This window comes from Sipha flava, unplaced genomic scaffold (assembly GCF_003268045.1).
Source record: "Sipha flava isolate LNK unplaced genomic scaffold, YSA_version1 132_pilon_pilon, whole genome shotgun sequence".
Classification (NCBI taxonomy): domain Eukaryota; kingdom Metazoa; phylum Arthropoda; class Insecta; order Hemiptera; family Aphididae; genus Sipha; species Sipha flava.
In genome coordinates, this window is record NW_020271758.1 from 252,824 (window position 1) to 397,002 (window position 144,179).

Sequence of the window (144,179 nt, forward strand, 5' to 3'; positions counted from 1 at the left end):
TTATCAGTTGAGAAACTTAGAAATTGTACACATACAGATTTAGATAATGTTTTATTACAATGGTTTAAAAATCAAAGAAATCTATGTATTCCAATTAATGGACAAATTCTTCAACAGAAAGTCAATGAATTAGCTGAAGGCCTTGGTAAGCATAATTTTAATGGTTCGACTGGTTGGATTCAAAGATTTAGCCAGTAATTACCCAGTAATTGTACATACATTTTTCAACTAATGGACTAAGGCGTAATAAAATTTATGAAAACTTATTTTCGAAAAAGTTTGGTGCTAAATATGATCAATAATATTGAAAACAAAATTGAAACGAATATCAGCGTATTAGATGCTATATTAATGATTTTTAAAGCTTGGGAAAAAGTATCAGATATTACAATTCGAAATTATTTTCGTCACACTGGTTTCAATAATACAATACTACAAAAAACTGTCCAAGGAGAACAAGAAGATATAAGTTTCCCAAACATAAATGAATATGTTAACTTTGATAATTATGTGCTAACTTCAGAACCATTAAATGATCAAGAACTTGATTGATTCAAGTCTTTTGAACAACTTCATTGATTAACCAACCCGAAGAACCTGAAGAAGACGACAATGCAGATGAAGAAGCTGATTTATCTATTAATGCAGTGTTCAATGCAGCTAAGATGTTAGCAAATTATATGACTCTGAATAAGTCCAAAGATAAATTTTGAAGAATTAGAAAAAAAAATAGAGCGTGATTTTTATACTAACAAAATTCAATCTAAAATAACAGATTTCTTTAAATAATAATTGAACTAATTAATTTAAATATGTATGTACACAAATAAATATTTCTATCTTTACTTTTTTTCTATATTATAAATTGCATAAATAAATAATAATAATAATATGTATTGAAGTTACAATTTTTTTTTCGTCATTTTGGTTTTAATGATAACCGGTTATTATGAATTATTTTCTTTGGTCCCTTGAACGTTATTATAAACGGTTTATACTATATTTATTTTTACTAAAAAAAAAAAATTAAATTTTTCTTTCATTTGGACACAAGTAACCGGAAAAGCAATCCGTTGGTCGAATAGAATAATCTTTACGAACATATCTTTTTTTTTACTATTTTAGTATTTTTATATATCAATACAGTCAAGTAACCTCTTAAAGTTGTTTCCTGATCATTATTATTAATATCATATTTAAAAATCCTAAAATTGATATACAGTTTAAGAGGAATATTTGCCGAAGTTTAAAGTTATATACACTGTTTATTTGGAAATGGGATTATGTTTATAAACATTAAAAGCTTAGATGAGATAAAAATGATTTAATTAATTAGCCAGACGCTAAACAAAAGTAATTTCTATCGCTTTTTATTATATAAAGTTGTGTTTAGCTTTTAAAAAGAAGTGTCCATACAAATATTATAATGACTGTTCATAGATATTTCGTGTGTTGCGATGAAACATAATAGTATTTTAAAAATTTAAAAAAATCACAAAAGCTATAACTTCAAATATAGACATCCATATAATCAAGAGAAGCATATAATTTTACCATATTATATCCGTATTTTTAACACATTTAGTAAATTATATTAAAATAATTATAATAAGGATAAAACCACATAAATCATAAAAAACCAAATTTTAAAAAAATTCAAAAACAAAAGAAACCATAAAAACCAAAATTAGAACTAAATCTATATTTTTACATGCAATAAAAAATTAACTTCTATTTTATTTAAATTCTTTAATTTTACACTAGAAAAATAAGCTAGTGATGTTACTAACGTAACGATGACGTATAAATCAGAAATTAATTTAATGATTGAATAAAATCACAATCCTAAAATGTGGAATTAAATCTAAACTTTGAAAATCCGATTAATTGTATTCGAAACGATTAGTCAGATGTGTACGATTAATAGAAAAAAAAAAATCATAAAAAGTAATGTTGGGCAAGTGCTGTTTACATAAATATCGAGATACCAAAATTTCGGTTTCATGAAAGTCTTCAATATTCTGGTATATAATAAGTATTTATGTATATAAATGGCATAGAAAATAAATTAAAGCTGACATTTGTTACTTTTTATTTACTATAATTTATTACTTTAAATCTTTTACACGATAAATATGTTATATTTTACTATTTTTTTACATAGTCACTTTTCATGTTGATGCATTTTTTCTAACAACGGAGTAACTTACATGTCTATAGGTACATGACAATGCAAAATCATATTCAATGGGAAAATCCAAAGCTTGGCTGGAAAAAATACAAGTGGGAATTATTGCAACATCCACCATATAGTCCTGATCTGGTACCTTCAGATATTTTTTTGCTTTGTCTGTTAAATAAGCCCTTAGGAGGAACTCATTTTCAAAATGAGGAGGAGGCTATGAATGCAGTTATTGGATACTTAGATGGAAAATGTGTTTTCTGAGGTGGCATTTTCAAGTCATTCCATTGTTGGGAAAATGCATACATTTGAATGGTGATTATGTAGACAAACAGTAAAATATTTCTTAACTATCGTGTAAAAGTTCTTAAGTAATAAATTAATTTTTCATTATTCAGTATACTTTTGTACCTTATTTATCGGACAGCTTTTTTATGAGATTTTTTTAAGTTGTATTTTCATCAGAATTTATGATTATTTTGTTAACTAAAAACAGTAAAAATTAATATTATTTTGTAGCTATTATGCTATAGGCGATGCAAAAACAGAAATATAACATAAAAATAAATAAATATAACATATAATAAATATAATATAATGTTATATAATAAATATAACATAAATATTATTTAATTAATTCAATTTATAATCATATTTAAGCTATTAATGTAGAAATATGTACGTGAAGTTCCGTAAAGACTTCCTTATTGTGGTATGTCAAAATATAACCTTGTAACCTGATAAATTATCAAATTGTTTTTATAATAACTCAAGTTATTCCTTAATTTTCATGTACTTTAGGTATGCTAAATTTAATTTAGAACAGTTTTCTCATTTTAAAAATCTTAAAGAAAAAACTTCAACAGAAATATTTAACTTTTTTAATCTGCATCTATATATGTTGAAGTTTACTATAATTATTAAACTTAATTATTTTGCGCCTAACCGTGATGCTGGAATACATCATATTTTTATAAAAAATGAAGTAAAAATAAATTTTTTAAGCTCTATAGAATATATAATTAAGATTATGAATATATATTAAATAAAAAAAGAAACTCTGCACACCGCTATATGTTGAAAATATTTATTGAATATAAACGGCTTGTTAAATAAAAATTTCTCATTAAGAATTAAAAAAATAAATATTATTGAATTGATTTTATGTCTGTTGTTTTTTAAAATAATAGTTAATTTAGTCAAAATAATTTAAAAACCGTGTTTAATACTTTTGTATGAATAGCAAGACAATAATCAATATGGTGTCCAATTTGTGCATAAATAAACTTCCAAGTTGAAAATATTTTTTTTTTAATAGGTAAAAAGGCTTTTAAACTTGTAAAGTTGTACAAACGCAGCCATTGGTCCAAACATTGCAGTATTGATTATTGTCTAACACCCGAGAACTACTAGCTAGCTACTAGCGTTTTATAAATAATTTTTACTTTACCATAGTATAAAAACGATATAAAATAAAAATAATTTATTTTATTTTATTCCAATTAGTTTATAATATAGAAACATCGAGTTTTTTTAAAGTGTGAAGTTATATGGAATTTTTAGTTTTTATTTATTATAATATGACTCTGTTTCTTATCAAATATTGGGTGTCACAAGACGAAATGACATTTAACACATTTATTTTTATAATTATTGTGAAAATAAAGATTTACAGCAGTGCTTTGATTTGAGTCGTTGAAATTTGTTAAAATATTTTTCAAAATAAATATACATTTTTCATGTAGAAAATTTAAAAACTATTATTATAAAATTTTAAAAGAAAAAATTAGTTTGACTTAAATTTGATGAATCCTTTAATTATTAAGGGATTATTATTATTATTATTATTATATTTAATAATTAGAAGGATAAACTATTATAATTTTCTATTTAATATTTTGGACTAAATTGGTATTCTGAGATTATTGAAAAGAAAAATATTCAAAACTCAATTTTATAAGCTTGATAGTTAAAATATTAATTTAAATTAACTGTTATAAGAAGTGAGAAACTGCAGGGATATCGTTCAAAAAGTCGGTTCTAATGTGATTAGTTTGATAACTGAAATAATTTTTTTTATAAAAATTAAATAGCTAGGCTTCGATAATATTGTAATTAAATATAATTAGATTAAAGCCTGTCAGATAATAAATGAATAAGCGCCTCGTATATTGAATTATTTATCATTTATTAACATCAACCAAGCTTATCATTTATCTTTTTAGTGAGTGGAAATTGTCTATACTAAAATACGTAGAAAACGATCGAATACATTACAATACACTACTTTACTATAATAAATACTGATTATTCCATCAATTTCGGTAAACTATTAAGAAGCTAGACTTTACATTTAATTATTCTTTATTTTTATGAATACCAATAATTTAATTTTGTGTTGATTATAATCGGCCAGTAAAAAATTTGGTTAATTTGGTCTTAACCACTTTTATCGTACTTAATTCAATAGAATCGAAGTTTCTAATAAAACTCAAACTACTAAAAGGTAGGCATATTTTCGTCACCCGAATAATATATTTTTTGAGAATTTGATATTAGTAAAAAAATAATATTGATATTTATAGCTCTTTTATGAAAATTATCAAACCAATTTTGAAATGAACAAAGTAAAAGTTTTCCATTTTCGATCACAAAATTTTGAATTACCTATATCAAGTGTTTATTAAAAATTATTCGGTAAGTTTTCGGTAGTAATAATGATTTTTTTTTTAACCCAATTCAAATTCTGTTTGCAATACTTTATGCTGTATTATAGTTTTGATAATTTCTCGACACAATACACTGAAGAGCGCCGTGACGTTGAAAATGCAATGCACAATTGCTTCATTTTCGTAATGGATAATTTTTTATTTCCAAAATCCTGTATATGATTTACGATCACAGTCACGTTAAATTTAAAAAAATACGATCGTTGTTTGGAGAAAAAAAATTAAATTATTTATTCATCATTCATTTGATTTTACATCCTTCTCGAGTTTAAATTTGCAAACGATACTAGATGCAGCACAAGATATTATAAAATTATGTCATATTTGAAAATGGTTTCAAAACCGCACACATTTATCGGTTGTATAAGTAAAAAGTATACATTTATACATACACACACGTAAATGCTACGCGTTAGTGTGAGTAATATATAAATATATAGGTACATGTGCATGTGTGTGTGTGTGTGTCTGGGTGCGGGTGTGTTTGTGCGCTTGCGTAAGTGTGTTTGTGCGTGCGTGCGTGCGTGCGTGCGTGCGTGCGTGCGTGTGTGTGTGTGTGTGTGTGTGTGTGTGTGTGTATGTGCGGGTGTGTGTGCGGGTGTTTGTGCGCTTGCGTGCGTGCATACGCGCGCGCGCGCTTGTGTGTGTGCGTGCTTGTATGTGTGTGCGTGCTTGTGTATGTGTGTGTGTGTGTGCGTGCTTGTGTGTGTGTGTGTGTGTGTGTGTGTGTGTGTGTGTGTGTGTGTGTTTGGGGGCGTGATTGCAATGCTTTTAACGTGTATATGTGATTGGTAAATTATAGTTTGTAGATTGCGCATGAACACTGCGCGTATTTACGGATTTATCAACTTGTTGGTGGTTCGGCCCTTAAAGCCTATCCTGGAACGCCTCACTCCACTTTCTACTCTCGGGACCGACAGTTCATTCTGCATCGACAGTTCATTCTGCATCGAACTTCCTTGCGGTCAACTTGTTGTCTCTTGAGGTAAGCGGAAAAAATAATCTCAAACACCGTTATTACAATATTATACTGTTTACATCACTTATTAATAGTATATATTTATTAAAATAAATAATTTAATGTTTTATTTTTGATTTTTTTCTCTATTAGATTCATAGCAGAACCACTTCGTACCATACCCATCCTTTTGCATTTCGCTGACGAACTGCGGACTAGCTGTTGTCAATATTTCATATCGTTTACTACTGTCTATCAATCGACTACTTTAAGAAGCTGTTTATTGTAAGGTTGGTTAACGTTTGTATTTTTATTCGTTGTTCAAAAATCCGTGTTTAAATAAAATTTAAAATAATACATTTACGATACCTCACCAATAGTGAGGTATCTAATTTTTCACAAGCGGTTTTTGAAAGTCGAATAAAATTTTTAAATTTAAGTTTAATTTAATTTAATTAATTAAATTTTTAAATAAAAAATTATTTTAAGTAAAATAAATGTAATTTTTGCATTTATTTTTATTATTTTTAAATTTTAAATTATAACTAATAAATGACAGTACCTACATGTAATCAAGTAAAAAAATTAAAGATATTTTATTTTTAAATGAATAGCAGCTTAAACTGTATTATAATTTGTGGATATTTTTTTAACTACATAAATAGTAGGATTTATTTCTTATAATTCTTTAATTTTTTTAATATAATATAATAATATCGTTAAATTACAAAAAAAAAAAATAATAAATAATCATCACCGAAAAAAGGATTAAAAAAAGATATATATCAATAATCATATTATTTTTTAAAATATTATTTGTATTGTTATTTATTTAATTTTCATTGGTAAAATAATTTACCAAAATAATTTAAAAAAATTTATATTAGGGATTAAATTTAAATAAATATTCATAATATTTTATAAGGAAAAAAATGTATTATAAAAATTTTCTTTCGATCTTAATAATAAATTCACTAATTAAAAATTGCTTAGAAAATTAAAATATCAGAATAATATTATATTTATTTCAAATAATTAATTTAGTATAGGTAAAAATCTTAAAAAAAAAAAGTACATTTAAATTACAAAATCTAGTGAATATAATAATTTTCGAAGTATACAGCTGAACAATAAAAATTTATCTCAATAATAATTTACCAATAGATGTTAATAATATTTGAACGATCGATTTCAATTTTTTTTTTTTTTTAATTATAAACCATAACACATTGTTGTGGATTATCATAAGTAAGAATAACAATACAAAATCAATGTAATACTGGGTCGATAAAAAAATTATTAAAACGCCGAGACGAAAAAAATTAAACGATGATGTAGCGATACGGAATCGGATCGCGTTCGTATCGAGCAGATATCAATAACGTAAAAAAGCACACCACCTATGTAACGTCCGTATTAATATCGTAATAAAATATAAATCAATAACGACTGTGTATGTTGTATGTAATACTTGACTGACTCGAACGTTTCTCCGGCGAAACGACGTGGCGGACTTGTAAAGGTTGGTCGGTACCCAAACAATATCGTTTTTACGGTTTACTTGTTGCTCGGGGATAACGAACGGTTATACCGTTTTTTTTTTTTTTTACTATTATTATTATTTTTTTTATCATTTCGGTCGGGACCGTATTATAATATAGTGCATAATATGCACTTCGCGCGCAACAAATGTTATGTACCGTGTATCTCTCGTGTAGGTACACCGAAAAACGTTTAATCAAATAAAATATTCAAATCGTATTCTTGTCGTCGTCTCGTCGGACGTCGTCATCATCCCCGATTAGGTTTTCAGTTCTCGGTACGCACACAACATAAATATAAATGTGTATACATATACGTATATATAAATACTTAAAAACACGAGCAGTGCGATTTGAGTGCGTTTCGTTCGCATGTGCGCTGCCGTGTTCTTCTCGATGGGTTCAGAATACCGTTCGGGTCAGTCCCTTACTCGCATTTACTGTTTCAACGCACCAGGCAACGGTTTCGTAACTGCAAAACAGCACTCCGCAGAGGTAAGATCAGGCATTGGCTGCTTTGATTTGGTTTTTTTTGTTGTTCAATAATTATCAGCATTGCTCGCGGACACGATTTCAAATTCAAATTTTCCATTATGATCGTTGGTTTTTTTTTCAACTTTAAATTTTGTTAACTTAAAGTTTTTTTTTCAAAACTAAAAAATTCACAAGCAATTTAAAATATTATATTCAGTAATTATTTTTTAATTTCTTGTCCACGAGCGCATCGATATTTAATACCATTGTCCGTACTACTCCCTTTAACATAATTTTAAAAAACTATAAAATAATATTTTATTTTTAACTTATTTTTCAATCTATAAAAAATAAAAAATATAAAAAAATAGTTTATTTAATAATTCACTTTAACTGTAAATATTAGAACACAGTTAAATATTATTAAAATATAAAGCAAAAATAGGCTATGTGTAGAAAAAAATTAATAAATGCTTAGTCTAGAGTAATATTATATTTGTAATACTTATTATAATAAAAACTGATTTTAAATAATCTTTCCTATTAAAATTAATTATCTCCATGTAAAACAACTAAATTTTCTCAATGTGTTAATTCCTTTAATTTTTATATTCAGTCATGATTTTATTGACTTTGAAAATTTTTAATTCGAAATCTGTTGAACATTACAAATATAATTATATTTTAGGTTTAGTATTTATTTTTTTATATTTATAAGCTATTTATTAGTATATATTGATTTACGGATATTAACCATTTACTAATTTTATTTTTTAATATATTACTATAAATAATTTATTATTCCACATGGATGAAATTTCTTTTTTTTAAAAAAATTGTTATTATTTTTTTAATTCTAAATCGCGATTTAATAACAATTCATTAAAAAAAAAAAAAAAAAAAAAAAAAAGGCTAATTAGTCCATCATCATCATATTTAATATGAAAATACTGAAATATTTGTAATTTATTTCATCCGTGGTATTTTAATATTATTTATAATATAATATTACATCATGAATTACTGGTTAATTTAATTATATATATTATATATTAATATATATATTGATTTTATATTAAGTTATTTTTTATATAAATATAATATTTAAATAACATTATTATTATTATTTATATTTGTATGTGTACGTGTTCGAATGAAATGTTTTATAATTCAAAACAATTAGAAACATTAAAATTCGAATTTCCTCTTTATTGATAGAATAAATATATTACCCCAAGGAATGTTAGAAAAAAAAATATAATATTACTAGATATCGACCATGAATGTTTTAATTTTGTGAAAATATTATTTATTGTACGATTTGTATATTTTAATAATGATTGTTCCTTTAATCCTAACCTAACCTTTAATCCTATACTGTATACGTGTTGAAAATGTTCTACAAAATATATAATTAATTATAACGTTACGAAATTCTATTTCGATAGAAATTCTGTAAAATTATTAAAATATATTAATAGTGAAATAAACATACTCTAGAATTTGTTTATGGGTATTATAGATATATAATAATCATAAAATAGTTTGAAATTCAGGGGACTTTACTAAAAATTCGATATAATATACCACTGTATTATAGTGGTTTTTGATTTACCAAGTGTTAGAATAATCGAGGGAAAAAAATAAATAATTCGAATTATAGAGAGGTGAACAATTTTATTTCATACATTTGTGTTTAATATTCATTATACATTTATTTTGACATTTTTTAATATATAATATGATATGTAATTAAAGAAATCTGTTATTTAATTTTTTTGTGATAAATTATTGGTCAAATCTGGTCCATGAGTTTGTTTTACCAAAGTATAGTTAAAATCGTAGAAGCTAGGATTCAAAAAGGAAATGCAACATTTTATTTTTTGCTAGTTTCACCTGCCGCAATTACATTTTTTCTTTACATCTTTTCGCCGATATAAATCGGCGAGCGACTAATACTTGTACTTTGCGGGATCCGTATTCACATTATGTTTTACTCGATTTCAATATTTGTTTGCCTATTTCCGAGATTTATTTTAGTAAAATAATACGATTTATGTTGAAAAGTTAATTTGAATTTATGCGATTTAAGATAAACTACGATAATATTTTATCGCCTTCGTTATTAGTTTGATTACGAGTGCGCCATTAACATACATTATTTTTTATATAATCGTTACATGATCGTTACAGTAAATTTATTTGAACTGATATTATACTTATTACTTACATATGCTAAATTTTCGTATTTAGGTGTTTTTTTCGTTTCTCGTTGTCATTTTTCGGACGAGAATAATGTTTTAAAATCGTCTTGTGTACTTACTCTTTGTCGATAACGTTTAGGTATTTCGATCGTTCTTGAAATCAAAAAACATTTTAAATTCGTTTTGTTCGCAATCGCTTTCGGTCATTATATGGTTGTTCGAAAAACTTTGAATCTCGAAACATGCATATTTTTATAGAAATAATTTTTGTTGCGTGCTTAGTTTATTTTAATGTATTTCACTGAAACTGAAAATCGCGATTTTAGTTCGATATCATCACGATAGGTAGTAATAATATAACTTGTTTGAAAACCATGTGTACGCATCGCATAAGAGCTTTGATTGCGAGAAACAAATCGTCTGTAGTTTTCGCGGTTGATCGTTTCAAACGGTAGAGGAAAACCGCAATTTTTTCGGGACGAACACCGCCGAGCTGAAAAACTTTTCGTACTTTTTTGCTCGCCCACATATGCCCCGACCCTCCTACGTGTTACGGTCGGGACCGTTTTTGGGGCCACGTCGCTTCGGACCGACAAATGTCGATAAATTCGTGAACGGGCGGGTCGAGAAATCGTTGTCCTGCGGTCGTAGAAAAGTTTCTACGGCACCGTCGCCCCGTCCTCGGCGTTCCTCCCCGTATCGGTGAACCCCGGCCCAGCCGAAACGACGTGTTCCGTTTTTAAATAAAAATTTCACACCGTTACTATTAATGCCGCGGTGTATTATGTTCGCGGGGTGTTTCTCTCGTCGGCCGGGGGCTTTGACGCACGATCGCCCGCCACCGGAAGGCCGGTAGGCGGCGCCGCGCTTGCGCATTGCGGCACCGGGCGAGTCGCGACCGCCCCTGCGGGAGGCGGTGGCGCTCGGGCTCAGTCGGTCGACACGACTACGTCCAAGTCCTCCAGTTCCGCGCTCGTTGAACCATTGCTATTGCGTTCACCGTCTCGCACTCGTTTCCCCATCACCGTATTCACATCGAACATTGCAATACCATACGTACCAATACCATATGTACCGATACGTTTTTTCGTAACATTTTCTCGTCCGCGCCCGAAATCACTTTCGTCCCCGATACCTCCACCCACGTATTCGGTCCGGCAAGTACCACCTGTCGCGACGAACACCGCGTAATCAACCAACGTACATTTATGCGCGTTCGTTTTACAGGCTACGCGTCCCTGTTACTGGCCCTGTCGCGCATTCCGTTCCACCACATCACCGGGTTCACCGTCGTCGTCCGGTACCGGCACCGGTTCCTGTACCGTCCCTGCGCCGCAGCTAAGTCCAGGGCGCACCAAGGCCAGCGCCGCGTTCAGTGCGAATCAGCTCCCAAGAGTCGTGGATCATGCCTACTGGCCTTACGTATCCCATATTGATCCTGATAATCGTGTTTTTCCTCTGGTTATTGAGACCCAAGCCCAGGCAGGTGAGACGTAACCGCTGCGGCAGAAGATCCCCGTCGTAAGCAGGTTCCGACCACGACCACGACGACCATGTAAGTATACACGCGTCGTCCGTTACCGCGGTCAGTACGGTAGTTTTTATTATTATTATTATTATTATTATTATTATTATTATTATTATTATCATTATCATTGGTATTGTTGTCGCGGTCGCTGCAGCCGTACAGCGGCGGTATATTAACCGGCGGTGTCGGCGGCTGCGGAGGCAGCGGCGACGACGGCGGTGGCGAGCGCACAGTCGTCTCGCGGCGGTACCGGGGCAACGCGGTGTTCGACGAGCGTCGACGGTCGGGCGGCGGCTGCCGGCAGTCGGCCGTGGAAATACGGCGAGCGTGCACGTCTCCGCCCGTGGTGTCGACACCGCGAAACTCCGCGCCAATCTCGTTACGAGCTTGTTTTTTTCTTTCCCGTTTACGCGCTGGTTTTCCCGCGTCGATCACTTTTTTTTTCACTCTCTCGCGAATTCCTCTCCCGCTCGCTCTCGTCTGTGCCACACAATCGGTATTATAATATTGCTCATCGCCCCCTCATCCTCGATCGCCACCGATTCGTTCCGTTCACTCTCCCGGAACGAGACGAGGGCGCGCGGGTAACTAAAAAAATCGTCCGAAAAAACGAGCGTCGTCGCGGGTCCTCGGCCAATCGCCGCGAACGCTTGTGGACTAGCTGAACACCGTCTGCGGACTGGAAAATGTGTCGTCCGCCGTCGTCGCCGTCACCAGCACCACGACCGTAAGTGTTCCTTGTATCAGGATTTCACGATTTAGCGACCGTAACGGATCGCGCCTTAAAAAATCCCTACCCTCCTCTTAAAAGTTCGAAATCACACGTTATTGTAACATTACCACCAGTGTCGGTCTGGCCCACTCGGATACCCGGCAAACGCCGGGGGCCCTGAGATTCATTCTTGAAATAGGACCCAAACAGGGGTGGTTAGAGAACTGTGGGTCAGGCTATTTCAAGAGGCCACTTTTTTGAGCCGAAAGTGTATTATAAATGTATTTTTTGTAAAAAAAAAAAACAATATTATCATATACAATTTTTTTTTTAAGTTATTCATACTTATCATTGTAAACATTTATCTTATTTTATGGAATCTTACGTTGGGTCTGATAAATATATGTTTTATTTTACTATACATTTAAACCAGTGGCATTATTTGTGGGTGGGGGGGTGGAACTGAAGGATTTGCTGGTTTAGTTTTAACTTTAACTTACAGTCGGCACGTTTAAAAAATATAGGTAGTCTTCAAAAAGGACAATTTTTCAACAAATATTAACTGTGGGTCATTTGACCTTTTGAACCTCTCCTAAATTCACCTCTGGGATCAAAGCCACCACGCTAACATGAAAACTCATTATAATTATTTTCCGGAATTAAATTAAAATTATGTTATTCTTATCTTAATTTTGAAGTATTGTTGACGTGATTTAATAGAACTGGATTAATTTATACATTTTTGTTCTCTTGATCAAAATCGAACAAATATAAATACTATAAAAAATTGAGATAATTGTTTAACGATTATATACACGAAAACAATGATAATTCGATAATATTTGCTTTTAAAAAATATAAAAACTAAATTAAAATTTGTAGAAGATTTTGTGCTTAGCGAGAAAAAACCTTTTTCGTAGGTATTTATTGAATCTTATTCCAATGTTATGTTGTTAAAGGGCCCATCATACATTTTTTGTACGGGGCCCGTTCATGAGTCACACCGACACTGATTACTATTGTTTATATTAAATTATATTTATAGTGTTTGAGATGTTAAATATTTCAATTGAAATACATCACAATAAAATTATTACTTTAGTGAAATACATAATTCAAAAACCGTGGAATATCGAATGTTTTGTTGACACAACTACAATATTTAAGATTCGGGCCCATCATAACATTCTCTGATTATACATAATTCATCCGATACTTGATCTTAACTGTATACAGAAGAAAACGCGATTCCTTAATACAGTCAACTCGCAGTATAACGAAGTTCGATGTATCGCAAATCTTTATATAACGAATAAAACTGTCGTTCTATAGATAATCTCGTGATATAACGTAGAATTAAATGTATTTTTGTCCCCTCCATATAACGAAGTTTTTTAGTCAAAACTCTTGCAATGTAATGAATTTTAATTTTTATGATTTTGGAACTTGATATTATTAATTTTTTCGAATAATTTTCGACTATTATTATGGCTATAAGATAATTTTCATCTCATAATTTATAAGATACACTTCTGTTAAATATAAATTAAACTTATTTTTACGGAGTTCATTGTTTAATACCTTTTTTATAAAAAATTTAATTTTTTATCATTATTACCTGGAAAATGTTATCGTATCATCAACCGTAATTTCGATATACTTAAAAAACCTTAAAAAAGTTATATTTTTTTAAATAAATAAAATATTCGATATTTTATAATTTTTCATATAAAATAATAGATATATGAAAATTGTATAGACATGTTTTTTATTAAAAATATAAATATCTATAGTTTAAGTTATGTATATTTTTACGATAAGTTCAATAGTTTATTGATTATATTAAAAAAACGATAAACTAACAATATTTTGCAACTTTTCAACTCCACTGTGGTACGTGAAGGGGGTTAGTAATCATGAACAAATTTATCAAGTGAAATGAGGGAGTGAAAAATTAAAAATATTTTTTTTTCTTCACCTATAACTAAGGGTCACCCTAATGTACATAATAAACAAAATATAAATTTTAATTAAATAATAAATAATAACTTATGTATGTATATAATATATATTATATATGTATCTAATAAAATCTAAATTTCCTTTTAAATCTCGTTTAAACAAATTTTGTTGATTTATGATTTTGATGTAACCAACTTTTGATATAGTGAACTCTTTGTTCGGTCCCTTGAAATTTCTTATATCACGAGTTGACTGTAACTATTATTAATCTCCTAAATTTAAATTTATCAATACTTTTATTTCGTTGTGTAAATTGAGTGTAAATTGAATCTAAAAATTAATAGGGAGTAAACGACAAACACTTTCAGATTTCAATGGTATATTATTATTGTTATTATTAACATTATTATTATTATTATTATTATTATTACAATAATTTTGTTCTGTAGTCAACAATTTATTAAACATTTGGTCGTTTTATGAATCATTATAACTCTTTACAAGCGAACACGTTTATATAACCTACTGTAACTTCCTATTTAAAATCTGATCATCTTCTATAACATCGGTTCTTAACCTTTGTGTAGTGGCGACCCAAGATATTTACCAAATTTTTCCTGTGACCTTTTAATAAATAATATTCAATGGCAGAATAAAAAATAACTATTTGGTACTCTTAATTGAATAACATTTTTTACTCATATTACTTGTATTCATAACAAGTCATAATATTAATTACATTATATTTAAAAATAAACATTTCTTTTAATAATATTGTATTGTTTTTTAAATAATTTTTAATTTAATGACTTTCTTGGTCTTGATGTTGCTTTACCAATGAATCAATTTAGAGTTCTTCTATGGAGTTAGTAAGTGAAATACTCATCGTGGGTTCGACATCAAGCTTGTTTCTTGATTTGGTTTTGATTGTAGTTAATATCTTTATTACAACGTGTAAAAATATTAGTTAATGGCCTTTGCATACTTAAATTTAACTCATTTAATAACGAAAAAAATATCTGATAGACTCGCAACTTTTGTCAACCAAATTATATCTTGAAAATGGATGGATAACAGTGAATTTTTTTCTCTTAAAAATACTTCTATTTCAGTTCTTAATTCAAAAAATCTCGTTAAAATTTTTTCTCCATGATAACCAACGTACATGAGGTTTCATTTATTATTTATAAGACTTAAAAATAAAAATATTATACTAACGTTTTAAATTTTCATCCGACCCATTTAAAATTATTGGCGACCCGAAATTGGGTCGCGACCTTATGGTTAAGAACCGCTGTTCTATAATGTATCGCATAATATAATATACGAGTAACGTATTGTGTTCTTTTTATATTAAACCGGTATAAAAATAATTGCATTGTGTCGATCGTTAACCGGACAAATATTCGTTAAATTAAAAACTTATAAAAAAAAAAAAAAATATCAATTATTTTCCGAAAATCTGAAATATTCCTCGTTACTGCAAAATTTCACGAAATATTTCACTGAGATGTTTCACGGTTTTATGATATTTTCAAACACTGTATGTGTACAAGTACACCAGCGTGGGTATCGTAACTTTTACAAGTTTCACGTTGAGACTGCGATTTCACCCCCGCCCTTTCCACCCACCTGATACTTGGACCTGGTAACCGTATTCCTCTCCCTAACACCACCTCCTGCGCGGACATACTACGAACGGTACGCAGACTCCTACCTCCGTCTCCTAGCACTTTGTACGATTCCGCCTGGTACCTATGTGGGCAAAACATCTATCACTCTCGGCCCATCGCGTTTAGAGCCATAGTGCTCAGTTGGTGGACGTAGGTAGGCGTCATCGTCATCGTTGTCGTTATCGCCGAAACCACAAATTAACCCTTTAACCACCCCTTAACTTATAAACGCACAATATTATATGTGTACCTTACATTTGCGCACGCAATAGTTGAAGTGAAGCATTTTTTTTGTTGCGTTGTACTTGATTTCTGAGAAAAAAAACTAAAAATTTTACACGTTCATTGTACCTCGAGAAATATAAATTTGTTTGTTCTAGCTTCTCGAGGTGTCTGTGTCTAATATTGATGATTTATGACGGACAGACTATTATAATAAGCTCATTATTAATTTTTGTTGGTTTTCCATTTTCTATTCGATAATATTACGATACTGAATAGTATGTTATAGTATGTATAGTTATAGTATGTATAGTTATGGTCTGCAACAGAAAATAGTAATCGTTGGTCGTTGCGAAAATAAATAACACGGTCGAATTCCATAAAAACAATTGTTTTTCATTAATTTCGTTAAATTTAGTATTTTACATTAGTGTTATGGTTCTGTAAAATGCACAACATTGAAAATCGCAGTTGAACACTTTTTTTGTTTTGTGAACAATAATTCGACAATTTTTATTTTATTTTTCATTTTTGCACTCTAAGCAAAAATCTAAGTGGTCGTATATAAATGCGATTTCTGAATTTAATATGATTTATCAGTTAATTTTTTTTCGAATCCCATATGAGAAGTAAATATTTCCTCTTCTTACATCCAAAACTGATACCGTATGGATCATAATTTTTAGAATTTATCTGTGATATATTTCATTTAAATAATTCATAAAACGATGATTACAATATTTATAAACTTGGTCCATTGTTTTAATATTCATTTTTTTTATAATCTCAATTAGAGTGTTTTTATATATTCCGATTTCATAATTTTTTCGTTACAGAGAAAAACCAATATTTTAGGTAGAAAGTCTCTCAGATTTTTTCGTTTTTCTCTGTAATTCCAAAAATGCAAAATTTTTATAGGACAGTAAATTTATCAAATTTGGGTAGAAAGTTCCTCTCAGATTTCTACGCAAATTCGCATAAAACTTTTTTGTAAATTTTGGACTTGGTATTACACGTTCTTCATTTATAAAATATAAGATAAATTATTGAAGAAAAATTAGAACACAATTTATGAATTCATTATTAAGTAGTTCATTTTGTAATCATCATAGTTTCAATTTATCAAGCTTTTCTAACTATAAAATTATAAATAGTATAATGAAAGTATAAAATAATAAATAAATATTCAACTAGATTAATAGGGTTTAAACAAGTCCTCTTACTTCTCTCGTTGATGGTACATACCCAACAATACTGTCATGTAAAACAGCACGTGGTGATTCCCACAAAACTGTCCGATGATTTGAGTTTTAAAGTAACGTTGTTCATCAGGAACTGTATCGTTCTGTTTTGAAGTATCTGTGACTATAATCGGTGCATAGCTTATAAAACTCAGTCGAATCTAGTATTGGATTTCGTTTTTAATTTTTGAAATTATGCATACATATCGTAATGTACTCGTAATGTAAAATTATTCTTATCAAAATCTAGGTTTAAATTATCGTACGAATATATGTTTGAGTTTAAAATCACTTTAACGTTATTTTTTCGCCCTTTTTGTAATCTAATTATAACGTAGAGTGGTTTTTTCAATTTTGATCCAGTTTTCAAATTCAACACAACATTTTTAGAATTATCAAGTTCCGGATATTCAAAAGTTTCAAGTGATCTAAATGGAATATATTAACTTTTTTCAGGCATGTCTCGTTTCTGTCAAAAATCCGGTTCCCTGATTTACGCTTAGTCCTTATCCACCAAAAATGAAAAAGGTATGATTCCCGTTTCCGCCAATTACTATTTAGGAACCATGTACAATTGTTACATATTCTTATCATTATACATTTTAATACAAGTACATAATAAAAATATATAAGTCGAATATAGGCACAATTATATTAGAGTTTTTTAAATATTACATAATTGCATACTATAATATGTCCATTATATTTAACTACAGTAGAACCTCGATTATCCGAACTAATTGGGACCGCACCTAGTTCGGATATGCAAAAGTTCGGATATTGGAAATATAAAATAAAATTTTTTTATAATATGATGTATTAATTATTTATTATTTTTATAATAAAATATTTATTATTATTATTAATATTTCATTAGAATTACATACATTACATTATCAGAAATAAATTACATTATTAGAAATACATTACATTTATACATTTTATTTATTATATTTTTTTGACAAAATTATCAATTTTAATTTGACGATAAGCTGCAACACGCTTTTCTGCAGCCAAGTCTCGCAAACGTTTAAGTAGAAGTAATTGTGTTGGACAACATTCGGCCTGTTTTTCAAACCACTCAAGACCAGTTTTAAAAGTAGCAAATGCTTCAGCAGATGTTGGTCCTTTTGGTGTACCTATACTTTCATCACTAGTGTCGTCACTTTCTTCATTTTGCATCGAAGAAATGATTTCATCATTATCTAATATTTGATATCCTAGATCATTTACATCAGTTATTAATCAATCAACAGCGTCATCATAATTACAGTTATTAAATCCTGGAATTTCATTAAATAAATCAAAAAAATCATCAAGATTATTTAGATCAGTTTCTTCTTCGGCTTCTAACTCCATTGAAGCAACCCACAACTTCTTCCAAGCATTTCGTAAATTTTCCTCAGTCAAATTATCCCAGGCATCTGCTGCCATGTAACAGCAGTGTTTCAAATTTAATAATTTTGAAAATTCAACAACACTCTCTTCAGTACCTTCATTTAATAAAAGTCTCTTCAACATTTGTTTTCGGTACATTCTTTTGAATTTTTCGATTACTCCCTGATCCATGGGCTGAATCAAAGACGTTACGTTTGGTGGAAAAAACATGACTTGATAATCTGGATCAATTAAATTTAATACTTCGGCGGATGGGTGAGTGGGTGAATTGTCTAGTAAGAGTAATACTTTACCTGTCTTGTGATGATCCTGACGCCACTTTTTTTACATTTTTTTATGAAGTCATTTTCAAACCAATTAAGAAATAATTTAGAGTCCATCCAGGCATTTTTTTGAGCTGTATACGTTACCGGTAAACTTTTGATGTTCTTGAAACACCGTGGTTTCTTTGATTTTCCTATGAGTAGTAATGGCAATTTATGGGTCCCAGCAGCATTAGCACATGTCATAATTGTTACTCTTTCTTTGGATACCTTAAAGCCACGCGCTGCATGTTCTTGACAAGAAACAAGTGATTTTCTTGGTAGTGCTTTCCAGAATAAGCCACTTTCATCGGCATTGTAAACGGAATCTTGAGAATATCCTTCTTTTTCCACAAATAATTGAAATGTTTAGACTACTAGAATCGGCTGATAATAATTCACCTAGAATTTGTTACTCACGTATTCCATGTCGAGATTTGAATTTATGAAGCCAGCCACTGCTGGCCTTAAAATCTTCAGGGCCCTTAAGTTTTGTATTCATCTCGAGAGCTTTTTCACATATGAGTGGTCCAGAAATTGGTTCATTTAAGCTTCGTTTTTGTATAAACCACATTTCCATTGCTTTGTTAAGATCATGATATTTTGCGACTTTCATAACTTTCCTTCTTTTTATTCCATCATCACTATCCATTTTTGACGCAAAATTCATGATTGCATGACGATTGTTTTTAATATCTGTAACTGTTGCTTTACCTATATTATAAAGACGGGCTAAAGATACGCTAGTCTCACCTTTGTCCAGTTTAGCAAGAATTTCTATTTTTTTGATCCATCGTAAGAACATGACGTTTACGTTTATAAGACATTTTACATAAGTACTTGACAATCGTAATATATTTGTACGTATGTATTACAATATGTGTGCGGTAGAGAGCCAAACTAAACTGACAAGTTAAACACGAGGACGTCGTTTAGATAAGCCCATTGCGTTTTGGTCATATACTAATGATTGATGATAATTTGATAAATTCGATAAACCGGCTGGCCGACCGGCCGGATACGAGTTTTCATGTTCGGATAATATAATGTTCGGATACGCTAATTATAGCTCAGATAATAGAGGGTTCGTATAAAGGAGATTCGGATAATCGAGGCTCTACTGTATAATACAAGTAAATGTAAAGTTTTAAAAAATTACAATCATAAGTATAGGTCAGATTTTAAAAAATCTTATAATGAAAAGAAACATTTATTTGAAAAAAGTGTATCTACTAATTTCATTGGAATTTTTTTTTTGTAATTGTGTCTTCTGTTGTTTTTAAACAGTTAAATATTTATTTGTTTTGGAATTTTTTTTATATTTTATATTATTGGCTCGAAAATTGTTCATGAAACATCTTCACTGAATTACATTAGTTTGTGACGTATAATCAAAAACATATTTAAAACCATATAAAATCAACATCGTTTTACCTCTTTTGCTTACAATTCCATTTTAAGAACGGTATTAAAATTTTGTTAGTCTGGTGACAAACAGAACAGATACTGAATCGAGATATAAGAATTTAACATTTGTCAGATAATTATTGTGTGATAATTATTAACAAACTATGATACAGTGTATGTTTCCTTCCGTTATCGACGATTATCAAAAATTATTGAAGATTATCGGTGTATACATTACAAATGTCATTGTCTTTTATACATACCACATATATTCAATATTGCTTAAAAATTAAAACCAATGGTTTCCAAACTTTTTTTGGTGGAAATGGCGTTTGGCGGAAATGGGAATCTTACCTTTTTTCGATTTTGGCGGAAAAAAGGGTATGGCGGAAACAGGTAACTCCCCTTTTTTCATTCTTAATAATTATCATTATTTTTAATTGCTTCGTGTCATCTACACTTACATGTGGAATCTTCCAAATTATTTTATTAATAGTGATTTATGAATTTGTGATTAATACGAGTGAACTGTTGTAGTAGATTGTGATGTCTTATTAACTAATAGTTGAAGATTGTTATTACCTTTAATTAAAATGAATTGCAATCAATTATTAATTAAAAAATGTTTAAAGTCTTCGAAAAAACCTACTCAGTATTCCAACGGAATACATACAGTAAACTCTCTTTTAGTATTAACTACTTGAGATTCATTTTTGAAATTCCACCCAGCATTTTTATAGCAATGATGATTAGCAGGAGTACTTGATTAATAACCTTTTAACGAATTTGTAATACCTAGGTTTCGAGTTCTATCCACTTCTACGTCGTTTATTTCCAATCGCACTTAATCAAATAAAAAAGACATGCCGTTATTAGACACTTTAGATTTTTCAGGGTCGACAAATATCCCATCAATAAAAATAAAACTTTCATACAAGTATGGATATATGTCTGTCTGCTGAACTAAAATATATATTTCATCATTTTCATTGAATGACTTTGTATATGGAATGTATAAATGGTATACGATTTTTGTTATTTCCGAATCTGTAGTATAAGGAATATCAATATCTAAAATATCATTTTCGGACATTATGCTTCAATTGATGACCAAGGTTTCATAAAATATTTCGAGGGAAATTTTCGGCAAAAATTTGGTGAAACAGCGTTTTATGAAAATTTTGCATTTTTGGAACTACAGGGAAAAACGAAAAAAATTGAGAGGGATTTTTCTTATCAAATTGTTGTTTTTGTCTGTAGCAACAAAATTATTAATTCTTAGTATTGTGCTCCATTATAATACATACGATCGTTGTGTATGAACTTTTGGTACTGTGCTCGATTATGTAAAACGGACTCAGAACTTTCAAATAGATTTTTGAATAAATCATGAGCATGGTAAACAATGACAGTTTTACGATATTGTCAGCCAGTAGAAAATTGAATTCATACATTGTGTTCTAATTTTTTCTCAGTTAATTTTCTTATATTTTATAAATGAAAACGTTTCCTACTAAGTCAAAAATTTACAAAAGGATTTTATGTGAATTTGTGTAGAAATCTGAGAGGAACTTTCTACCAATATTTGGTGAAATTACTGTGCTTTGAAAATTTTGCATTTTTAGAATTACAGGGAAAAACGAACAAATCTGAGTGGGAATTTCTACCTAAAATTTTGTTTTTTCTTTGTAACGTAAAGCTTATGGAGTCAGAACATACAAACACACACTACTATCTCATTTTGGTCAATCAAATTTTGTTACCATTGAACTAATCATGTTTTAAATTGGGTGTATTTTGAACTTCTCAAATTAATTTACTCATAAATATAATATCAATTATTAAAACATATTTATAACGGCCAATTTTAAACAATATAACAAATCGATTTTCGCTCAGAATCGTCTTATGGGCGTCATTATTATACTTGTTATGTACGATATTTTTTTTTATTCATTGAACCAATCCTTTTAGGATGTGGACACAATTTTAACAATTTTGATGGCCGATCATCTATATTCTAACATTTAAACAAATAAAGTGACATCACATTCTTATAATTATCATCAAAAGTATTTAAATTTATGATGCTTAAAGTTTAATTTTTTCTTTGTTTGATATCTTTTGAAATCGTGTTGTTAAATTAAATTTGTTAATTTCGGTTTAAGCGTGGTCTTATGATATTTTTCATAGTTTTTTTGGAGGAAGGTATATGATTTCCCACTTTCTTCGTTTTGCCCACTCATATTATTACTTCCAGGTTTTTCTATTACTTGAAAATATTGAGAAATAAAAACACGAGTTAATATTTTAATTATTCAAAAATTAAACTATACTTAAACGACCCGCAAGCGTCTTGAACACATATATTCAAAAATCGTTTAATATAGTAACAAAAAAGGATTTTTATTCCTGAGCTGAATAATATTCAGTTGTAGTACCTAGTCGAAAACAATAATAAATACATATTTCATCATTTTCATTGAATGAGTTTGTATACGGAATGTACAAGTATGAATGGTATTCGATTTTTTTTATTTTCAAATCTGTTGTATAAGGAGTATCAAAATCTAAAATATTATTTTCGGACATTTTGCTTCAATTGATAACCAAGGTGTTTTTAGGTTTTTTTTTAGGTTTTTTTTTTAACCTTTCGATTTTACAATTTTTTGAGTTAACATTATTGCACATATATTTACCCATATAATCAACACGATTTCAAAATTTTTATAATTAAAAGTTTACATTTTCCAATATTTTATGAATATGGACTTTGCCAAACCCTTTCACTTATTTGTTGAAATGCAATCATCGTGTAGTAATTAATGTCACTCACAACTGGCGAAACAAATAAAAATGAAAGAAAGACCAAAATAAAGTCGTTGTATAAAATGTTTATGAATAATATTCAATGATAGTATGATGACTTTCATATTCCAAACTAAATGTATTGATGTTTGTGTGTTTTGATGTTTAATCTTCAAATTCAATCTTTGACAAATTACCAATTAGTTTGGTCATTAGATTCTGAAACACTCTTAACTGTGAGTAGGGTACATATTAAATATTATTAGATACTAAGTCTTATCGCTAAAATAGAATCCAATTGAAAAACGAGAGTTGGCGAAACAGAAAAAGTGTTACGTAAAAAGTGTTACGTTAAGTCTATTATATCTTACTTATGTATTTATAACAAAACATTACTAAAATTTTCCTAAACATACGGAACGTTACTGAAATTATATTTGATATTTAACATAAAGGAATTTTTATTATTCACAATATTGCATTAAAATGTATTTCCTAGCTGCAATTTTGTGTTACGATTATAAAATGTGTGTAATATTTTCTCTATTTGTATTTTATTTAAATGTTTAAAATGCGCGGTGTGGGAGTGTGTTGTATGTATATGTATGGAATTTTATTTATTTTTTTAAAAAAAAATTCCGTAGTATTGACTTATATTTGCTTAGCCAAACCATATTTATTTATTTAAAATTTAATTTTATAACGTTTAAATAATTTTATTTAATTCATAATTTAGTTCATAATTTTTGCATCGAAAATTCTATAATTGCTTAACGTAATATTGAAATAACTACTATTTTCAGATGTTTAAAATTAAATTGATTTTATTCTAATATATAGTAAAATGCGATTAAGTTAATTAATGTTTTAATGTTTACAATTATTACGAAAATTTTTCTAACTATGAATTGCATGTAAAATTTATCAATATATTATACGTTTAAATATTTAATAATTACTGTTTTTGGTCGGCTAAGCGTTAAATACAATTGTAGTTCATAATTATTATTTTTTCTTTGCATGATATATTTTCAGTTAGATTTCTCCAACAGGTAACATTTAAAATATACATTTTTTATCAATATTATGGTATTAAGTATTTGTTTAACGTTTAATGATTTTGTGTTTTCAAATATTTGAGTTCTATTATTTTGTATTAATAAAAATTTATTAGTATCATAAAGATCCTAGGTACTATTAAAAGTTATAATTTTGAATAATATTGGAATTTACTTTAACGATAATGTGTCCCAACTGAATACCTTCTAAAAATCATTAGGAAATTATAATATCGAACTTAAGTAATATAAATTTCAAATATTTTAAACCAAATAATTTGTTCTAAAAAAAAAAAAAAATTACTTTTATATAAAATTAATATAAAATATTTTTTTACCTTTCAATCACCATAGATCATATTAAGCTTTCTTAAATATTTATATAGATAATAAGTAAAATAAACAGTAGATTTTATCAATATTTCTATAACAATTTCATAACTAAATGGTTTTTATTTGAAATATATTGTTATATCATTCTATTTTCAATTGAACTGATTGTTATAATATAACATGATAGTTGCATAGAATACGTTTCATTTATTATGCATTATAATTATTTTAACATTTAGATTACAATATCGTATATAACATATGCACTAATATACTTATAATATGTACACATGATAATTATTTAGTTCTTAATTTAACAATTCATGATGTATAAAGTAATAAACAGATAAATTAACACTATTGCACTAGATGTATTTTAAATAAAAATGAAACTAATGATCCAAAATTACGGTGATAAGTTTTTAAAAAAATTATGAATAAAGTTTTACGATTATTCGTGAATAAATTATGTCATTTTCTCTCCTTATAAAACCACCGTTTACGCTGTAAATATTATCTGAAAATAATTTTTAGTTGCAAACATTTTAGAAAAAATTCTCGTCCTATCATCCGAACTTTTTGTACTGAAATAATAATGAAGTCAAGTAATTAAATATTTTTAAAGACCGATGTTATCAATCAAAATAAATATGGCGTGGTAATATCAACCAATTTTATTGAAAATATTTTACAAAAGCTGTCAAACTATTTCTAAACGTCTGAACTTGAAATACATCAAACTATATCGTTTTCATTAAATGTCATGTAAATATTATTATAACATCAATGGTACCTGTTTTTTTTTATTAAAAAAAAGTAAAGATTATATTTCTCACTAACCTTCAACCACGTGACAATATAATATTTCATAGCAGTAGTCAATATGGTTTTGATTAGATATGAAAGGGACAGTCACACAAATGAACATTTTTATTTAATAAAACCTGATCAATGTAAGCTTGATAATTTAATTTTTGTTTTCGGAAAAAATCTATGAAGAAAAAAAAATTTTTCTAGTGCGCCATAGTCATGAATGAGTTAAGAATGGAGGGAAAGTGGAATGAACTTTAGCTGTTAATTATACATCATTATATACGCGTTGATGGCTTTTATATAATTCAAAAACGATTCTTGGCCTGGTGTATTTCTAATTTGTTTAAAAATCTGAGGGAAATTTGTAAGTAGATTTTATTCATAAAACTCAATTCTTAAGAACTGATGGACTTATAAATTATTAGTTGTTTATCATTTGTATTGTGTAGTTTATTATTTAAATTATGAAAAATTGAATGCGCATGCATGATATGATCTGGGTTCGGTTTTGGCTTTATTTGCGTTATTCACTCATAAAGTATAATCTATGACCTCACCAAAACTGGTACCTAATTATAGCATGGATATTTTTACAAGTTTTGACTAAGCACAACATTTTTTTAGGAAAAATCTCTTGTCTGCGTATGGCTCTGAATACCCATAGAAACTGTGAAAACCGAAAACGATAATAACTGTCATACGCAAATTTAATGTTACTGTTGTATTATGGTTTTTTATCATCTGCAGCTAAATATTTAAGGTTAAATTAATTAATTACATTACCTAATATTGAATTAAATTAATAATAATACGTTTTATGTGAAATATCATGATATAGAACAATGTGTTGAATATAAATTATAGCTGTGTTAATAACATTCATCCGATTCATACGTTTCGGTTCTTACTAAAACATTTCACAAATAATAATGTAATACAATTACAATGTTCGATGATGCGATACTAGCGCGTGATTATTACGTGTCGAACGAATTAAATGGAAATCGAGTTTTGCTCTCTGATTCGGTTAAAAATGGGATATTATTTTTTTAATTTTTTTTTTTTATTGATTTCATTTCTTTGGTGGTATATATTGATTTATATTGTATATTAACATTTTGTAGGTATAATAGCCGTGAATTTGTTAAGTTTAAATGCATTCGGGAAACGCCGTTTATTAATTTTTGTCCATTTTATCCGATACCATTTTACTTTTCATACTCAATATAGCTACTCTAGTTATTACTAGTCTTTCGGACCACAAGCGTTCACCGAAATATAGTGCATGCGTAGACGATGAATCATGATAAATTAGAACTGTCCAGAAATTTATATCAAACAATTGCTTTGTGAAACCGTTAGTATTGAGAAAAAAATAAAAAAAAAACTATATTATACAAAACGAAACGATATTATTTTCGTCGGTGAAAAAATAAAACGCGGAACTGCTTAGGTAAAATGTTCAGCTTTTCTTAGATTTCCTTCCCAGTGCCATTCACTCCGGGCCTGAAATTTTCGCGTACTACTCGTATGATAATAACATAACACTATGCCACTAACTCGTGCATAACAACGTGCCGTGCAGGTAAACGCGGTTCGAAAAAAAAGGCGAATGCTTCGCCAGAAACAACTTGTACACACCCAAACGTATAGTAATACGATAATCATATTCGCTTTAAAAATACATACGGACGTGTGAGAATAGTTATTGGTATATACATAAAACATAGGACGTAAAAAGACTACGTCCAACCACGTTGTTTGTTTCGTATATAAAATCTCGTAACAGGAAAACGATAATTTCGGATTGAGTATCATATTTCGTATAGTAATATTAACACAAATGTGCTTTATTATTATTCTTGTTATTAACTTATATTGTTCGCACATTCTCAGGACGCGTGGCGACAGGTCTCCACACTAGGTTGTTATGTTGACCGGACAGTGGCGGTATTACAGTCTCCTCGCGCTGACCAATAAATAGTAATAATATTGTAACACTATCATACGTGTAATCTAATTATTAAACAATCATTGTTTCGAGAAAAAAAAAATCTTAATTTTTTTTAGTTCAACTGACTTAATGCCGTAGATGAACTTATTGTAACAATATTATTTATTATATTATGGACTCTATAGTGACAATTGATTTTTTTTTTTTTTTTAATACGTTTAGCTATTTAACCGACTATAACGAGTCTTAAATAACGTCAAATGTAATGCATGAATGTAAGAAATGCTTGCACGTGATAACGTGATTGATACACAATAGCTTGTCATATACGAGCGGATTTTTCATATAAACAGATCCGATGCATTAAATCCGCTTCGATGAATCTGCCCCGTGGACTAGATCCTCTGTATTGTCCATGAACGTTAAAATAAAAATGGATCGGATACTTCAAAGAACCAAGGCTGTTCATGTATGGAGCCAAATTTCCATCGTTTTCATAGCATTTGATCCGTAGAACCAGATTCATTGATCATTTAGCAAGTCTTAAAATACCACGGAATTCTCTTATTAAGTTAAAATTAAATTTTATTTTTCAACTATTTCAATGTATGCAATATTTTAGAGGTTCTTATTGTTTTCTCTTTCTGAGCAAAATTTCCACTCGTGTATAGCAGGCTATATGAGGAATGTTTAAAGTCACGGTTTTCATTTTTTTTTTTTTTTTTGTTTTGTTTTTGTTTGTTTCCTGTTTTTACGAATTTTTTTTTTTAATTTAATGAAAAAAAATATTTTAAGTTTAAAGGCTGAAAATTTTGACACATCATGATTAATACTGTTATAATTAAATAGTAATAATTTATAATGATATTTTCCTTGTGAAATGTTTGTTTTTAAACTATATGAGATACATTTTATATAATTATATTCTTAGGGTTTTGTAGCTCATCAATGTGAGTTCTTTGAATTTCGATTCAAAACCTAAGTAACTTGGTAAGACACTGAAACTAATGTTTATCTTCCACAGCTACTTGTATTAGACATGAAACTGGTAATGATTGTAAAGGGGCTGGGAAATGATTTAATCTTTATTTAGATCACTTAGTGCATTATTACATAGTTTTAATGATCTTATAAAATAAGTCAAATTATAATTTAATTTATTATAAGTCAATAATATAATTATAAGTCAAATTTATTTATATGGAATACAAGTAAATAATTAAAATATTTTAAAAGTATAAATCGGACAGTACGGAACTTTGTGTTAGCATTTTATTTTCAAAATTCGGTAGTAAAAACAATAATTGTTCAAATTTTAAAGTAAAAAAAAAAAAAAAATGAATTCATCATTTTCTGCGAAATAACTTTGACTAAAACGCGGGATATTTTTTCAATATTTATAGAGATAGTGATAATTGATAAGACAAAATAGAAGGAATGTATTACTTTTTTTTTTCAGGGAATCACGGTAATTTCGTTTATTTTTACTTTGAATATATTAATTATTCTTTATTTATGAATTTCATAAAGAGCTTACTTTATACATAATAAGAATATTCATTCCATATTATATAATTTCCATATTAAGAAATACATACCAAAAATTTAATAAATTGCGGTAAGTTTTTAAAACTAATGAGTAAAAATAAATGGAAAAAAATAACGTTCTTATCATTAAATTTAAATTGTTTTTACTTCAAATTGTATAAAACTTTTAAAATAGTTTAACTCTCTCAAAATTTAATCTCCGAATAAAAACTGAAATGCAATTTAAGAAAACTATTTTTCCCCACATACTTAGTTCCTTTTTATTATTATTAATGTTTTTAAACATTTATAGAAAACAAATAAAAGATTTTGAAGACAGATAAATATCTTAACGCTTACAAGGTTATGTTGTAAATAAATATTGATTAACAGATTATCATATTATTTACAATCGTCATTTAATATTTTTTTTTGTACTAAAACTAAATATTAGTTTTTATTCTTATGTAGTCTGACTTGCTTTATTATGCAATGTTTACTGCTATTATACTGTTATTGCGTTCTTCTTTATTAGTTATAACTTAAAGTATTATTAAATGAATATAATGTCGATTTAATTTTAAAATAACTCATGAAAATCTTTTTAGCCACCGGATGGGTTAGATTTGGAGTTTGATAAGTCACTATATAAAAACAAGTCGGTAAGAAATAGCTATCGAATGTTTTTTTCTTGTAGTTCCAAAAGTCATTAGGTTACGTTAATGATCGAACAATTTGGCTTTGACGTCGTATTTTGAAAAAATGTTTGAAAGTTAAAAATGCTACATAAAAATGGCTTTTTCTCTATAAAACGATAATATAGATACAAACTATAATATGTACATTTCTTTTGATAAAATAAAGTAATTTTATATATAGTGTCTTGAGATGCCGATAAAAATTACTTCCATAATTTTTCAACCATATACTGTAAATGCATACCTCCTCTAAAAGTATCATCGAGCGAACTCTTGATAGAGAATATGCCTCTAGGCTTAAATTCCTAATAAAATTTGCGTTTGAAATGTGTCACTAGATAATAATTAAAGTTCCATCAATAAACATATAAATTGCTCATTTTATCGTATAAAAAATATATATTGTTTGTATGTTCAGATCGCATAATTTTAATATGGAAGCTGGTTAGTTCTAGCATATGAGCGTTTGAAATGGGCCTCACAATGAAACCTTTTTTTTCGGTTTTCGATCTTTGATACCATACCGCCAAACAAATTTCTCTATTCCGAGGCTTTTTGTTTGGTTCTTGAATATTGTTTTTTTTTTATAAAGCTGGGTTGTTAACCCAACCCAGCGCTCAATCCCCAACTTGGAGGACTAGACCACAACGACTCTTTCAAGCATTTATTTATTTTTTATTTATTTCTATAGAAAAATTATTTATTTATTTATATATTAACAATTATATACTATTTGTACATATAATGTCGATAGTGATTTTAGATACTATGATTGCACTACTCAATATTATACTTTCAGTTGTGACTTATTTCCATACGCAGACACTATATTATAATACTTACTCTTCGTTTATTCTACGTAACTCTGAGGTATATAAAAATGTATACGTGATAGCGATACATAAGACCCATTTTCCGATTTATGTCTAATTGGTGTTAAAGTATTAATTTTACTTGTTAATAATCAACTCTTATCTCCGTTTTAGAGGTTATTGTCATATTATATCGATATATATTTTATGCATTAGAAACTATTAACAATTTTAAAAATATGATCAGACGTTATAAATAATTGTAAATATATTTTTAGTGAGTGTTTTTTAGTGACTTTTTCCAAAAGTCCAGAGTACCATCAAATAACTAACATAGTTTTAAAGCCTTAAAATAAATATTGGGCTTTTTACTAAATTACTTTTATTCTAGATCCACGTGGTCAAAATAAATATCAAATTACTGTAGAATATTTAACCACATAGCGTATAACAGTTGATGATATCGTTATTATTATAAAAATTCTGTGTTAAACATAAACAAAATAATTATACGATATAATATTCTAAAAGATTACTCAATTATTTTGCTCAGTCCTATTTTTCCTTCGTATTTGATTTTAATTAAATAATTAATACAACGGGTACATTTGAAATAATTGTATTGATGGTTTCCCTTCATTATGTGTACAGGGACTTTCAAAAGCACCTTAATTTTCCGTGTTGTTTAGTATTTCGTTAATTGAAAAATGTTTTAAAATATTTGATTATTTTAACCGTACACAAACATTGCTAAAAAATAATAGGGTTTTGCATTACGGACACCTTCCAATAACGAAATTGTCTGTGCTATTTTAATGACATCCACAATTATTTACTTTAAAATCATACTTAAATCTTTTTGAAAAAATATTGAAAACAAAAATGATTACAAGTTACAAAGGGATTACAAGTTACAGATATCATGTTTTTGTTTTTTTGTTTTTAAACGCAGTTAAATGGATGAATTTACTAAACCGTATGGATTACATAACCATGTCATAAATGGGAATGCGAATGTTAAAACACTTAATTTTAATACAGATTAGATTGGTGATTTTTTTTTTCGAGCGTTTAGATTCGACTAAAACGAATAACAAATATAAAGTAAAAATATGGAATTAATTTTACGGAAGCTGCGAAATTTGTTTTCAAATTTCAAGATATCCGTATCGACATCGATTCTTTTTATCTCCCACAAAATTTAAACGGTCGGTTTCCTTACAATTTCTCCGTCCAAACTCTTTGAAGTGGTAAACCGAAAACCGTGTGCTGCGTATTTATTGCTGAATGAATGAATGTTTTTGACACGGATGGTCGGCCTTTCTTTACACACTTCAAGCGTACATGTTATAAAGAATAATGTTAATGATAAAAATTTGCACCATGTTCGGGATCGATACGAGTATCAAAAGCAAAACATTTATATGTAATACTGTAAAAATGGGCGTGTAAAGAGAGTACGATAAAAAAAATAAAAAAAATAAATGGAAAACTCAAAAATAAATCTATAATTACAGAAAATATGTTTGGTTTTGATTTTTTTGCCGACAGATATTGGTTGCGACTTGAATTCGACTCGCAGCCGTCGCGCACCATCTGCACCCGCAGCTACGGAGCTCGTCTCTGTGAGACGACGCCGCTTTTCGCCACCGTCACCAGCATTATAACACCGTCACCAGAATTTTAGCACTATCACCAGCGTTTTAGTACCGTCACCAGCGTTATAGCACGTCATCAGTGTTATAACACCGATACCGCTTCTCCGCCACCGTCATCAGCGTTATAATATCGTCACCAGCGTTTTAGTACCGTCACCAGCGTAATAACACCCGTCACCAGCGTTTTAGCACCGTCACCAGCGTTATAGCACGTCATCAGTGTTATAACATCGACACCGCTTCTCCGTCACCGTCACGAGCGTTTTAGCACCGTCACCAGCATTATAGTCTGTTATCAGTGTTATAACACCGATACCGCTTCTCCACCACCGTCACCAGTGTTTTAGCACCGTCACCAGCGTTTTAGCATCGTCACCAGCGTTTTAGCACCGTCACCAACGTTTTAGCACCGTCACCAGCGTTATAACACCTGTCACTAGCGTTTTAGCACTGTCATCAGCGTTATAACACGTCATCAGTGTTATAACACCAACACCGCTTCTCCGCCACCGACACCAGTGTTATAGCACCTACACCTGTACTCCGTCACCGTTACCAGCCTTTCAGCACCGACGGCCGTGCACCACCGAATCGTCGGCCAGCACCTGGTTCACACGGCACCGCCCACTTGTTAGTTCCAGCACCATCCACGTCTAGCGCCGCCACTACCACTAACACCACCACCGTCCCCGTTGAGCCAAGCACCGCGGTCGCGCGCAATTGGCGCTCGGCTCCACCGGACTGACCCAGTGGACAGCGTACCATGTGGAAAATGAGCGACAAGAAACCGAACAAGCCGAAAAAACAGTTGGTAGTGTCATACGTGCCAGAGAGAAGTTCGCGTTCCGCGTTCGTCCAGCACCGGACGGTCTCGCACACGCCGCCATCAGCGGATTCCGGTGAGTACAATACGCCCAGCCGTCACCATAGACGCGGCGCGATCCGCATCAGGCGTCCCGTGTCACTCGACAGTCGCCGCCCGATGGAACAGCGCGAGCACAACTCGTACGTGGACACGTCGTCGTTCACCGATCTTTCGCCACCGTCGTTCGCCTATCGTTCGCCAACGCCGTTCGCCTATCGTTCGCCACGGTCGCTCGCCTATCATTCGCCACCGTCGTTCGCCTATGATTCGTCACCGTCGTTCGCCTATCATTCGCCACGGTCGTTCGCCTATCATTCGCCACCGTCGTTCACCAATCATTCGCCACCATCGTTCACCGATCTTTCACCACCGTCGTTCACCGATTATTCACCACCGTTGTTCGCCGATCATTCGCAACCGTCGTTTGGAAATCGATCGCGGCCGTTCGCCGACCAGTCACCGTCGTTCACTGATCAGTCACCGCCGTTCACCGATCAGTCACCGTCATTCACCGACCAGTCACCGTCGTTCGCTTATCAGTCGCCACCGTTCACCGATCAGTCACCGTCATTCGCCGACCAGTCACCGTCGTTCGCTGATCAGTCGCCGCCGTTCACCGATCAGTCACCGTCATTCGCTGATCAGTCGCCGCCGTTCTCTGATCAATGGTCGCCGTTCGCCGATCAGTCACCTCTGTCACCGCCATCACCACCGTCGACCACGCCAGTGGCCGTCGCCAACAGACCATTCATCGACTTCGGCACGGTCAGCGAGGAGTTGCTGTCCACACCGGTCGGGCCCAGCGCCGCGGAAACTGCAGACGCCGACAGCCAGGTGCTCGGGTACTTGTCGTGGCCCAGTGATCGGGATATGGATCGCAGCAACGTGCAGGTGCAGTTGCCCAACGGCATGTGCGAGGTGTGTCGCAAGTGTCGGTGCGTCACGTGCCGGCGCAAGTGTCGGTTCCTTCGGATGAACGTATTCAATCACTCCATACCGACGTACGGATGGGCGAGGTTTGTGCCGTGCGTGACCAAAAACGGGCCGTGCCAGATGTGCACCAACCGCGCCCCGCCTAACACCGACTGGTTACAGGTCGTCGGCCCGTGCTCCGAGCAGTGTAATCCCGACGGCAGCTCCGTGGTCGCCAGGTCCACCCGCCGGCCGTCTATCAAGCGGCAACTGTGCATGTTGTTTTGTTTTTGTTGCCCGTACTCGTGCGTGCCCGGCCCGCCACTCAAGTGCATCGCCCGATGCTCGGAAAACTGCAGCGGAAACGTTTTCTTGCGTGAATGCAGGTGCGTGAACTGGGACGCGGCGGTCTTGATTAGAATCTTCAAACATCAAAGATCGCCCGGGTCCAGCGGAAAACAGTCTGGCTGCGGCTTTAAAATAGCCTCCATGTCCACTATATGGTCCCTTTTCTGGCGTTGCGTATCCTCTTCCGATGCTAAAGGTACCACCAAAAACAACACCACCAAAGACACCACCACCAAAAACGCCATCATCGAAAATACTACTACCAAAAACACCATCATTGAAAATATCACCACCAAAAACACCAACACCATTGCTGCCTCCGTCCTGGCCACCGTCTTGCTACCGCCACCGCGTCAAGTTATACCGATCATCGAGTACTGCTTGAGGCCGAAAAATATCCGTAAATTACTGTACAACGACACCATAAGCCTGTCTCTGATTGTCAGCCACGACAATACCAATATCGCGATCGCATTGAAAACCATTGTCTGCGATGATCAAGTCGTCACTCTGATACCATATTCCAGTGGCAAACATCGGTGCATCATCACCAGGTCTATGATTTTAAGCAAATGCAAAGCGGGTTATTACAACGCTGAGATTTTGAAAGTATTTCTCGCCGCTGCCTGTTACAGCTTTGAGTATTTACAAACATTTTTAATTTACAAGTAAGCACCAATGCGTGTGTTTACGTGCGCGTGCGTGTACGTGTGTGTATATGTGTACGGACATAAGAACGTTCGCGTGGCTATTCAAAAATCAATTACATCGATACGACGCAGTCGACCCGTAAAAAAGATGGCATTCTAAAACCTGTCCGTCTTGTTCCCGTTGTCCTTTGGAGACCGCGGGAGAAAAAAAATCATCAAAAAACCGCTTGACAACTGATCGGAAGATAATGGAAGAAAACTGTACATAGGTTTGCGTTTATTTTAATTTTCTTCTCCGATCGGGTTGGGTCGACTAACATTTTCCAGCATTGCCTGATACGTGATACTAACCGTACGTGCTCGTACGCGATGTATGGCGTCCGTATACACAATACACCGTAAATCTCGCGGAAAATTAGTCTTAAGTCCACTGTTTCTCATCCTACTGCACGTTGGTAAAATAGTTATCAACATTTTTAGAATTAGTTCTTCACATATTTAGATTAGTCTTTTCGTTCTAAGTATTTTAGAGTAGCATTGCGCGTATGTTTAAGCTTAATAATAATATTTTTAGGAATTATTCTTAACTCTTATTGCATTATTACTCTCCTAATAATGCTTTAACGTTAATTCATAGTGGATAGGTTCTCCCCCGCTGCATATTATTATGACGTTACGACCGGGTACGTACGAAATCGTAATGATAAAATCTACGAATGGACCTCAGGTGTGCGCAATGTAGGTGCGTTGTAGTGGTCACGTTAGCTTCTGGTCCGTTCATTGTCATTATTATTATTATGTAACATTCGCGTTTTGTTCGTTGACTTGCGTTCGTTTCGTCCGCTTCTGCCCCGGCCCGTACGATTAATTCTCTTGTCTATGTTTAACCGTTATTCCATACTACATTAAGTCATTTTTATCTAATATATGTGAGTAAATTTTATTTATAGTCTTAGGGACGGCGCTAGGATATGGAAAGTGGAACATTTGTTCACCGACATTATTTAATCGACAAAAGTTAAAAAACTTCTTACTAATTTTTTTTTTTTTTTAAACATTTTAATATAAGGTCTCGCAAACCCTAGCGCCGTTCCTGGATAGTATATGTGTAAGTATATGTTTTAATCGACATTTTTCTTGTTTCCATACATTTTACCCGTACTATAGGTTAGGTTAAGTTAGGTTAGGTAAGCTTAGGTTAGCCTAGGTCTATAGATTAGAATTATTATATCTTTTATTTAGGTTAGGTTATCGATTAGATACTATTTATTTTTTCGCACGACAACTATAGCGTTTTCCCGTGCCATTCTTTGCAAAACATGGACGTTTAATATTATAACACTTCAATATATTTTACAAGAAGCCAACTATTTTATATTAGATTTCGTTTTAAGTACATTCGTTTAAAAATAATATGGCCAAATTGAATTTCACTTCGGATTTAAAAAGCCCTGCCTACATAACTACATTCGAATTTTTAAATTTATATTTGTATATATATATACATCTCATGCGATCCGGCTGGTTGACATGTGTTTGCATTAATTTGTGTTTCCGGTTCAAACGCATTTAATCCATTCACAAATCTAATCTTATGGATATTATTATTATTATGTTTTTATTTTATTGTAATATAAATCGATGTTATACATATAAGTTAGTTTAGGTTATTATGCATATAAGTTAGGTTAGTTTATTATACATTTAAGTTATATACTCAAAGTTAGTTTATAGGATATATTATTATATGTGTTTGTGTGTGCTATATATTAAGTCTATTTAATATTATGTATTATGCACGCTACGATGACCTGTAGCTAGGCGACTACTAACGATATCGGACGATTACGTCGATGATTATTTTGAAGATCCCGGTTTCCTGCGTCATTTATGGCAAAAGAGATGATATAATGTTGCGCATTAGACGCTACTTAAATCAGTTTATACGATGCGAATATATGTGAATATATGCGGAAAATGTTTTTAATTGGATTGATCGACCTGTACGTGTAAGCAGGATCGCTTAAATCCATTTCCAGGACCTGACCATCAAATGCACGACCCCAGCTGGCACGTCGAGGGCTTTTCTCGAGGATTCTGGATAATTGATTGTGTATTTTGAGTATTTCGGATATATGATATGTGCCCACAAGTCTTTGTGGCTCACGCCACCAGCCCCGTCGCAGTGGAGAAATCATAGGTATATCAATTAGGTCTGTGTTGGTCCTATTTGGCAAATTATGCGGCGCGACAACGATTTATTATATGACAATAAATCGTTGGATTTGCATAAAAAAAAAAAAAAAAAAAAACAATTTACTCTAAAATTATTATATTACTCATTGATAATATATAAAATATAATTTTAATCAAAAAAATAAAATTATCTATTATTAATAATGATGTACTTTAAGATTTAAGATTACTACTAACATAAGATTAAGCGTCGTTTGACGATCTCTAAATATTTTACGGTTGAGCCGTTCTCTCTCAAATATACAAAATTAAATTAAATCACTCGGCCCTTGGGTCGACCTATTTCTAAATATTACTCATAGACTTTGGTGGATCCAGCTCAAAATGAATAAATTTATTTCTCTTTTTCTCTTCGTACTCTACAGATGAATTTTCGGTTAACGTATTTTTAATTATAAAAAATATTGTTACTATTATTTATTCGTCAATAAATTAACACCGAGCAAAAGCACGAAAACACTGTAGAATCTCAATACTACACGTGTACTGTTTTTGGACATGTTTTATTTATGCAGTTAACTATGTGTTCAGTAAAAATAGATGATAAAGTCAAAATTGATTAAATAATGTATTCGGTCTCTATCTATAATTAGTGATTCATTTGTAATAATTTAATATGTGATGCTGTTTTTCTGCATCTACACTATTCAATCCTGATCCACGATACATGTTAATTATTATCATAAATCTTTTATTTCAAAAGACGATTTTTAAGAATATTTAATGTTGTGTGTTCTATAAAATTAAAAATAATTATTAAATAATACTAAAGTAATACTTAAGAAACGGATTCTAATTGAATTTAAAATGTTGTTTTTAACAGTTTCACTCACAAAAATTATTTGGACGACTCAGAAAAATTATTTTTAATTTATATTATGTATTATATATTTATTATATTAAATTATATTATATTTTAAATTAAAAATATTTATTTTGAATCTTCTAAATAGTCTTCATGAGGGGAACAGTAAAAAAAAAAAAAAAAACATAATCATATCAATAATACATAATATTCATATTTATTTGTAAATGTTTAAAAAACATTTGTCTTTTAAAAAATATATATGTATTTACATATATATCTGATGTTAAAACTGCCTAAATATTTATTTCAATTAAAATCCGTTCCTAATATCTAAATGAGTGTTTTGGAAAATATAAAATTATAATATTATTAAAATATATTTATATTCCTATGAATACTTATTTATTTATAAGAGAGGCGTATAAAAATGTTATTTCTGGTGTAAGGAACTATAATTGAATAAATAAACAAAAAATTATTAAATAAATAAAAACCATTACAATTAATATTAATAATAATTTTATAAAAATGTCATGATTTTATCATATGTACTTATATGTATAATAATTTATTATTCATAAATTTAAGAAAATTTTCTGAAATTCTGCCAGCTGACGTTTCTTATCAGCACCTTTTGTAACGTGTACGCCTCTGAATTATAATACGATAATATCGTATTTTATATTATACAATATAATTATTTATAATCCGTCTGAGAAAAATTGTATTTCGTATTACACTTAAGCCAAACACAAATACATACACGGTGGCTTGTGGGTTTTTCACCGTCCGTGTGCGCGCTTATGTAGATCGCCTCGCAGAGTACCTACACGTTTATTTTAGTAATTTATAATATAATACATTGTTACATATAATTTATTCAATTTGATATCGAAAGCGACGTGGCAGTGCGATCATAGATCCAGTAATCCGTAACTCGTTGAATTCCATATTTTTAGTATGTATTTTTACACCCGAAGATTCAGCTACGCCTTTGGGATTTTGTGCTCGGAGGGATGGGTATCCACCACGATCATATATCCCTCGCCCTCCTTTACCATCACTGTGTACGATGATTGTTTCACTAGTATTACGAGATTACGGTTCGTATTGTCACACGCAGAAAGCATAAATATTAAACAGTGATCACTGAAACTATTATCGATGAATAATAACGACGCTGTGTATACGTTTTCGTCCAAAAATTAGAATCAGCAACACAAGTGCAACAGATTGCGTGCTATTTATGTATGTACGTGCTATTTATCAACACGTGCTTGATTATTTTAGTACGTGGTTATCGGTAATTTACAACAGTTATATTAGACAAAAATCAAAAAGTATCTTTACAATTCAAAATTAAATTACTTCGACTGTTAAGTCAACGACTAAAAATTGATTTAAACACATATTTATTAACTATTCGAAATCATATATATTAATTTATAAATTCTTTGGCCGAAAGTATATGATTGACAACAGGAACTTATTAGAAACAGTATCACTGGTGACCATTCTCTGACTTACTATATGCTCTCTCTTTTCTCTCTCTCTCTCTCTCTCTCTCTCTCTCCCCCTCTCTTTCTTTCTCACTCACTGCCATCAATGGATTAACACAGAACGCAAAATAAAAATAATGCGAAAAATCAAGCATCTATTAAATACTCACCGATATCTACAAGGCGTAACGTCTGGGCTCAAATTGACGTTGCGTCTATGCACGCGCGCACACAAAATTATAATATTGCCAAGTCTGCGATCGATTCGCATTGTACCGTTGTATTGTATTTGTTAAATTACACTGTCATAAATATCTCATAATTATCATTATTAATATTTTTATTATTATTGTAGCAAAGTGTTTTAATTCAACGCTTGACGCCACACAGGAGTAGATAATGTTACAAATAAAAATATTATAATGGTGTTATGTATTTATTAATATAAAAATAAGATTACAGTACATGATCCGTATATGGGTAAGAATCATTATATATATATTTTTTTTTTTTATTAATTTTATGGTATGTTTATTTTATATATATATTTTTTTTTTATACACCTCGATTATACTTGTAACTGAATGAAATTATAATAAAAAATAATGATATTGTTTTGTTTTACCTGGTTCCTGCTTAACGGCTACCCGGGCTTTCTCTAGTCATGAATAATAATTAAAAACCTCTCAAATTCTTGTTTTAAATATTATACCTCATTGTAATGTTTTATGTCATAATTTTGTTATTATTATTATTATTATTATTACTATTAATATTATTATTATTTTATTGACTCTTGATTTTTGTAGTCCTTAATCCCTTATATTATATTTTATCTTATTATTGTCTTACAGTATATTTATTTTTGTTAATTTATATTTATCCTCTCCATACTCATATACGATGAAATGTTGATGTTTGTATTTAAAATTATCAAATAAATTATAAAAACATTTTAAAATATTATTCCGAATTGCATTCTAAATATTACCTATGAAATCGCAAATATTGTGTTGTTGTTATTGTTATTCAGTTAATTCTATTGTGAAAATTGTAACACATCACATCCGAAAATACATTTTAACATTGATCTCGAATCAATTGCATGTGTACAGTTGAGTTGTGAATAATTTGCAGCACAGTTAACTATAAACTGGACTCTGTTACAGAGGAATTAGCAACCGTATGCGATGGGCCTATTTGATGTGCGTTTAATACCCATCATAATGTTGGTTCACATTTTTACAACTCTTATTACACTGAATTTTGTTTTGTTTTGAAAACTGCACGTAAACGAAGAAGAAGAAAAAATTATGTTTTTCATGAAACATTGCAATTGATATTCAGTCGGTTTTGATATTCCTGCAGATTATTAAAAAACATTAGAGCGAGAAAAAATATTCTCCGACAAGATGTTATTGTATTTTCCTTTCGACTGTTTTAAAGATGTACTTAAAAACATTAAAGTTAACGTAAGTAACTGGGAACGTACAAGTGAGAGAATTCACGTAAAGGTAAATTTTACTCTGTTTAAAAATTATGCAATCGATTCAGCAGATTTAAAAAATTAGTACCTTAAAGAAAAATAGAACACGACTTCAATACGCAAAAGCCTAAATAACAGTAAACAGGTAATGACGTATTTTGAATTTACCTGTACCGCTAACGTTTGAGACTGAAGGATTGACTTTGTAACACTCTTCTGACGACCACGGTGTGTCTAGAATTATAAACTATAGTTATTATTTCAGTTTATTTTCCGTTCCGATGAAATGTATTTCAGGAAAATGTAATCGACAACTTTTATTTTTACGATAACTGTTTATACAGTATCGAAACGAGGCATTGGTAACATACGATTCAATCATAATGTAATTATTAGTCTTTTATCGTGTTCGTTTCTGTAGTCGTTTCCGAGATAAAGATCTAACGAGAGAGTTAAAAATCCGCAATAAATGTGTCCAAAAAGTAACAATAAACTATTTTTATTTTTAAACTTTTCAAACGAAACACGCTTCCTTCACTCCGTCCATTGCGTTATAAAATAACAGAAGTAACAGTAAGTGCATACATGTTATTTTTGCGCACCGATATTAGAGACCTCCAGCTGGCCAATGAAAAAAGTATTTTTATGCATCGAACCTCACTCAAAGGATTTTAGTATCCCCATAAGGCACACCGTTAGGGGCGTTAGGAATCTATATTGTTTTTCAGTGTTAACGTCCCTGAAACCAAAAACAACATAACGCACGAATGGCTGTATTTATTGGATGTTTTGTTTTTCTTTCAAGAGTATTTCTTCAAAAGTATCCGTTATGAGTGTACAGAGTCAGTGGCGCCGAACCCACATATGTAGTGTGGCATAAATATAACATAAAAAAATATAAGAATAAATAACCTAACCTAAATAAAATAAATATAGATCTTATAGTTCTAAATATAGAGTACATATACTAACAGTTCTATAATAGTTTTTAAAAAAAAATTAATAATAAAATAATAAATAAATTGAGAATAACTAAATAAAAGAAAAGTAATAAATAAATAAATAAATAAAATCAATAGTTTTAACTTGGAAAATGTAGTAGAATATAACGGAAATAACGAAATTTTGTTATATCTAATATATTTGATATCATTTACAATAAACATAGGTAATAAAAGCAATAAAACACAAATTATTTATTAACTTTTTTAAGTTATCTCGTATTGGTATGTGGTATACACCAATTACGGTATGAAAATCAGCATCAACGTTTAAAACTTCGTACGCACTCGTGTAGTTAAAAATCAAGTAAAATCGTACGGAATCGTGTAGCTTAAAAAGGTATCACCTGTAACGAACGTACGCAATCTTGTTTTACCCAGTACTATGGTGGCGATGATTTAATTATTAATCTAGAGCGAAAGATTTTTCTAATAAGTAACACATAGGCTTTTAGTGATAGAATTGAGTACATAAGCTATACTTAATGGTAGGTATTGTATCAACTTTATTCATAGATGAATTATGGTGTTTACGAGTGAGAACGGAAAACTGCCTAATCATATTAAGTGTGTAATGGGTAAACTGTAAGCATTAAACAATAAGGAATGTAAGCTATACGGTTCGATTTTTAGAAAATATCTCTTGCAAGTTAGTTAATTTATGATATAAACAATATGATACGATCACAAAAGTCCAGATTTCATTCAAGTCTATGGCAATACGTTACTTGCTTACCCATATTTTTATATTGTCGTTAAGTTTTTAATACTAGACTATATCACGTGTCTATTGAAAAATCTGAACGTCAAAAAGTTTCGATCATACCACGTTGTTTCTACCATGAATCGATCGAGTTTTGACTAAAATAAATTCCAATTCATTATAATTACACAGATAGTAGAGCGATTCAATGATCGATCAACTCCATTTTATAAAGACATCAATTTTTCCGAGTAAAAAGGTCAAAAGAAGTAGCAACGCAGGCAAATTTACATAGTTATCATTTTGATGGTTTTGAAAGAATCTTTGGGGAATATGTATTAGTCAATGATTTAAGACGTGAATACAAACCATTTTCGGATTCATATTTTATATTAAAAAAATTAATGACACTGCCAGACAAAATGCATAAATTAGATGAAATCCATAAAAAATTGAAATAAATTATAATACTGAAAGTGATACTGATCCAGAAGACTTAAGCTTATCAACAAACCAAGGAAACATTTCTATTGATTTTAAAGTGTGCCACCAAAATTGTTTTTCATTAATTTATTGATCATGATATATATGTTTAACTTTGCTGATGTCAAGTTCTTTTACTGAAAGAGCCTTTTCTAAATTGAATCTAATCAGAAATATATTGAGGAGTACTATGGGAGAAAATAGATAAGAATCACTTATGCTTATATTATGTGAAAAAGTTTGATAAGTCATCATAAGATTGATTATGAAGTGGTAATAAAAACCCTTACAACTTGTAATATTATACTGCACATATATCACAAAAAAATGATTAAACAGTTTTTTTTTTTGTGAATTCATAATGTAGATGATGTTTTATGTTTATCTTAATACAAGTATTGCAATGATAATAATAAAAGATTAAAATTAAGATTAATAAAACGGAATTCTCATTCATACAAATATAATCTGGCACTTTGTTTTTACATATAAAATGTATGAATGTTCATAATAAATAAAAATTTATAGTTTGAAGAGGATGTGAAAACTCACAGTTTTCGAACATAAAGGGGTAGGTAATATTTTTTCTATTACTTATCACACTAAAAAAAAATATATATATATGATTTGGCGCCACTGCACAGAGTTGAGTCTTATCGAAAGACGGATAAAAATAAAAAAAAAAACTAGTTGAAAAAAATGATTAGTGTTCGTCAGAAAATGTTATTTAATTTGCAATTTTATTAATCGGAATTCGAAACGATCGTCATAGGAATAAAAACATACGCTTTTGAAATTGCATGTAACCACTACACATTGTGAAAATATATGACGGACGATGATGTTGAAGTATATTGTCAAGACCCAACACCGTCATTATTTATTCACGCGTAAAAGAACGATCATTGTTTTTTAAAATACCATTAGACGATTGAAATTAAATACTACGTGATTTGAATTGCAAATCTTTTATTTATCCATTCATTAGTAGGCAACACAGGTTATCTACGTGTGCACACTAATTCGGTTTACGGTGGCCATACGTAGAGTTGCGTACAATAACTCACGTTATTTGTACATACACATATATTTATCATTCAGTTATCATTCAACTTTCGAAGTGTGCACATGTATATTATAATTGTCTGAATTATGTCGATTTTCTTTTCTTTTACGTAGTTTAAACTTTGTACATGCGTTCTAATTAAATTTATTGATTATACATAAAATATTATTCACGTTGTTGTGTAAATTATGTAACGACGATATTTTTGAAGAAAACTCTTTAGAATATACGTTATGTAATGAGTTTTTTTTTTTCATTTTATGTTTGTGGGTTTGAAAGAGGCAACTTTTTGCAAAATCGAAATAGACCTGCTCTAAGTGAAAATCTATGGACAAGAAGGAGTTTCCACCACAGATTAAAACTTTACAAACAAAGTTATCTGGATCTTTTATCAGAACTCGATTTTACTTCTTTCATAAATGTATATACTAGATTAACTCAAGGTCAACAACACTCATGTTTAGACTATGTTTCATCAAAGATAATTACAAAGTAACATTTGAAAATACAAAAAACAGGTGTTTTGCATTCTGAAATCATGAATCACTGTTCCATTGTAGTTACAGTTCCCATTACTATAAAACCAATAATTACTAAAAATGTTCATAAAGTTATTAAGTATGATAAATTTAGATTCAATCTATCAAAAGAAAAATGGAAAAATGTTTTCAGTTCTGATTCGGTTAATACTTGTCTCTCTAATTTTCAAAAATTAATTATAAATGCTATAAATGAATCTTCTTCTACTAAATATGTAAATTCTAAAAATAAAAAAATAAAAGAATGGATGACTAAAAGTTTGTTATATTCTGTTCGTCGTAAACAATATCTCTCTTTGAAATGTAAAAAAAATCCAAATAACGTCAAACTATATTCATATTTTAAAAAGTACAAAAAATAATTTTACAAAATTAATTAAGCTTGCTAAAATAAATAATTTTACTGCAAAATTCACTAGCGTATCGAGCTAACAAGTAAAAATAAAGATTCAATTAATTTTATAAATTTCAACAACCAGTTATTAAATGCCGAAGATAATACTTAAGTAGTAGCTAATCATTTTAATAAATTTCTTGTTAATGTTACTGAAAAACTAGCGGAAAATTTTAATAAAGTCCCAAAAGTACAAATGGCTCATAATAAAATATGTTTTTTTTCATTTGATGATATTTTCTTAAAAGAAATTGACGCATCAGAAGTACGAACAATTATACGAAATTATAAAGATGACACAGCTGTGGGTTAATGGTAAAAATTTTAAAAAATATTTATGAATTATCATTACCCCATTGGTATTTATTTATAATTTAAGTATTAAAAAAAGCATTTTCCCAGATGACTTCAAAATCGCAATAATCAAACCGTTACTCAAGAGAGGTGATCGTAGATATATGTCAAACTATAGACCAATATAAAAATATAAATATGGACTAACTTTTCGAAAATATTTGAAAAAATTATCGAAATAAGACCTATTACATAGGTATCTAAAAAGTAATAATTTATTATCTAAAAATCAATTTGGTTTTAGACAAGGCTTAGCCTTGAAACACTGAAAATGCTTTATATGAAGTTACACGATTTCTGTATCACTTATTAGATAGTGGAACAAAAACTATTGCTATATTCCTAGACCTTGCGACAGCTTTTGATACTATAAACCATAATATACTGTCTCAGATCCTACCTACTTTTGGAATAAATAAAAGAAGTTTACTTTGGTTTCAAAGCTACCTCTCCGATAGACTTCAACAAGTAAAATTAAATAATGTCCTAAGTGATAGCAATTTTATAAAATTTGGTATTCCGCAGGGAAGTGTTTTAGCCCCAATATTGTTTATACTCTATATAAATTATTTATTTAATCTAAATATAGATGGTAAAATAGTTACTTACTTATGAAAATTGTATGTTATTTACGGGTCCTTCTTGGAATTAGGTTTATCATAAAGCTACTAGAGGATTAAACTCATTATATAATAATTATTGTATAAATGAGAGAGTATAAATCTTTAAATGTGGATAAATCTATGTTTATGAAATTCTCGATTTATTTTAAAAGTACGAATATCGAATCTCCTTTGATGATTCATAACTGTATTAATCTTTTGATAAGTAATAATATAAACTGTAAACAAACAAACAAATATCGATAATTCGTTATTTGAGTGTTATATTTGATGATAATTTGAGATGGAACTTGCATATTTGCAATCTAGTTAGTAAACTCCGTTCCACTATACATCAATTTTTAAGACTCAGAGTTCTATTACCAGTTCAATCGATACGTAAGATCTATTTTGCCTTCTATCAATCAATTTTCCATTACAGGCTCTTAGTATGAGGAGGGGTGAAAGAAAATGCTCTAAAACCCTTACAAGTCAATCAAAATAACATAATTAGAATAATCTTAAATAAAACATCTTTAGAAGGTTCGACTAAACTAAATTATAATCTTTTAGGTGTTCTTCCGATAAAATAATTATTTAAAAAAACGCCCTACTATTTACAATTAAAAAATATATAAGAAACAAAACCAATATAGTTCATGTATCTAAATCCAGAGAACGTAGAGCTTATAACTTATCTGTGATATACACAAAAATTTTTTGGGAAATTTTTCGTAAACTATTTAGGTCCGACCTACTTTAATCAGTTACCATCAACAACTAAAAAAAAATATTCATCATGATTTTATGAATGATAAAAAATTGTCTATAAATGGTTATTTTCTGAAATAAATATTTCTCAGTGAAATCCACGATTAATGTATGTTATTGTATATTTTTAAATATTTTAGTTTCTCTTTAATCATAATTGTAAATTACGTGACAAACATCCGCTAATTTCCCCGTCCCTGCAGTCACAGTGGTAGTTAACCACGAGATAACACGATGTGATTATAAATAGATTTTATACACAGTCCATTTTAATTGTAATCAATATTCAATATTAACGTCAGCCGTGAAAATTCACGTGACGACAAACACTCGGTTTGAAACCACCCGCCCGCAACACAAATGGCCAATAAATAACGCAACAGTGCGCGTACATTTTCAATCGTAATAGACCTGTTGAACCTCTGATCCTTCGGAACGAATTCGTTAAACATAAACATTTCGTCAAGACGAAATATAATTTTTAGAATAACTCGTGTTTTTATTGTACGAACCATTTTTGGATAGTAACAATTCATAATATGTATAATTCATTAAAAAAAAAAAAAAAAAGAAATAATAATATTAATAATATTAATTAAATAATTATACCTACTTCTATTTTCACTTTACTACTATTGGTTAATTATTTTACAAAAAAAAAAAAAAAAAAAAGAGAAAAATGCAACTATGTGAATAATAATTTGTTATATTGAACATTTTAATATTTTTTAACGTTGGCATCAACATAAACGACGGCAGGGAAAACTTGTATAAATCTGAAATGTATACATATATATTTGTAAATATTGCGACACTCACGTTTAATTATTATTATTTTTTTTTGTACCTCAAAATCTGATGCACTAGACCATTGCTGGATCAAGTGGGAGGAAGAGGAAAGTGGGTATACTTGCCCCAAGTGCTGTTGGTATAAGGGTTCTCTTGAATTTATGAAAAATAAAAAAAAGTCATGAAAATAATCCGTACTCCCACCTGCTTAAGGGTGCTGCATTTCTATTAACTACTGATGTCCTGACAGAATATTGAGTAACTAATTAAAACCTCGGCTTTGGGTGGATTGACAGATTTTATACTATTCTTAGATAGTTTTTTAATGTAACTCAATGGCAGACTCTTACAACACAAAAGCTCATTAAACAACTTTAGTTATCTTTTACCAAAATAACTACGTTCATCGGTTAAATTAAATGATGGATATAAAGAAACAATAAAATTAGTTAAGACATATTTTATTGGTATTGGCAATTCTGAATTTTAAGATATAGGAGAGTTGAAACTGTGGAGAAAGTATTGTATAAATCTCAAAACTAAAAATGCTATTGAAACATTTCCCCAGTTTGATGAAAATATTTTCCTGACTATTTATAAGCTATTAAAATACCTTATTACCCTCCATGTAATTACAGCATCAGAAGAAATATATTGTTTCTCACTTAAAAGTGTTTAAAAAACGTACCTTAGGAAAACAACATTGGAGAATAAATTAAATTGTTTAGCGCTTTTAAATATACATTAGGAAACTAAAGTTACATCTGACAATGTTTTAAGCTTGTTATCTTCTAAAATCAGAAAATTTAACTTCAGACTAGATAATGTTTTTTATTTTCTTTTATTAATACAAATTATATAATGCTATAATTAGAATATTTAAGTTTCATTTTTTTTTTTTTTTTTTTTTTTAATCATTATATAAAATTTTAATAATATAACTAATATATCTACTATGTAATTTTTTTTTATATCATTATCAATTAAATATATGTTACATATTATTTTCACAACTTCACCATTATACTTGTGTAGTTTCTCATTAGTAGCTTATTAGTGTCTGAGACCTACTATTTTTTAATTTTTTTTTTTTGTTTTTCTTAATAATAACTAGGACCCTTTAGTAAGCCGACCCTTTTACTCCTTGGAAGCCTCCTCGTTTCAAAATCCTGAGCATGCCACTGCTAGCTATAAAAATCTGTTGTTTTTATGGATTCCAATTTTTGTTAACGGTTCACCAATTGCTCATATTTGCTTTTTTTTAAAGTTTTATATAATAGTAAAACTTTTATTACCATTAACTATAATCTTAGAAATTTTACATAAAAAAATATTGTAATCTGTTGAAAACACATTTTCACCAAATTCTGTGACAAATTTCTTTAAACTGGATACTTTGGACATTTTAAATTAATTACATATTAAACGACGACCCACAAATAATAATGAGATCATACGCAACGGTGGAATAAACTAAATTTTATTTTTGATAACCATGAAAGGAAAATTAAACGCGTTATATTCAGATAAGATACAAATTACAAATGTCATAACATAAGTATTTTTTATGTTCTATTATATTCTAACATATATTATATCTGCAAGCAATGGAGATGTGGTTGTGGAGGAAGATGATTAAAACCAATTGGATGGAACAAAAATCAAATGAAAGAGTTCTAGAGGAAATGGGAAAGAAAAAAGTCTAATGGAAAGGAAAATCAAATTTATTGGGCATCTTATTCGCCACAATGATTTTATTATTAATATATTTGAAGGAAAAATAATGGGACGAAGACCGAGAGGAAGACCTAGAACAAATTATTTCCATGATATAAAAGAGAAGATGGGCTGCGCATCCTACCAACAACTAAAAGAAGCTGCAAAAGACAGACACACATGGCTAACTAGACAAGGCGTTGCCTTTAGAACATGACAATGATGATTATATTCCAATTTAAGTAATATTCAATAATAAACGATACACAAATATGATACGTTAATAAATAATCAAAAATATATACTTTTTCGATTTATAATCAAAAATATCAAAAATATATATTTCACATTTTAGATTTGAACAATGTATTTACGGGACTACAAATTTTGTGTTAATTTATTGTTTAATAGAAAAAACTTTATTAATTATACTCGTAAAACTAATGAAAAAGTTACCAAAATATGTGAAAATATGAAAAAAAATACACTACAAATACGAACTCGCTAGGTTATGGAACAGATTTTTGACTCATTTAGTTATAAATGGAAGGCATGGACAAAAATATGAAATTTCTATAACTTTTTATCCCTAATACTAACATGCGCATACGCGTAACCGTATCATATTTTGTTGAATTGTACTATCAAGGGTTATAACGTCAGTAAACTTAATAAAATACAATGGTTCAATATTTACCGCGTAAAACGATAGCGATATAAATTGGAATTTAATTGGAAATTGGAATTTTACGTATTTATATAGAGACAAAAATAGCCAGTTGTGGTGGCAAAAAAGTACTCTGCCAGAATCAGGGATTTAGTACAAATACCGCTATAGGCTCCAATATAATTTGTCGCTCCTCCACCCTTAGTGCATTTCCTTCCTAGTATGAAGAAAAAACAATTTTGAATAATTGAATTATTTGCTCAAATATAATAAAAATGAAGTTATAAGAAAAATTTGATTGAATAAAAATTAAGTTGAAATTAACTTCGTAAACAACATCACGAACAAAATACATTTTTTTTTTCAAATAACATTTGCTGCAACGTTTTACAACGACATCCACGTGTAAGGCTGGGGTTGTACCTGATGTTTTCCTTTGCATTTCGTTCGTCGCAATGAACGCCACTGCGTTTGTCGGAATGCACTGATTTCGATTGGAGTGGCCAACAGTTGTAACGACCCGTCGCGTTTTTATTCGTGGGGGAAAACGCCGACCGCGCGCTTGCCTGCATGCCCAGAAACAAATAAAAACGCGAACTTCTAATTGTACATGGTTTTCAATTCGGATAAGCTTACACCGGTGTCGGAGAACGTTGCGTTTATGCCATGATTTTACGAAAAACAATAGTTTACAGTCGATATTAAATGTTGTGCTCATTTAATTTAATCAAGTACTTAATACATACATAAATATTTAAACAATCAGCTGTTGATGTTGTTACAACGCATATATTTATTAATGGGTTCTAGTGAATTAGTACCTTAATTTTACTCGACTCTGCTGCGGCTGTACTGATAAAGTATGTAAAAGAACAATAATGTAGGCGGAATCTAACGAAAAATAAACCGAGCACTACGCGAGCCTAGTGCAAATGGTCGGTCCGTGGTGTTGATTTATTGACGATTCGCTGTGTTCGAATGCAATGAGTGTGTATAAACTATTGGTGCAATATCATTATGGGATTTACCATGTTTATAAAATATTGTACACATACGTGGGGCGGACACGTTTCGTATAGCTTAAACGGTAAAAAACGTGATGGGAAACGCCGTGTAAATCCATCCCATCCAAATGTTTTTTAGTGTAATGGTTAATAAATGTACAATAAAAATTATACACCCTAAACCCGAACGATTTTTAGTACGTGATTTACAAAAAATTAAAACGATTTAAATTTATTTATTTTTTTGTTCGGTACAATACGTTTTCCGTTCTCCAAATTTTGACGGCCATGGCCGGAATATAACGCACCCGGCGTACTCGCCTAAACGATATTATATTAATAACAGCATATAACATATCATTGTTTTATCATCAGTCCGTTCGCATACGAGTGTTTGAACACATATTAACTAATTCACTACGTGCATTGTAATAAAATACAGTTCACTAAGTCCAAAGAGTGTTATAAATTCTAATTTTACAATGAAATTGTCATAAATCTTGAGAAAATGATTTTAAACTTGACCGGAATCAAGTCTCCATCCGTAATATTAATATTATAATATGTTCTTTATAACTTAATATTTATATTTTTGTAGTTTTTCTCAATTATTATGTATACAATGTAATTGAGAACACCCCGTATTTTAATAAATAAATAAATAATATTACTATTATGAGGTCGTTAAAAAATCAAATACACGTCACATACACTGCATCGGCCACTCGTTTATGGAACTTACAACACTTTACCCTTATATTTTATATTAATTCCTTAAAACGTCTTAGCTCTCTAGCAACAAAGATCCATATGGCCATAACTTTCCCACCAAAAAAAAAAAAAAAAATATCACCGAAATGCAATGCATCTGCACACAAAGCGTGTCTTGTAACGTTATGCGTTCAGACATTTCACTGATTTGACCCTTACCGCAAACCCTAACATTCAATGGCCACCCATCAGAAGATATTTTTTCTACGTAAATATTTGACCAGAATCACCCGTGATGCTGGTAATATTTATTTTTTCTTGCTCTTACGACGAAATTAAACTAATACCAATAATCAGTTGCATAATAATTCGACCAGCGTTTGGCCATATTTTTGAAATGTTTACGTCCGAGACGGTCGGCTTTTTATACTGCCCTTAAATCCGTCACCGTTCAAAACTCTGGGTGCAAATAACTTGTTTTGGAAAATAACTCGTAATAAATGTTCAAATTATAATTTTTATTTTTAAGTGCCTGTTTGAGATGCAACGGAAATAACCGTTATTGCGAAATGTTTATTCAAACAATATTTAAGAAACAAATACAATATATTAATATATATTGTAATGTATTCGGGATACTTCACATCTATTGTAAATGTATAAACGGGTCGGAATTTGAAATTCAGTTTTTTTTTAATAATGTCAACGATTTATGTCGTCAATGTTATGTAAACTATGTACGAAGTTATTTTTTTATATTAAACCTACAATCCAAAAACAATATCATATTTTTATAAGATTATTATTAGATTCATAAAGATAAATCCAAATTAAATATTTGTTTGCTATTCAATACAAACATGCATTGAATTATTATATTTTCAATACAATTTGATATGCGTATATTTTATATTTCAATATTACATAAATACTTATACATACAAACATTTCATGGCACATAATATTATGATAATATTATTAAAAAATGTTTTATGCAACAAATGTATTTCATATTAAATGTACGAGTAATACCAGTTGTTATTAGATTAAGTATTAGACCAGTGATATTATACAGTTGACAATATTTTATGTTATTAAAATCGCATGTGCCTAATAAATTTCGTTGCATTTTTTTTTCCTACCAACATAAAACACAAATTTACCAAACACTGTATATACAACACGAACAGAAAAGATTCAAAGCTCTCAGAGTTACGTAAGTCACTACAACTCTTGACCAGGATCACAATTCACTTTCTAACACAATCGAATTCGTCGCAACAACAGATCTAACAAACAAAAAGCAAAACATCAACTCCATACGTTTAAATTTTTACTTTACACGACATACTTATATTTTTTTATATTAATTTTAATCTATTGTAATAATATTCATACCATCCAATGGCCATTGCTGCTAGAGGTTTTTTTTTTGTGAATAAAAAAAATAATAACAATAATTGGTAAATTTTGCTCGTAATATATTTTGTGTTTTATGCCCTCAAGGAATAGGATTTTATTAAAAGAAAAAAAAATCGTTCATAATTCTGCGAAGCTCTGATTGTAAACATTTACGCTAACACACCAAGTTCTATTAGTTTTTTTTTTATGTAATATTCTCTTTTTATTCGAATTTACCACGTCTATCACACTACTTGTCGATCACCAATAAGATACGGAGATACACAGCTGCCGTTGTTGAGAAGGAAAAAATTCCTACTGCACCCCGTACACATTCCTGCAGTCGGGTCGGCCATTTATACAAACGTTTTAGTGGAAAACAATATCAGACATCTACAACGTTTCAACAAGTCTACAACAACTCTACAAGTTTCAACGTCAAATCATGGAATGGAATGTTTCTTCGGTACCTAGACTTCGACTCATTGGTATATTTTTTGTTGTAAATAACCTTTCAATCGTAAAATGTACACGTTTTCGTGATGTATTCTCGGAAGATATGCCAGATAGGATACCTTATCGAAGTAAAAACGACGGTCACCTTTCCGAATAATGTTTTCTTTGAGTATTTTTAATTATTAATAATAATAGTAATAATAATAATAATATGTATAAAATATATATATATATATATATATATATATATATATATGTATATATTAGGGTGGTCCTTAGCTATAGAGGTCAATTTTTTTTTTTTAAATTTGATGGAGTACCTTACTTTTTGTTCTATGTATTAAAAAAATAATTATGATAAGGTTTGAGTGTGATAGATCTACCCCTCCCGTGCCTCAAAGGGTTTGATGTTTTATAAATTGAGGATGAATTACCATTTTTTTTGCGTTTACTCTATTAAATATTGATGTTACGCAAAAAACTTTAAGTACTATTATTGTAGTTATACGTATATATTTACTGAATAAAAGTTTCTTATAAATATGTTGTAAGGTTGATATTTATCCGTTAATCTAAAAAAACTGGTCTAAGTTAATGTTATAGGAAATTTTATAAGTTTCAAGTTTTTGTCCTCTAATCTCTTAAATTTCAAAGTTACCCAAGAATCATACACACATTTTGTTATAGAACATACTATGCTGTATTAAAAAATTTCTTGACCATTTTTCAAACATAAACATTTTTTATATAAAATAGAAAAATAACATTTTTATACTGTTATTATTTAATTTAAAAAATTTTACATTAAAAAAAAAAAAAAAAAAGGACAGAAATATAATAACTTTACTATTCTGTTGCATCCTTTGTTAACATATCTTGACTACAGCTTGGATATTTTTTACGGTACTCTTGTATTACCTAAAAAAAAAAATCTTAAGTGACACTAGTTATCTTAGTTAATTATTAACATATAATTTACCTCCAACACATACTGCTTTTGATTTTCATATTTTGTAAATTTTGTATTAAAATCTTCCATCAATTTAACTCCACGTTCGGCTGCATCATTTATGACGCTCAAATGGTGTAAAATATTCTTGGTCTTTGATAACTATCGATATTTCGCCAATTTTACGGAATTTGATGTAAGAACTCTATACTTAATTGGAACCTTCGGAATATATTTTTCGATTTAGGCGTCAATAATTCAAGTGGTAAGTCTTATTTTAGAAATTACAAGGCGTCGTCAATTTTTAATAAATATTTTTTTTATGTTAAATTTCTGTGTTAAATTCGTCGTCCTCATGATCGTTATATTCTTATAGTTTTTAACCATTTGTTTTGTTTACATGATTATCAATCTCGTCATCAAATAACGAAAAACAAGCGGTTCCTTCTTCAAGATACCATAAATGATTAATACATTTTTTTATAACGAGCTCAGCCACTTGCTTATCATCGGATTTATAGTCTTAAAATGTCCTTAAAAAAATTACATTATTATAAGGGATTTCAGTGGCATTAGGATATTTAAATCAAAATTCTATATAGCATTTTACAATAAAACAATATATAGTTTTCAATGAAGAAATCATCGGTTATTTTATGCAATAAAATGGTAAAAAACCTCATTATCACTTATACAAGTACTAAATTTAGTTTGATATATTTGATTCCAGTTATTTATAAAACATTTGAAAATAGGAATTTCGGGACCAGACATTGTTGTAAGTTTTGAGTATAAGAAAACTGATTGCAAAATAATTTCAAATATGTGATGCCGATAAGCCAAAAATAGTATTGGCCTGTTTAACATTTATTCTAATAGCACACATGAACCATTTAACCTGGCGCTATTGGATGCTGTTGTATCAAAAACAAACGCTTACACTTTTTCCAACATTTTCCAATTTTTTAATGTGTCATACACTGCAGAAGAAGTTTCCTTTCAAATACTAGATAACAAATGTGGTACTCCAAGAAGTTGTACCACGTTTGGTGCTGTTATAATAACTGGTAATCTGTATACATTTTCTGTTCCTATCAAATTAGGAAATATTTTTGAGTCCCAGTATACAACTACAGAATTTAAGTTTAATTGATGGAATGCTGTTTTAATTTCGGAAGATATTTGGTAACGAAAACTTATTTTAATTGAAGAGCGATTTATTGCATTATCATTTACATCTACATTAAATACCTCGGCACATGCTATTGATAAGTGAACTGCATCCCTGTCACTAACCTTAAATTTGTCTGAAGCTGATGCTAAACGACTATTCATAATTTCTTTCCTACCTCGTTTATTTTTTACTGGCATTATAATACTTTCATAAATTTCGGAATCTTTAGAGTTAAACACATTACGTTCAGCATCGCTTGATATACTGTCCCCAACATCAACACTGTCAGATGGGCTAAGAAAAATATAATGATACAAATAAAATAATAAATATAGTCGATTTTATATTATATATTAAGTAAATTATTTTTACTATAATTACATAATTTTATTTTTTATTTTTTATTACAAAATTAATTTACCTGGTTCCATAATCGATATTTGTTTGTTTAACCATTTCTTTCCTTTGCTCTCGTTCAGATTTTCGTTCTTCAATTGCACTTAAATTTTTGTCCACACATGTCATATATCCAACACGACCTCTTGTCTTTGTAAAGTTAAAAACTGCCTGTCTTCTTCAATTTTAATTATATTGAAAGCATCTTTGTTGGCAAATTATTTAATGAGTTTTGAAATTTTTTTTCATTGTACTGTTGTGTTGCAGACTTTTTTGTTTTATATTTATCTGAATTTCGCCAGCTTTCGTATAATTTTTTTATTTTTAGAACTATATCACAATGATACTGAGTAGGAATTCTTGCCTTTTTTCCAAAACAATAAGCATTCATCAACAATAAGGCCCGAGCTATCATTTAAATTTATATTTACAACGCGCATGTTATAAAATAATACACGAAGGCAGTCTCCATTAGAAGGTAATTTATTTCCAGTAATTTGATTGACCATATTATCTAAAAGAAAAATATATTGACGGAGTATTTTTAAATCAAACGTAAAAACTAAAAAAAAATAAACGTATAATACTTTGTGTAGAAAATTCGCACAAACTTATGACACAATTGTGTATACTGAACGTCTAAACAAACCGACAGATTTATCAATAATGGCAATTTAATATTATGTTTCAGGAACGTACCCAGAATTTGTTTATCCCCCCCCCCCCCCGTTCAACATTTTTATTTTATCTATTCTCTAACTATAATTATAGTTTAACTCAATACCAAAAATTATAATAAGAACTATAATATGGTTTATACATTATAGGTGTATTATATAATATAATTATATAAATTAATATTAATTAATATTAATTATATATTATATAATCTATAAACTTTATGTATTGAAGATAATGGGAAATTAAAATACATTATGTACTATTATTATACTATTTACTATTTAACCGTTTAGTATGTAGAAATTTCAATGGGAGGTTTCTGGATCTGAACCTCTCTTGGGTACGCCCTTGTTTTGTTCTATTTCTATTAATCGCTTATTAAATTTATTATAAAATTTATGGCTATGGCATGTACACACGATAAGTATTATAGTTAAAGATATAATGTGTTTGTGGTTCCATAGTCTAAAAATAAACAGCTAATAATCTAAATATTTTATTACTAGAGGAAAAATATCAATGTATCGATATACCGTCACCAAAAATACTGATATATTATAAAAATAAAATTAGAATTATTTGTTTACAAAAATTAAAACGAATCGTCCCTGTCAACGAAGTAGATTTGAGTTCAATTTATGATTGTTGTAGCAAAACGTTCAGGGGTGCAATTTCAATGAAAAAACTGGGGAACTGAAGCTCTTTTATCTTTTTCATGTTAATTAATGGTTATAAATACCCGCAACCCGTACAATTCAACAGCTACTGAAATATTTGGTAAATATTTGAATATTTCTAAATTTAAATTGTTCACTTTGACTTTATATTTTTATTGTGGGTATAACGAATTACCCATCTGTAAACACAAATGTTTCATCACATGATCAATTTTAGATTCTAAGTGAAGCGAAAAATATTATGGTTTTAAAATTATGTTTTTATTTTATTTTTTTAAAACTTTTTCAGATAGAAAAACTGGTCTAAAAGTTTTATTTTTGTTTTTATTTTAGATTTTAAATTGGCATGTGGTGGTACTTTAGATAAGTAATTTTTTTAAACTTAATAATTTTTCCAGGCATGAGAAAAAAAACTGTCCTGAAACGGTGAAAATACGATGTAAATAAGACTTTCACTTTTCAAATTTTAGTTATTTAGTCATAATTCCAAAAGTAATGTAGCTAACTTGAAGCTTTTATCCTATAGCAAAGATATTTTTTTTTGTATTTGATAAAATTTTCAAAAAGTGCTTTTGATTTAAATATAGAGCTTTAAAGATAACTAATTTTTTGAAAGTCTCTATGTAATAAAATTTTTATTTTTGGATATTAAGTGAAAATGTGATATTACCTTACTCATTTAAGTACTTACTTATTTAACGATATTGAAAAAATGTTAAAAATTGTTAGTTTCAAATTTATTTCATAAGCGTTTAAGTAAATTATTATACTAACGATTTTTACGGATTTTACTGTTTTTACATGCATTTTTAACATTAAATGTTTATTAAAAAATGTTGTTCCATCCAATTTTAATGAAACTATGAATACAGATAAATATTTAGTTTAAAAGAATATTTTTCGTCAAACAATAAAATGTTAAATAGGTTGATAAAAAAAAAAAAAAAACCTACCAATAATTAGACTATACATAGTAAAATATAGTTATAAATGGTTGATTTTTATATTGAACCTTTGCTCAGAACCATTTTAATAAAGAAATGACTTACCTTTTCTTTAAAATTCAATATATTTATTACTAGGCTTGCCACTCGTCCAGGTGTCCCGGCCGATCATTCGGTTTATTCCGGTTAATAGAAGCTGAGAGAAAATACCATTTAATATTATATTATTTAATAATGAAAAATACGATTAGAATAATATTATTCATTATATAATTATATTAAGGTAATCTAATCGGTATGATTATATACCATAATAATGTATTTTTGTATTAGCAAATAAATATTTAAATCACAAAATGATACACTCATTTTGTTTTCATATTAAAATAAAAAAAAAAGAGTAATTCAATATGACGATTTAGTTTTAGGGATTTAAAAATCTGGCAACCCTACCTATTACTATTATCCAGTTCGAGAACCGAAGAGACGAAGGACGAACTTCCACCACCATTATATATATATATATAATATACATATATATATATACAATAAAAACTCTATTTTTCTATGCATAATCAGTAATAAATATTTAAATTTAAATTAACATGAATACATTTGGGGGTACTAAGCACACCCAAGCCTCCCCTCCCAATTTCGCCTATGAACACTTTCCAATGTATACACAAGACCCGATATCATGAGGGAGTAGTCGCACTAATAGTATTAATATTTAAAACCTTTATATATTAATTGTTTGAACTGCATTGTTACATGGTAGAGCAGATTGCCATACTATTTAACTGTGTAAAATATTAGCATCTATTATAATATTATTATAATAGCACTGAAAAACAATGTAATCTGTTGTTTACAAACCTAACATTGATAAGTCATTTAAAATCGTTGAAAAAAAATGTCTTGGCTGATAAATAATAATTAGTTTTGTTAAACATTCAGTGTTTTTTTAATTAATGGTAATCCATTAACCTTACAACATATTAATAAGAAACTTTTATTTAGTAAATATAAGTAGCTACAATAATAGTACTTGAGGTTTGTTGCATAACCTTTATAGTTAAGAAAGTACACTCAAAAAATAAAAAGTTATATCCAATTACAAAAACTTCAATCCCTTTGAGGGGTAACCTTATCACGCTCAAACTTAATCATAATTATTTTTTTAATACATAGAATAAAATTTAGGGTACTCCTCATCTAATTTTTCAATTCAAAAAATAAGGACCACCCTAATATATATGTATATAATGGTAAAATATAAAAATCGTGATGATATATTATAAAATGCATTGTATTTATCCTTACGTGGTACAAGGTTATTGCAATGCTTCACAAATCACAAGCCTGAAGTTACATTCAAATCACATTGAGATAAAATTATTTACGATATAAAAATTTTTACAATTCGTTTTATGCGAGTTTTTACCATTTATTCACCATTTCTGTAGGGACTTCAGGAATAGTGACAGATTTTGGTATTTTATCGGTCTACCTAAGTTCTTTGATCAATCTTAGATCCTTCCTCTACTGTATGCCACAAATCAATAGAACTATGCATATTTTAATCGTACCATTGTTCATTCATATTAAAACCCACCTCGATAACTTGGACGATATGTAACCCAGAGAATTGTCACAGGAAAAAATGGGATATCCGAAAGAGTAAAATGAACATATTGTGAATGGCAAATTTAATTATAATCTAGCATAAAAATGTAATAATTTAATTTTTGAGCTAAATAAGCTTGAATAAAGAGCTCGAATTTATCTGAAAAGTTAATAAAATGTTTTTACTGTGCATGCATTGTTTAACAATCAAGTTATTTTAGTACTGTTACGTTTTATTTGATTGCAGAAAAATCTTACATTTCGTACTGTATAGGTACTCAGGAATGATAATATTTTTTTGAAACGTATCCGCTTAATATTATAATAACTTTAAGAAACAAGTATTAAAGTCGTGTACAAACGGTTCAGTCAAGCATTACAAGTACGCTCATATCAGAGTTCACAAATATTTGAAATACCTTAGCATGGGAAGTGCGCAACTAAATAACATCAACAGAGTGATTCGGTCCACGTTCCTTCAGCAAAGAATGTTGAACCGTTTTTAATTAACAAGAGCCGCATTAATATTATTATTCCGAGATGAAAATCGACCAAAGCCATGGAATATTGTAAATTAAAAGGAGTAGGGAATGCACGACCGTGTTGAGTTTCCTATACTTTACCGAGGCGCTCAATTTCACACTTCACGATTTTCATGATTACAATAAATTACACACGGGCCGTGTTACAATAAAATTCTGAATATAAGCTTATTCTATGTAGCTAATTATTCAAATACGGATTTCGCGTCATCCACATCATGTGTTCGTTATATTTAAACGATAATCAACTATACACATTAATAATTGTTATTTTTAAATTATAATATAATAAAGATTCATATTGAACTTGATAATGGCGCACGGATTGGGGATATAATGACGAATGACTAATATTAATTTATGGTTAACGTAATATAAATGTTTTGGGACTTGTTGAATACAAATTGTAGGAAATATGCACTTGAAATAATCGAAATATCTTCAACAATTTGCAACAGAATTTTTTTAAGAACAGCAATTGAAAATTTTATTTTTAATTTGATTTATTACATAATTTTAAATATAGACAATATTTTTATTATGTAATTTTTGGATAACAATGACTTTATAATAAGTCTTAAATCATAATATTACTCTGTACGATCGAATTTATTTTTTTCGTTTTCAACTCTCACAATGAAAAAAAGATTAAGTATTAGGTATAAAAAATGTAATCTACCTACAAAGTTGGACTATAACTAGATATTTTCTGATTTTATTAAATTAAAATGCAGGGCGATCAATGGTCAGCATATTTTTATAAACTGAAAACGAACGTTTTATAACTACTGACGTTATCGGCGTATATTTAAAATATACCAAGACATTTAACTTTAATATTTCAGATAAACCTTTGAGATTTTCTTGGTCTCCAGATAAGATAGATTTGTAACCCTTATTTTTCTCCAACACAGTTAAAATTGTTGTTTTTATTGTTTTACAATGAACGACATTACTTTACTTAGTAGTTTATTACCGCGATGATTTAAATATTAACTTATTCCATATATACATAGGATTAATTTACAAATAAACAGAGCTATACGCAGAAACAATGAGGTATTTTCCTAGTTGTATCGTCCGATGATGCGATGACTCTATAATTCGGTGTATTAAATATTAATAATTATTAATATTAATTGATGTATTACAATGACCAAAAAAAAAAATAAATAAATAAAATGTAAAAATCCGTAAATATTCCCTGAATAATAATTATATAGCAAAAATCTGTTTTGTATGCATTTTGCCTAATAAACGCAAAACATGCATAAATATGCAATTAAAATTGTTATATTTAGTTCGTTAGGTATGTCTAACAAATTTATATTTTACTCGGATTCTTCACCAGTCATTAATAAAGAAAATGTAAATGTTGCAAGTACCGAACCCTGGTTATATATAGCAGTTAAATTTGATTAAATATCTTAATCATGTAAATTATTTTTTTTATAACAAGGTTTTGATTCGGTATAGCGGTGTTACAGTGTTTCAGTGTAACTTTGTTGATTTTATTCAAATAGTTGTTCAAACTACAAACTTTTTCATGAAAAATATATGAACAGTAAAATATAGACCTGTTCCAGGATTGTGAATAGTTTTAGTAGTTAGGGCCTTCTTTATTTTCCCTACTGCAAAAATAACTAAACACTTACGCAATACATTTTATTTAACCTTTCGTTGTTTTCTGAAGTCACTTAGACTTTGTGTTGTATTATAAGTTATATAAGTTTCAACTAAGTTTTTTTTTTTATATTTATCATGGGAATCTGTAGGCGATATTTTATGTCAATTATTTTTGAGAAAAATAATCTTCTCTGCTCTCTCTTACACACAAATTTATAACGGAATAATTGCATTAAAATGTAGTTTTATAAATCCACAATATTAGCGTACGTACGTATTTTTAACAATTGATAAATAAATAAATTATAATTTTAGTGAAAAATTGAATTTAAATTTTATAAAAATACATAAATTGGAGTAATATAATAAATATTTATTTCCAAGCCAACATTATGTAGAATTATACTGCTTTTTTGGTTTTTGATAAATTTTTAACGTAACGATAAAATGGACTTTCCCTTTTTTTCGAGTAGCTAAAATATTATAATTCAAATTGATTCTTTCCTGTATTTCAACCTTAAAGGTTTCTGTCAAAATTATAATTTTCCTCTTCATTGTTAAGGTAAGCTTGGATGGACGTACACACTGCTTGCGAAAATTGTGTTGTAATTTTATATTATTTTACTATTTGATCACCCCTAGTTAAAGGTCTCATAACATATTGAACATTATATGAATAGGGTGGTGTCCTTTGAGTTTTGACACAAAGGCTACTTTGAACTATTAAGTGGTGAAAGGCACAGTCTGCATGGTATATTTATAGAGAGGGACAAATTACAACGCTAATAATTAAGGTCCAGACTTAAAGCGGTGTACAATGTAAAAATAGCATTTTTAATTATATTCCACTGTGGTGAAAATAACCATTTAATAATTTATTTGGAATCGTTGAATAAAAAAACATATTCGATATTAAAAAATTATACCGGGATTGAACTATTTTTTTACTATGATTGAAAATACATTAAAATTTTTTATACTGAAAATCATACAGTTAAAATAATACTAATCGAAACGAACAATTCAATGTCGATTTAATTGGAATCAAACTGAAATGTAACAAATTTTCATCAAAATTTAGTCTAGTACTTAAATTAAAAATATATGTTGAAAAAAAAAACTATATGACGTTCAGATGAATTGTTCAATACTCGACAGAAATGTATTGAATCTCACGATTTCTAGCGTAATACATGTTATTTTATTATTGACGGGAATCGACCGAAGTATGAAATCGTGTGCTTTAAAGTACACTTTTGGTAATTTTTGTTCTTTGTATAATTTGTGAGTAAAAAATACCGCCCATTCGCTACAAATATTATATAACACACGCTACCAGCTCGCAACTCGATATACTTATTAGAGGTTATTTCTGTGAACTTTAGGTTATTGCGCAAAGCGTATTTCGTCCAATGATAAGTTTAAACGTCCCGGGGATAGACGAAAATATTATGCTTTATGATTTAAGAAAACAGTTGTGCTTATTACTACTGCTTATTATTAGAATAAATAATTTATATCCTCGAGGCCGTTATCCCATTTGTCTCCCCTTCGCTCTCTTGTCAGCAACACCACTATGAGGTCAGGGATATTTGCAGTGCCAAATAAGAAACACGAATAAACTCCATGAATACAAAACTATGATCATGGTGTGCACTTCAGCAATCGTATTTTTTTTACATAATACTTTGTATATAAATTGTATTATTGTGTCGTAGCAACGCACGTGTTTTAATCAACAAGCATTTACGTCCAGTACACAGCACGTCCCGTTCTAACCATATGTACGTACTTCACCTTTCAAGGGATGTTTTGTCTACAACGTATATGTTTTTGATGATTGCTCTATGCAGCAGCACCCACGAGTTCCATTGCAACGATTTTATTTTAATATTTTTTATTTATTATCATAAATATACAATCTGTACTAAACAAGTACAATAAGTGTATATGAGGTAAGAAATAAAAAATCGGTGGCACTTAGCTTGATGTTACGTTAAAATATCTCCTCACTATTTTTTTTTATTATTATTATTATTTTTTTTTTTTTTGAGTCCACGACGAGGATTTGCTTGAAGTTAAGGGACGTGTGTCATGGATTTTCGTGGTTTTAAAATCTAGTAAAGAAGCGTTTGTATAAATCTACTGTTTTTTTTCTCAACGACTGCAATGATATGAATAATATTCATATTTATGTATATAGTGTTCTAATTGTGATCTGCGCATAAGTGCAACAGTAAAATATTTCCAATTCGTTGAACCGTTCGACGATATAAATTTATAATTGCATTGAAATCGCGATAGCTATTATCATACATTATCTATAATGAAATTGAAATCAATATAGTACAATCATAAATGAAAACCAACTGTAAAACGAATAAATCGTATTGGGAGGAAGGGGATGAAAATTATTGATTTGCTGAACGGATCTGCAGGTTTTATTAAACATTATGCGTTTATTACGATTATCATTATTCTGTAATATTTTCACCGTGGCGCGAATAAAACTGTTCACTGCAGTGTTTTTTTTCTACTTGGTAACGGTTCTAGTCTCGAACACCATTAAAACAATAACGAACGTGTTGAAATATTTATTGCCGAAGACTGTTTTACGTTCGGTCGTGCGAGGAGTGTTGTACTGGCCTAACTAACTATGTATTCTAGTGACTATATTGTAAATATATTTTGTTTCCGAATCGCTGTGTCGGTGTGCGTACGATACGAATGGGCATTATTCACCGACCAATACGATTACATGTAAAAGTAGGAAAAAAAGAGTCAATATATCGGCCCCCATAATACGATCGTGCGATCGTGTAAAACGTGTACAACGATTATATGGGTACAAAAATATGTCGAACACGAAAACGCAGTCTTACATCGATGATAAGCAGTACACGATATAATATTACATTTCCGTGTCCTTTAATATGATTATGTTGTATCGCGTTCGGGAGCTACCGCCTTCAATACGTACCGTTTGTTCTGTTCGGCCCACCCGTCGCGTGCGCGTACGATCAACAAAATGTAAAATTTACGATACACTCGGTACATCGATACGCGCACTGCAGTCCCGTAGAGTGCATCTCCCACAGCTGAAAAAACCCACCGCGGTAAAAACCGTATGATATTGTAACGTCATAATGCGCGCACCGGCGGGTAAAACGCGTATATTGTTGATGTCGAGGGGCTGTAGTCCTACAAATGCAGATGAATAGTCGTCAGCGGGGACCTACGACCCCAATGATAATTGGAAACTCGAAACTAAAACAAACGTGCGTCCGTAAAAAGTTCAAATTAATGTACTGCAAAAAAAAAAAAAAAAAAAAAAAAAAAAAAAACCAACGGCTGCAAATGAAAAAAAGTTTTCGATTGGATTGAAGTATTGCACGTAATTTATTTTGTTTTTATTACCGTTATTATAAGCGAATCTCACTAATCACAACGTTGGTTTCCGAATGATTTTTTATCCGCACATTTCATCCCGTCCCGAGAAAATGGATCGAAAACCACGGACCGAGTTTGATGACTTGGGATTTGTTCATATTAGCATAGTGAGCGCATATTTTCATATTTTCATGCGTTTTATACGTGTGTTATATGCGTTGTACCCTTTCTCGTCGTATTCATTTATTTGCTTTACGATCGCAAACGTATTGACACACTATTGCACTCGTGACGCCGCCGCCGGTCGCATTTTTATATTGCCATTACAACCCAGGGCCGGCTCAAGGTATAGGTGAGCTAGACATCTGTCTAGAGCGGCACTTTAGTAGGGACGGCATTTTCAAAATTGAACCAAACATTTTTTTAGTTCTATTGGTGTTTTATAAGAAAAATATTTAAATGGATTCATTCATGAAAACCACTTACTTATATAATATTTATTTTTAAAGTAAAATAACACCCTCGAATGGTAACATGGTACAGTAAGACAAAATCACGAACACTACGTGTGTACTAAGTAAGAACAATGTTCAAGTTAAAGTACTAATAAAAAACAAAAATGTATACAATGTGATAAAGATAAACAACAATAAATTCTGTAATATAATAGATAAGAGAAATATAATATTAGATATTTATAAATATTAAGTAGGATTAGAAACTAATAAGTATATGATTTCAATTTGTTACTGTTGTCATAGAAAAAATCAAAATTAAAAATATTGTTACCTACATGATGTTAACATGCGGTTAGTGGGTTGTGTTTAACGAAATTATTTTACCAAAATTAGTGTAAAATAAATGTGATTGGCGAGCGTTAAAAACTGGTATTTTAAGATAAATTTGTTCAAGTAAATCTGAACAATCTATTTTATTATTAAGTAATTTTTGTATAAATAATACGTCTGAGTTTAGCCGTCTTGATTCTATAGTTGGGATTTGGTATATTATAGCGACGTATTTTTCTGGTTTACCAACTAGACCAAATTTCTGGGCTGTCATATGAAGGAAACGTCTTTGAATTATTTCAATTTTATTTTTGAGGCCGACTTGTATTGAAGTACTAACCGAACCAAATTCAAGAATGGATCTTACAAATGAAAAGTATAATGTAATTAGACATTTAGGGTTATTAAATTAAAAACAATTTATTTTCAGAAGTCCTAAGTTACGAATAGCTTTGCTATAGATTAGGTTTATATGTTTAGTAAAGCTTAGGTCTTCAGATAAGGTCACACCTAAATCACGGACAAGATTAACGCTTTCAAGGATGGAATTACTGATTTTATATCTAGAACATATTTTTTCTCTACGCCGACAAAATGATATAAAAGTACACTTGGAATTATTCAAGTTCAAGCCATTTATTGAGCACCAATGGGCAAGATTGTCTAAATCGCTTTGAAGATGAATTATATCGTTAATCGAACGAATATTTATATATAATTTTAGGTCGTCTGAAAATTATAAAAATTTAGAAAAATTGGAAAAATATAAAAATTAAGAACAATAAAAGTGATAAACGATCCTCTTGGGGTTCACTAGATGATGTATTGAATTTATCAGACATTTTATTATTTATTTTAATTACTAGGAAGCGGTCGGTAAAATAAGAAGATAACCACGATAAGACCGGTTCACCAAAGCCAAATTGAATTAATTTATTAATAAGAATCGAATGGTTCACTGTATCAAATGCTTTCCTTATGTCTGTATAAATAACATCGACTTGTTTACTATTACCAACCTCGTTAAATAAATAGTTAAAGAACATTAAAAGATTTGTGTCAGTTGATTTTTTTTGACGAAAGCCATGTTGTTCGTTAATTAGAGTATGTTTTAATATATCCGATAATTTTAGTTCTATTAATTTTTCAGAAAGTTTAAGTAGTGTACTTAATTTAGATATTGGTCTGTAATTAGTAACGTCTGATTTATCTCAGGATTTCCATATTGGTATGACATAACTACATTTCCAAAAACTAGGAAAAACTCCTGATTTAATGATAATGAAAATAATTTATATATTGGGTAAGCTAAAGAATAGCAGCATTTATTCAAAAATAGTGAGGTAATACAATCTGGACCATATGTTGGGTCAAGTTTTAGTTGTGCTAAGCCATCGAATATTTCACTTAAAGGAAGTGGAAAGTAATTAATATCTATTGAATTTGGTGAATTAGAGAGAATGTTATAATTAGGGAACGAATTTATATGTAATAAAAATACAGAAATATGTACATATGTATGTAAGTATAATTTATAAAATATGTGCTAAAAACATCCAAATATATAGGAAAAAAATCAAATTAAAAAAAAAAAAAAAAAATTATAACTATTAAATCATCAAAATTATTTGTTGCATTGAATTATTACAACATCTTTTAAATTATCAAATATTAAATGTCGCCTATTAGATCTGAAAATATTTTTAAAACGACTAAATTATCGTTCCACATCAACCTACATTGGTTGATTAAAGCATATTTGAAGCGCATAATATCAGAAAGCGATAATTCCAAATTTTTGAAGGGTGTCTGCCACTCATTATGTCATTGATTGATTGAAAATTAATAGAGCCGGAAATTTTTTTCTGTAACAGCATGAATTTTCTTTTTTACAACATCGCCTATTGGTCTGTTTACGAGTTTTTATTTTACAATCGTTGATTCGACAATGTGCGTACTTTCATTTAAGGACATATTTTTGTTTCTAATTTTATAAAAATGTATTTGCAATAAATCTAAAATTCACTGAGATGAAAATTAAATTAGTTTTTATTGTTTCATTTTGCATAATATTTTGGGCTTTTCTAATAACGATAGAAGTTACTGGATCTAAATTTGAAATAATTTCTTGTACTTTTGTACGAAGAAAACGTATGAATGATGAAATGATAAAATATGTTTAAAAATATTTACAAATTAGTGAAATATGTAAAAATATGTAAAAATATGTAAAATAAAAGTAACATCATATTACTAGGAATAATTTAAATCACGAACATTTCTTATCGAATCTTAAATATCTCTTTTTAACAAAAATATGCATTTACATATAAATCCGTTCCCTAGTTATAATTATTAGAATATGGTGTGTAAACAGATGAGAAGGACGAACTAAACATTTTCACGATAGATAAGTTATTATCAGATATTTCATTATTATAATGCAAACACTCGGATAATAGTTGTCAGATTTTAACTTTTTTATATATTTCCAAAAGTATTTTGGATTCAGACATAACTGATTTTGTGTGTGGGATAGATAATTATTATAACATACTTTCATTAGATTTTTACTTTTCTTTCAAAAATCGGAAAATAATTTATAATCATTTTGATCTTTTGATATTTTAAATTTCGCATGAAGAGAATTTTTTTTTTTTAAGATGTATTGTTTTAGTTCATTATTAAATAATAAAATAAAATTGTTTAAAATTATTATATTACTTTACGAGTATATTATGGCTTACGCTGGGCGTTTTCAATTATTCAAAAAATATAAATAACCACATATCCGATAGTCGTGGTAGTGATGGGTTTTGAATAATAGTAATAGAAATCATTTTTAAGTCTTTTTCCATATAATTTTATCCATAAAATAAAAAATAATTTTTTTTTTAATTTTTAAGTATATATATTACATAAAAAATAGGGAGGGGGGGGCTAAGTTAAAATAAGAGTTCAATTTTTTTTTTCTAGAGGCGGCAACATTTTATTTTGCCTAGTGCACTATTTTTGCTTGGGCAGGCCCTGTTACCGCCGTCACCGTTATGGATGCACATCTCATTTATTATACTTTTTATTAGTACACCAGCCAGTCCTTAGTAGTAAATCGACGCGCAAGTGTAAGTTAAAATAGGTACTTGATATATACGAAGGAAAATAAAACATATGACGGAATAAGTTAATAATAATAATAACATATACATATATTAAACAGCGATTGGTCGGATCCGCATTGGCGTTCGACATCACTTGTGTTACTAACGTTCCGTTACGGTTGTTTTGGCATTTACAGGGAAATTACACAATTTTTCGCCACAGGATCTCGGATGTTACAAGACGTCGCTCCGGCTCCGGTGCCGATCGTCGCATTGTACTTACATTATGATTACCAACAAAAATCGCAGAGATGGAATCCAACGATATCGCCGACACACCAATACCAACGTGCATTATTACATTATATTATTCGACGTACCACCACCACCACGTACTGCTGCGTGAAAGTAATAGTTATTAAATCCGTGGCGGGCGGACGGGGTTTTTTTTTTGATAAGGGCGTGTCCGAAGGATTCGGTGGCAGAAACGTTTTTACGGTTATGAGACGGCAATGTTTTCGCCATATTGTCGCGTTCATTTAAACGCGTCGTAGCGCTAAAGGAAAACGACATTGTCTACGTCGTTGCGACACACAATTAACGCTCGGATCGGGAAATATTCCGTTTAAAAGGTCCGAAAACCGTTTGAAACGTTTACGAAATGCGTTCCGAAAAGCGAAACTGTTTAGACGGACGGTTTATAAAAAAAAAAAAACTAAATAATAATAACTATTAGTAGAGGAGACGAGCCACCAAGCGTCTCTCCGTGGACTTGGCCAACACCGAAACTCGACGTTTTATTATCTTACACAATTTCGGTGACGGTCCGTTGATCTGGGACGATTTATTTTCACGCGGGTGAGAACGAGTAAACAGCAGCAGCTTTAATCTAACAGTGAACATCTTAAAACGGCAATAAAAATGAAACCTTACGAGCCCGTTTGCGCGGAGCAATCGGAAGACCGAACCCAAGATGAAAAGGAATCGTCGTACCCGTCACATTCAGAACGAAAAATAAAACAGTCTTGAACGAATCGGTCGTGGCGCGTACGTTTTTAAGGATTTTTTAGTTCTATTTTCACTTTTAGTCCCAGAATTTTTTTTATTTTTTTTTATCATTTTATATTGGTTGTGTCATTAAAATAGTACGAATTCAAAGTATAAGTACATTTCAAAAATGTCCGATGTTGTTTAAGAGGTTTTTGAAAGTTTCATACCTCTAAGGACAGACAGGGACTCGATGGTATAAGTACATACTACTTGTGTATACCTACAAAAGTAGCGGGGCACTGAATAATATCATAAATTGTAATGTATAATAAACTTTAATACAGCAACGTAATATATTTATGTTAGTTAATTGCTTGTTTTTCTTTAAAACTATTCATTAAATGTTAGTATCTACAAAATTAGAGAAAATTATACTATTAAAAATATAAATATATATTCTACAGTTTATAGAGTTTCAGGCTACCCGTGCCTTTGTATAGAAACGCGTACGACATGTTTCAAATTATTTGTATCGATAGATGATTAAAAAAACACAATACTAGCTGTTCGTAAATATAAGATTTCAACAAAACTGTTCGAGTATGTTTGTCAACACAATATTAGATATAAAATATAAAAGAAATATTCAGAATACCAGACCAACTAGACCTTTTGTTCCCCGACGATAAGAAAATAACGATATACGAGTAGAGAGATAGAAATCAATTTAATCGATTATTTTTAAAATGTATTGTTTTCAGAAATATAATTTTCATTAACTTAATAATTTTAATAATATTTTTTAATAATTTTCATTGACTTTGACTATTTTTACCACTTCAATATCTATATATATATCTAAAGACAACACTTGAATAATATATATGCCAATATTTATAAACTATCATAATAAAACGATTAAAATATCAGCTACCGGTGAAGTCAGTGTAGGACCGAAAGGATATCATTTTGGTTTGCCCGTTAGATACACCACGATTTTATAAGTTCAAATGGTTAGGTTAGGTTAGATTCCATTTACTACGTGTGTATTGCATTTTTTACATGGAAACGGTACCGTCGTACTCAGTGTGATGATTGGACCTAGACAAAATCGAAATACCAAGCCGTCGTCGTGTACCTGCTGATGTAAGTTTTCCAACAACAACGACGGCTAAAATGCGCCGTGCATCGCGAGATAGTTGAGATATTTCATATAATTTCGCAATTATAAAAGAAAATGTCTAAGAACGTAGTGGAAGAGACGACCTATTGTACTCGTCGAATATTGTATCAGTCAAAATATTTTGTGATACCAATCAAAACGAATCTGGTTTATTTATAATGGTAATGTGCAATTTAGGCCTGTATAGGTTTATTTCAATACCATCATCGTTGTAAACATTTTGGGATTTATCATGATTTTGGTCAGGAACATAATACGTGCATATTGTGTAAATATTTATGACGATTATCTGGAACGTTTTTATAGTCAATTAACCTATCTAAATATATCTAATTTATAGTTCCGTCTCATTCGATGACCGAAAATCACACGTTCATTATTGTTATAGTTTTCAACGGGTTCCGATTCGAAATCGTAGAAACAGCACAAAAATTTCTCGAAGAAGTATCCAGTGACGATATGAAAAAGTAGTTTTTTCACGCGTTAAGTTTTCGTCATGATCTCGATCACTGATTTGTTTTATTCATTTTTCGCTATCAACGGTATCGGAAGGTATACTAATAATGGTCGTCGCTTCCAAATTTCTAGCAAAAATATTTTTTTTATAACAGCTAAAGCACCGCAAGCTGGTGAATTAACCGCGGAATGAGTTCCCCGCACTCGATATCGTACAGCATGCTCATCCGTACGTAATTTACAGCGTAAGAATTTTAGCAAACGGTATACGATGTCCGTCGAATTGTATGCGTGTTACATGTTTAGCGGTACCATATCAGAACCACGCAAATAAACTAGAAAAAAAACCAATACATCGTTCACGCGTTTTTTTTTTTTTTTTTATTAATTTTACAATTTTATTAACGATTTTCGCTCGCGCATTATAATATATTTGATTGCTTTGTTTAGGAAATAATGTCTTTCTTGAATAAAGTGCACACACAACCACTTGTCAGATACTCACTCCATCTGTTTAATATTTCGATCTTATCTATCATGTATCAATCAAGTACAATGTCCTTAATATTTAGGTAATTGACAAGTGTGCTGGCACTTGAGATCGGATTTACACTAATTTTGGTTTACTACGAGTATAATTTATATTTTTACAACCAATTATCAAGTATTAAACGCACAGAATGATTTTATTCGTTAGAAAATGTATTAACATCAATTACACGATTTTTGAGGAAAAAAATATACTACCGTATTGGTATCATACTATTGTTATGGAAAAATCTGTTACGACGATGATACACACGTTACGTGTTCGTTATGTATACATTTTGTATGCATTGACGTAAATGGGTGGTTTTTATTTTAATATTACTATTATTTTGTCGCTATAGGCTACGCTTTTTTCATTTATTCTATTTGATTTTTGTATGCAATGTAATTTTTGTGCTGTGTATAAATATGTTTTGTTTGCATGATCCCAGAAATAGTAGCTAACAATATAATACAATTATTACAAAAAAATAACTTATAAAATAACTAATGAGCTTCGGGTAAAATTGATATAAAATAACAATTGGTCTTTTATATTTTTCTTTTTTCATATTATTTGTGTTGTCACTGTTTTATGCTCTCACATAAAAACAATAGTTTATAATGATAAAAATTATGATAATAGTAATAAAAATACAAAATATGAGAAAAAATGCAAATCAAATTATAATGAAATTCAAGTTAAATCTGTTCTGTAAATATTTAATAAATATACAAAAAGAAGTGTCATTTTTGAAATGTAAAATACACAAATTCAATATTCTGATTTAATGTGCAGTTTTTAAAACTATATGCAAATAAGTGAAAAGTAATTTTAATGTTATTTAAATAAAAAAATAAAAATACAAAAATGTTCAGAATTCTAATAATAACACCAAGTGAATTATTTGAAATAATAAATTTATACAATAATTTAACAAATTAGATATATATATATATATAATATTCAATATATTATTGTATACCAAAATATCTTTATACGAATTAAATAATAGATTCAGAATTTTGTTTTTGAATTTAGCTGGCTAATGAGTAATGACATATAATTTTGGCTTTTCTTGGTTGTGTTTAAGATATATAGAACTTATGAATTGAGGATCTGATAAAAACATCTTAGGTTTTTCTATTTACAATAAATTTTTATAATACCAAATTTTATTGCTCAAAAATTATAACATATTTATATCATCGTTTATTTAAATATAAAGTAAATATAATTTTAAGAATATTTATTATTTATAATTGAATGTAAAGAGAGTATTTATTGTAACATAATAATAAAAAGTTATATTTTATAACATTTTCGATCAAAAATGAAACATTCAAATATTGTACTAATTTAAAAAAAATTAATAATTGGATTTTACTCTTTCGTAATAGGAAGCGTTAGGAACACATTGGTAAATTGTTACCTACATTTAATGTGCGACAGATTATCGAATAAAATCGAAGCGAAAAAAATGGTTATGCACATACAGAATGGCAACAGTTGACTGGTGAGTAATGTATTTTACAGTATTTCGGTGTAGAAAATGATAGTTGTACAAAAAAATTTAAAAAAAAATGTAGAGAGAAAAAAACAGGATAAATTAGTCCTTTTGGTTCAAAAATAATAATAAATATATTTTGCCATAACTTTTGGTCAAATTAAAATCTATAATTTCATTTTGGCAAAGACTTATGCTATAATTATGAGTACAATTATAAAACAGAAATTTAAACAATAAATCTAGAACTTTTATAGAATATGGCATGATGTGACTGGTAAATTTATATTAAAAATGTATCATATAATGAATTAGAAAAACTATTTATAAAGATGAAGTAGGAGGTAAGTGGCACGTAATATTATTTGATAAACATAGAATTGTAGAAATTTAAATGAGGAAATATTTATTTTAGTTATTTAATGTTATATTCAAACGTCAATTTTTAAACACACTTTTTTAAACGTCTCACCGAACATTAATAGAAAAAAATACTTCTTTACAGATAAAAACCGTTTTCCAAGGATGGATCACGTTTTTTTCCTTTTGGAATTCAATTTGCAATGCCATTCATTCAGAATGATAATAATAAATATTAATATAAATTTTAGATAAATTCATTCAGATAATATTCTTATTCGAGTTGAATTATAAGATATATAATCTGTTCAAATACTTTAGATGGAGAAAAAAATGTCATCTCGATTCAATTCTTTATAAATTAGGTAGATTTAAAATTGAGTATTATTTTGAAATAAGTTAATAAACTGTTTTTTATTTTATAATTCTTAAAGCACTTTGAGGTTACAATTATTTTTTAATATTTATTTAATTTAAAGTGTTTCGGAAAATGAATACTCTTACAAGTTTAAAAGTTTAAAATGGGAGCTCATTTATGGAACATACGGTGAAACGTTTTCCTTCACTATCAATTGAAGTTTAAATTTAATTCTTCACTGCGAGAGAATCGACTTTATACATTGTAAATGTATACGTAAATACATACACGTACACACACACATACACTCATATATATATACGTAAATTTATACATACATATAAATATAAAAAAAAAAGGAACTATAAAATGCGCATAATAATAGTTTTTACGCAAATGTACGTAATGAGTTTGAAATTTATGATGATGATAATTAGAAACGATATATATTTAATGAGCTTTTAGTGTATTTAGTCAATTATAAACTATAGATCTGATAAATAATTTTTTTTACATAATAATTATAAACTTGAGTATCTACCTCGTACCCTAACTATCTATTATGATCAATATAATTTCAAGATTTTGGTGGCAGTGGGAAGAGAGGTATGTATATGAGCTGCAAACGTAATGCATTTCGGGTACCTATGTTCTTAGAAATATCCTTTTATATTCGAGTACTAGAAATCGGAATGAAATTCTAAACATAAGATGTACGTAATACTCTTTGATGGATACACAAAAATATCAATATGTTATCGATGAAATATAAATAATAATATAACCAATAAAAGCGCAGGCATTAAATTAAACGCACGAGATCCCCGATCATTTTTGAAACGAACGCAGAGTCATACTTACATGATGGATGCATTGATGGAAGTATGAATATTTTAAACGAACATTAATTATTAAATATTTATATAAACTTTAAAAATATATTGTTAAAGACCATCGATCGTTATAATCATTATAATAAAAAGAGATAGGGTGGTAATTAAAAAAAAACTTCTATTACCTTATGACATAATGATTAAATAATAAGGTTGGATTTGCATAGAGTAATATGCAATGTATGAGCTCCGATATAATTAATTTTATCAAAATAAATTTAAACGGTTGTAAGACGATATTTTCAATTTTATCTAAGTTTTCTTTGAGCTTTTTCTTATGAATAAAAAATTCACAAAGAAAATCGTAAAAGGTCTGCTTTTTCTGATACTCAATGTGAAACTAATTACTGAAACTTTCAGTACAGAATTATCGTTCAAAAATGCGTTTATAGAGAATAAAAATAAAAACATTTTCAATCAGAATTTATAATTAATTTGTACTAAATCTATTTTTCTTTTATGTTTTATTGACTTTTTTTGTTTTGTTTTTTCGATTAATTTAAAACGAAGCTCTTTTCGGAGTTTAAAAACGAAACCGGCCGATATTAATTGAAAATCTTTATTTAAAAAAATATTGTTATTTTTCCATGAGATATTTATAATACATTATTTCACTGGTGAAAACTGAAAAAAAAAAACGTTTCTCTTAATAATAAGAAAACACTAAATAGATAAAAATATTTAACGTTGTACTTAAAATTTTTTAAAAATTATATTTTCACAAAATATTTTTAGGTATTGTTATTTCGCATTCAATCGTATTGATTTATCTAATGGTTTTGGACTATCTGAGAATTGGAATACTGCTCCCAATTTTCGCCACTATGTACATTGGTACTGCCGAAAATCATAAACGGAACCATAAACCATAGGATTTACTTACAAGTATACAACCATTAGAAACTGGCAAATCGTCAACGATGTTTCAGGTTTTTAATCAAAAAAAAAAACCCCCCGGTCGTTCGTGCGACAAGCGTGAACTTCCTGAGCTCCACGAATCGTATAACACTTTAAAACGCTTGATCTTCTGTAATCCCGTATGTTATTTTGGTTTTTCCCCGATCACGTGTCGTTAAAACGATCATTGATTGAAGTCCGTCCGTGTTCGGAATGAGGGCGGAAAAGGAGCGCACGAAAAACAAACAACTCGAAACGGCAAAAATAACAATCCTACGAGCCTAGCAGTCGCCTCGCGCGTAACAATATCGTGGCCATGCAACAGAAGGACTACGTGCTGCGCCGACCGTACGGCAACCGTAATAAATAATAAATGATGCCGAATCGTGCACAGCCTAAGGATGTTGTCTGGTCGTCGCGTACGAGGACAAAACGATCGCACCACCGCCGCCGCTGCCGGTGTCGAGAATGAAAAACGTCGCACGGCAGAAAGAGGAAAAAAAAAATAAATATAAATCGATAAAATCGTATTACGGGATAAAATATCATAACATTAAACGTATTAAGGCATGTGTGCACTAATGCGCTTTCCACTTCAATTTTTCAATTCAACTTGCGTTTCGACATTCGATTCCGGTCTCGTCGAATGCAACGGATGTATATGCTTTTTCCTGTTAGCACTCTACCGACGTCACAAAGCAGTCGTTTTCCAGGCTGTTGACAAAAAAAAATAAGCTTGAGGGATTCACGCGTACTTCTCTCGGCGTTAGTGGAGTGGCCCGCTCAATCATTGTGAGTGTGAATAAAAAACGTAGGGAGAGAAGCGCGTTCTTTGTGGGTCGAAATACATTCAGGAAATCGAAATTTTCGAATCATAGACGATTCGCAATCAGACGAGATATTTTATTTCGAAACTTTACACGAATGTCCGGAGCACATTTTTACTCAATATAAAACACGAATGAACCAGAAACGGTAAAACGAAATACTCATTTTAGAGAGCCTTTTCCGGCCAAAATTAAGCTGTTAATAACAATAATAGCTGCCGGAGTGAAATACTGTATAAAAAGCACGGCGCGTCGAACGGGTTCTCGGTGAGTGCGGAAAATCTTGCGTCGTAGCGTCACGGAAATTTAGGGCTCCAAAAGGGCTGTTGCAAGATTTTTTTTTTTGTTCAACTCGCGATGCGCAATGACATCCGACACACGAAAGAGCGCACCGGCGTAAATATACCATTGCCTCGTTGTATTATTATTTGTCGTCGCCGTCGTTGGTGTCGTTGTTTTTGTGTGCAAATTATGCAAATAGCGGATAATGCGCTGTAACAGCGACGAGCAAGACGATCGCATTAGACAACACGAGCGAACGATAAGGACACTAGAAGAAGCGCTAAGGTTTTCAGAGCGTTACAAGCTTGTTCAACGTGAATAATCGGACTAAGCGAAGTACATTTAATATTATTAATAAATATTTTCATGAATAATTTTGTTTCTTATCCTGTGAAACATTTTAGTAGTAAACTAGTACAGGCAATTCTTATAGAATCTTATTTAATCGACAATCAGATCCATTGAAACCAAAACATTAGTCGATTTTCGGTAAACTGATTATTGTTTCAAGTCGAAAAGTAACTGTCTTTGTGATCTAATACTCAAACGGATTTTCTACTGATCCAAACAAATTGATCAAGATTCGTATAAAGAATAAGTTACAACGATTTACCTTAAGCTTCAAATTAGAAGATACCGTTCCCAATGGTCACTTCCGCTACTCAATATTACTAAGCCTGATTGTTTCAGACATTATATTTATCGTCGATACCGAAAAGTAATACCCAATCATGTTCAACTATCCGGGTCAAGTCACAACATTTATACCAAAAATCGGAATATTTTTTAATATACTAATCATAATATGAACTTTTCAATCTGAAAGTATCGTTATAAATTAATATATTTTAGAATTAAAATAAAATATATTACCGTTCGTGGCATGAAAATGTTTTAAATTATTAACTGACAGAATTTTTCAGTAAATTCGACTATTTCATAACTTATATAAAAATAATAAAAGGAGTAGATAATTTTATCAAAAAAAAAAAAAACTACTAATTAAGAATTCAATTAAAATATCTAAGCCTATGAGATATGTTTAATTTTTTAAGATAAAATAATATTCATCGAAAAAGTCAACAATCTTCCTTAATGCTATTGATTTTAGTTTCTCGGTGTTATTTTCTTATATTTGTTTGTCTTCATTCAGAATAGCATTGATTAAGTATGAAATTTTCGCGCTCTGGATCCGACGTGGTACTTGAAATTATAAACGTGACGTGAACGAAGGAACACAGACATTGAAAATAACTGTTTGTTATATTATAATACAGCTCAATGAGTTTATAACTACGTTAAGCATCTTTTTCATAAATCGTGTTCCCGGACGTCTTATACAGAATCGAATGTTATTAATTTAAATACGCCTGCTCGTCTGATGCAACTACCCGTTATTGTGTTTCGTGTAACTTTTAGCGTTGTTTACACAACGCGGAAACGAATTAAAAAATTCAACAAAGAACGAAAAGCGTTAAATATTCTGTGCTGATTTTTACGCGGACCAGAGGATATACACTGGAATTAGATAGGCACAACTTGGTACTGTTGACTGTTAAATTATATAATTCTTTGTATTTCAGTTAAACGTGTCGTACAATAATAATATTGCTTTTACATTGTATGCATACCTGAGTGTTACCAGTGGTATTGAAATTATTTTCAAATAGTAAGGTAAAACATTAATATATAATCAGCGCACATATCTCTTTCCAAAAATCCGCAGTAATAAAAACTAGTAAAAAATGGGACTAACAACTAATATTTGGAGAACCAGATTCGTCGATATTATAGATTTTAAAAATACATTTTTTTATAAAATTGAATTTAGCAATGTGTTTTTTTTTTTTTAATCTATTTTTTAATCCTCGTGTTTATATCTCATTTGTTATCATACATCAACTATCCACTGATAAAATAGATGTTGGTTATTATATAATTTTTTAACCATCACGTATTAGACGAACAAAATAAGTGAACTTATACTGTACAAATAATACGTAATTAATTTATCAATTCATTAAATCTTAATCTGTACCTTATTGTCTTATTTGATAGTGTATGTGACATATTCATTAAAACAAAGCTACCGGGCCATACGCAATAACCTATAAAAGGTAGATATAAAACAGTCTTAATATATTTTATTATATCATAGTACTGAGGTATTACGGGTAAAGTCTGTAATTGGCTAATATACTTTTTAATAAATTTTGGACTTGAGCCGAGAAAAAAGCGTATTAAGAATCGGATAATATAAACATGTTTAAACCACATACCTTGCCAGGCCGAATCAATATTAGCGCCTGATATTATGCTTTACTTAAAATAATCATGATAAATTCACTTATTTATCTATTTATAGTTTATTTCAATATTATCATACAATTGATAAAAATTAATTAAATTGTTTTGTTATTTATTGATACAAGGTGAACCTTGAATGAATTTAGAATTACAAATTAAATTCCTAATGTTTTGAATTTATAACTATTTGTTTTGCAATTAGATTTACGTGCATAATAATAATAAACTTTGACCACCAGATAATACGGTTTATTTAGCAATTTCTAACAACATTTTTACACTTACATCTTATATATTTTCATAAACGGCGAAGTCTAAAGATCAAACCGATACCTAGTATTGTGTTGTTATCGTTATATATTAATATTTTTCGTTCTCTTTTATCCAGCTCATGGATTTCGCCATGTTATATTTATATAATTCAAACAAAATACTTCGTAGAACTCTTTTATTTCTATCATACGCATCTGGTATGATGACTTAAACCAGATTACTGACGTTGGCAGTTAGGAGCTTATTGATCGATTGAAACTTTATTTTTCCTGCTTGATGTATAGCGCTTTAATACCAAGATCTCTCTGGAACTTAATTATGTTCTGTAGCGTTACAAAACATTTAAAAATATAATACCTCGCAAGAAGTTTGAAAAGCTATTTTTCTTTTTAAGTTTAATAATTGATTTCTTAAAATATATATAATATAATAAAGCGTACTTTGAAAATAAACAGATTGTTTTTTAGTGTTTTGAGCTTCTTTAAGTTATAAAATAAAATTAATTACCTCTTAATATTGCATTGATATATACATTGATGATTGGCACATTGAATATTGCTTTAATATTTCCACAGGGCTCTAAAGTTTGTTCATCTTATAAATATATTTTATAAACAATAAATTAATTTATTATTTATCTAATTTGCGTCAGTAGACCTGCTTTCCTCACCTTTTGCCCGATAACTTGTAATACGTTTTTTAAAATACCAAGAAACGTATTATTTTATCCGTCAGTCAGAGTTATTATATAAAATAGCCGATAAATATACAAAACCATGGTTTAAAATATTCAGTATCTACTTTATTCAAATAGTATGGATCAGTGGCGTATTTACGGGGGGGGATATGGGGGATAGATCCCCCCCCTTGACCTTTTTTTTTTCCTAGGTAGCTATAAGTTGTCTCATTTTCTCTAATATTCTTAATATGATATTACTTTCAAGCATGTATGTTTTCTGTTTTCTAAATGTTCTAGTCATGGTAATTGTACCGCTCTGATAGTCTGATATACTAATCGCCACTAATCGTTTATCGTTGGCGGCATGTACGACTATCAGGCAACAAAAACTATACCTATATTATGGTGTACTGTATTTTGTACGTTTCTGCGAATTATTTTTCATACAAGAGTGTTTATAATAAACCCGATAAGCAATCGGTAAACAAAACAAAATGACCATGAAGACCGTGGATTAACTATAGGGCGGCCGGGCGGGTTTATTTTTAGAAAATTTGTTACTAGTAAATTTATGGCTAATGTATAGCTATATATATATATATATTTTATCGTATGATATCGTGATTCGTTAAAAGTAGATATGTACGGTCGTTGGACGTTGACGGATAGCGACGCCGCGCCATTCCGAGTACTGACTTACTGCCGAATTGACTATTGTTCGACTTTATTTTTTGCGTCTTGTAAGTTGTAACTGTGAAGTTTTAAGACAATATGAGTAATACTCAAAAACAAAAAAAAACTTTATTTTCTTATTTTAGTACAAATAAAAAAATTTGTTTGGAAAATGATGAGGTAATTATAAAGATTAATTCTTATTTTGCCGTGATCCACACTAACCTCAATAGGTAACAAGTTAGGGGATTTTAAAAATGTATATTATGTACGAATTTATGGGTGTTAGGATGTATTATTATATATTTCATCCCCCCCCCCCTAGCAAAATTCCTAAATACGCCACTGGTATGGATAATATGTACATTTTGGGTAAAATTAGATAAATTTCAAATTTTAGCCATAGCGTATACATATGTTACCCAGAGGTGGAACTAGAAACTTTTACGCCCGAGAAAAACGTTAAAATTACGCTTTATCATTGACAAATAAGCAAATATTCTTCTCAAAAATTGTTTTCTAATAATTAACATACAATCATACTTATTGAGTTTTAAACCTAATATCAGTACTTAACAAAATTAAAAATATCAATCTAAATATTAATACTACAAAAATCACACCCTCTACAATTTGATGCCCGGGGATGAATACCAGTCTCCCACCCCCTAGTACCGTCCCTGTTGTTAAGGGTAATATGGAATACCAGGTATTGTACACATTGTTAGGGCAGTTTGAACCTCAAATAGAAATAAATAATTGTTATACCTACTTATAATAATAACTGTAAAATATTTTAGGTACTTATAATTGATTAAAATTGTAATATGATACTGAACAAAGTATAAAATAGCAGTTAATATTTGTAACTCACTATTTATATTTTTCTATCTTATAACTACTGTTTTTCCATATCAAATTGATAAAAGTAATTATGTCTATAAAATCAACCAACAATATATGAAAAATAATTGATATTTACATTGAATTAACATATAAACGGACAGCTAGTAAATTTTTAGAACCGCAAAATAGTCACTATAATAACCATGTATAATTATTATTATACCAAGTCACAGAAATACGAGTACATATGAATAAAATACGTGTTCGTGGGCTAATGCTCGGATTTAAAAAAAAAAACATTTATGATCTAAAGCACTAAAAACATAAAAAAAAATAAAAAAAAACATGATAAAATTGTATTGAAGCCCATAATAATATAGGTCAGCGTATATATATTTTTAATCAGGCATGTGTATTTATATCTTGGTATAATGTTGTTTTTTTTTTTTGCATTATTGGAAAAATGTTAGAAATGGTCCGACAAAAATATGAAAAACCCCTTAAAACGTGAAAAACTCCGAAAATATTCTGTTAATCGTGTCGCGGTACACGCATGTACTATTTCTCGCGAGAAATAGTCACCTGACGAAAGTTTTGTTCAAAGTGAGCCCCCGAGCTTTTTTAAACCATCGATAGGCATCGGACACCAACAACAGCTTAACATCTCGAACGCTCTCGATTGAGAGATCATCGATTTGAATTATGCATTTTATAGGTGTACACGTGTTGTGCGAATCCAACGAAACCGTCACCGGACGACGACGGATCGTTATTATAATATTTTATCGTTAAGTTTTTTTTTGTTTTTTTTTTTCCTTGCTTTTATTCACCATAAACTAATATCATATAATGGCGAATCGCCCGCGCTCGTGTTCTGTTCAGTGTTATTTTTGAGACCGCGTGTGTCGCGTCGATTGTTCAGAGGTGATAAATCGTCCGGACACGGACAGCTGACAATCGCCCGCATTATTATAATCCGTCGTAATGACGTGCCGCGTTTTACTATCGTTGTCATTATTATTACACTACTATCATCGTTAATGTATACATGTTACTTGTAAATATCAATATGATGTATCGCATATTGTGTAACACCGTTTTGTTTCGTTACGTTATCGAATATATTTATAGTATTAGTATTACACAGGGTGATCAAAATTTCAAGTGACAGCGGTTTATCGACACGTGCTGAGAAGAATACGGAAAACAAACATTTTCAAACTATATAGCAATATAACTATAACTATAGTTTAAGCTATTTTGTAGTACTTTCCTACATCATCAACACTTTTGCCTATCTTTTCACACGTCACACATATACATACGCACATACACACACGCATACATATATCCCGTGCGCCCGAATTCGGTCTACATCTAAACGCCGTTTTAACACTTTTTTTTCATTGCCCCTGGCCAGATGACGTGCGGTTAAACGGTTGTGAAATACTTGCTAGCACGTGTTGCCAGCAGCTGCGGAAAATCTACGTCGCGTTAAACCATACGCTTTGCGTTCGGACGCGGTTCACTAACGACATAATTTTATACGTATCACCTGGAATAAAACACTATAATGTACGAGAAGGCCGGTTAAAAATCACCACTGTAATAAAACTGAGTAGTGGGGGAGGGATGAAAGATGACAAAAGATGAGTGACACCCCTCCAATCGGATGAAATAGAACAGCGGTCGCCAACTTATGTTGGACCACTAATCTTTAATTATATATTATACGAACCATTATAAAGTTAGTGCTTAGTGCTTTTAGTGTTCATAATACTGTGCTGACTACCATACATATCTCTATCGTCGTCAATCGGTTAACCAAAGGTTAACACAATTTCAAATAATATTCAACATTTTTCAATTATCGAAATCATATACGTAAGTCTTCTATAATTACTTTTTTCTGGTGCATAAAAATTCTATTAAAAAAATATTTTTTAAAGTTTTAAATATAAAATTGAAAATCTTATGAATTTTTTACTACAAAAATGTAATGGATTTTTGTGATATTTACTATGTTGTTAAACTTTAATATTTAAACGCTTGTATTTATTTTTTTTTAAATAAAGATTAATGTTCTCTTTAATCCGTAATAGTATGTACTCGTGTGAGAGGTAATTTGTATTCAATTTTCATTACATTTTGTTGCCATATGAATAAATAAATAATTACTTTTTATCAAATCAAAGTGACTTTGTACGCTTAAATTACTTAAAAAAAATATAAAAATTTAAATTTATTATGTTATTTAAGCATTTAGTGCATGTTTCATGTGCCATTGGTTATTTTTTGAGTAAAGGTGAAAACAAAAATTTGATATTATTGAAAACTGGTGTACCGTAAATGTTGCGTATTTTTATAACTTTTCATCAGTTTTTCGCAATTATTAAGAAAACTGTAGGAGAATTCGTTAAATGTCCTACAACCTACAACAGATTACAATAGACAATATATCCTATCAGAATTTTTTAAATTGGTGACGATGGGAGCAATCCATTTGGTGGATATTGTGTACACAGATGCTATAAAAAATAATGCGTTACGAAACAATATATATATATATTCGTAATGAGGTTGAAAACGAATAACTTTATTTTAAATTTTTTCTGCATCTTTCTCAATTATTCGAAAATCGTCGAGAAATTAATAAAATAACTCTCCCCTTGTACCAATTAAAATCAATTTGCCCCATTTTGTGGTTATTTAGTGAAATAAGTGATTGAAAATTCAAATTATTGAGAAGCCAGTATAACCGTGGTACCATCGCAATCTGCACGCTTTTTGAGTGAAATGCAGCGTTTGAGGAAATCGATATTTTACACGATGATATCCGCCAAATACAAAAGTCTCAAAACTCGTTACAACGAATTGGGGATGAGCTCAATAACATTAAGTTCTAGATAAATCCTCTTAGATAAAACGTAAGTGATTTAATATTCTATACGGAAAATTTCTAAAATATTTACTCAAATAAAAATTCATATACATCGTTTGATAACTTAAACTCTGAAGTCCGTCTAAAATGTATTATGAATATAATAATATTAATTTTAAAAGGAATTATTTTTAATGTTTTTCCAAAAAACTTGCGCGTACCCTATACATGGAATAATAATAATAATTATATTAATTTTGTAGAATTTTTTTTTTTTTTTTGTCGAACTCGAACTTTTACAGATAAATTAATGAGGCAACTATTTTAATATAACTACCGATACAGTTGAGATAAATTAAAAATATGCATAACTGTGCAATAATACATGACGGAATAAAGATGATCTCTCACCATTTACATTGGTAATTTGTCGCGAAAGGTCGCTTATTTACAATAGGTACATCAAAGACGGAAATAATGATATCGGGTACTTTGCGGGTACACTGAAAGGTATGCGAGATATTGTGATCCAAAAGCATTAGAAACTGGACGCCTTTTGGACCGCAGAAATTCAATCACAGCAAGACATGTGGCGGGACTAGTCCCAACAGTTGCCGATCACGACACCGTGGTTTATTGCTTAGAAGAGTGACCACCATGGCCGGTGAAAAGTTATGAGAGCCCCGTGGCTGGTCAATTCTATGGCTCCTTTAATTACATTTGTTTGGCCAAGATATGCGTAATACTCTTGTATATACTTTGGTACAGTAAATATTTTCAAATAACATCTTACGCTACGGCGAATGAGATTATAAAATAATTTTTTATAAAAAACTAAAACGACGGGCCCTCTCGGAGGCACGGACCCCGGAGCACTAGTCATCCCAGTTCAACCCTCTCACCGGCCCTGGTGACCAATACACATTTTGATAGAAATTCGTATCTATGTTCGGTCACATGCAATCAAATCGTCTGTAATACGGTCGTCGTTCATTATATGCATTCAACCAGAGTAAACGAATTTCCAAATGATAGAAATAAATTAATAAACTGCAATGATGCCGGTAAATTAATTAACTTTTGATTACTTGTCCTTCCGCCAGATATTAGATAACAACAAAATGTATCTACTTAATATTTCTGTAATAATCCAAGTTGCAATGATGAACATAACGTAATAACGAACTGTAAAAATGTACAAGATTGTATTATGCCTAATACACTATGTGTGCTCACTTTAAAAATAACGATACGCCATTTTGTATGTTTTATTGATTTTGGTATAAAGCGCATTTTTTTTTTTTTTTAAACCTACTAAATGATTGTCGAATAACACAAGCACTCCAGATTACTAAACAAAATGGTGTATTTCACCTCGAATTAAATATAATTTTGACTCACCGGTTGACGAACGGTAGAAAATGAAATGGAATGGAGATTGAGCATGGCAGAGTAACTATGCCCGGGATAATACCAAAATCTGAGGCAGTGATCTCGAACCTACTGCACAATATATAGCATCGGCATGACTGATCATCCATCGTCTACAGTAAAAATAATGCGCGTGTTCGGAAAAAAACATATTAAATTAGTTGTATCGCAAAACGATTCATTGATTCGCATTATATCGATGTCGCTATTATTATACGTTTTACCAAGAGCCGAGAACGCAAGGAAAATCAAATAAACGCACATTTTCGTGGAGGAAAATTTCATTTAATCTCATATTTCTACAAAAGCTCAGAACATTACTTTTTTTTTTAATTAACTGTAGAATTAGTTAATACAAGCATTTATTGAAAGTTTCAATTTTCTACGTTTACTATATTTTTAGATTCGATGAGAATAAAAATTCGATTTAGAAATTTCAACGTATTTTTATAACTTTTCGTAAATATTAAAAAAACCATTGGGAAATTTGTAAAATTATTTCCCTTCTAACATCAATAAAACAATATTTTCTACCAGAAATCTTTTATGATTGTGGTGGTCGAAGCAATTCTTCTAGTGAGTATCGTATAAAAATTCATAAAAAAAAAAAAAAAATAGATGGCAAAATAATAGATGATAATTAGTGATGAGTGTTTGAAACTCTGTTAAAATTTAAGTTTTTATGAATTATTTTTTGTTTTTTTTCAATTATTCGGAATATTAATGAGAAATTCAATAATATATCCCTTAATTGCAGTGTTCTTATAAACTTAATACGTAACTTAATAGTTAATCCATCGTTTCGTCACAAACAAAATAACAATAACTATTGATTTTTGGAAATTTCTAGCACCCATAACTGATTTAAATAACACGAATCTAGTTGTTCCTTGATGATCAAATGCTATACCAATATAGTCTATTTAATTTAAAATATGAATCTGTTAAAGGTTCAACAACATCGGTTTTCACACGAATTTCTCCTTTTCACTAATATGCATTTTTAAAATACTTTATTGCATGGATTGAAATTTAAAATTTTAATATTGACAGTGTTATAGTATACCGAATATGAAATTAGATTTTATTGATATCGATCAACCGACTTTGTAAATCATTTCTGGTTGCATTTTATAACAATAATTAAAAAGTCCATATGTACGTAAATCTAATCGTAATGTAAATTATACAATGTATGCATACAAAAACATGATTTAATTTTTTTTTTAAAAATGATTTCACATTTCTCCAATTAGTATTTGAGCACTGTTTTTAACATACTGTCAAATATATTTTAATAAAATTGATGGTTCTTTAAAAAGATTTTTTTTCACATAAAAACGGGATTTAGTTTTTACTATACGAAATTTACGCAAATAATAATATATTTTATAAATATTAATAACGTAGAATAAAAATATACATATAATAATAATCATAATAATATGACTATGAAGTAAAAAATAATAATAGTACCTATTACTATTATAAATACGTTATTATAATCAACGATGAGTGATGTCAAAAGTTGCTCGTTGTTTCCAAAACTTAATTTTGTCACACTTTCCATAGCTTCGAAACACAAATAATGCTATACAACTATAAAATAAAACTATAAAATTATTTCATTAAGCAGTCACGTTTTTAGTATGAAAATGTCATGGTTTCATGAAAAAATTCGTGTACATTATCGTTGTATGTTTTTTAATCCGTGCATTTTTCTTTTTACTTTTTCATATTTCATACGAACAGTCGAATCCGACCGGCTGTGTCGTGATGAAATTATAATACTACACGCCGGTGATCGAAGTATTTTTGAAACTAGGGGGCAAACAATAATAACAGTATCTCGTTAAACGTTTCACCGGAGACAATTATTGTCGCGTAGACACGTCGGCACGAAAACGCTGATGACGATACGGATAACGCGATTCGCGCGTCGGTTGTGCACGCGCGGGTCGAGATAAAAAAAAATTATTATAATTGGCCATGTGCGTTTTGTGAATGTTGATCGGACCGGGTCGAGCGATACGAACGGTCGTTTTCACATCCTGCGATAGGGCCGCTGGGCCATGTGCGATTCTTGAAACGCGCGTTGATGACGGTCAGTTATGATGATCGGGTGTCAGAAATAAGAAGAAAACACGAGAATGGACATGTGTCCTGAACGTGATACCGTGTGATAACGTATTATCAGTACTATCGTATAACCGGAGTGTAGTAGATTGTAAAATCTGTCGGTTTTAATGACCTGTAAACCCTCCCGATGGTCAACTCCAGTATTGCCTGAAGGAAGCACGTAAACCCTCCCGGGTATAATTGGACCGATTTTAAGAAAAAGGGCTCATGTCAACTTTTACAACCGCGTTGTAGCACTGTAGATGTCATATGGATTTTGTTTATTAGCTTCTATTTTTTTTTACTTATACTAAAAAGTGCTTCGCCTATTTAAATTAATAATTTAATATAAAAAATATTAATTTGTTAACATAATATTATATGGATCTTTTATTTACTTTAACTATTTTTATAAGATGCACTATAGTATGTATATTATTTCTTAGTCAAATATTCAATGTATACATTTTATCAATCATATTACAACTGTGCATATTGTGTATTACATAAAAGTTAATCTTAAAGAATAATAATAATATGATAATAAACTTTATAAATTTAAATTTAATTTTAAAAAAGTCGTCGTAAGCTAATAATAAAAAATTATAAAATAAATAAATTATTCATTGATTCACAGTGTGGCAATAATATTTAAAACGATTCGGAAGAGTTTACACATTTCCTGAAGATAACCATAATGTTGACTCAGGACCAGTGGCTAAAGTGGTGGAAATATCGAGGGGGAATATAATCACCAAAAATAGTAAAGGAACGTTCCCTTACCAAAGTGTAAATTCCATCAAACTTTTTCAGATAGTCCATAAGATAAAATCTCTATATTTTTTTTCTTTTACATAAATTTGTTTATAAACGTTTTATAGGGTGTAAAAATGAAAAATAAGTTTCCTCCTGGGAAAAAAAACTATCCTCAATATATTATGCTAGGTTAGTAAAAATAAATTTTAATATAGACCTAAAGTGTTAATAAAAATGAATTAAAATTTTTAATTTAGTTTAGTCTAAAATATTTCATTAAAAATAGAAATGTATAATAAACATCAGATGTTAGATAACAAAATAATACCACAACTCACCAGCTTAACTATTAATTATTTATTATTTATATGTATATAAAATAGTCTTATAACTGTAATAAAATTAAAAATGAACAATTTCTAACCTTGCTAACCTTGTTAACCTACATTTTTTAGTCAATAAAACTGTAATATTCAATACAAATTAATTTTAAATTGAATATCTATGTATACACGATCCTCTGATGATAATTCCTCTGACAAATAAACAATAATTTGAAATTTTTCAAAATTAAGAGAACTTTTTTTTTTGACGAGGTGCATATAATCGATACACTCAAATTGTCTCGGGTGCCCGAAGAGCTTTTTGCAGTCATGTTCATATTTATTGTTGTTATTTTATTTTTTGTCAAAGTAGATTAGAAGTAATTTCTTCTAACGTCAGTTTTAACAATGATTATATTACAGCGATTATAACACGTTCGATCGTTTATGATGTATACGTTTTGTTAAAGCTCGCCGCTGGATTAAGCAGTAGCGTTGTTAAGAGTAACGATATTGTAACAAAGGATAATAGTAAACATATCCAGTCATAAAGTTATTGTGTTGTTAAAAATATTCAATAATTTTTATATGAATATAAAGTAAACAATTGTGTTCTGCAAATATATCCTTCCAAAGAAGGCTTATACTCGAATGACAATAAACAAAATCCACTTATATCAAATTAGAAAACAGCTAGCCAATGATATTGCGACGCAGTTTAGAAAGACGTTTCGTTATGTACTAGGTGCAATAAAACAGTACATAACGAGGTGCAATAAAACATAGTACATAACGAGGTGTAATAAAACATAATTATGTATACTCGTACAATAACAATTACCATGTTTGGATATTTAGTGTTATTGCACTGTATTATTCTTAAACATTTTCTCAAAGCTAGAATGAATTTCTTACCGTAAGGGAATCCGAAAAACTACGTTTCCATTCCAATGTTCTGTAAGATTTTATATTGTCGATACCGCTATAGTGTGTATACATTTTAAATATAAATCATGGGTTAACGTAAATGAAAAAATATATACTGTAACGAAGAAAAAGTTGCTTTTTTTTCATAAAAAAATCGTTAATGCAATATGAGTGGACGTAATTTGAATAATATTGTACGATAAATGTGTTTGTTATAAAGCAAAGGCATTCGTATAAAATACACTTGATATTAGGGAACATACTTTTTAATAAAACTGTTATCATTAACAGAATTTCATGCCAAAAGAACCTGGGGGGAGGGAGTTGTAGTGCTTAAACTCTACCCAAAATCCCACACACATTTGAAATTCAAGCGACACAATTTGATTTTCGGAGAACACAAAGTGTCTCAGGAGATACAGTATTTTAAGCCGTAGTGTAAAAACACGATTGTTTGTGGGCTGTGTTGTATTATTGTTATTATTAATATAATTATTTTTATTAACTGTCAAAAAATTTTAGTAGTCATTTTAAAAACTGTCACATTTTTTAAACGATTTGAACTTATTCCTGAGTAATATTTCTTCAAGATTCGTTTCACCCCAATTCATGAGAAAATAAGCTTTCTAGAAAATATAATTATATTCGAGTCTGCTGAAATGGTATAAAACTTTTCTGGTCACCTGATAACGGATATTTCGATAGTAGATGAGTATTTATAATTAATATTAAATAAATTAATAAATTAATAATTAATATTATACTGAGTAATTGTAAGTACAAAATATTATATATATATTATTGTATACGTGTAATCTGTTAATTTCAATAAACTTTTAAAATGTTTCTAAAATTATATTTTTAAAGTCAACTAATATATTTTATTATTGTATCATTTTCATTATTTTTATTACATCACAGGTGAATAATGCTTATAAATACAGTTTATTAAATCTTATAAAATATTGTTCATACATATGGTTCGTTGAAATGAAACAATCATATTTAATTTTTAATTTTTACACTTCTTTCTGACACAGGAATATCAAATGGCATTATATACTCTTTTAATCTGCAAACCACTTTTTATTCCAAATGTTTATTATTTAACCCGTAGTAATATCGCAGTTCAACATAGTCCCTCCGTACCTCTGTCTTTGCCTCTGTCACTCTCACTCACTCTCTCTCTCTCTCTCTCTCTCTAGTTAAATATTCGTTTCGTAGGAATTTGACTCATTTGAATCATGTTAATGCACTCTATATATTTATTGTCATTCATAATATATTCATTAGAAAAAAAAAAAAAAAAGGAAAACGTATAAAAAATTTTTATAAAATATTCTTGGTAAAAGTAAATATAAACATATATTTTAAATATTTATCAAAAAATGCGCATAATTATAATATAATTGTATGCGTAAAACATAATACTGCTATCCGAGCTGATGAGAAATCACTTACACGATGACATCGCATTTAGACAATATTGTTTAATAAAAAATGAGAAATATAATATAGAAAATATTACCTGAAAGACCTTTCTACTGAACATGAAGTTGCAGTTAAAGTAATGACAATTTATATAGCCATAAATACATACATACATATATACATACATTACATACATACATACAACTTCACAGAAAATATGTCGTATGTTGTAAGACTTAATAGATCATGCAGTTTTTCGTTTATTTGTGGGATTTATCAACTAAAATTGATTGCCTACTGACCATTTCTCCGTTTCTTACAAAGTTCACCGTGTACTCCAAAGTGGTATAAACTATTTTCCTCGTATTTTAGGATTAAACTTAAGGCTAGGCCAAATTGTTTATGAGTGTGATATTAGTATAACGATTCCTCTTTTTTAACAGTGTTGAGAAAAAGCATTAATTCGTTTTCTGTGGATTTGGCAATTAGGATTTTTATAATACAGTTGGTTTTTGTGAACATCGATCACCGTGTTACCATTTAAATTAGATAATTTTATTTTTTACCTGCCCGGTCCAAAAAGAAATATTACGATCCGACCCATAACCAACCCTTAATATTTATATTATGGCACGGCCAGATCCAAGCCTGGATATTAATATTGCGGGTGGCGGGTGTTACTAGTTTATATAAATATCATTTATATTACGGCAAAGCTAGACCCGTGCAGATCTCTAGTACCTATATGACTGGTGAAGCAGAATTATTTTATTTTCGAAGGTTAATTTTATTTTTCAACATTGATATTTAACCGATTCGTTTCGATCGATAACATTAATACAACTAATACAGGTACATTCAATTGATACGTATCGAAAAACGAATTACTACATTCAACGGGTTTAGACCAAAAAGTGTGATCGGTTCAAATTGAGGGTACACGGAAATCTTGCTCTAGAAATCAAGCTTAAAGCCTTTACGTATATTTGATAATTATAAGTTATAATTTATAACCAACACATAATTGGTAGTTGTAATATTTTTTATTATCATTATTATAAAGTTTTTATATTTTATTTATTTAGTGTGTTTCAAAAAAAAAACATTTTTCAAAATACTTATAGTTTTTACAATGTGAAGTTTTTCAAATTTACTAGTTTATATTAATTTTAGTTATAATGATAAACACAATTTTATTTCAACAAAAAGAAGTATTATCTTTTAGTTGTGTAGTTTGTCGTCAAGAACTTTTAAAAATATGTATCTCGAGGTAGACGTGGTTTTAGATTAGTTTTAGAAGTTTTATAGCCAATTACGAAAGGAAAAGCTCCTGTGGTTTTATTGAGTATTTCGTGGAAAGTTTTATTCATTTTGTCAGGTAGAGTAATCTCGTGTCATTGTGTCGCTACCTACATCTCACGAACCATAGGTCTTTTAGCGGTATTCTCAAGAATTTATTTTAGAGAATTTGCAATTCTTTAGTATGCATTTGGAATTTTGTTTTTTTATTTTGTTGTCAAAATTATTTGATTTTTATTATAAATTTATAAAATGTATACAGAAGTGGTGTGCCCAGTCTGGAAATGGGAATTTTCCAGATGGCCTAAACAATATTATGACTTGGTTGCCCGATTATTTGATGATAGATTTTATTTTCAAAATGAATAAATGCGTCAACACTTTGTATCAAAACTTAAAAACTATAGAATTATTGCATTGTATTAAAATATAATAATAATTAATTTTAATATGATATCATCGAACGAGTATACGAAAACATAAATATAAAATAACAAAATATTACATAAATGTTATGTAATATTTTATTATTGCATTATACCTATATCATTTGCATTATTTAAATACATACTCAATGGTTAGTTATTATTATTTAATTTTTAATTATTACCCACGATTTAATGGAATGTAATGACATTTAAATTTGTTTATGCATTCGAAATTTAATAAAATTAATTAATTATACTTAATTCAGTTTCTGATGGTGAGTATTAAATTTAAAAAAATTAAAGTTCAGCACGTCATTATAAATATAATTTTACAAGGAACGAAAAATTAATAAAAATATTCATAGTACGTACAGTAATGATTAATAATAAACTATTTGAAGAAATACCAAAAATGCCTGTTATCCAACTATGGTACAACGATTGGAAATCTTTGTTAATTATTTCTATCGCTTGCTACTATATTGAGAAAATAATATACTGTGTTCAAGAATACTTAGTTATAATCTTTGAAAACCAATCTAGTGTTAAATTAGCAACGGCAGACGCCGAAAAAATAATAATGTGATAAGTTTAAAGCGAGTATTATTCACTATTTACGACGTGCAGTCACTATAATAGTTTATTATTGGATATTAGCTTAGCACCATCTAACCTTAGGTAACAAATGTTAATATATTTTTTTATAAAACGACAGGCATAACAAATTATAAAATTAAAAAATAAACTATTTCGAATTCAGTGCGCTTAAGTTTAAAAAGTAACTCTTATCAACCATATAAAGTCGAAAATACAAATAAATGATACAAAAGAAAATATTTTTTAAGTTTTGCTTAGTTTTTTTTTTTTTTTTTATAACATTATCTTTATTAAAACAGATGACATTGACACTGTTTCATGTGAAATTCATTTTCGATAATGTAATGAAATGTTTTAATTGAAATAAAATATCACTTTACCCTTAGTCCATGACTTACGACACACTCAAAAAATAATGAAGGAAATCATCCCTTTTTCCAAATTAACCGTCAACAACGGAATAAATAGTGCGTGAAAGTTGTGGTACACCGATACCTATGGATAAACAGTTAATTAATTAATTAATTAAATCTAAAGGGTAGTTAAGGTACGGATCGGTAACGGATATATGTTTCATTTTCGTCTAAAACTTCTACCTATATATTTTTCATTCAGCAATATCGTTGTTAATAATTTTTCGGTTGAATATTATTTGACAGCAAAAATAACATAAAGTGTATTTCACGCAGACATCTTTCCCACATAATTCGTTTTTGCGAGTGATGCGAAATTGGCCACGCAAATGTAAATGTTATTTTTTACTTGGTAATATTACAGTGAAAACGATAAATTCATTAATTTAATTATTTAATTATTGATTCCTATCGAAACCACTATAGTTTAGAGTGCTTACATTCAAGCTTATCCATATACGAATTATTAAGGAGACTACGAAATATGTTTACAAGCACAAAATAATAGATAATTAGAACATATTAGAATGAATATGAATTCAACCAACAAACTGTACCCAATCTTTAATGAGATACACGCGTATAAATAGTACACATGACCAGCTTTCCGGGAAAGTTTTAAATATTTAGTTCTCAGGACCAAGAGAGTGTGTTCAAACTAAATATTTATAGCCCTTTTAAGTTAAAAAATTTAATTTGACGAATCGGTACACTATTGTACTCTGTATTTTTTCCCGTGATGATTCCGAATGAGATAAATTGCGTTGATTGTTTTAAGCCTCAAACTACCATCGGTTGACAATGACATCGAGTAAGACATATGTCTAGATCAGCTCAGACTTACTCGTATCTATGTAATTTGACAGATATTACTCGAGTTTTTATTCCGCACTTGTGCCCGTATTCATATTTTAATGAGAACAACAACAATACGGAACTTTTCATCGGCGGTACTGTTGGTATAACAAGACTCGGGATACTCGATGTTTTTCACCAATCTCTTTGAGATTACGTCTCCTATAATATTATAAAAATGGAGAAAGAAATAAGTAAATATTAGTTTTGCATTCGTCGATCGTCTGCAGTTGACTTTGAATATGGCACTGTTTTAACTGCATTAATTAAATATATTAAAATATTGTTTTGTACGTTTTGCGCATTGTGAAACGGGAAAACATCATACGGAATAAAACCAATTCACCACGTTCTTAATCCTATCGAATCTGTTCCGACGGCATACTTTAGAAAAGTTCGAATCAAACCGTAATTTTTAATTTTCTATTTTGATCTTGGTATCGTGTCTATAATGATTTTACGCACTAATGTGCGAGTATTACGCATTTATAAACGGTCCAATCAAATACCGCCGTAATATGTCCCGTCGTTCGTCAAAACTTGTCCAGTGACGTTTGTTGTTAGCACCGATATTTGTGTACTTACATTTAAATATTTTGTCGACATTTATTGGTCTTCGCTACTAATTTCCAAGGGGAGGTTAGGTAAAAAAATATTCGTGATCAAACACAGACGAATAATTACATTTAAATATTTTCAATCGACAAGCAGTTCGCGGAAAACAGTGGAAAACAGCTGAATAACTTATTTAGTGTATTGTTAAATACTTGTCGTAATTGTCGACTAATAGAATTATTAATCAACATACCGAGTTTTTGAAGAGTAAAACATTAATATATTCCGATCATTGTTAAATATGTAAATTAAAAGTTAAAACTACAAGTATTTCGAGTAACTCATAAGAATCAAGCATTTAACGCACGTATATATATTTATAGAAAATTTAATTTTTTTTATTCTTCTACCTGGAACTTACATAAAAGTTTATGGTTGTAATTCAAGATTATATGCATCTCTGTCTATATTTTCTGTAACATGAATACATTTGTATAATATTTTAGTGCTTTAACAATCTACAAAAAGTATACAACTATTGATTTAACTATACATTTTTGTTAGTTTATGAGCATTAACGTCTTTAAAACATTTTTTTTTTTATCATATTGCCAATATTGTAGTAGATATATTATACTGATATTCAAACAATTTACATTTTTACGTTTTTAAACGTTGAGATAATTTACATTAGATACGTGGTATACATAATACAATCCACTGTAAAGTCAAAAATTTAAAAAAAAGTATATAGACTAGGGATTTTACCAAATTATCTGTTTAAAATCAAATAACTTTTTCTAAATTGTATTTATATTATATCACATTAAGGTACCTAATAAATTAATTTACCAATTATATATTTATATAATATTAAAACATTTTATCATTACATTAGTAAAATCAATATTTATAAGTGGCATTCTATAAAAATTTGCCATACAGATATATTCCAAACAATTCTATTCCAAATACCAGAACTTGAAAACCCTATTTATAGTCAATAATGTTATACAATATTATAATATACTACATCACTATCCATATAAATCAAAAATAAAAATATAAATAATTATACCAAATAGTTTTTAAAACCGTATAGAAATAAATATAAGCTTAGCCTGAAATACTCGTATAATTATATTTGTAAAGTACGATCAGTTTTGATAATTAAAACTTCATTGTCAGGTATAAATATGTAAAAATAAAATCGTGACTGAATATGAAAAAATAGAATCGTTTAATTAATTAAACCATTTATATGATTGATTATTATTTATTATTCATTTAACCATTTATACCATTTTTATAACTAACCATTTAATAATTTTTAAATTAATTTAATTTTTATTATTTTAATAAACATTTTAACAAATTTAAATAACAATTTCACTACACAATTGGAATTCGTTTTTTTTTTTTTTTAATTCTCCAATCAAATTTTAATTCTGATTTATAATTTTTGGAAACTCTGACCTATCTTACTTGTTGCAACCATGTAAGATAAGAATATATTTTTAAATTATTGTACATTTTTTTTTATGATGTAAGGAAATTTATGAAATTTTTTTGAGTATTTAAAAGTATATATGATTACTTTTTTGAAGAATCTGTATTCGTACCTTTCTTATCAAATAGGTATTCAAATACGTATTTTAAATACTTTTGAAACGTATCTTTTACAATACTTATAATAGGGACTGGTTATAGATTATTGAGAAGTTATTAAATAAGTAATTATTTGTATTGATACATTTAGGTGACCTAGATGTGTTGAGAAGAAACTCAAATTGCAAAACTTTTATCCCATTATCATAATTACCAACATTTTGCATATTTGGTGTATATTTTTTTATCATACTTGTATATTATTTTGATAATCGAGAGACTCCCAAATAAGTTTGTTCCAGGCCCTAAAAATCCTAAGGATGGCTCTGGATATACCGAATGCTTCAATATTATATTAGTCTTTAGTTCGTTCATATTTATTCACTCGTGCTACTCGTATATATGGCGAAAGTATTTTACCCCTTTAAAATATTAGATACGATCAGATTTTTATGCAAATAAAATTTATATTTTTTCTCAATCTCTTAAACTTATAATTAATTATTTCTACTTCTATAACGGGATAAGTTGACATGGATTTTATGTTCTCGAGCTGCGCGGATATCAACAATATCAAGGGTCAACAAAAGTTGTAATTATAATATATACACCATAAACCAAATTATTATTTCAATAAATTATTTGATATTCATCGAATTAAATTTATTTATATTGGTATGCGATTCGAGATGCGCTATTGTCAGTACCATATTTTTTGCATAAAATATCTTTGAAGTTATATCGATACACATCGTGTGCGTTTCTATATTTTCAATATTTTCCATATTCCGTGATCGAGTTCACTTTTATTTTTGTCGGTCATCCCTGTTATATGTAACTATACCAATTTAATAAACGTAAAAATGTACGTTTTATAATGATAGAAAAATAATTTTTTTCATCGTAAAATAATAATAATTTTCCTCTACATAATGATAATTACTACATACGCAGTGATGAGCACAGACAACATTAAATATATCTCTATAAAGATAAAATATAGTCAGTAAAAATTTTTCTAAGATATAGATAAAATACAATAATAATGAGTAAAGATAGATAAAGATAAAAGATAAACAATAAATATCTAGATAAAAAAAAAAGGATGAAAACTGTTTTAATTTATTTGTAGGAGCAGAAATATGACAGAGGTTATTCTCAATACTAATAGTTTTTATAACTTTAAATTTAAATTTGTTCACTGAATTATAAACAAACAGGAAATATTAATAAATTTGCAAACACCAAGGTAAGAAGTGTTTAAATAATAGTTAGAATCAATATTTTTATAATACTTATAAAAATTATATGAATATATTATGTAAATAAAATAAATATACTCTAATTAACTTTCATTTATATTTTTTAATATAATTACGAACATATAACTGAGATAATATATTCATTCACACAATACATATTTTTGTTCCAAATATACATAAACAAAACAAATCATGAGCCGTAATTTTTTTAATTTTTTTTCATTAATTATTTAAATTATTTCTAAGTCATCTCATATTGATTTAGTTAATTACTTATTAAGAGTAACAATACTGAAGTTGGGCTGTTATATGTTTACCATCATCTTTCACGATTTTGAATAATTGAATTACAAATTTTTCCATGTTTAAATAGTAAACTAAAACCAACCAAAAAGTTATAACTTTATAAAATGATTAATAAATGACAACTAAAAAATTACAAAAAAATAGAGGAAGAGGAATATCGGCTATACTCGGGTGGAGATGGTTAATTTAAGAAAAACGAGCATAATGTGTTTTATAATATTAAATTTCTGTGAATATTACTTTTTTTTATCGTAAATACATCACTATGGACGAATACAATTCTAAAATTAACAATATTTGAAAAATATAATTGAACCGGGAGTCAGGTTAATGCATGTTATATTATACAAAAAAGGATATCTATACACAACTGGGTAATGCGATGACCCAGTAATATTTTGTTTTTAGTACCTACTAAATAATGACGTCTGACAACAACTAATTAGAGAACAAAAATAATTATCATGACTGTAAGATGAATTAAATTCAAATTTTTTTTCCGGCTTATAAGAACTTAGTAGTTATTAAAAATAAGAATAAGACGATTCGTAATTATTTTATTATTGGGAATAAAAAATAATCTCTATAAAGACATGTATCTACATAAATTATTTTAAATAAGAGTTTTATTTATCTAAGAAAATACAACAGATAAATATTTCTTCGGCTATCTGGATAAGATAAAAGACAATTATTTATTTATATACATTTATCTAGATAATGCCCAGCACTATAAATATCGTTGACTCCTAAAACCACACACTTTTGATAATATACAGTACTAAACCGCATATTTTTGGTAGGTTAAAACCGCACACATTTAATAAATTAAACCAGCACAATTTTTAAGTTTGAAAAAAAAGCAAAAAACGCACACCTAATTTCGACCACAAAATGATTATACTTACTTAGGTTCGGTATACTTAATAATTTATAATCTATTCAAACAAAAAAAATGCATATACGAGTATTTTAAAATGTAAAAAAATGTAAAAATGTAAACTGTGTAAAAGTTTGATATAAATATTAATAGTTAAATACATAGTTTTGTGTAAAAAACTTCATACGATCTCCGTCGATTAAAAATTCTTCTCACCATTTTAATATGTGTTTCTAAATTAATACAATTTAATTAAAAATCGAAGTATTGACATGTGTTAGCATAATTATTGGAGTATATCTTATAATCTTATTTTATCAGTTAGTTATCAGTAAAAATAGTTTATGGTTTTAACTACTATAGGTTTGTGATATTTTATTTTACAATGACCGATAAAGTGTGCAATTTTGTTTATCGACCTTTTTTAAAATCAAAAGTGTGCGGTTTTCGGATGCGACTGTAAATATGTCGTTTTGAATTTCAATGAAAACGTGATTAAAACGAACCGATAATTTTGCCAGTTAATATTTTAAATTAAAAATATTAAAAATAAACAACAAAAAAAAGTGCGATAAAAATGATAACTTTTACAATTAACTTTTGTTACTCTACAGTTATCCAACTAATCTACAAATACTTGGTTTAAACGAACTGCATATGTCTTGAACCATTAATGCGATAATTTAACGGTACGTAAGGGTAGGTAACGTTTGGTTTGCCCATGAAATGCCCAGTAATTTTCCTATAAAATAATAAATAAAAATGTTCAATTAATCGCGTTGGATGTTACGAAAATCATATCTGAACCTTCTTCCTTTCATTCTTCTTTCGTTAGAGACGTACACGCAGCAGTGCTGCGGATTTGTTCGCATTTACGATACAGTAAAAATTATTCTTATTAACACTATAAAATTATTAGTATACTGTGAATTACAAGATTTTTTTTTTTAACAGAAAATCCGAATGTCTTCATTTATCTATTCATTTTTGTTATTTAAATTTTGAAAATCGATTTACATATAGCTAAGTTATTGAAGTATGTTGTTTTTCATTATAATTCGTATCCAGATAAAGTAGAATTATCTGACTAATTGGAATTCAATGTTCGAAATGAAATGTCTTTTGCCGTCGTATATCTTCAATTGATATTGCACGTGTTAAACATTCAGAATGCATAAGTACAAGCACTTAGAATAAATAGGTACACTATATTATTAAACCGCTGAATTTCAATGTTTTTTTTTTGCATACGTCTCCGTGCTTCGATTATTAACATAGTAATTATAGCGGAACTTCATTCATCGTAATAGTCGAAACAAACGCGAAAAGTTCGGAGTTCACAGCGGTTGTCGTTTTACGGTATTACGGGAATTTCACGACGCAAGTTTCACAAAATATACAATGACGACATTCAGGATACTTGTTCGAGTTTTACTCAGATAGCAATTTTATTGAGTTAGCATATAAATGATAATCTATTATGAATCACGTTGGTCACTTCAAATTAGTCGAGAAACATATTTAGAGAAACGCATTTGAATACGATTCATATTCACCATGTTTTCCAAAAGCTAAATAGAAATATAATTACTAGGACTCGAAAGTTTATGACCTTAAAAACATTAAATAATGACTTAAAAAATATGCAAGTATGACAAAATATGTCCTAAAAAACACGACCTAAAAAAATTACAAATATTTGTTTTAAATTAATAAAAATACATTTTTTAAAATATTTTACTCAATTTTCCTTTAATATTCTATATAAATTTATCAAAACTTACAAGTCACTCAAAATATGACATAAAAAATGACAAAAAAATGTCCTTAAAATATGAAATAAAAGAATTACAAATACAGTTTTATAAATTTATCAAAGCTTACAAATTACATATTACTCAAAAATCAAAATCATTGAATTGTACAATTACAGCGTATTTTATGTTATCAAAAGTAAATGAACGACGATTATCCGTTTATAAACATTTATATTAGGAAAAACTTTTCTCTACTTCCACTGAAGTGATTGGAAACGAGCACTAACCGAAGTTTTAATTTTCGCCATTTCAAAAATATTACAAAAATTGATAAAATTTAGGTATAATAGGTATTATTCATTATAACAGGATAACGATGAGACGACGGTATCGATGAGATAAAATCAGATACTTATCGAATATTAGGAAAAAATAATTAAATGTAGGTGTAATAATAATTTATGTGAAAAAATGACTTGAAAAATAATAAACACTAAAAAATGTAAGAAAATGCAAAATAAAAATTAGTTATTCATATTCAAATACCAATAAAATATATTTTTGCCCAGAAGAACATCGTCTAAAAAGTTCCGAAAATAAATGCAAAATGCATCAAATTCTGAGCCCTAATAATCACATATATACGTGAGTAGAAGTACTATGTCTATTTCGAGTATAAAATTGGAGCTTAAAAGAGAAAAACTTTTATTTTATGCTGAAAGTCACGTTTTAATATTTAAGTTCAACTAATCCGTACAACTTATTTTATCACGAACGAGTCATAAAGAGGTATACAAGTACACATTTCATGTGCTCCAAAAATAATAATCCTTTTTTTTTTTTTATTATATTTATAAATATTTAACATGAAATGTTTAAAAAGTTAAAATAATATTATATAAACGTTTGGAAAAAATATATAATAGGCCATTTCAACATTTCATTTTTAAATATGATTTTAAGTACATTAATAAAATAAAATGTATTCCAAAGTAAATCGTTCTCGTTAATATTATTTTTCAATTTTTCAAGACAATATTTTACCAATCATGAAATATCTAAAAAGTAACATTCAAAAACTTTCTGAATAATTTCAAACAATTGAAAAGATTTAATTTTCAACATCTCTATTAACTACGCTTTTTTCCATAAAATAATAAAAAATATTTTATATATTTTCTTTTTTAATTATTGTGAGGACGCACTATCAACAAAAACGTCGAGTTAAGTATTAGGACTAATATCGGACGCACGGTTAATGAATTGTATGTACAGTATGTTCTTTAAAAATTTAACAATGCAAGGAGTCCTTGAGAGTTCTATTGCGTTATAATTTTCGTCGCATAAATTATTAAAAACTCAAAACAGGAACCCATAACACATCTAATTATAAGTACATGTAGTCATTATACTTAGTAAAAAAATAACGATACACGATATCGCTTTGAATTTTTCTTCAAATTTGATCGACGTAATGATGTGACGATACCTGCTCCTCGACGAAACTTATATTAAATTACAATACGTGGTGGTAGTGCAACATAATTCCAAGTGTCACGCGTAATTATCATTGCTCTTCGAGATCTGTTCGAACGTTATAAGCATATGGTCATGGGCGCAACTAGAGCCAAAATATTGGGGGTACTGAAAATATAATAAAATAAAATGGTATTTAACTGTAATAATTATAGATTATAGGGATACATTTATTTTGTAACATAAATTAAAATAAACTATAATATTATTGATTTTTGAATAAAATTAACTTGATTAACAGATTAGCAAATAAGCGTTTACTAATAACCATGGAATTTTTTTTCTTAGCAACATAATGCAAACGAATTTTTAGTTATTCTTTACTTATAACTGTTACGAAATCTAATTTATAACTACCCAATAATATGTCTTCAGAACATCTAGTATTTTTAAAAATATCATAATCAAAAACATAATTTGTTATTAAAATTATTATTTTAGATGTTTAAGGCAAGGTAATAGAAGTAAAATTGATAGTAAAATCAATAAGTTTATGTTCAACAAATATAACTATTTTGAAAACATCATCTAAACATTTGGTTAACCCTTCTCTGTTTTTCACATCAAACAAAATTGAATACTTATATTTAGGATTATAATTATGTTCATTAAAATTATTTTCTAATAAAATTTCTGTACAAGTAAAACATTCAACTTTCTTACTTGGTTTTTTCACAATAAAACCAAATAGTTAATAAAGTATATTATCTTTTACATCATCAAAGGATTTATATAATGGAATGCTTAAAAGAGATTCTTCATTGGAATCTACATTTAATAAATCATTAAATTTTTTACGCCAACGTATTTCAAAAATAACTATCCGATGTATTGTCAAAATTCATACAATTAGCAGCATAAGATGATGAAATTGAATTTTTTTTTAATGATGTTTTAACTTATCATTAGGATTATTGTTATCATCAAGTCTTTGATGGATGTTTGGAAAGATAATTTCTAAATTATCTTGAAAATATTTATAAACAGATATTTATTTATAAAGGTGATTTATATCAAAAAAAATCTTCAGCTATAGCAAACCCAGATTTACAATAGTAAATCCTTAAGAGTACATAACATTTTATTTATTAAGCATCAGGAATAACTGAATAAAGTGAATTTAATAATAATTTTAATTTCATTGTATAGGGTTAAAGTTATTTCTCTTTAAAGCATTTATCCACTTATTTTGTAAAATATTGTTCTTCAGAGGAAAACCGAAAATAAGTTTTGTGTTAACAACATAATTTATTAAACACGTCTTGATATTTGAAAAATTTAATTAAGTACCTACTCACTTGAAAAAAATGTGTTTATTGGTCCTTTTTTGATCAATTTGAACATTCATAGGCCGAAAACAAGACAACTATAACGATGGAAAAATTATGAAGAAATTATGAAGAAATTATTGTGTAGGAAAAAATACTGTAATATACTTTTTTATTGTAATTTATTCTGCTTACTGCGTGGTGATAATCACTATGCATATATACTGATAACTTGAATTCGCTACCTAGTGTTGTGCTTATATAGAATTATGTTCTATTGACGGAGTCGAAAGCAGAGACAGCCTCAATAGTCGGACCACCGGTAAACGTGTTAATCCGAACAGCACATAATTCCATTTATACGTAGGTAATTTCGTTCGGAATCCTCGGATCCCAATTAATATATGACAATTTTTTTTATATAGGTAATATGATTATCGTATTTTATAATCTACAGTCTATAATAATAATTGTATTACTTTCTGTATTGGCAATAAAAATATAATTAAATTCATACCGTTTGCTAAGTGTTAAAATACAAGTGGGACGCATAAACGGTTTTTGCTCGTTGTAGGGACTGTACAAAAAACCCTCGCGTTCAAATCAGTTTACCTTGTCGTGGACAAAAAAAAAAATGCTGGAGCTATTCAAGTTTGATATTTGGACTGGCTTTAAAAATAATTCGTTTCTCGTATTTATATTCTTGTATTTTTCAATCGATTTTAAGCCCTTTTTTAAATATTGTAGACATTAAATTGTTAAAAAGTTAACAATCGAATAATTTTTAATCGAATTTGACTATTAGTCGATTGATTTTTTTTAATTTGGTTTTTTAGTTCACTTAAAATTCACTTGATATTTTGATTTGTTTTGAATAAATTATTGATTGGATAGTAATTGCGTTCTTAAAACGAAATCAGTGGATAATATATAAATGTATAACTACATCTACTTACTAAGAAAAATCATACTTTTAGTTTTTTACCTTTTAACCACCCTACCGCATTAGGTACATTTATTCATAAAAGTAATCATTTAAATATTTTACCATAAAATTTGTATATTTTACAGAAATACGCAGCATCAAAACACGAATCGTGGATCACACTCAGAGTGAACTTCAGGGCACAGTGGAGAATCGACGTAATTTAATTGCGAGCAGCTGAAATGTCTTGACGATTGGGTGGTCATAACTACATTAAGAATAATAATAATACATAAAAATCAACAATTTTTTTATAGAGCATTAAACAAATCGACCTATTTAATATCCGATAGCACTTCGAACTTTCCGAGATTTCCGAAGTAAATATGAAGAGAAATACTCAGAAATACTCAATAGGCAGAGGTCAGAAAGTAACTAGAGTAACTTCCCCGTATTAGTTAACTGACTAACAAACGTGATGATGCTCAAACACGAGTCAATAATTAAATTAAAAATAATTTGAGCTCTGTACATATTACATCAACCTTATATATAAATCGAGAATATTATTTACGAGTTAACTAGTTAATATCTATCAATTCTTGTACGCATTGGTAAGAGTGTAGGCGCTAAGTGAATTATTTTTATGTACACGTAATACTTTTCGGTTCGAGTTTACAGTCTTATTTTTCGATTTCCCGACAACACCCGTTCACCTCGAAACGGTTTTTTATTTTTTATTTTAATGTGACGTCAATGGTTACGCAGCATAATTCCGTATCCATCAACTGTTCGGCGACTGTGCGAATAAAAACTTTCGAGAACTCTGCTGACAAAAATACAATTACTCAAAAACTCATCATCTTTATCGTTCATAATAAAATAAAATCACCTTGTTTGAGTACAACATTTTCAAAAGCTTTTCTATAATAACTTATGTTTACGTAATGATGTAATCACGAATGGAGTTTGTTCTCGAAAACGAGCTGTGTGTTCGTATTAAAAATAGATGCGAAATTAAAATTCGATTATAATGGTGAATTCAATTATTTGTTGTACAGGCTAAGAATAGAATATATTATTATTCTTTCTGGAATTAGTTCACGAAACCAAATTTAAAAGTCATATTTTAGAAATATTAAATCAATAATATAATAACTATCGTTTATGTACAATTTTTTTTTTTTTTTTATCACACTCCAATATAGTAACAAATAATTACGCTGTATAAGAAAGTAAAATATTTATATTTATTAAAAATGTTTTTTTTTTTTTTGTTTTTTAACTGATAAATTTTTAATTTCAACATTACAATATAATCAAAAACTTACAATCTAGATTTAGTAAAATGAAATAATTTAATATTTATATTTATATAATTATATATATATATATATATGTATTTGAATATAAAAATAATAAAAGTATAATAACTATTAATATGCAATCTATTTTTGTGTAAAATAGTTATATTTATATTTTCACGTTTGAGAGTTATTAATTTCCTGACCTATATCTGTTTCCTAAAAGTAGTTATAGTGAAATTAACGGATTCAATAGGATAACATCATAATCATGATCGAGTACTGCAAATAAAATGCCAGCTATTAAACATAATCATAAACTTCTGGTCGAGTAGGAATGTTTTATTTAGATATTTTTTTTATTTTTTTTTTTATTTGTGTGCAGTAGTAGGTAGGTACAGACAGTATACTTACAAAACTCATAAAAAACCTTTTCGACGTATTCAACGACTAGAGTAATGTACGAGGTTACGCAAAGGGTTCCGCATGCCATACTAATACAATTATCCATCGTGCCTTTCAAATTCATAAGAATAATACGAACATTTGTGCATAACATTATTGTTATTTGGTATTCATTTCGACGCGTCGCTTCTATAGACGAAATTGTATTCTACCTCCGACACAAGAAACTTTTTTTTCCAGAACGTATCTTACCGTACAATCGCGACCGGGTTTAAACTCCGATTATCATTATTATGGGCACGTACCTTTATATAATAGTACCAAAAATGTATAAAATAATTTTGCGTTTCGTGGATTACCGAACTACCATAGTATAAGAAAACATACGAACATTTTTCAACCATCCAAATAGTAACATTTTGTGAATTTTCTTCCTACCTTTAATTATTATCATTATCAGTAAAATTTTCTGACCAGAGATATTAGTCGTCAATGCAATGGATTAGGAAATGTCTAGAAACAAAATCCAATGATTGTACTAATCAACATATTCGAATTATTCATTTTACATATATTTAAATCTTATAAAACGGATATACTATTTCATTACGAATTTTAAAAATCATTTATGAAATTGTTTACTAAAATTAATTTAAACATTTTAATGTGATTTTCACTGAAATTCTGATTCGATTTTTCTATCTTCTCTGGTAATTTTTTTTATTGCATCTTCAAAATGCTTATTTATATTTACTCTTGATTTGAAAATTATTTTTCGATGAATGTTATAATTAAAATGTTAATGTTTTCTTATGTTTGAGTCGAAGTACAATATGTGTGGATTGTTTTTAAATATAAATATTATTTTAGCACTGAAGCATTTATTGTTGGAATAGTAACTGCTAATTGTGTCAAATTTTACAACTTAGAAAATTCACAATTTAAGCTAATTCCAGAAAAAAAAATTCATTATTTCAAAAGGACTTTTATTGGCTGAATCTTTTAAGGTGTACATACATAATGTTCATTTTGATGCTACTTTATATAAAAATCGCCATAGATGCAAATTGTTTAGTAAATAAGACATAACATTTTCTTTTATCATGGAATATTTAATTTTTATGAGATTAAATAAATTAAAATATGGCAACTATACGAACAATTTGAAACGAGTATAATTTTCACTTGACGTTTTATCAATAATTTAGCCAAGGAAATGCCTGTAATAGTTCTTTTTTTTTTGTCAGTTTTTGTTTTCTATCTTGTTTTAATCGGGTTTTAAAATGAAATACGTTTTTACTGCAGTATAAAATATCAACAATTACGTTTGAGAAACATTATATAATACGTCAGTAAAAATGAAAAGATTAGATAACATTTTTTTTATGGAAAATGTTTTTATTTTCTCGAAGAAAATTTGCAAAATTAACTGACAGTAATGTGCGTCACGACAGCGAACATTAACAGCTATAAACGAGAAATAACGAATGCAAGTACACGTTGATGAAAAATTTAACGTCCTATACAGTTTATTCGGTTATCTCTATCGTATCCGCTGACGTCGTAGCTCCAATCGGCGCACGGCTGGTTTTGAGTTAAAATTAGTTTATTTATTATTTTTATTTATAAACGAGAGTACCTATAACACTGTTATTTACAGATTCTATAAATAAAACGATGCAATAACATAACGCATGTTATAAATAAATATTGAATATGTTTATGTAACATCCATTTGGTGAAATCGTTCATTTCGTAAAAAGTTACCCAGTTCATATAATGGACACATACAACATACACTACATTTTGACATTGTGTAATATTTTTCATCAACTAGCCAGCCCCTTTATGAAATAAAAATATAACTATTATTTTTCACCTGAAAATTACTCTACACGACTTTCCAACAATGTTATAATGGTCAATCGTGTCACTTTACAATTTAATATAATTATCCTAATGAAAATATTATCTGGTTTATAACCTGGTTTCAATCTGCATTTGATCTTGTTAATATATATTATCTTAAACACACATATAATTTACATTTACATATGAACTTTGGAGAGTGAATTGGTTTTTTGTACAATTATATGTGTAAATTTTCAGTGTCATTTTAAAATTGAATTCTATCCGAAAGTTGAATTTCATAAAAAAACTGAACATTTATTATAAAAAAAAAAACCCGGTAAAAACATTAACCGTGATGAAATTCAATGCATCATTGAAGAACTCACAGAAGCAAAATCTAATACGTAAGTACATACTTTAAAATAATACATATTTAACAGGAAAATAATATAGTATATATTTATAGATATAAATATAAGACAAAATTTAATAGCTCTTGTCACGTAACATATTCAAAGAAATAATAAATATAAATACATCTTGAAAAATATTAAAATATTAATTTGTATTGGTAAATATTATATTTATTTTTTATTTTTTTTAAATTTAATTAAAATTAACATTATAGAAGTCGTATATAATAGTTTTCGGAAAAAAAATAATAGTTATACTTTTATTAGAATTTAAGTTGGATAATTATATTAAATAGGTAAGTGACACAAGTGACGATTATAATATTATTGAAAAGTCATATAAAGTAATTTTCAGGTGAAAAATTATACGATGTAAAAATGTGTTGTCCATTTCATGAAATTTTATGCATTTGATGAAATAATTGAGTAGTTCACGAAAAGTGTAAAAAAAATGGTTTCCATTTCATGAACTGGATAACTTTTCATGAAAGAACAATTTCACTAAATGGATGCGTCATAAACATGCTTGTTAATGACATCACATGTAAATGTTACGGGACGTGTACAAATTGCACATCCAGAGTAAAGGCCACTGATTATCAGCATATTTTGTCTGCGACAAAAATAAATAAATAAATAATTCCAACATTAAACATTAAATAAATTAGTTCTACAGGCGCGCTTGTTTTGCCGGTTCTGTGTACGTGTACGATTTATCCTGCACGCCTATCTGTCTTGCAAAACAATTTATCTAAAAGTTCTACGATTGAAAGCCTTATATTTTTACCCGTAGGTGTGTTGTTCGTAAATATTTTTGTTCAAAACACGTATTATTCATGAATCCTTGTCCATATTCTGTGGGCTCGCAGAATTATTCTCGAACGTATCTCTATATAATAATAATAGTTTCCGTAATACACATCGGTCGAATCTTGTTATTACACACATCCGGTGACTTACGGACATTTTAGCAGCTTCGTTCATCAGATTTTCTTGGAAACGTTAATGTCTATTTTATATTATTCATTCCGTTTCAAAATGCTCACAATTTAAGCTAAGGGAACAGTGATGTGAAAAAAGTTTACACCATTCGTTCGCCATTATATTTTGACTTGCCGAAATAATTGTCAATATTTATGTTACATAGTTTATGTTACAAAATGTTTTTTTTCTTGTTACATAATATCATACCGACATCAGCGGGTGTCATAATAAATGAACGGTGTACGTTTAATGTACGTGAGATCGAGAGGCGATTTGAAATGAAACCGTTTGAAAAATAAAATCACCTGAGGTAATTCAAATGTTTAATGGTGGATATAGTATTTGTGCGCGTTCAGAATCAAATGCTACACCGACAATTCGGTATATTCTACCGGGTTTTCTTCAGGTTATTTGTTCGTCAATCGTCAATATTACTATTAAAAATAACCGTAAAATATCGGAATATAAAACTTCTATCCAATAAAATGGAACGATCTTTGAGTATTTCGTTATGAGATACTAATAAAAAAAAATTACTTTCGATCCCATATGTAGTTGATTACATTTTTCTAAAAAACATGATGTCCCAAGACGATTTGTTAATTTTGAAACCTCTTTTGTCATTAAAGATACCCAAATTAGATTTTTATTTAATAAGAAAAAATCTAAATTCTCATGCCTAAGAATATAAATTCAATTATTAACACAAAAGTTTCAATAAAATACTTAAAAATAATTCTGCATTTCGTTATTCATATAAAAATTTAAGCCTGAATACTTTTTTAAAATGTCAAATGCGTCTAATTTATGAAATAACTAGGTTGATCGATAATCTTCTTGAAAATATTATCATTATATAAATCTTCTTGTTTAACAAACTTCAAGTAATTTTTTTCGTTTTACTGAAAAAAAAATTCTCAAAAACACATATCTATTATGTATTATAATTTTAAACCGTTGTATATATTATTTATCTAAAAAAAAAAACTTACTTTAAAATTGTTCATTAACTAAAAATGTTGTATCTATATTTACAACAAGTTAAAATATACTAAACTAAATTTATTTAATTATATTGTCCAAATAAATAAGTTTTAATACCCCTTACTAAAATTGATGAGAACATTTTCAAGACAAAAACAGAATTTTTAAATGCAAAATACTGTATCTCTAATACATATCGTTTTTAAAAAAACTTGAAAAGTTATAACTTTTATTTTAAACAATATAAATATATTAAAAAAAACCTCTCATTGTTCTAAAAATATTACCTCTTACAAATGTAAAATGTACGTTACATTAATTCGTATTTAATCATTTATACCTAAACACTTACTAATCTAAATCATAATTATAGTATTATTTATAAGCATAAATATTGGGGTGTAATCATTTAATTCTTTTTTTTTCTACGTTCCAACTTAAGCTTAGTTTACAGAAAGTAGTTGAATCTGGTAGTAAAAATATAAAGCCAAAATCGGATAAAAAGAAATGTATTTAATACAATAATTAAAACAAATTATAAATATTTTTTTGGCTGTCTTACAGTTATTTGTTTGCTAGTGGTAATGATACACATAATTAGAGGTGAATTGGGAAAACATTTCAGTTCGGGAAAACGGTAAATATATTGGCGCATGGTCACTGTTAATGATGATAAGTTACGTCCAAGTCTACAGATCAGTCCATTCCATCAGGAAAACTCCCAAATTTCCGGTGAGCCAATCAGCCCCTGCACTCAATAGACAAACATCTAACTCTATGGCTTTTCAGGAACACTGTTAATGATTAAATCATGTTTTTAAAATTATATGTACCTATATGTATCATTTGATATATAATTATTTTGAGTTACCCTATTCTTTCGAAATACATAGTATTGCGCATTGAAAATCAAGAAATATGCATTCAAAGTAAATAATAACGAAAATAGTTGCATCTTGCATTTCAAATTATTAAAACATGAGATTAAAAATTAGCAATTAGCATTTGTTTTTGTATTGGCTCGAGCAATGGATTTTTTTTCATTGAATGACTAATCATTATCAGTGATCGTTTTGAGGGGGACACAGTGGGATGGAGTACCCCGACTAATTTTCAGAAATTTCAGCGTCCCCCTACTATTATTACGTTATAAATATGGTTGCATCCGAAAACCGCACACTTTAGATTTTGACTCAAAAAAAAGGTCCATAGACAAAAACCGCACACTATTCTTAGTGTTAATTGATAATAATGCTAACACATTTTTATACTTCAGTCACAACTAGTTTTCACTTTATCGGTCTTATCTTTTGTGATTACATATTATATATATGTATATATATAATATAATAATATATATATATATATATATGTAAAAATACATTATATATATATATATATATATATATAATGTATTTTTACATTTTAGATTACTCATATATGCATTTTTTTTGTTTGAATAAATTATAAATTATTAAGTATACTGAACCTAGGTAAGTAAAACATTTTTCGGGTCGAAATCAAATGTGTGGGGTTTTTTGAAACATTAGTTTTAAAAAATGTGCGGTTTTAGGATTCAACGATAAATATAACGTTAAACAAGTTTTGGGGACGCTTTTTTTTTTTTTTAAGTAAACAGAGTTTCCCTTCTTTAATTTGACCAAATCGAGCATTGATCGTTATCATACCATGATCACAGATTATTTTTAATATATATATATATGACAAAAAATTACTCAACTAAATTTGCAATCATACATCAAATCAAAAAATATAAAAAAAATATATACAATCTATACATAAAATCATACATATAGATGCAGTATAATGTAATTATTATTGTTCCACGGAAAAAGGTTTTGCGGAATTGGTAGTGATGAAAAAATTACAATCATAAAACAGGAAGTCACAATCCCTTGGAGGCATAGTAATAATAATATTATAACGATAACCCCGAGTGAAAAAAACAAATATTCGTTACTATAACAAAATATCGATTGTGCGTCCACCAATTTTATTTCCGAGTATCTACCGGGTTAGCACGCTGACATTTTATGCTAACTACAATACATGAAACGTAACCCATTTACCAAGAATCTCGACTATTCCATCCTTAAACGTACATATAACTTATAATATCCCTTCGAAGGAGATACGCCAGTCCTCCTTTGCTCCTCATTGTCATTATGATTTTTCCACTCCGATTGTTAACATTTTTTTTATATTAATTTCTTCGACGACCCACCCCCTCCTCCCAACACCCCTTCACCATAAGAAATCTGTCGTTATGTTTTCATCTCGATAACAACTAAATGTTATTACCTGCTCGTATCAGGTATTTTCATCGAGTTATTTCGTTTTCCCGGATCGTAAGAAAAATATTCTTTGCTATTCTGTGCGTGTCTGAAATGCAAGACGGGTTTGTTGAAAACATAATATATTTTTTATATATATCGTTATAAGAAAAGAAACCGATGAACGAAATATGCGTGGAAACCTTTCAGTCCGTTTTTCTGCGAGACGGTAGTCCCCGTTCGAATACTCCGCCGACAAGCCAATGCTTGTAAATTATTTTTATATAAATCAATTTCTCTAGATTTGTTGTTCTATTTTATTCGTCTCAACAAACGCAAATAAATACAAAATGCGCGTAGATGTTATATTTTTATCAAATATCGATAAGTGATATGTTATACATTCTGACTTTTATTACATTTCAACTAAATACAAAAACACGTTTAGTGATAAACAGATAAATAGGTACAAGATAACTCGCCGTAATCATAAGTCAAAACAACCTTCAGAAGGTAATGGACATGTGTTCAACTTCGTATAAGTTTAAAACAAATTGTTCTAATCTTATAATCAATACAAGACAAATCCGTGTACCCACGACCAAAACCTCATAGGAATAATATTCTATTACTTCCCGAAACAAAGGAAACGGCAAATAACTAATGGTACTCAGTATATCGGCACAAGTATATTAGGTAGGAGTGGGAGGGGTTGGTCAGTGGTTACATTAAAATTGACCTCAACGAGTCTACTGAACATGTAAGGGGCTATTGTGTGTCTTTTAACTTTTTGAATATAAACCAGTCTACGAAAATACTTAACGAACTCAACTACAGGTACATTTTCCATAATTTCACGGGGTTTTATGATTATTTGTCGCTTCTCTTGTCAAATATATTCGACCCTCTTTGCAAGGAACTAATTTCGCATAATCTCATTGGAATTTTTATTCCTTCCAGTATTCCATTATTTCATTAGTAATTATTATAAATTCAAATATAAAATGGTGGGTTACATACCGAATCCAATTAAATATTTTAATTTTTGTAAACATAAAGGAAAAATGTTATTATTTAGTTTATACTTATTTGATTGCAGCTGTATAAATAAACTGAATAAAAATCCCGCGTTAAATATTTCACGACAGAATATTATAATTACTCGAATAGAATACTCAAAAAAAATTGTAGAGCCGAACGAGCAAAACTTATTTTTGATCATCTGCCGCCAGTACTTACTTACCATCAAAATACCATATCAATTTAAAATGATTATAAATATATTAATGGCCTTGCAGATTTAAGTGTAAATTAGAACTAACGATTTACATATGTTACGGGCAAATTAGGAAATCCGGGCATTGTGATACGACGACCGGGCGCTGCGCACAATGTTTGAATATTTTGGACAATTTAAATATTAGTGGCCCGACACTTGAAATTGTCATACCGGGCATTGTATGACAGCGCCCGGAATGGTTTCAAGTGGACATTTTGAATTCATGCACTGCGCATATTTACGTCGAATAGCATTAGTACATAACTATATCTATACTTACATACAGTGATATATTACTAATATAAATCATGAGTATACGCATTGTTGCATGTAGTAACTATCACACGGTAGAAACCAAAAAAAAAACTCACCCATGAACTACACATCCTTAATTATGGCTGTTTGATAACAAAAACTTGTTGTTAAACGATAACAAATTTAAATTTTTCATTAAAAAAAAAAAAAAAGAAAAATAATAATAGTAATATATCCGATACCGAATGACGTCATAAATATAACCACAAGTTGTATTATTTATGTTTGTCAAATTACAAGCTATACGCTGGATACAGCCGTACATCAATTTCTCGTAGGTTATACTCCATGAATAAAAATAGCGTATTGGATATACGCCATACTCCAATACACCACTGCTTACATATGTCATACGTTAATTCAACATACAAGATACCTATCTGATTGTACACAATGTACGTGACGATAGTAAAATTCATTAATAATAAAAATTCATGATATGCAAAAAAGTGTTCGTTCAGCCTAACGAGATTCGGCCAATGCAAATCTTTAAGCAAAACGATGAGAAAGTGTTACTTGGATGGCCAATGTATGAAAGGCATAGGTAATTGTATAATACATTAGGTGAGATTGACCTGTGTAAATTCAATAGCTTTCAAAAAGACTTTGTAGATCAAAGTGTAATTAATGGTGATGTATGTAATAATAAATAAAAATAATATAATTCTACGCACCTATCCAAAATTACTTATTAGCGTCAATTAATTAAAATAACTCTAATTTAAAATTAAATATTATTAATTTTATTGACCTCAAACTACGTTCGGATAATAATAGTAATTCTTCAGAATTAGCTACTTTACTAGATAATTTATTTACACATTATTTATACTTATGTTCAAAGTATAATTTCAAGTATTTGTATATTTATTAAGATATTCAGTAAGATGTTTTATTTTAATATTTATTTTATTTTAATTTTATTTTATTTTAATATTATCAATATATCAGTGCCGGGATAATGTAAAATTATTCATAATTTACCATAGATAATCGGGTATTGTGTACAATAACCGGACATAGTACTGTATACCCGACTTCTTACTTTTCCCGTAACATATATATAAATTTAAGAGTTCGGTTAACATGAAATAAGTCATAACATTTTCGGGTAAATTTTAATTTTAGTTTTGTTCATCAAGTAGGCATTTTATTGATTTATTTGATTTAAAAATACCAGTATAGAAAAAAATAATTTGTTTTTTTATTATTGCTTGTATCACATGATGTGGAAGACCTAATGATAATATGATTATCTCATTAAAAATACTATATTTCATCAACGATTAGAATACTATATATACAACGTTCGATTTAAATTAAAGTATCCGGTAAATATGAAATAAAAAGTAGATGTTTTGAAATTGAAATTAATATTTTTTTAAATTATTGCAGATGAAATAAATTAAAATATAGACAAAATTTAGATGGATCAATAAATATATAAACGTATAGATAGATAAAAAGAAAGAAAGAAAGAGAGAGAGAGAGAGAGAGAGCGAGGGAGAATGCGGGAGAGCAAGAAAAGAGGGTCGAATATTGAACACTAAATTATAGAAATTAAATGAAAAGATAGTAGTAACTCAATTTTATGACTTGTAGTACCTACTACCTACTACTTATTGTCTCACTGGTATAACCGTCGACAGGCGATACTATGTGTATATAATGTAATACTTTTGAATTGAGTTGAACATAATTTTATTTCGATTGCAATGATGGAGGATGGCAATAATTTATCAGTAACAACAGTAAGTGGATTCTGTATCGAAATATAAATACAATTCAATGCGTAACTTTATATATTCAAAGAAAAAAAAAAGAATATTGCTTGTGACGTCCAGTAACACCATTAGAGAAACCGCTCAACAACAACACAACACTGTGGACACAACTTTATAAACATTTGACAGTTGTCATAAACATGTAAAAATAATTAATTTTATCGTGATATATGATATCAAAGCAACCAAGTGTAGTTATGGATTTTTATGATGCGAGGATGTGAAGTAATTTATTGTCCAGTGGTGTTAAAACCTGTTAAGTTTTTTACGAGGATGTACGTCTACTGGGATTGTCGTGTCTATTCTCATAATACATAATGTTATTATTATATGTCCAACACCGGTTTAAGCAGAGTGGATCGACGGTCGATATATTAATATATATTCGTATAGTTCTTTTATATCCGTTAGTATGTCAGAATAAATATTATTGCGGGAAGTATAGGAAATATTTTTACTGGAAATGTTTTTGCGCATTAATTTTAATATTTTTACGCATTTCATGATTTAATTTAAGTTTGATCGAGTGGCGTTCAAAACTCGTATTTAATAATAATTTAATTTTGATTTCCAATATCATTTATATTATTAGTTATAATGCAATTTTTCCGTCATGACTTAGAGTTTTTTTTTCTTTCAATATCTTCTTAATTAATTTCGAACCCATCTACAACGTCATTCCGTGAATACACCTCTGATTCTGACAACTCATTAGTGGATTTCACTGTCTTGATAAAAGCGAGACGTTTGAATCACGTTTTATTTCCATCGAACAAACGTAAACTTTACGATTGTGCAATGAAATTCCAAACAAACACGCAATCAATCGGATTATTTTACAACTTGAAAAAATATAATATCACTCACATTGGACATTGTCACAAGCAGAACAAACTATTGTCGGTAAACACCGGGTTCCGTTCAGAACCAGTACAGTAGAATAATGATTAGATAATATTTAAATAGGAACTCAATAGAAGGCGATAACTGATTTAACTGGTAGCCATTCAACCCTCGGGTCGTGATGGCGCACTATAGCCATCTATAATAAAGTCACTGTGCACTGTGCAGTCAAGTGTTCCACTTATTGTAATTATGTTAATCACCAGACAAACGATTTTCCCGATCGCATCACAAATTAGTACAATACCGTCTGTTTGTTAATTAAAACCTGGTAATTAAGCCTCGTGTCACTTTAAAACGTTCATTATCATTTCGTCGCTATCGTTCAGCAGTTAATTATTTATTAGCGGACCTCTGTTCAAAGGACAGGCTTAATGATTGTTCCCGTGGATCATCATGATAATTTATTTCAAAAAAAAGGAAGTAATACTTGGTGATGCTATTAATTAGTTTAGTCAAATTTAATATTATAGCTTAAGTTTTTCTTTTCTATGTTCAATCGATCGTTATTTATTAGATTAACATCAAGACATCAAGACATGATTAAATATTTATTACTCAATATTTAATTTAATTCGTACATAATATATAATTTAGAGAACAGAATGACAAAGTTATTTAAAATATAACAATTTATTCAGATATAGTCGTGTTAAAAAAATTTGAGGGACAGCACGTTTGTGTACATATGTTTATACCCTATCGCGATAACACAAAAATGATTAACCATCTTTTAAGAATATAAATTGTGAAATTATAAATTTTTCAGGTTTCAGCATTCAAACGTTCATTAACTTCCGTTCCAATTTGGATTTCTAATCGGTAATAAGGTTATTTTATAATATTTATATTATAATATATTTTATAATATTATGGATGTGGACGATTCCGTTGTTTTTGAAATTAGCCGTGGGAAAAAGCACGTCATGATTAACAATTATAAATGTAATTAATTTAGAAGAAAAAAAAGATACAACTAAAGTTCTACATTACACAAATCAATAATTGTTTATAGTACACGTTCACATTTTTATTAATATGTACACAAACGTGTTACTGCCGAAATTTGATATCGAGTATCAAATTTCAAAGCTTCACTATTTGGAATGTGTACAAGAAGAGTAAGGTATAACATGATTCGAAATCTGTATACAATTATAATTTTTAGTTGGTTAGCATATGAATAAAACTAGTTATTGGGTGATTGGCGTACAAATTGTGAAAAATGAGTATTATTTTTCAAGGTACTGATAAAAAATCAGTTGAGCCAAAAATTAAACATAACTTGTTTTGAATAAACCATGAACAGTAAAATTTCAATACGATCACTAAAGATTAAGTATAAAGTTTCAAATCTGTCAAGTTGTTTCATAAAAATATTGTATAAAACATAAATAATATGACTGCTGGACGAAATTTACTAAATTAATTAAACTGTAACTTTTACGCACATTTCTCGAACTAATAACGACATTTGAAACAGTTAAACAACCAGAACAAATAACATAATGAAACCCATACTAATCTTGTATAAGAGCTAATAACTATGAAATGTTTTTTCTTACAACTTTTCCCGTTTGATTTTAAAATGCTCGTATAAGTAAATGGTTAAAAAATTAAAAACACTTTTACAATTAACAAGCTACAGTGATAGTATTTGGCTCAATATATAAGGATTAAATTTTTTTTTTACTTTTAAATTAATAAAATGTTTTTCAAAAGTGTTTTCATCGAAGTCGTATTTTTTAGATATTTCAAATTGACGAAAAAAAACTTTCTTTTATAAACTAAGAAAAAGAGAAATAATAACATTTATAAGGGTAAAAAAACCTTAGCTCAAAGGTTACAAAACAATAAATATATTTTAAAATAAATCGCGTATTAAAAAAAAAAAAAAAAAAATCAATCTATACAACATTCACCAAAAGTAATTTTAAGAAATCTCAAGTTAGTTATACATCAAATGTCTTATACCCAACGTTATATAGAAAAAAAAGTTTCTTTTATGTTTTCTCTCTCATGGGAAAGGCAAAATGTTATCATTTGTCAATTAAACCATTAATTGTAAATTGAATATAAAAAAAATTTAACTCGACTTACATTTATTTGGAAAACTCAAAATCTGGTCAGTATCGTATATATTTGAGAATTATGATTTATCATAATTATTTGAATGTAATAGGTTTATTAAATTAGGTGTAATATTATAGGAATATTTGTAAATATTTTTTAAGCGTGAAAGGTATCGATTTTTGAATTCTACACTGCAACTATTGAATCTTTATATATACCACAGCGGTAAGGGGTATAAAAAATGTATCATAAAGGTTTAAAAAAATTATTTAATATGTAGGAATAGACATTTAAAACAAAACTTCTTCGATATGGAGTAGTGAGTATTTTATTTTCAAATACTATAGTATTGTTTACTCGTAAAATAAAACGTGCGTTTGAAATCTAAACTTTAAAGCAGTACCTACAAAATAATAGTTGAAATTTTGAAATCATTAAAATTACATAATTATTATTTTGATAGTCACGTCATGTATAATACGAACTGGATCAAGGGGGCTAGGTGGACTAAAGCCCCGGGCTGTAAGTTGAAAGGGGCTCTAATGTGTTTTATAATTGTTGGCTAACAAATGAAGTGATGTATTATCAATTTATTAGAACATAAATAGAATATGCAAACATACTATACCTATTTTAATTAATATTTTTACGAATTACTGAATTTGAATAAAAAAAATGCTGTCATTTTCATAATAATAATTATATAATAATTTGGTTTAAATAAAAAAAATTAAATTATTTTGAATGAATGTGCCTCGCCAAAAGTAATAAGCCTTGTATATTATGATCATAAATCAGCATTGTGTATAGTGGTGTGGTCAACAGTTTCCTGGATTGAACATCTGTTATTCCATCCGTACATGTTTAAATTCCATGCACGCACTTCCTATGAACAATTCTAAAATTAAAACATATTTATGTAACTCAATTCATCACAAATCAATACGAGTACATTCGGTAGATTCAGAAACCTATTCAAAGACATTTTTAGAAACCGGTGCAGTGGGACACCCACCCACTAATATTTTTGGGATGATCGTTTGCAAAAACCCGATTTATTGTCGGAGAAAAAAAACTCTGCTTACATAATATTAAATGCAATACATAAATATTATGTATTTTTATTTTTAAATCATTGATAATCGAATAACTATAAAGTAAAAGAACAAGTGCATGTTTGAGAATATGGCTTCGTCGTTAAGAATTCGAGTATTCACATCCGGTGATCCATTCGTCAGGAAAACAGGAACGCCGGGTGCGGTGCGTTTAATCGCATCGGTGACTGCGACTAACATCGCTCCACACCGTGTTCTACAAATTTAACGATTGAACGACATATAATTGTTTTCAAAAATAACAAAATCATGCTTATGAAAAAAAAAAATGAATTATATTATAATATATAAATTATAAATGATATAATAAAATATTAAAATATACAGTCAAAATTAAGGGAGAAAAAAACAACGATTTTTTGAACATCCAATTGAAATAATATATTTAAAATTATGGAATCCTTCTGTAAATATTTCTTCCTTCTTTTTAAGGAATGTACTTACCAAAATAAATTTTTATGTAGTTGTAATCTATAAGAAAAAAGAAAATCAATTTATATCAAAAATGTATTCTATGAAAAATATTCTTACCTAAATATGAATTGTTTTGTATGATAATTATTGTAGTTTGTTAATCAACAAATTGTTATATCTTGAAAAATACATCTTCACGTTTATAGAAAAAATTGGTGCGTATTTAATGAATATTTTATTATTTGGAGATAAATCCTCACAGGTTTGAATTAATTCACTTCACCATTTAAAATTTTTAATATTTTAATGAATGAAACCTTTGTTATTTCTTATACTTTTTTTTTACATTTTTCATAAATATATTTACCTCTTATATTACATATCTAGTGATCAATTTGTATAACAACCCAAGTTATGAAAATATCATAACTCACTTAGTAAACTCTTTATTTGTTGATCAATATTATCATAATGCACTAGTACCTATGTAATTCAGATAAGGATGTACAGAAAAATAATAGTTAATGTAATTATTAATTATTTACTCCAATAAAATATTTATAAGATATTCTCTAACGTGTTGAATAACCAATAACCACATGAAAAACAAATTGTTTCCAATGATTTCTGTATTTCGTTTATCGTATAGATAAATCTCTCCCGTTCAACCGCATATGTAAAATCATAAAAATCTGAACTGCTAGTAATAATCAATAACGTGACAAAAAAAAAAAAGAAAAAGAACACTAATAAAATTCTTTTATTATTATTACTTTATTGATGTATTTTTTCATTTAATAGTGAAGAATTATTAGCGGAACAGCGTTTATTAAAAAAAAAAAGCTGTAAATTAAAAATCTTCGAATAAAATCCTAACACCTTGGCGTCGTAAACGTCGTTAACTTTATAGCGGTCCGTAGAAATTTAGAGTTATTGATATAGCGGTCGGTAAGATCTAATAGGTCGATGGATTAGAAAACGCGGTATTAACGTTTACGGGTGCTCGGTGGCGCAATAGCATCCCGGCCACCCTACCGTGGTCGCAGGCGAACTGACTAGCCGGTCGTTCGGAACACGCGGAACCGGGTACGCAATAAAAACGTTTTACGTTGGTTTATTGGCACGGGTGGTGCGCCCGAAACCAACGAAGAAGCCGTTTTTGTATCGCCAACCTCCCGAAATAAAACGCAATCATAATGTCGCACCTCGGTCGATGGATCCGAAAACGACGACAATAACGGTTTACCGAAACAAATTAAATAAACGATAAAACGATGAAATAAATAATGAATTAAATGCCTGTCTCTTTCCTTGTTGCTATGTTAAAACAGTGTGCGCGTTTAATCAGGGGCGGAACTAGGGGTTGCAAGACGTGGATTCATCCCCGGGCGTAAAATTTTAGAGGATGTAATTTTTGTATTTATTAACAACTAACTTGATATTTTTAACTCGGTTAAACGCTTCTATTAGGTTAAAACTCAATAAGTATATTTGTATATTTTAATTATTAGAAAAATATTCTCGAGAATAGTATTTGGTAATCGGTCTATGATAGGATGTGATTTTATAATTTTTTCCAGGCGTAAAAATTCATAGTTCTACCTCTGCGTATAAGGAATATACGACGAAGGTGGGGGAACTCTTCGCGTAACTAGTGGTCTTGTACAATTATCGCGGCTCGATATCTAAACGCTCTGCTATTATTCTACGTTACAGAAATCTGATTGAAAAAACCATGAATATCTTGTTCGTATAATAGATTCATCTATAAAAACAAGTGATATACTTTGTTTAAAAAAGATTACAATAGTTTTCTTAAATTTATAGTTGAAATTTTGTTTTTGAAAATGCCAGTAATTATACGTACAAATTTAAGTCGCAGAACTCGCAATGCTGCGAGTCAGAAATATACAAGAGCAAGTCAAAATGACGAGCAACGTGAAGCGTGGAATGAAGTATAATAGAATCGATTAAATAATAATTAATATATATTAGGTATTATTATATTAGATTTATTATAATTATTATGATATATTAAATATATATTATATTATATTAAATTTATAATAATTAATAATATATATTAGATATATAAATATAGACATATCAATTAGATTTGTTAATCTCAAGGGCAGTCCCTAAGTGTTTGTTGCATCAATTTTGATAATTCATGTTTCTCACATGGCCTGTTAAATGTTTTCTATTCCCCCGTGTCGGAATACTAAAAAAACTATTAATATACGTGCACGATATAAAAATTAAGAATGTTATACATTATAAAGCTTTATAATAAAAGACACTTTTTTTGAAATATTTATTTTATTAATTATACCAATTCGAATTCAATATTCATAATTAAGACAGGACAACGTTTATCTGGTCTGCTAGTCATAGTATAAAAAGTGAAATACTGAAATATAATAAATTATAAACATAAAAATTTATACCCGCAGTGACTTCAATCATTTTCATGGGTGGGTGAGTGATACTATGAAATTGGTGGATTGAGTGAAAAAAAACTTGACGATGATCCTTGTTCGTTTTTTAATGGTAATCTATCATATTCGAAAAAACGTTATGGTTGGAAATGATGATCACGTTTTTATTTTCACTATTCATTAATACCGTGAAACAGAAACCCTACATTTTTGGATTCTTCGGATTTTACTTTTATCAATTAGTTTTTGTCATGTATTCATTTTTCAATATTACACTCTTCCGACAAAAATAATTAAATTATCATTAAATAACATTTGTTTTCATAAACCGCCGCAGTAATAATAAAAATGAAAATATAATTGTGTTGACACAATAAATTAAAAATAAATAAATTTAATAACAACACTGAGGGTCATTATTGTACAACACAACTGTCAATGGGATGAGCTGCTCGGTAAGATGATAGGACAAAGAAATCTTTGTTGATAAAATCGCAAATTGTTACGTACACTTTGTGGTTAGGCGACATACACATACATAAAACGTCATTCTTTGGTTGTTAATTTTAATACTTACATCATTCCATACTGTCCAATTACATTAAGATTTATTGATTCACCCATAACATTCGGTATATTAGATATTCCCTGCACACGTCGAGTCTTAGGGACGTCCACGTACGGATTTAGTGCGGATCTTTTATAACTCAGTCTCCTCGGAAAAATTAATCAAAAAAAAAAATAATAATAATAATAATAAAACAATTAAATCCATCAAAATGATGCGTGGACGATCAGTAAGCCGACGACAATGATTTTTATTATTACGACCGCCACAATGTCGGTGACTATTATTGACTATCCTTCGGCGATTACTTCACGAAATGTAATAATCTTACAGCCCACGGTATTGTCACAAAAATGAAATGTGTTATATACTGCGTTATGTCACGTACTGTACACGAACATTCTATGCGAAACACACGCGTATGGAGGTCGAAACCAGGATAGGTTTTCGAGGGGGGGAGGGTTTGTGAATTTGGAAAAAATAAGCATTTTCTGCAGGTGGTGATAAGGAAATAAGATTAAGTTAGGTTTATTAATAAAATATTTAGATTACAAATTAAAATGTTTAACTTCTATTTCATATTGTGATACTACAAAAAAAAAAAAAGTATTATTCGACTATTGAAAAATCATAGTAACAATGTTATTAATGTTATAGAATTGAACGGAACTTTACAAACCGTTTCATATTGTCATATTATTATTATCAATTATATTATAATTTGCATAATATTGATATTTCATATCAATCAGCCGTTTCGTGTGTTCAAGTAAACATTTTTTTCCTACGTAGAATTTGTAAAAACCTCAGAAAAATTTCGGGGAAGTGATGTTATAACACTCAAACCCCACCCTTCATTGCACCACTGCACAAAGATGCCGTTCGGGTGTTTTAATCGGGCAAATTTTTTTTTCTTCAATCATCAGATCAATTTTTCTTAGTAATAGTAAAAATACATATATCTTTTGTGTGTAAGACCGGATGTATGTGGTCGGGAAGTTTAACGATTCCGCCGAATATTTATATATGTATGTAAGAATGTGACATAAATATTACGATATTAAAACATTTTCAGATTTTGTAAATACATAATATTGTTTCCAGCAGACATACAGTTTCGTAGATACCGTCATTTTGTTATTAGCTCAACTGTGAACTTATCAGAACTAACAACCAACAGTTGCGAATCGTTTCATTTAAAACTTAACAATCTATTTACAAATACGCTTCCAAATATATTTTTATTTTTCCATGTTTTAAATTTAAAAATTCTTACTGATTCCTATATAATAATAAATGGAATAGATTCACAAAAAATGTCTAAAAAAAAATTTTGAAAGAAAAAATGATATATACCAAAACTGTATGATGATTATTTTAACAATAAAATTAATAGGTTAAATATGTCAAAATTATAGTAAAATTAATAAATAAGCATTATGTATTTCAATTATATTCAATAACTGTATTTACCTAATCTCAAATTTTACATTTTACTTAGGTAATTTATAACTTTTTAATTTTATCAAATTTTATACTCATATAGTATACATTTATTACACTTAAACATAATATATGATTATGATTTTATTTAAATTGTAACCATTTTTTCCCCATCACTTTGATATTGTACACAAATCACCGATTTAAGAGTTTTTTCAATATACTTATACTCAAAACTTATATTATATATATTATTATCATATATTTATACTCTTAAATTTATATCTTCTTTTTCTTACTTAGCTTCGAGCCACTATACCATCATGCTAGATATGGTATATATATATATATATATATATATATATATATATATATATATTATATATAGTATAAATAATGTAATCTGTATATAGGTATATGTGTTGTTACATATTTTCGGCGGAGTCAATAAAGACACATGTGGTTTAACTGTTGAAAGGTTATAAGAACAATAATATAATTAATTCAAATTATAATTTGGTTAATAATTATTAACCAACAGTTTTTTAAGCTTTTCTGATACATTAAAATTATTGTTCTGTTCGCCAGAATTTGCTTTTTTTTTATCTGTTAACACTCAACACCTGTGCATACCAATATTGTTTTAAATCAAATAAATGAACCTGAATATACCTAACTTGTATACCTCATTTATATTTTAATATGTGGTACATATTCTAAAAATCGGTGCACACTTCGAATTTCGGACTGTAAACTTCTAATCGTGGTTCACTAAAAATTAGAAATTAATACAATTGTTGGTAATTGCCAGCTAGCAAAAACAGAATAAGTGTTTCTCACGTAAGCTAACATCTTCACCTTTTCTTTTCATTGTTGAGACACATAAATAAAAATAATTTGTGAAAAATAACATTACCTGCCAATGAAATTAAAAAAACAACGGAAGTAGCTTGATCACAAAAATTGCATATCAATAATAAACATTTAAAAATAATAAATATTCGTAATATGTAATAATATAATATACATTTATATTTAAATGCGCATTATAATGTTCATAAAAAATAATACATTTCTGTTTCTACGCACAGTACGCATCGCCATCGGTTGGGTTGTAAATTTTGAACCGGGCCAATAACATACACACGTGTATGTATAGCTGCGAACTCCAATCACCCAAGTCGCACGTCGCACGTGTGGTTTCGGTTGATTTGGTTTCATCCATCTCACTTGCACCTGGTCTTCGAACACTGCAACCACCAAGTCTCTGTCCAGATCAAATCCTGAGTCGGTGGCAGTCATTGTTTACCAGGCACTAAAATTTTAGTACGACACACTTTGTTCAATACGAAATGTTAAACAGGTAGTACGAAATTAAAAGTTGTACTGTGGTTCTATTCCCTGTATTTGTGGTATTTGTTTTTAATTTTACATTTTTTTATTAAATTCAAGCCCAGATTAAGGGGAGGATCAGAGGGGACCATGGCTTCGAGCCCACAATAGATATCAAACAATAGTGGGTTCCTGGCGGATAGTCGGATTTTTCGTTTTTTTAACTATTTTTTTTTTGAACTCGCATAAAAAACAAGTATAGAGAAAGCAGTTCTCAAGAAAATTTAAATAGTTTTATGATTTTGTGTTCAGAGAGTGATGTTTTGGAGGTGATTAATACTGATGATATAATTAATAAGTTTGCTTCCCAAAAAGTAAGTAAAAATTATTTACACAAATAACATTTAAAATAATATTTAAAAGAATATGAAATAAATTTATAAATTAGAATATAATTTTTTTTTGTTTCTGAAATATATTTATGTGTGGGTTACCAATATTTTGATTATGGTTATGGGCCCCTAAACTTTTTGGCTCCGGGCCCCAAATTATCATAATCCGGGATTGATTAAATTATTATATATATTTTTAAAATTCCAAATTTTATCATCAGCAAAATCTAAAATTTCAACTATTTTCACCGTGTTATTCGTTACTGATAACGTATGAATGGGGAGTATGACAAAATCCTTAAAAAGGCAGAACGAAAAAGATATATTTTAGCCTTTGCTGATTACCGTTTTATTGGACGATGAAATATGCGCACGCGGTTTACGTTGTTTCGGCCGAACGGCTGTTTAAACGGAGACGTCAAACCAGCAAGTGTTGTCTCCATCTGATATACGTACAACATAGATAAATTTGCATTAAATGATTCAAACTTGGTGATGTTGGCTTTAATATTGGAGCAAACTGACCAAAAATCAAACTTAAAGGGAAGAACATTATTTGTATTTTGTTGGTCGGTTTTTTAAATTTTTAGCGAGTTATGATGATTTTATAACTGTCATATTTTACATACTCATAACACGCTTAAAAATTAAAATATTGGAAAAACCGAACAACAAAATAGAAATAATTTTCTTCCGTTAAAGTTTGATTATAGATAAGTTAACTCTAATATTAAAGCTAACTTCACTACATTTGAAACACTCGATGAAAACTTACTATGTTGTAAGTATATCAGACGGAGAGAATACATGCGGACGTAGCATCCTCTTAACGGAAACGACAATCTATCGATGTAAATCGACGTAGTCGGTCGTGTGTTCCGAAGCAACATGATTGTTGAACATAATCGTCTTACACGAACGCGAATTGAATATAACACGCACGACGACCAGTGCACCGTCAACGAAATCGTTGTCATTAATGGCGGACGCAGGGAAGGTTTTAGGGGTTCAAACCCCCCCCTCCTCAAATTAATGGGTGATTAATTTCAAACATAGTTATTCTACCTTGTGCACCTTAAAAAAAAGGTATTTAAAAAACAATTAAAATATGCTAAAAAATAAATAATTTAAATTTTTTTAGTAAGATATGTGTATCTGTAATAATATGTAATTTTCCAAACGTTCTAAAAGGTATTGGTACTTTTAGCTCAAAAGTTTGAAATTGTACAATGACAATACTTCGTAAAAACAATAGGTTTAGTTTATTTTGTTGCGATCATTTCACCGCTATCATTTTTTTCGTGTTTTTTTTTTTTTTTTTGTTTCGTTTTCAAATGTTGTAAATCGTGATATCAGTCTATACATCGACTTTTGCAAATTAGAGCAATACTTCTCGTTTCAGTTGCTTCGAGTGAACGATCGTTCTTTTATCTTCGTTGATTAAAAACATATTTACAAAACAAGACGGCGAAGAAACGATTGAATGGTTTAGCATTATTAAACAAAAATAGAATCGTGGAGGTATCTTGTGAAGATATCTTGGATATTATGGTGAAAACATCGAAGCAGATTAATTAGATTTTATAATTGTTATAAGTTATAAAAATACAATAAATTATAATTCTTATTTTTTCAAAACCCCTCCAGAAAATTTTTTTTCCTGCGTCCGTCCCTGGTTGTCATTAAAATCATTGCGAAAACTGTGTGCGTTTTTCTGTAACGCCATCGAGAGAAAATCAAAGTGAATGCTTCGCGTCGAAGAACATTTATTATTTCCTACACGTTTCTAAATCAATTGTGCGCCGGACGTAACGGAGTTCGATACACACTGATTGCACAACGACCGCTGTAACTCAACTACGACGCACGGCGTTATGATTAAGAATCGTTCGCGCGAATCGAGACATATCTCGATAATAAGTACTCGAATGATGTTTGATAAGCGGTTTGGTAACGTAATTAATCGTTTCGGTGAACTTATTTGTTTCGAAAACTATATAATGACACATCAGTCCACGCATAGATTGGTGATCAACTTTAGTTCGTATTGAGATCGAAGCACCGTTATCGGTCTGGACTTTTCATTGCTCGTGTGCGCGTTTAACGAATTTTCAACTGATGTTTACAGGGTTTGAAATAAAATCCGTTAATAAAATCTAATGATATGTTCGGTGCAAACACCATAGCTAGTAACTACGGAATCGAAAAACAATACTATAGCCGTACTGCATATTACATTTTTTCTTTTTATAACTCTAAAGTGATAGAAAATCTAAAAATGTCAACAGTCTTAAAAAAAAAAAAACATGAACGCTGAATTCAACGGTGTATTCAAATGCTACATAAAATTATTGCAAATAAAGGTATATATTTTCGAAATATTTTTATCATTGAGAAGAATGTGTTGAACTACAAAAAAAATATCTTTCAATATTAAACTCAAATTGTATAGGAATGTGTGTAGGTATTTCTTTTCAATGTGATTTAATATCTAATATAAAAATTTTGACATGTTTCCAATAATATTGCTGTCTTAATTTTAGTTACCGATAACTGCATAGTCTTCACCCTCCGATAATTTGCACAATCCGTTTTTTTTTTTTTTTTTTTTTTATTAAAAAGTTAGGGCGATAGGGATTTATTAAGTTCGTTGTCATCATCAATATTCGCAATTTAATTGTTTTCGATTACTTTAAATCTGGATAAGTAAATAAACATTTTAAACTTTAAAATAAATAAACATCTAATTTTAATCAAAATTGAAGAATATGTCATTGTCAATTTTATATATCTGATAGTACTTTAAAATAAAAAGCTTATTCAATATCATAAGGATAAATTATTCTGAATGTAATTGGATATAACAAAAAAAAAAAAAAAAGCCTTATTTTAGCCGGGCACTTTTATATTGATATTGAACTCCTACCTAAATATTTAAAAACATAATTTGATATTATGTATATTTTAAACTGTACTGATAGAAATATCTTTAAGTTTTACTTAGATACTTATTGTTTTAAAAGCGACAAGAAATTTTTGTTTCCATGAATATGGAATTTTTTTATTCTTTAAAAAATAAAAATACGAAATTCTAAGGTGTATAGTATTATTGTCCTGGTTTTTTAAATCTTCAGCCAATGCTTTCGAAAAAACGATTTTAAGTGAATGAGGTCAAATGGATTAGTTTATATTTCTGCCAAATAGTAAATGTGAACTATATAGAACAGGTACTAAATTTCTTTTCAAACTAAACATATGCTGAACTTCTAATATTCTAATTTTCTAAAAAAAAGTAAAAGCATCTTAAACTTGGAGAAATCAAAAATATAAATTATCTTTAAATAGTACAAACTTCATTAAGGTAATTCGAAATTATGAAATTTCTTTAACTTTTAAAATTATAATTTTTTTAATGTGGCTTAATTTAATCTTGCTCAGGGATTTCTGTTTGATCGAATGCCATGCATGTAAATTTCTCTTATGTGATGCGCTGTAAAACACAATGGTGTACGGTACAACACGATACGGTTATAATAAATTCCTGTAAACGGTCCCCGTGGCGCCGAAGGTTCAAAGGTCCAGAGGCGTCGCATTCCGGTGTAATTATACCGTCCATCAATCAATAACGTAATAATATTGCGTCGAATCAATCTGAATTCCGAGTGTACGGTAACGGACGGTCATTGAGGTTCAGGTGAACCGATTCGTCACCGTCGTCGTCCGAAACTAATTTTGAAGTTTGAAACTCGAAATTTCCAACTTTCAATCACGGACTTATCGAAAACATCTGGACGCGCGCATGTACGGAACAAAGTTTTGCGGCATTCAGGATTCATCACTTCCACGTCACCGGCATATAATCAATGCCGGATTTCGAGGAGGTTGAAGGGTATGCACCGGGACCACATGGCTGAGTTTCTTTTTTCGATTGCTCGTATTTTCTTAGTGGCAAAAATCAAATACATTATTATCGTATAATAATATAGTAGAATGTGTGGTTGCAAAGGAAAACCGCACACTTTATCGGTCATTGTATAAAAATGTACTCCAAACTTATAATTGTTAAGACCGCACACTATTCTCAGTATTAACTAACTGATAAGATAAGGTATAAGATATACTGCAGTAATTATATTAACAGGTTTTAATACTTTAATCACCATTCATTTTCATTTTATCGGTCTTATTTCTTGTGATTACATATATAGTGAATTTTTTATGTATACATATATACATAGTATATAGTATTTTTTTTTACATTTTAGAATAATCATTATTTTATTTATTTTTTTTTTTTGAATAAATTATAAATTATTAATTATACTTAACCTAGGTAAGTAGAATATTTTTGGGGTCGAAATCAAAAGTGTGCGGTTTTTGGATACAACAGTTTTAAAAATTGTGCAGTTTTAACCTATTAATTGTGTGCGGATTTAACTCACAAAAAATATGCGGTTTTGTTCTGTATTTTATCAAAAATTATGCGGTATTAGGAGTCAACGATATCTATAAATCCGTAATCAATTACAAATTAAAAACATAAAATAGGTACCTACTGTTAAGAAGATTTAGTTCCGTGGTTGATTGTCAAACGCTGTTGAGAATTTTTTTTGTAAATAATTTTTAGTAATTTATTTCAATACTTCTTTTTTCAATGGAGACATTTTTTATAGAAAATTTTTTAACTGCATATTTTTGCATATTTTGGAATTTGTCAGTGTGTATATATATATTTATATTTTAGAATACTCATATATGCATTTTTTTTTTTTTTTTTTTGAATCAATTATAAATTATTAAGTATACTTAACCTAGGTATACATTTTTGGGGTCGAAATCAAAAATATGTGGTTTTTGGAAAAAATATTTTTAAAAATTGTGCAGTTTTAACCTAACAAAAATGTGCGATTTTGTTCTGTATTTTGTCATGAGTGTGCGGTTTTAGGTGTCAACGGAATGTGTATCAAAAATGTTTACTATTAGTCACAGAATTAAACGATTGAAGTTAAATTTTTTTTACAAATATTTGTACAAATCAAAAAGTTTTTTTTTTTAAAGGCTTCTCAGATTAGTAGTTGTTGATTGGACTAGCCGTGCCCCCCAATAATTAAATCCGGTAGATACGACGTTGGTTCTACCCGGCGGTAGTCACCGACGTATATCCCGTCTTGTTTCTTTGCCGTTCCGGAAACTATCTGGACCGTGGTATGAAATCACCACATTATTGATCCTGACGATCGAACGGACGAGAATAATTAACATGAACACTTCGCGAACGCCGTCGAACGTGACTACAATATTGATATACTATCTCGACGCGCGTCCGACGGTTAATATTATAACCACGACTCGAATTCTATAGCATTCACTAATCGTTGTAGAATATCTGTGCAGCAAAGTAACTCGATACACAGTGATTTCGTGAAACAACGATATGCAATCCTGAAATTGTTCGCCGCGTGCTATTGAACATTTTAGGAATTCTAATGTTTCGGTGTAATTTCTCCAGTTTCTACAGTATTCCTGGACTTAAGAGTGTACGAGCATCGAATTCGATTTATTTTTTCTTTTTCGTAAACACCGTGATTCTAGTTAAAATCGTTAAAACATTTCACTTACCTACCTAATTAATTATTTCAAATACGTTCCACGTTTTAAAAATAATTAATTTTAACACCAGTTTTAAAATTAAACCTGGCTTAATTATATTCTGGACTTCAGTTTTGGGAAAAAACATGGTTCGTATATTTGTTGAGTTTTGGATTTCAGTTTGTACGGGGATTTGTAATTTTTCTAGTGTACCCGGGGTTTTAAAATATGGTTGCAACCCAAGTTCGGAGAATTTCAGATGACAAAACGTAAATGAAAACTTCACTATTTATTCAGTTTATGTTATGATACACAATACTACGTATGTATATAAAATAAATATTATTCAACAAACACCACTTCGCAGATACCGAATTTATTTGTACGAATAATACTAGGGTGAATATTCAACTGTCTATTTTTCCACCCATATATATCTGCGTGCCATCAGTAGGTACACATCAAAATGCAATAAATCTACTTGTTTACGTTTAACTTGTTCATGGAATATTTATTCGGTTCGAAACGTAAAAACATACAGACATGGCTGACAATTTGATAGAATATTATGAGTTTTTAAAATCAATATTATAATAATTTAATATTTATAAACCATCGCATAGCATACGAAAAATGATTATAGATAAAACGCGGTTGTTCGGTGGTGCATAACAATTTCACTCATCAATATTTTAAAGACATTCGGAATGAATATTTAGGTAAACTAAACTAAAGCCAATATAAAAATGCTATAACCTAAAACTATACATTTACATCAAGCGGTAGTACATATTAAAAAAAATTATAATTGTGAAGAATGTGACTTATTATTTAAACTAAATTCTAAAGAATGACGATTTACTGTATACGTAAATTGTATAAATGATACGTAAAACGATATTACCACATTACTACGTAATATATATTTTTTTTTATTAGTCCGAAATTCTAAATCATATTATTATTTTAATGAAACTAACTACATAGCCTATATAAAAATGAAACATTAACCACCCTTTTTTTATTTTTTTTATTTTTTTAATATACAATATCAAAAATACGTTCACTCAGCAATCATTTATTATGTTCGTATTCATTTCAATCCGTTCATGACCATTATCTAATTTCAAGTTAAATAAAAAGAAAATATTTTAGAAATGGAAATGAATTAAATTACAGTAAGCATTAAAATATTCATGAATTTATTCGTTATCAAAACTTTCTAGACATGAATACGTTTTTTACACAAATAGGTACACAATTCTGTATACAACTAAACTATGCATATTTTTACCCGAAAGAATATTTTAGAAATATGTAAAGTCATAAGGTAAATATATCACATAAAAATATAACCCAAGTAGTATATTCATAACTCCATACACCTAGTCGCTGTTATTAAAAGAGGGACGAATATAAGAAAACGACGCATATAATTTAATTCTTATAAAATACGATAGTATAACAATAATACAATTTTCAGATCGATGGAAAAATAAATTGATGTCAGAGTTTGTTTTTGCATACGTTTTAAACCATCTCGAATCGAAAGTGAAAAAAATATATAAAAATAGATAGTTAATATAATAAGTATGATGATATCGTATACGATTATAATTATTACTTTTAATAATTATTTCGATATTTACCAGGAAATATACAATAATATGATCCTTTTTAGTACGAATGTAACATAAGCAAATAAAATGTACGTGAATATTTATTTTATTTTATACAATAACTTTTAAAATGATTTCAAATGAGCACTAAATTTCTACGTATTATTTATTGAACTTGTTTAAATTATATTTCTGTATTAAAATTTGTATTTGCATACTATGAATAAAACTACAATTTTACAATACATAACAATGTACCTATAACTGATTCGTCAATCTAAGAAATAATAAGTAATTAACAATTTAGATTTAATTGTTCATTAGTTTTCGTTGTTTGAATGGAACGAAAAAATTATTGATTTCACGAATATGGAGTTCCACTATTAAAACTTTACTGGGTAGCAATAGTTACAGAAAAAGTTTCATATTAAACAACTTTTTATATCGGACGATGAACACGAGACAGTACTTTAGAAAAGTAATTTTTCAATTCTTCGGATAGACATGATGAATGCAAAGTAAGGACATTTCAATATTACATTTCTTTTATCAATTACAACGGTGTACATAAGTTTTAAGTTTTGAAAAAAAGCATAGTTAAATGCTTTCACTACTAATGCGTTTTAATCTCGGTCTACTATTACATACAAAGTGAAGTTTTTAGACATTAATATTAAACAGTACTTAATGCATTAAGAAATATTGTTATAATCTTCATCTTATTTTTTTTTTTTTAAGTACGTAGACAGACAAATAATATTTTAGTTTTTCATACCGAATATTTTCTTTCAGTTTTACGATCATAATTTTATTACAATGTTAGCCGGTAGTTATTCGAGGAAGATTTTTACAATGCGCTCAAAATTAATTGTAGTGAAGTACAAATTATTTTTTTTTATCCTCAAAATCTATTATAGACGTTTTTCGTAAGATTGTTGGCGACAACCGCGACAAGTAAGTTTTATACCACGGTAACTATGTCTATCGGTCGTCCAACGGGCGTGCACAGCAACGGAAACATAACACGAATGTAGATGATGAACTAGTTGGTTAATCGCAGTATAGTGTTTTTCGGTTAATCAAGTGACGCATATTTTCCGGCTTGTCGTGTTCGGGGTTTCAATCGATATCGCGTACGTTTTTATTGAATTGTGTTCCGGTACGCGTTCCGTGCCACCTGTCGACCAAACCTGTTGTCGCCGGTCAACAACGGTGTGCGGTTTTTCTGCGGTTAGCAGTCGCGGTGCCGAACGGCGCGAGATCGTGTACAAGGCCGTGCACGCAGGGTGGTATTATTCCGGGTGGTGAATTTCGCATAGGGGGCCGAAAAGGATTTTGTTTCCCGTGCCGTGGTGGGGTCGATGCGGCGGTCGGCGTCGGTGGGTGTTGTTGAGGCCCTGTGGCGCGCGCTCGTGACGGCCACGGTGGTGGCTGCAGGGTCGTGGGGGCGAGGGATATTGGGTTTTGTTCTTTGCGAACCCGACCGGGGCCGCCGTTCGTCTACACTGCTGCTCACAGGTCGGCCGTTTACGAACGCCGAAGTAATGAAAATACAACGCGACGCCACGCGGTAACGTTGACGTCCTCATCGCTATCGATTTCTGTCTCGCTGTGTTCGTTCGTCTCCGTCGCCGCCGCCGAGCGCGTGACGTGTGTGTGGGCACACGCTAAAAACAACAAGAACGGTATCGATCCGAACCGCACGTAGTACGGAGAGGGCTACGTTATTTTTTTATCGTTTTTTTTGTTTTTTTTTTTTTCAAACCATACAGACAACGCGTGACGTTTTGTACGCGCGGAGACGCGCTTGAAGTGAATCGAACTAAATTATAATTAAATTAAAATCCTTCATCGTTACCGTCGTTCGAAACGAAGGAACGGAACGCGAGGCGTGCGCTTGTTGGGCACTTCACGGAGCACCGTTGTTTTCGACGTTTATAATTTTGAAAAGAAAATGTATAGAAGACCTAACCCTCGTCGGCAGAGGACAAACGAACGAAATATTCAAAGCCCAACTTATTATTATTATTATTATTATTTAATAATTAAAGTTGGATTGTGACGTTTGCTGGTTTTGAACAAAAGAACAAAAGAAAACCAATTACCGTCACAATCTAAAGTCTAACATATTAATTAAAAATAAATTAATTAGTAATTCTACTTAAGTACTTGAAATTAAATTGATTAAAAAAAAAAAAAAAATTAAGTTTTCGAAAGAAAAGAAAGTGTTTACAGAGAACTTTATAACACGATTAATATTTAACACGTTTTGTAAAGGTGGTTATTACATCACGATAAAAAATAGCATTTTGTTTACGACGAACATTATACTTTATTAATTTTTAATATGCGTATCTTTTTAAAAATTATTCTTTTTTTTTTTTTTTGTTGATAAAACAAAATAGATACAACAAAGGCATGATAAACATTTTAAGTATTATAAACTATTATACTTTAAAAAATCGCGTTTAAAATGTACTTATTAACTTCAATGTTAATAACAATACAATGTTTTTAATCTTCATACTACCATAAAAAACATTTTTTATTTTTTGTAGTTTATTATTTTATAAATTTAGAATGTATGATTGCTTCACAGTGCGCAATCTTTGGCCCGCTAGATATTGAATAAAAATTTACAAATTCGCAGGTATACACTAAAATGGTTATTTTTACGATTAATTATTTATTCAAATATAAATTACATATTACATCAATACCTCATGGTGCTTAACTTTTTGGTTTCGACTAAAAAAACAAGCCTAAAAATAAATTTTTGTGAATCAAATTTTCTTTTTATCATGCACCATTAATTTTTCGATCAGAGTGCAAACTAGTTATTTCGAAAAATAGTGATACTATTTACATCAATGAAATAAAATGTAATATTGTTTATTGATTCACAGTGAAAAAGCTACGAGTGTTGTAGAACTTATAATGTTATAACTGCACGTCGTATACATAAACACACATAAATATTTACACTTGTAACGTACGTATATGCATACCCATATTATATTGATATCTAGATAGACGGTTGTACCAAAATGGAAACATTTCTGCCCCTGGTTATTCATATTCAATTTGCCGAAAGATTTCTATTTGTAGATATGGTATATTATATTATTTCGGTGTACATTTAATACAAACCTGAACAATATATCTGCGTTGTATATGCGAAACATTGTTTGAATGTTATTCGCTTGATATCGACCAATGGTACAGAGGTAAAATACGAAAATTCAAAAATGTAAAAATAGTAAAAATGTTACCGAGGCTACATAAATACATTTGTATGCGAGCAGTTTTCATCATACGCGCGTTGTACCTGTAGATGTTAGCAACGCAGTCACCAAGGTCTTATTCATAGGTATATCTCCGCCAACACCCTTAAGAGTAGATTCGAAGAGAGGTGATCAGAGCGATCAAGATGATAAACTCCCCCTCTATACTTGTTATCAAAAAAAGTCTAATATTCTTCCAATCACCGGTTTAAAATTTTAAATCAATGGAATATATAATAAATTATAACAATGCAAAATAGATAGATTTTAAATCATGACACAAAACATTAAACGAGACCATTGAATTTTAAAAATTTCTCCCTCCGACTATTGTAATAATCAGTATCCGCCTCTTGGACAGGAGTTTCACATTCCAAACAATCATTATGCAACAGTCGAATCGTTCCCACAAAATAATAAAATCAAAAATCTAATTGATAACTATGAACAGTTTGATCTAGTGTAATACTTATATATTAAATGCGTATGCGTAGGCGTAGGTAATATTATGTAAACTAATGCAACTACTGATTTAACAGCTTGTAACGTATTATTATGATCATCTTCATTGTCATTAAAACTATATTAATTATAGTTTCAAGTGAATATACTACAGAATAATTACATACCTATACATAATACTACGGATATTAGCTAATGTATCTATGTAGAAAAGGAATAAATTGTTCTACACTTGTTGTCTAACCATGGCAACTTCATAATATAAGAGTATTCAGATATTCTGATATAAATTATATTATTATATAATTTTAGATTAATAAATATTAAATAATAATCATTATTCGTTCAGTAATGTATTATTGGCTCTTGTGGTTGCTAACTACCTATGTGTTCTTGTTTTTATAATCTGAATTTTTAATGATATTATAATTGCAAATTGGTAGCATGACTATATATTAATTTGATGAGTTAGAACTAAAATAATTCTTATATTATGTGTTTTTTTAAATTTTTTCTAACTTTCTAGCCATTTTTTTCAATTGATCCATTTTAAAATAATTGATATTTCATAATTAACAATGGGGTTATAACCTTTATTAATTTTCCAATCATTTAAGATACTGCAAGGTTTTATACAATATAATACCGGTATTATACAACAAAAAAATAAAATAAAATACCGTATTTTAACATCTCTAGCTATAAGTATTAAAATATTGTGTATTTTATTCTCATCGTATTTTTTGTAAATAAATGTCTTATTATCTTCGAACGATTGTATTAACTAATGTTTGTAATTGAGCTTGGCCCGATTAAAATTTAATAAATAAATATAAAATTAATAAATTTTACATTTAAAACTTTGGTACCTATATGGTATAATTGACGAATTGAAGGTTATTACTTAATACTAATAACTAAGGCCTGGATTTAAATGCAATTGCGTGTTTTTTTTTAATAAGCTAAAAAGTAGTTGAATAATCTATAAGTTTGAACTACAGTAGATAGATCCGAAATACAAAGTTTTATTCTGCACGTTTTTGCATATTTTGTCATTTTTTTATGGATTTCTGTTTATTTCTGTGTATTACAGTCAGGGACCAGAAGCGTAACCGAAAAGAACCGGTACTGGATCCGTTTAACTTTTAAAATTTAGGAACCGTAACTGAAACCGGAATCTTTATTTCAAAAAATGAAAAAACCGTAACCGTAACCTTAATTATAAAAGCTTTAATTTAGGTAAGTTATTTAGACTAGTAAAACTATGGTAATGACTATTTTGTCTGTCCATTTGTCGGTTCAGAAAAATAAAAGTCAAATCTTTTTATGTTTTTATTATTTTGTGTTGTAAACTATAATAGTGTAATGCATATAATAATTAAATTTGTAATATTATTATTATTATTATTTTTGTATTTTTATTAATATATTACAATTTACAATGAGTATATCATCTAACTTGTCTATTAAGTATTAAATAAAATAATTATATTAATATAATATATAATATAATATATAGATTAATTATTAATGTTTATACAAATTTGTAGCTCCAACAGTAGCCAGTAATAACTTTGATTCCTAATTAAAATTAAATTTTAAATTAAAGATATTTATTTCATCAAATCATAATATTTCACAATATTACAAATTCTTACTATGAGTTGGAATAATATAACTTATCCTAACTCAAAGAAATATAATAAGCTGATATAATATGTATATTTAATATATTTATAATTATTTTTTTAACTGTTCATAATACCTTATAATTTCATGAAATAAACAATTGCAATTTAAATAAAATTAATTAATGATTTCATATTATTTTTTAATAAATCTCTAATAATCAGAATTAACCGAAATTAATCGGTTCTAGAACCCATACTCTTTTAAAAAACAGAAACCGGAACCAAAAAACCTATAGGTTTCAGTCGCCTATTACAATGTTACAATATTACATTGCGTGTAGATGGTTTTTAAATGTATATTTTTGCATATTTTGTCATTTTTTTATGTGTACTGAATATTTCTGTATTTTACGATTTTTTATTGCATTATAGTCGAATACTTAAGTATTTCATATTTATTTGTTTACTATATTTCTTTGGTTTTACACACATATACCTATGGTTCTTAAACAATTTATTTTCTTATATTCTTATATTATCTAATCGCTTCTAGAAAAATAATTCAATCGGGATTACATGTTGAAATATGTATCTTGAATAGGCTTTATGAACTATTTTTTAGTAGTTTTCGTTCGTGTTTCACGATAGTTTGTGATTTTGTTTCTTATTAAAATGTCAAAAATACAATCGTCTGTTCGTAAATATATTACATGATTTGGATTACATGATTATTTTTATTACAGTGTCTGACGAGGGAATTCGTTTTTAAAATTTGTGAGATTAAAGTCAACAGTGCAAAGTTCTTTGCTGTCACATAATATCAGAAAACTGATAAACACATCCGAGCTGTTAATCGAAAAATTAAATCAAAATCTCAACAATTACTGCTTGATATACCATCAAAATATTGCAAAATTCAACCTACAATTCAGTACAACATACACATTACAGTTCAATTATATCAACTAGATATTTAATTTTAATTAATTTGCTTATCCGTACTGATTATGATTAATCAATTATATATATTTTTAAGCTAAATCAATTTAAAAAATATGAATTTTTGTTTGCATATTTTAAGTGCACATTTTAATGATAATTAGAAAATAAATGTATGCATATTTCGTACGTTTTTAGTGCATATAATACTGGGCTCTACTGAGTACTAACATTTATTTTAAAATTTAACTTCTTACAGTCAACTTATTGTACAATTAACAGATTTACTTTATTTTTTACTATGGATGTACTTTAATTAAAGTAAATTCAAAGTAAAAGATTTAAGCGAGTATCCAACTTCAAATTATCACGGCTTGACTGTATTAATACTTTTTTAAAGTAGCTAACTGAAATCATTAGGCTTATTATGATAGATTAGTATGATATTGACTGATCAGGGTTATAAAATAAAATATACTTTTACAAAATTAGTTGTAAAAGGCTTTTTAGACTTTAATGTTTTTGTAATACGTAATAACCAGGGTTGTTTATAAACGCGTATAAAACATTTTATACTTTAGACGTATAATATTCCATTTATAAAACATATAAAACGAATTCAATGACTAAATTTATTATATGTTGTGTTTTTGAAATTAACTCTTAAAAAATTAATTACACTCCTTATTTCAGATATAAGATTAAGTTATTAATTTTTATATTGAGTAAAAATATATTAGGTAGGTAGTTACAAATTACATATGTGATATAAATGATAAAATAATCTTTTCGTCTGTAATTTTATTTTCTCATTCTTTCGAATAGATACCAATATAAAAAGAAAATAATAAAATATTGCTGCAGACACTGAATTAATTATATTATTCTATTCATATTATAAAGTTAAAATTTAATGTTAGCAAGTTAATTAAATGGAATATTTGCATGTTTACAAATAAAATAAATGTATTATTCAATTTAATTTGGTACTTGTATTTTTCATTAAATAATACATAAAAAATATTAACATTAAATATTAAACACTTTTTTTTTTTGTATAATTTAATAGAACAAAAATATTAAATATGTTATAAATATCACAAGTACAAATAATTTACTATAAATACGTCCCTAATAAAATAATTGTGATTATTAACAATAAATTAATTTCACCAACATTTTCTATTTATAATTTACACTTTTTTTGATTTTAATTTAAAATTATAAATATATTTTTATTTTTATGAGATTATATTTTTATACAGTACAAAACGTATATAATTATGTGTTTTATACTACATGTAAATTTTCCTTGTCGTTTTTAATATATTATAACCATATTCATTACCTATTTGAAGAGTGAAAGATGTTAGTTATTTTATTTAATTGACAATCTCAGAATAGTTTGATACATTGCACTCAAGTTCTTTAGTTTCTTAATTTGTTTCATTTTTAGTATTATTTTTAGTTATGAATGACTTGATATCAGTACTACCTTCTTCAGTTCTCAGATTCTTATCGACTAAAAATAAAAATTCATGAATGATAAAATACACAGTCGAAGACAATTATTTATCGCATTATCGACATCATAAATGCTTGTTAAGATAAACTGTCAAAAATAATAAAATAAAAAAATAATAAATAAATTAATAACATTTTTCATTTTTTAATTTAGCATATTTTTAAATGCTGACCGTTTATTAGAATGTCTGCTATATAGAGGTGTTAATGTATTTTTCTCAAAACACTCGAAAGGACCAAACAATTTGACCACTATATAAAGATAACCGTTAACGGACGTTTTACTTTACTTAGTATTTATGTTATTCAGTTATCATTTCGTACGTACAGCCTTGATGTAAAAATAAATGACAAATTGAAAAATATTAGTAATATTAAAATGTATCATTTTCTAAAATGATAAACTGTAAACTAGAATTAAAAATAAACAACATAGGTTCAAAATATTTTCGCTGTTATTGGGTTGTCATTATGGGTAGTATTTTTAACTTAATTATTCAATGAAATTCAATTAATTTTTAGATATATCAAATGAACTGTAAATAAATCTTGCTATAAATGTGTCACCGAATTTAATCAAACGAATTTCAGTTTTCCCGTTTATATAAAAATATCATTTATTTTATAATGAAACAAAAATATTATATTAGAAAATAAAT

At 29.0% G+C, this 144,179-nt stretch overlaps 1 protein-coding gene across 5 annotated transcripts; it reads left to right on the forward strand.

Annotated features, from left to right (window-relative positions):
* The first annotated feature begins 5,816 nt into the window (after nt 1-5,816).
* Nucleotides 5,817-107,290, forward strand: LOC112679217. 5 transcript variants are annotated; one of them, XM_025548936.1, is made up of 4 exons: nt 5,817-5,896; nt 6,023-6,159; nt 11,316-11,643; nt 32,088-37,283. In XM_025548936.1, the coding sequence occupies exon 4, from the start codon at nt 32,958-32,960 to the stop codon at nt 34,989-34,991; it is 2,034 nt and encodes a 677-aa protein (XP_025404721.1). In that variant the 5' UTR covers nt 5,817-5,896; nt 6,023-6,159; nt 11,316-11,643; nt 32,088-32,957; the 3' UTR covers nt 34,992-37,283. The 5 variants fall into 5 exon arrangements, 4 of the variants coding, with proteins under 4 accessions (XP_025404721.1, XP_025404722.1, XP_025404720.1 ...); XM_025548937.1 differs by lacking the exon at nt 11,316-11,643; XM_025548935.1 differs by lacking the exons at nt 5,817-5,896; nt 6,023-6,159 and having other exon boundaries at nt 11,045-11,643.
* The last annotated feature ends 36,889 nt before the right edge of the window (nt 107,291-144,179 follow it).

Coding starts and splice junctions, on each gene's coding strand:
- LOC112679217 (XM_025548936.1), top strand. CDS start 32,958: ATGTGGAAAATGAGCGACAAGAAACCGAACAAGCCGAAAAAACAGTTG.